Source organism: Chroicocephalus ridibundus, chromosome Z (assembly GCF_963924245.1).
Source record: "Chroicocephalus ridibundus chromosome Z, bChrRid1.1, whole genome shotgun sequence".
Taxonomy (NCBI): Eukaryota; Metazoa; Chordata; class Aves; order Charadriiformes; family Laridae; genus Chroicocephalus; species Chroicocephalus ridibundus.
Window position 1 is genome coordinate 37421283 of NC_086316.1, and position 111847 is coordinate 37533129.

General features: G+C 40.2%; 1 protein-coding gene across 5 annotated transcripts; it reads right to left on the bottom strand.

The window, feature by feature from the left end:
* Positions 1-3399: 3399 nt before the first annotated feature.
* Positions 3400-69774, bottom strand: SPIN1 (spindlin 1). Of its 5 annotated transcripts, XM_063319556.1 has the most exons (7): positions 69124-69430; positions 44697-44800; positions 36985-37210; positions 17940-17988; positions 12353-12606; positions 11105-11338; positions 3400-8405 (listed from the first exon to the last, which is right to left on the bottom strand). In XM_063319556.1, exons 3-7 carry the CDS (start codon positions 37034-37036, stop codon positions 8206-8208), a joined length of 789 nt encoding a protein of 262 aa, XP_063175626.1. In that variant the 5' UTR covers positions 37037-37210; positions 44697-44800; positions 69124-69430; the 3' UTR covers positions 3400-8205. The 5 variants fall into 5 exon arrangements, with proteins under 5 accessions (XP_063175626.1, XP_063175627.1, XP_063175628.1 ...); XM_063319557.1 differs by lacking the exons at positions 44697-44800; positions 69124-69430 and adding an exon at positions 69638-69774; XM_063319558.1 differs by lacking the exon at positions 44697-44800 and having other exon boundaries at positions 69368-69474.
* Between the last annotated feature and the right edge of the window lie 42073 nt (positions 69775-111847).

Sequence of the window (111847 nt, forward strand, 5' to 3'; positions counted from 1 at the left end):
AAAGACAGCACTGCAGCATGAGACAAGACCAACCTTCATCTGGCCCAGTGGTTAAAGGACTATTACTTCAGAAATAAGTATTTATATCCTTATAGCTATGGTAAAAAGCCTAGTAAAAATTGGGTTTAGTTGACGCCATGGGAGCCTGCTGTCTCACTACCATCCCGAAGGGCAGTTCAGGATTTCGTTCAGTTGGCCAGGTGACTTCACTCCACTGCAGCATTTTTCCTGGTAGTTATTCTGCACCTTTACTCTGCCAAGTAGCCATTCAAGATTAATGACTAATCCTAGTAAGAAAAACAAAACAACACAAACCAAAACAAATTTTGAAATCACATTAATTTCTAAGGTGCTTGCCAGTGACATAATCAGATAGTTTACAGAAACGCAGATATCTACAGAATTCAAATTTCTATTTTCAGTAGCACAGTGCATGCTTTGTTATTTATTGAATCAAGCGGACAGTCATCAGCATCACTTATATTTGCAATCTAGAACCTATGTTGAGTACAAAAAAAAGGTTTTTACTCCACAGAGGAGTAAAAGCACAAAGCACTAAGTAAAAAATGGTTTCCAGGGATATGACTGATATGACTGCATGCGTCACAGGTTTTCTGCAATGAGATTTCTAGCACTCTTCAAGCATTTCCTTTCTTCTGCACATGACTATAAAAGCCTCAAGCCATTCAAATCTTCCTTTTCACACTTTCAGATTATCTGCAAAAGTATGATTAGTTAGTAACAATTAGTAGTAATTTTAGGTAGTTGTAATTTTGTAATCTGCAAGAGTGTTCTTTGTTGAACTAAACATTCAGAATTTGGAACACCTATGATATTAATTGGGGCCATTTGCTTGCATAATTTAATCATATTTTAAATATGAGAACTTCCATGTGTTAAACTAATTCTGTGGAAGCCAAAATGCTATGAATTTTCTCCCATGTACACTGCTAGCCTTGTTGTATCAAATTAAAGACCAGGATAATGTTGCTTGCATTTACAGCATTAGAAAGTATTGCCCATCCTAGGCAACAATTAATTTTCTTTTACCCTCAGTAAAATACATTGTGTTTATTATATATTATGAACCTCCTCTTGGTTTGTCCTAATTTCACTCTTTTAGAATGAACTCTTATTCTCAGTTCATGATCAGTAGATATTGGGTGAATTCCCGCCCCCCGCCCTCCGAAATTCTAGGAGTGGTTAGCTTTTCTACCTCACTTTTTCTTAAAACCGCACCATAAAACCGACAGCTTCCGAGTGGATGACACACTGAGCCTCACTAACAATGGAAGATAATTTCGTCCTTTTAAGGTAGAAAACTGACAATGAGTGAACAAAGCCGGAAATTAATGAGGATTTAAGCAAGACACAGTTTCAACCATCCATAATGAAATGTGTGCTAATGTAGCAAAAAGTTACTTGTAAAACTTGCTGTTGCTATCTGTCGTGGTTTGGCACGGCACGGCAGACGGCAACAAAGAACCACGTGCCTCTCTCTCAAGCTTCCCCACACACAGAGAAGAACGGGAAGAAAAAGGCAAAACTCGTGGGTTGAGACAAAGGCAGTTTAACAGAACAGCAAAGGGAACAGGCAAACAACAACAATAACACGGACAGAGGCATATACAAACACGATTACGGAACCGCCGCTCCCCGCCGCTCACCCACCGGATCCCGGACGCCCCAGCCCCAGCCCGCTCCAAGCGGCGACTTCCTGCCCCCTCCCCGCAGCTCAGGGTGGGCATGGCTCACACGGCATGGAATACCTTTCCTGGGGAGACTTAACCGTGTCCCCGCCGAAACCAGGACACTATCCTTTTTACAGTTTTGAGCATAACCTGTGAATAATTACAGTCTTCTCTAACGCTTCTGCTATTAGCGTTATTTTGTCCTTACAGCTTAAAGGTTTTTTAATTCATTAAATTCATGATAGTTCATAAATTATGCTTCTGCGAGTTAAAAACAGAATTAGTAAACAGTGTTGTAAAAGCAAATTAATTACAAATTTTAAATGGAAAGCATGACAACCAGCGTTCCCAGTGTATGACTCTAGTAGTAAGTCTTTGTGAAGACAATTTAAGAAGTCAGCCTACAGCCCAGATCAATGGTGAGTATATACCATGTGTAGGTACTTTGTGCAGCAGGACCAAAAATCACCAGCCCAAAATCCAGTTGAGTGAAACGTGTAAGGATCTTACCTTTCCTTTCTCATAAAGGACTAGCTGCCCTGTCACTAAGCAATCTTCCATACAAATATAAAAAAACCCCAAACAACCCAAAAAAACCCCATCAGCCTGAAATAGTAGCTGTTCACATTAAGTCACTTTAACAAAAATATGCATTTCAAGTAGTGTAAAGTTGTGTTATTATTTTATCAAGAAAAATATCCCTCTCAAATGTCAGGTCTGAGTGGAACATTCTTAAAAACTAACAAAAGAAGTTTGTTCAAATCAAAGTAAATGTGCAGATGTCCTTTTCCATTACCAAAGTCAGCTTTGAACAGATCAGTCTTTAGCGTAGAGACCTGATGAACAAATTGACATCAAAATGCATCCAAATGTTCAAAAAGGGCTTATAAAAGTCAGACTCCGTTGAATACAAGTAAATTTAAGAATTAATTGCATGACAGGGTGTGTGTGTGTGTAACCAGTGCCAAAGCATACAGCTTTTTTAACTGTCAGGCTACAAAACCATTTACACAAATTGCGTACATGTGAAGTTATGCAAATCATAACCAATTTCAGGAAAATAATGTGCCGGAGTCTGTAATTAACATCTAGAATATGTTAAGTAGACACCACCTTTCTCACACTGTTCAGAACCAGTTGCTTTCTGTTGGGCATACATAGCTGTATATTGTGCATATGCAGCTCTGCACACTGAATTTGGAAGAGAAACCAAGATATGCACAAGGCAGTAAGTTATTAAAATGGGAAAAGCAGAGACTGAAAAAAATGCTTAGTAGCCTGATAACTTTCCCAGGCTGACAATCCAGAAATGAATTAAAATTGTAAGGTATTGATATTACCAAAGAAGAGAATTAAGCAATGTAACATGCCAAGGCAGGAACTTACTGAAAGAGAAACTAGAGTTAGATTGAAAAAAATGCTTCCAAGTGTCCAAAAAAGTGAAAATCTTCTATTATCTAATGCTTGAGGATGAAAGAACGTATCTGTCATTTCCTTTATCTGTTCTTACTTCTCCTTTTAGACTTAATGATCCTAAATTGCAGCAGCCCAACCTCCTCCAAAATATCCTTCCTAAATCTTATCCTTTCTGAAAAACAATGGAGTCTACTGAAGCCATCAGCAGCTCAACTGCTTACAGCATGAATTTTTTTTAAAAAAATAGTATTTATTTCAAAATAAATAACTCACTGAGCAGAGGGAGTAGATATTTTTTTCTGAAAATATAACCAGTTCATATGCACAAGGAGGAACCTGACAGATGTGAAAATAAGAGTACAGTAGTATTAAAGCTGTAGATCCGGGTAGGACTCTTACCCCCCACCCTTCTAAATCTCCAGGACATGACTGTCTTCAAAGCATTGACATTTGAGCTGCTGGTACATGAGCTCATAATTAACCAGCTTTCAGGGTCAGTTTCATTACTGCAGTAACAGATAACAAAATATCTTTGCTTTCATAAGGCTCCATCCTCTATGAAGAGAAAAGATCCTACAAAACTGAGATTGGTTTATCAGCTGTAATGCAAAACAGGTTCAGACATTAGTCATAAAATGGTACTGTATCTATTTTTAACTATAATTTAACATAGCCAGCTCATGTGGATTAACATCTGCTTCTTAGATGATACTCATGCTAAAGCAGTCTTAAACTGTCCCTAATCAGCAGATGTACACAAATACAAATCTTCACTGTGACCAGTCTCTGAGGCAACAGGATACAATGAACAGGACACTGAACTAAGGGAACTGCAGAGGGTTGGATATTCATCTCAACCGCATGCTGGCATGCTCCAAGATCTTCAGTATACATCTAATGAGCTTTTGGTGCCAAAAAAAATATTTTGGGGTATCCATATAACACTCCCCTTTATTATCAGAAAAGAGGTAGGAATAAGGAAAATCTGTTCAATATTGAAAGCATGCCTTAGTAATTTAACAACATAAAATAATTAAGTCTTCATGCATTAATTGTAACTACTTACATGACTTCAAAAAAACCTGCAGCACGGTGATGTTATCTTCCCTGCTCATCGTTTGGAACAACTTTGCTTTTTTATTATCAGTAAAATATGCTTAATTGATTTTTGAATTTTATTAATTCAAAGCAGACAAATGTACCACGTAAACACTGCCAAATGCTTCTGCTGTTCCCCACTGATGAAGTATTTTGTATTTCTGGAAATAGAGACTCCTTCACAAGACTTACATAATCCCCCAGAGAGGAGTTTTTCTGTGTTTGGTAAAATACAATTTAAGCAGTACGCTTTACCTTAGCCAAGTTCCATCTCATCAGCACTTACACTTACTTGGAAAAAAAGAATAAAGATTTGGCTTTGCAAGCAAACATTTCATAGAGCAAGTATTATACCAGCATCTATGGCTCAGCATCAAAATAATAAATCCTTTTTAATTAGAAAACTAAAGAAACCGCCTCTTCACAATCCAACATTGCATCACTACATTTTGCTCATGAGAACACAGTTTGCAGTCGCTAAGTTGCACATAAAGGGTTTATTTTAAATGTTTTAAAGATAGAGTTACATCATAATTATAAAAATTACTTACAGAATTAAGTAACAGATTTAAAGTGTTTATACTTCTAAATGAAGAGAACAGGGAACTGTCTACATTGTTCAAAATAAAATAAAAATAATGAAACCAAGCTCTAAAGATGAAGTCATTACCTAATTTTAAAATGTGAACACGAAGACCTTTGAACTATACACATACCAAGAACCATCCAAATTGCACTAATGATGTAAAATACAAAAAGCACAGCATTTTCAAGGAACCAGAAACTGTTTTTACCATAATTCTTTTCCCTGAATCAACTAGTCAGTTCCATCTGAAGATAAAGCCTCCATTTTTAAATAATTCACTTAAGGCTTCTACCTGCTGCAATAAAAAGGGTTTTCCCCATCATCTACTCCAATGTAGTTTATGGTTTGGCACTCAAAAGAAAGAAGAAAAATGTAGTGTTTTGCTAAGCAACTGTGATTTTATTTTTTAACAGAATACATGGTCCCTTCAAATGCTGTATGACACATACAACTGGAAAATTACCTTCCGTTGGCACTATGCTCGTCTCATCGGTGCATTTAATCCTACTAACAACCATTGAAACAGTACAATAAGCAAATTCACAAAAAACTGAACACAAAATAAAAACAGAACAAAACCAAAACCTAAACACTTTAACATGCAACTTTAGTTTGTTACATTGAATGCTCTAACCCTCTAAGCATGCAAAAAAGGATGGTTTGCATTTAATTTGGTGGGGTTTTTTTCCTTTTAAAAAGTTTTACATGGCAGCCTGACATCACACACACGCACACACACAATATACAACAATACTACAGCAGGTAAATGTGAAAGGTGAGTAACTTTTATACAAAGATCCATGGCTTGTGCCATCACAAGCCCTATGTGATTTTGGAAAGTAATGTTGAACCCCTATAACAAGGAACCAACATTTAGTTACCAGGGTAATGCAAGCACTGCATGCAGATCTGAAACGTGAGCCTAAAACAAAGCCCAAAGCAGATGGGCAGGGAGCAGAATTAGTCTCAAGCCTCAAAAAGGTGGTTTAAGCTATCAAAAAAAAAAAAAGATGAAAAGAAATACCCACACAACAGACAACGGGAACATCTAAAAACAACCGTAAAATTTACAGTTTATAGATTATACTCTAATTGGCAGAATACGTGGTGTATTAAAGAGGCTTGCAGAAAACCCACAAATGCAAGCCTAATGCTAAAAATGTTCCAGTAGACCTAAACCTCTGATATTTCAAAACAAACCGTGTATTCCTCAGATATATAGCCCAAAGTTCAGTATACTAGGTTATTCATGTATCTTGTGTATAATCAATACACTCACTTATTCTTGTGCCACAAATATCAACTTGGGCTCATGGAGCCAGGCTCAGCTTTGAGATTTACATGCAGGACTCTTAAGAGTCAATAGAAAACACATAACAGATCTGCAGGATGAAAACACTGTGTTGCAAATCTGCTCACTTTGTTCAAAACACAAGGAACATTTAGGACTCAGGTACTTAGTGCTTAAGGACTGCATTGAGAAGCTATTCACTGAAAGACAATAGCCTGCCTTCGGTTGCCCATGATGAAATACTGGACGTAATGCAATATAGTAGCAATGGACAAAGAATTAAGGTATCATATTTATACGGAGAGTATTTATTACCATTCAACAGCATAATGAGGCACTAGCCTTAAGGCTAAAATATGAAATCAGGCAAAAAAAATGGACAGAAAGGGGCTTAAACCACTGAGTCTTCAATATCAAGAATACCTACAATGGAGGTCATCTAGACCTCTGATCTCTGATTAACAGCACCTCTCTTGCATCCTTCCACTAATGGCATAGAGTTGCATACCAGAGTATTTTTCCTTCCAACAACAGTGTTGACTGCCGTGACATACCGTATTTCTGTAAAAAGAGTTCTCTGAAATGTGCAGAGCTCTGCTGTAATATAACACGACAATTTTCTTTGTGCTGATCGTTGTTGCAATTCTGATACTTTTAGAAGCTGCCACACTTGAAAAACCTTAATTTTCATTTACAACTATCTTGCAAGATTAAAGCCGTGAAAGGACTTTGCTGTTGTGGGCTGCTATTTATATCCACAATCTAATGCAGATGACCGAACCGCTGAGACTGCATATAGCTTCCATTAGATAGTACACCACTGGCATGCAGAACTCTAGTGTTCATAGAATGAAATTCACATTAACAGCATACCTCAAAGCAAGTACAATGTACACCACAAAAGGCAACAACAGGTTTAAGCTGTAGATTTGTCCAGACACTCCGTATGTGGAAAAGCCAGAAAAAATAAATTGGGAAGATGCCTTCTTGAACTGAAATGGTTAAAAAGAAAACAAACAAAACAAAGAAACAAAGGAACACAACAGACTGAGCAGAAGGCAACAGACACTTCTCCTTGTCTAAAGTAAGTCTTCAATGAAAAAGGACACCCCTTCCCACCCCCCTGGCATGAGATTATATTTACCATGTAAAATGTTAACTACTGTTAGCCTTCTAAGTCCACACATAAACATTCAGGTTGCTAGATTTTGATATTAAATGAGACTACTGACTGCCAATGCGTAGTCTAAAGTCTTCTGAAGTAGCATATATACTGTTAAAGTTGTGGCACCAAGCACTTGGGTTTTGCTAAGAAGTGTGTGTAACAAAGAAAGAAATACAACATTGAGGATTGAAGGCAGCCTTGTTGCATGTATTTTCTGGTTCCTACAACTTGTAAATATGGGCCGTTAACCTGCATTTTCTAATTAACTGGTTATACAGATTAAATATATTTTTATAGTTTAAAGCCTTTTCAACTGAAAGGTGTGCACGTCAAAACACTTGATATCCTACTGCCCTGTGACTAGTAAAAATGCACAAGTATTTCCATGTGCTGCAAGTTCTTGAAAAGCTAAATTTGAAATAAAGTGTAGAAACACAGCAAACTGATGTTACTTGGGTTAGGCACTCCTCAATGCTGCACAAACTGTTCAAACCTTTCAGAAAGTCACCTCTGTCCCAACCCTGAAAACAAGGACTGCCAATAGCCAAGAAATTAAATTTAATGTTACAAAAGAAGGCATATCAAAATATCAAACTACACTTGCCTGTGGCAGTTGAACAAGTGAGTGCAAGGTTGAAGAAAAAGTTAAAATCTATGAAGAAATTTAGATTAATGATTACAACACTAGATCAACTTCACACAGCTTGAATTTGCAGCTGTTCTTTGCTTTTAACTCCCTCCTGCCCAATATATTGACTTCCTTCAAGAAAAGGAGTTCTCTTACACAAAATGTGTCATGTTTGTTTATATTATTCAGAACAAAACAGTTTTGCTGGCAGAGATTGTGGGTTCGCAGGGACATTTAAGCTTTCATTAAACTGGAAAGCAGTCAAGTCTTTGAGTCTACAAATTTTACATTTAATAGTTCCACAAATTTGGCAAAAGTTCACAATGACGTCTAGGATGTCTTCACCAAATCGTAGACATAAATATGGAAATCATCATCAAACTTGATGAAATAGACAGATGGTTTGGCTTCAACTTGATGAATGACCATGCCAGTCCTTTTTGAGCCATCTTCTTTGGCATATTCCACTTGTTTACCTACCAGGCTGTCCACAACTTCACCTGGTTCCCGTTCTGCAGGAGGGGAATCATCTGTAACACAAAAAAACAGTATACTTTGGTAGACATTAGTGGAATTTATAATACAGAACACAAGTCCAAAGTCTTTTTTAAAATTCATACAAAACAATCAGGAGTTTTAAAGTATGTAGAAAATTAGTTATGTTCAGACAAGCACCTAACGATTGCCACGCTTCTAGAAAGTACAGTTGCAGAAAATTTTTCAAGAAATACAGTCTTCAGTTTTAGTAAGACAAAAATAGCACTTTGATTGGTAAGAGAAGCGAATCCTTTGAGATGAAGCTTTATGCACAAATTATAGAAAATGGCTGCGGATAACTGAATTTAAGCCACCAGCAGAAAAAGGCACTGGGTTTCCTTTGCAGAAAGGCAGCCAAACTAAATTCCCTCTTTCTACACACATTATTCCAAGTTTCAGTGCACGAATGCCACTTCAACAAAAACATCCCAGATGACAGTAAGTGTAAACTCCTTATTAAAAGGGGCTTTTGACTCCATATTGGAATAATGCGGTTGGTAAAGTCTAACAATATTATTTGCTTATCTAGCAAAACCTAGCCAGAAATATCTTTGTATTTTAGATGATGCCTATGCTAAACTTGGATACAAAAAGGCATGATTTCTAACACACCAGTTGCCAAGGTGTTGGTTACAAGACAAACACAGAGCTAATGTGATAAAAGGTTCTCCACTGTACTGGAGAACCGGAACCTAACCACGCCTTCTTTCTTAGCTTGTCTTCTTTTTGAAGAAAATTTGTGTTTTGTATTCCAGTGAGGAATACAAATTTTAGTAACGGTCACACCTGATGTGGCTTTTAGTCTGGAAATCCTAAGATTTCAAATTAATGTCTTTGTTCCAAGTTTGCATTAAGAATCCCTTACAGATTTCACCCATTTTCTTTTCAGTTCTGTGAGTTGTAAAAGAACTCCCACAGGAGAAAAAAAAAACAAAAAAACAAAAACAGGGAATGAATGGAGTGGCTTGTACTTACACTTAAGATTCTTCCACAAACTTAAGAAGTTTCTCTTTCACTTTTTGTTTCAGATCCTCTGCAAATGCACTGTCGTACATAGTAATTATCCTCTTAATATCAGTTTTATGTAAAGAGTCTTCCTTGGCAAAAATGCAAGTTAAACTCTTACATTTTCATTTAGAAGGAATTTTGTAGTGTTGACAAAGTTTTAGTATCAAATCCCTCAACACATTTTCCCCTTACCAAAAAAAGCATAAACGAAATTATCTAAATTTCGTCTCCTCCTCACATATGCAAGGCCTGTCTTTGAGAAGAGAGAGTTCCCTAGAACTTTTAGTTGTAATACTATGTCAAGTTCCACCAAATTTGCAGGCATACTTTCAGGTATTTTAAAATTTGATTCGAAAAATACTACTCAACATCCAACCATTGACTTAAGGACACAATACAGAAAGCACTCAGATTCAGGGAAGGTAGCAAATGCTTAGAAGTGTTTTGGGAACAGGTAAGAAGTAGATAATCTCATGACTGAGCATGGGAAGTGGATTTAAACCAACCAGCATTGATAGGTTCTTTCCATACTCCACCCCCAAAGGTGGAAGAAAACAAAGCAGACTTAAAATACATTCCAACTTCTTTTTACTAGTTCAGACAAAGAACAAATTATTTGAAGGTTCAAATCTGAAAGAACTCGATTTATTTCTTTAGGAAGAGGACAGTCACTTTTTCCTGTTAACATTTGTGGCTCACTCTTTACAAGCAGCAGATACATTGCTTTTTGTTAGGGGTGGAGCAAAAGCAGTATCTAAGCACAGATAGACAATTACTACAGACATTATGCAAATAAGTGCCACTTGTTTGTTTAATCATCAGACTGTTATCAGAGCTAGATCTGAAGGAAGACAGTCTCAAACTCAAGAAATTAATTGTAACTAATACTCATGTAAACACTACATAGCCAACCACAACAGTTATCCAATTATTTTTCTTTAAAGCCCAGATTTCCTCTGTCAGAAAGTGTGTTTTAGGTATACAGGAGAAATAGAAACAAAGTATTCTTTACAAGTTTTTTTTTTCCTTTCTTTTTATACTGGCTATCCATATTTCTTGAACAATATTGATTCTGTGAAACTCTTTCTACATTAATAGGAAAAGCCCCAGTGACTTTCACGTCAAGTAGGGAGGGAGAAAAATATCCCTCCTGATGCAATTTTTCTTACTAATTTTTCTTGCTTGTGTGTTGCAACATGTGTGAGAAAACAAATTTTCAGAAGTTCTGTACTTCTTTCCCCCAAGAAACTACTCCGAAGTTTTTCACACTGAAGACACCTACCCCAATGAAATTAATCTGACTATATTAGTAGGCCCCAAAATAATATTCCCACAGGAACTGCTTCAGAAACACAACTCAAGAGCTACCTCAACAAGCTGTGATACTTCTATAGGAAAACAACAGTGGAAAACTTGTAGTTTGTCAGTTTCTATTAAAAAATTCCAAGCATGAACTCTTCCACAGTAGTATATACATACTTCCATCAGAATTAGGAATAATTATAGAAAAGGCTTTTCCTGCATATGTCCTTGCTCATAAAAGTAAAGTATTTCAGCAGTTAACACAGATATTCTTTGTTGTTGTGATACTTTAAAAAAAAAATTCTTAAAAAAAAAATTGAAGGGACTAAGCAAACATTAATATAAAAAGCTGCCTCTTTCAAATGGTAACTGGCCTACTTACTCGAATCAGGCATAATGCGAAGGTCACCTTCTTTATAATCATCTAAGAGTTGGTACATGTACAAGACAGGATCTTTCTCATAGGTAATATAAAACCACGTGTTCATAATAGGAGCTCGAGCCAAAACCATCCCCCTCCATTCATCTTTTGAGCCATCTTCTGTTTCAAACATGTGTTCCACAGCTTTACCAATCATTGTGTCTGCCAGGTGGGCATCACTAATTCGAGATGAAGCTGAAATGACAGCATTTCCTAAGTTCATTCAAAAGCACAAATACATGTCTTGGTGATAAATAATCTTTACCCTGATTCATAAACAAATACGACTCTAAGTTAGTCAATTCATATACAAAACAAACACTACCCATTCCACAGAGTTTACTACCCACTGCAGAACTTTAGCAAAGTTGTTAAAATAACAATATATCATTGTACTCCCCATGACTAAACAATCATAATGCAACGTAAAGTGAGATCAATCAAGGCCAGGGCAGTGACGATTCCTTGTATTTTATTTACCTGGACACTGGAGGGAGCAAGGCAGGCAGAGAGAGGAGGAAGACAGGCCAGTCACAGAACAGCTCTATGAAGTTATTAATGAAACTTTAGGGTTTGGTTCCCCCTAATGCCACTCTCGAGATTGCTACCAATTGCTTAGCAGTCAGAAGAAGGAACAAGCTTATTCTGTTTGTAAACTAGTAAATACTTGGGTAAATATTGAACTTTGCAGTTTGAAAAACCTGCAGTTTAGCAATCCAGTGGTAATTCTGAAAATCGAAAAGCCTTGTTACTAATCAAGGTATTTTACTTCAAAAAATGCCTTTTCCCTCCATTATTAAAAGTACTTGGGCGAAGTATATGAGGAAAAATGTGACATTATTACTGTCAGACACACACAACAGACAACACAGCCAAGAGGGCTCAGAGTTTAAATTTTAACAGAGATATCAATGTTAAGTTTACATATTGTTCTTAGGGATAAGACTCTAAACAAAAACTATAGAATGTACTGCATACTACTTAAAGACAGCAGACAGTACTGCACTCGCTGGTATCATCAAACCTTAGCGGAATCACGAAAACTTAAATAGAGCGTTTAGACTGCCTTCCATATGACAAAAATGAATTTGACTAATAACATTTAAGATGTTATCTTCAGGGAAGTCTGAAGAGATTAGTGGAGCATATTTAATAGTAAATGTCAGCCTCTACGTATGTGAATTTAGGAGAAAAACCCAAAACACTTACCAACTCTGTCTGGAAGAACTTCAAGTGCTGAAACTCTTTCATCTTTGTGCAGTTCTAGTCCATACACACAGTCAAATCCATCATACTTTATAAGATAGAGAGAGGGATTTACAGGAACTTGATCAAGAACTGTGCCCTTCCATTGTGTTACAGGTCCACTCCCTTCTTTCCATCCATGCTGTATTCTGCAGCCTACAATATTTCTCCGTGGCTGAGAAATAGGTTTGCTTGGTCCCACATTGTTTCTGTGCTTTCTGTATACGGATACAAACATAATGTTAAACAAATACATACATATTCAAAATTCTACTCCAGACAAGAGCTGTGTGCTTTAAGATGATATTTTAGTAGCTTAGTGCACTTTATTCAAATTAGGGTATAAAGCACATTACACTACATTGAAAAAAAGAAAAACACACTGAAAAGTAGTGAAACATTTTTGATGTCCTTTATAGGTGAGTTTCCTAATAGTTGTTTCTAAAACTAGCTTGCTTAAGCCAAAAGAACTATTTTAGCCTTTGCTACACTGAATGTCAAAAGTAAAACTCACCTGATCAGGTCTCAAATCACAAGGTCACCTGGCAGTATTATAACTTTACTATCTTTTTGCTCTCTGCAGAATAGTAAACACAACTCCTGCCCCAGGAGGAAGAAGTCAGTGGAAACATTACCGGTGGCTGACTAAAATTCTTCCAAGGCATTTGTTTTCCCTAACCTGCATTTTCACCTGAAAGAAATTTAGCTTCCTTCTGCACTTCAGATATTTTTGACTCCAAGTGTTTTTAAAGACACATGGTAGAAACAACGCTTCTCTAGCATTCCTTTGTAGTATAGCAAAAGAAAAATGGTATGTAACGGTAATGGCAATAGAAGGGATACTCCTTAATGTGGAAAACGGATTACACATACTTTTTTGTCCTTCCTCTATTTTCATGGAAGTTGCATGGAAATTCGCTCTGGTGAGTAACAGTTGTCTGATCAACAGTCATGCAAGCTATTCGACAGTTTCAAATCACTGAAAGTGTTACATAAGTTTTGTTCTACCCAGTTATTAGAAACACTAATTGACCATTTTGAGTACAAATGGAAGAAACTAAGAAACATTATCACAGTATACTGGTGACAAGAAATGACTATTATATCTATTTTAGCATGTTAAGTTTAGCACTTAACTCATTCCTTAAAGGATTAGTTAGAGGGTTGCCTGATAAGAATTCTCATGAATGCCAACTAGTTGCAAAATAAATTTTTGGGTTACTACTTGTAGCATACTTCATTTAAATGGCAAGAAAATATGCACATCACTAGCATGCTCAAAAGCAACACCTGAAAGAGAAAATCAGTTGCAGAAAACAATACTCTTCCTTGTATTACAGAGAATGACCAAAGAAAAATATCTCCGGGAACAATGAATGCTCTCAGAGGAGTCCCTATATGATCCAAAAAAGGCAAGTAACAATCATCTCACTGAAATCCTGGAAGCAGACCTGCAGAATAATGCACTCACTACACACTGGAACGCATAATGCTGAAGATGTAATCGTAACTATTAAAACCAAGATCTACGATTCCTTCAGCAGCTTGTCCCACGTCCAGACTTTCATTCACTGTGAACACCTTAGCAGAGAGTTTTGTCAAATTTCACTTTTGTTATCACTTGACCTTTTCAGCAAGATCAAACTGCAGTTTTTGTATTCCTAGCTTTGACAGTACAAATTATTATAAGAACTCCAACCTCTTCAGTTAAGAGGTCTCCCACAAAGTTGGTTCTAATTTTATACAGAAAGGAGAATGCACTTTCAAATTCTAGTTCTTGCTCACCTTGCTCACACTTTTTTTTTTAATTGTAATAGCCTCAGTAATGGTTTACTATTACAAAATGAGATAAGAAACCTGGTTCTCAACACAATGAAAATGAGGTTTTTTTGCATGCAATTCATTTATTTAGTTCTAAGGAATCATAATTCCTTTCTAAAGCAGAATAAAATCAATGATGATAAAAAAGATTAAAATAGATAAAATAATACAATTTTTAAAGCTTGTCTATGCTGCTCACCATGTCATCATTGATAAAGGTAAAAATAACACTGTTCATGTTCAGCTTCGCAGCCAATTTTATTTTCTGCCTATAAAGCATAATCCAGCTTAATGTTCAAATTGGAACAATTAAGTGAAAAGCTTCCCGTTCATTTTAAAAAACATGATGGCAAAAGGCGATACAGTTAACTGAGTTCAAACTGGTAACTACTTTAAAAATGCCTCAGAGAGCAAAAAGTATTACAAATTTAATTACAAGTCAAGTACCCACTAGGTCTACTTGCAGTTCAAATTTTTGTCTGAAGGTTGTACTACTGAACAGCCATTCACTCTCGTTTGCAGTGAGTGGTTCATATTACAAGAAATGAGATTTTCAAACTAGTACATTACCAAGCAATACCTTCTTCTTGCATCTGAACATGTTCTAGGAAAGCAAGCATAGGTTTCTAGCTATCAATAAATAATAGGTGTGCATACACTTCCATGTAAGACAACCAAGTAACCAACTCAAACCTCTTGTCTCCTCAACAGTGTGTTATTTCTGTGATACACCAAATAATACTAATGTACATAAACTTCTATGTTGCTACCTCCAGAAGGTCCAACAAATTTTTTTTCTTCTGTTTCATTAGAATTATCTTTAAAATTCCACAAAGATTTGCTCTTGAAGATTGGATAACAATTTTCCTAGATGTGTAAAACATGGAGCCAGGAAAAACAGAAAATAGAAAGTCCCTCAATGTGAATGGCCCTTCAGTCCCCAAAAGTTTCAGATCCTCTTCCTTATCTTGAAGGCAGCAGCTCTTAAGTGAAACCTATTTATGTGAAAAGGTTTCACTATCAGATCCAGATAATTTAGAAACTTTCTAGAGACAAGACAGGCAGAAGAAAGAAGTCTTCACAGATTTTAAAGCTGTATTTATATGGTTTTCACACAAACTTTTATTTGGCAGCTGCTACCATGGAAACCAATACAGTATGGAACTGCATAGGACTGGTAGCAGAAAAATAACAGTTACTTCAGGGTTATGCTTAAAAGACAAACTAGCATTTATAAAAAGGAGAATGGCGATTCCCAATAGCCCTACGAAGTAGTTACCCATTTAGGTTTGGTTGTTGATTTTTTTTCTTTTTTTTCTGACCACCTCATCTTAGAAAAACACAACAGGGTAGAACTAAGGAAAAAACCAGAAGGGTGAAAGAAAACTATACCCCTCAGACATGTAAAAAAAGGCACAACTGTGAAAAAGAGGAATGAAAACAACAAAATGGTGTAAATGCAGTACAGTAGCAATGTTTAATACAATTTCAAGTCTCTCTGGTGCCAAACAAAGATGTTATTAAAAAATAAGACACAAAACTTATTACAATTGTGATCTTCTTACAGACTACCATTAATAGCAGAATGGTCATGAGAGAATTGTTGTCAACTACTTTTCACAATATTCAGACTATGAGGCACACTAGTTGAGGCAAAAGTTTTGAAGTACTTTCTGCACTCCCTCAAAACCCATCATACAGTTGTGAACTTCATCTTCAGATGCTGCAGGAATCAAGATTAAAAGTTAGCTTAAAGTGGGATCAGAAACTCAAAATGGTTAAGTTCACCTGCAGTTTAATTGCAGCTATAATCTGCACCTCAAAGTCCTTGAATTGCCAACTACAAGAGATCTGGAGAGCCTATGAAGAAAGGATTGTTGTATACTCACACTATTTCTTGTACTCTTTCCTTATGCACTAAAGGTGCAAAGAATGAGATCTGGGAGATTACTGACTGATCTGATGCCAGTGAGATCAGCTTCATATTGCCAGAGATCACCAGTACTCATTGACTGCATACTTGGAAGAACTACCCGATAACCATGGAAACCTCTTCCAAAAGGCTCAACACTTACTACCATTAAGAGTTCAGAAGACTCATGCACACTGCTCATTCTATCACATCCTCAATTACTGAAGTCATGCCCTGTTCCATCCTCTTGGCTACTTCCTCTGCCACATACCTCCTGAAGCTAGTTTAAAATCTCCTTGATGGCCTTTGAGTGCCAGTAGGCTTGTTCCTCTTTTACTCTATGTGAGGAGTAACTAACTAACTAACTGAATCAGTGACAAAGTATGCATTACTAACTCATAGTCTACCGTAACACCTCAGAGTAGTATTAGCATGTATTATTACATGGTCATTCATATCCTACTCGTTTATGGTAAACTACTATGGTCTACTACTCTGCCTCATTCTCAGAAAAGTCAGTGAGCAGCACACAAGAAATCATCTGGGTTTTGTACAAAAAAACTTTGCTAAATAATTAATAAACAATTGAACTAGGCTAAATTAACATAAAACTAAGGAGGATGCTTAAGTTAAATGCTTCAAAAGCATGTCACTTAGGATCAAAACTTCTTATGCCCCATAAAAGCCTTTGTGCTAACGAATTTACAGCCTATTTAGGTATTTTAAAAAGTGTGTAACACCACAACAATAAAGACAAATCTAGCCACCCTCAAGTACAAAAGGCAACCCACCTCTGATAGTCTTCCCATCATACACTCCTTTCTCTGAGCGGTTGAAAGAGAACAAGAGAAATTAAGTTTTAACCAACTCCACCTGCCCCTACACAAATATATGTTTCTCTTTGCCTTCTATGAAGATAGACTGGATAATGATGAGCTGGTGGAAGGGATAAGAGTAGTTTTACATCAGGTGTTGTCTCTAGGGAACAGTTAACAGTGTTAGCAGTGATTAACTATGTTAACCATAGAAAATACACCTGCCAAACAAATTGGTTTTGACTGATGCATCACTATATGAGTTTATACTTAAAATACAACTAGGAACATTTTAATAAGTTTTACACTTGCTCAGCTTAGATTTCTCCCAACAGAGATGCAGCAAGATACGGCATCTCGCTGTTTGACACCAAGACTAATTATGCCCAGAACTTTACCTCCGTTTTCACACAGTTACTCACCAATGTTCAGCTGCCACTATTTAAAAATGTCGTAAAATACAAGTCATATATGCATAGGATAAGCAGGTATCCTTCATACACAAGTAGCAGGCTCTTTACAGAAGTAATTCAGTATATCTTTTATTTTAGAAAGGTGAAAAATCCTTTTCAAAACTACAGTTGTAGTGAATGTAAGATAAGGTATTTCTAAGATTTCCAGACTGAGTTATCAGTAAGCATGCTTTGCAGTTTTTATTGGCCTGGTGAGGATGCATTAGCTCTGTGCCAGAGAACAGAGATCCCACAGTACAAGTAGCTAATTTCTGGCTACCAGCTCCTTCTCTCCAAATTCCAGAAAGAATTACAAAATTGTATTTAAGGATAATTTCATATTAACAGTCAAAATGATGTTTAAAACTCCACTTGTGGGGCATTCTTTCCTACCACCCTCCTGAAAGAATTTAAAGTCTGACTCTACACAGATATACGCACTGAATATTATTTCACAAGAACAAAGTGAGTGGAACAATACTAGATATATTTCTAGAACAGTACTTCCAGTTAATGAGAGCTATACTTTAGTAAAAATACTAACAACTTACTTGTGGGAAGTTCTTTTCTTCATCATGCTGGCAGACACTCCTGCATGACCTACAATATAAATGAAGATGGAATTATAGAAAGATAAAGCGTGTATTTGATGCCAAAAAACCCCATCTTATACAAGTCTTCCTTTTGAATGTTAAAACACAAAGAAACCAAACACTTCATGTTATGATTGATCAATGAATTGCTACAAGGGCAGAGTGCTCTGCAGGGACAGACACAGGCTACATGCTCATGAAACTCAGGGCTGAACAGAAGGATTGACTGACCACAAGTATTAAAAAGAAAATGGAACTTAACACAACAGGGGCCTGTGTGACCTTTGTTCTGTGAAAATGGCTGTAACAGTTGAGATAATCAACCATCTACAACAGTTTGGTGTATCAGCTGGCTGTGTAACTTTTCACCCTTGAATTAATCAAAAAGGTGCAAATACACGTCTTCCTGAGTTAGCAAGACCAACACTGGAGAATTATATACACATCTCAACCTAAAACAGCATATAAAAACTGAACAATGAACAAAAAGGGCTCTGAGAAGAGTAACAGGCTTAAGCTAGTATGTATTCCATGTATTCCTTCCCAGCAACTGGGGACACCCAGTGTGGTGATGGTGAGCATGTTACAGAGACCAGCAAACAGAATCACATTTGTACTGAGATGCAACTGCATATTGCAATAATTATATTCTGTTAAGTACTGGTGGTCTTATGGTTGTATGGTTTATCTGCTAAATCAAAAAATACTGCAATGTCAAAAAAAAACTTTAAAAAAAGGTATTAAAACATTAAACTTTTGTTGTACGCAACATGTAAGAGAACCTGGTCAGGACAGTAGTGGACTCTTGACAATAACTAGCTTCAAGGCCATAATAATCCGTGACATAACATGGTGAATGTTATTTACTAACAATTCAATAATACTAGGAATTCTGATTTAGCATTTCAGTAATGAATAAGAGCCTAAGAGAGGTGACTTACACTGTGAGTAAGGAAGACTAGTGAAAAGACTGTCTGCAGACAGCACCCTTACTGTTTAGAAGATGCAAAACGTGACTGTTAACAAAGGCTGGAAAAAGCTAGTTGATAAATTTGAAAAAGAGCAATGAAGAAATGGTAAGTAGGATTTTTCATGGATAGAAGAACATTGCACTGATCCCTGGGATATTTTGGGAGGCATATGAAAAATGGAAGGCTTCTACTAAGTTGAAGAGAGGAAAGGTTGTTAGAAAGCTACTTGTGAGCAGTAGTGAAGAAGTCAGCAGAGGAGATACGAAAGAACAAGATGATAGTGATAGAAAAAACAGTTATAAAAGAGAACTTGATGTATAAAAAGGTGATGTGCACAGCTAGAAAAATCAAACTAAGTTCTTAGAATGAAAACTGCAGCCTTAGATCACATCCAATATGCACATGTTTAGGGATCATTTACTAAGGTCAACTCAAATAGAACCTGTTAAAAGTGAAAGTGAAGGATGCTATGCATGCTGAGGATGACAAATGGCCAGAAGATGTCTGGCTTGATACTGATTTTCCCGGTCTTCTCATTGATACTGGTCTGGTCTAGGATAAAGTTACATTTCTTCACAGTAGCTTGTATGGGGTTGTATTTTGGATTTGTGCTGGGAACAGTGTTGGTAACACAGGGATGTTTTAGCAACAACTGTATGGCAACTAAGTACCACCCAGCCAGTCGCTCACTTCCCTCCTCTTCACCCCCTAGTGATATGGTGGGACAATCAAAAGGGTAAAAGGGAGCAGAAAAAAAACCCTCATGGCTTGACATAAAAACAGTTTAATAATTAAAAAGAGATTATTACAATAATTATTAAAAAAACTGTAGGAAAAAGAGAAAAATACCCACCACACAGATGAGAAAGAAAAACCCACGAAAGACAAGTGATACAAAAACCAATGGCTCACCACCAACCAACGGATGCCAAGCCTGTCTCTGAGCAGTGACCTCCCCACCAACCTCCCCCCAGGTTTTATTGCTGAGCATGACACCATATGGTTTCAGGTATCCCTTTGGTCTGTTGGGGTCAGCTGTCCCAGCCGTGTCCGCTCTCAACTTCTTGTGCACCCCCTCCAGCCTGCTCACTGGTGTGGCAGTCTGAGGAGTAGAAGAGGCCTTGATGCTCTGTAAGCACTGCTCAGCAATAGCTAAAACATCCCCCTGTTATCAACACTGTTTCTGAACAAAACCCCACCACAAATCCGAAAAATAGCCCCACACTAGCTACTATGAAGAAAATTAACTCTACCCCAGCCAAACCCAGCGCATTCTCCACCCCTTATTCCATACCATTTACACCATGCTTAGGTCCCACATTATCCAGTACATCCTCATTAACCGCCACACCACTTCCCATCCTTTGATACAATACACAGATATCATTCCCTCATTCTACAGACCACCCCTATGAAATGTCTTCAAAGTGTCCATAAATGTCCATGAAATGTCCATTGAGTTAATTTAGTCCACGACTTTGGGCTCCATCTGTTAAAGTGGTCACTCAGGACAGGAGAGGTGGTCTGCTGGGTGGAGATACTGGGTAACAAAACCAGCTTAGTTCGGGTCACGGCTGTACTTGCACTGCTTCTTATAAGGCTTGTTATCTGTTCGTTCACGTGGTTCCTGCTACAACGGTTCCTGTAACATGCAACTCAAACGATGGATTATTTTCACCCAGGGTAAAATAACCTTAAGATACTGTCATGATTTAGCCCCAGCTGGCAAAGAATGACACTTGCTCTGGCTGGGATGGGGTGAAGAACCGGAAGAAAAAGGCAGAACTCATGGGTTGCCATAAAGACGGTGTAACAGAATAGCAAAGGAAGAGCAAAACAACAACAATGCTGATAAAAGAATATAAAAAAACCCAATTAATGCACAATATAACCACTCACTGACTGGAACCTGAAATGCCAAGCCTGCTCCTGAGCAGTGACTCCTGCCCTACCAGCGGCCAGCTCCCCCAGCTACATACTGGGCAAGACATCACATAGTATCGAATACCATTTTGGCTAGCTTGGGTCAGCCATCAGGCCTGTGTCCTGTCCCAGCTGCTTATGAAATTTAACCCTATCCCTGCTGGACCAGGACAGTCCTGGCTAGTCCAGTCCCAGCTGTGTCCAGTCGCAGCTTCTTGTGAAAATTAACCCCACCCCTGATGGAACCAGTACACTATCCACCCCTTATTCTATACTATCTATGTCATGCCCAGATCTTACATTTTTCAATTAATGACCGCCAGTTTTCCTTGTCTGTGTGGTCTCTCTCTTTCTTTCCATACAGACATCATTCCCTTAGTCTACGGGCCACCCCTCTAAAACTTCTGTTGAGTTCACTTAATCCATGACTTTGGGCTCCATCTGTCATAACAGTCTCTCAGGGCATGAAAGATGGTGCATGGTGTTGGATTGTTGCACGCTGTATCTGGAGCTTGCAGCTGGTGTATCTGGCATGGCCCACGCCCATGGCCCACAGGCTGAAGGTGTTGATCTCAAGAAGTTGCTGTGTGCCAGTCTGCTCCCATCACCGCTGTGTTTTACTCTGTTTTCAAAGTTCATTCTTCATTAGTTTGGGTGAATCTTACTGTAGTACCATGGATACTGCATATAGAAATCGTAGTAGTGATGACAAAAAGTGCCAGGGTTACTCAGCAATTAACATCACACAATTTAATTTATTGGCTATTCTCACACAAAAACAAATACCCATGAGGAACTTCCTATCAGACTTGCCCATCCTTCCACATCACCCACCAAGTGCGCTCAGGTCCTCGAGCAAAAGCAATCCCACAGATGGGTCTAGCTTTGCCTGAGGCATATTACCTAACATATTCTTCATGTGCACTATGGGGACTTTATCCCCTTCTACAGTATGTGGAAGCTTTGACCAGGAAGGGCCAGCTCAAGCGGTAGATCCCCTGATGTTAACTAACCAAGTAGCTTTAACTAAATGTGTATCCCACTGTCTTAAGGTCCCACCACCCATTGCTCTCGTGTAGTTTTTAGAAGTCCATTGTATTGTTCAATCTTCCCAGTGACTGGTGCATTATAGAGGATGTGATATACCCACTCAATATCGTGCTCTGTGGCGAAGGTTCTTGTGAAAATGAATCCTGTTGTTTTACTCAATTCTTTCTGGGGTGCCATATCACCATGCTTTTCAAGGCCCAGGATAGTGTTCCAGGCCCAGGATAGTGTTCTGGGTGGTGGCATAGGATATGTTTCCAGCCATCCAGTGGTTGCTTCCACCACTTTAAGCACACAGCGCTTGCCTTGGCAGTTTGTGGGAGTGTGATATAATCAATCTACCAGGCCTCTCCATATTTATATTTCAGCCATTATCCTCCATACCACAGAGGTTTAAACCATTTGGTTTGCTTGACTGCAGTGCATGCTTCACATTCATGGATAACCTGTGCAATAACATCCATGGCAAAGTCCACCCCTTGGTCATGAGCCCAGCTATATGTTGCCATATCCTATAGCCCAGCTATATGCTGTATCTCTTCCTTGATGGCCTGAGGTGTCACGGGCCCACCAAGTTACAAATAATTCACGCTTATGTTACCAGTCCAGACCTGCCTAAGCCACTTAAATCTTGGCAGCCTGATCAACCTGCTGGTTGTTTTGACATTCCTCAATGGCCTGACTCTTAGGTACATGGGTATCTATGTGATGTATTTTTACATACAACTTCTCTACGTAGGCAGCAATATCTTGCCACAATGCTTTTTTGCCACAATCCAGATGCATTTGCCTCTGCACTGCCAGTTGCTCTGCTTGCGTTTCTGGAACCACCCCACAGGGCATCTGCCACCATCCATGAGTCAGTAAACGGTTAGAGTATTGGCCGCTTTTCTTGACTCACAACATCTAAAACCATGTGGATGGCTTTCACATCTGCAAACTGGCTCCTTCACCTTCTCCTTCAGCAGGCTGTGTATAAGACCCCATATAGCAGCCTTCTACCTCTGATGCTTTCCCATGATGCAACAGAAGCTGTCATATTTCTTCTCATTTTCTGGCAGTTTATTATACATACAGTGGGGCCTTTTCAGCATGTGTCACCTCCCCCTCTGGTGACATTCCAAAACCTTTGCCTTCTGGACAGCCCATGATCACTTCCAAAATTCCTAGGGCACTGGGGTTTCCCATTTGGGCTCACTGTATGATTAGTGCAACCCACTTACTCCACCGTAGTATGGTGCATGATGTGTAGAGGGGACCCTTTCTTTGAACATCCATCGCAGCACCAGCAGTCGGGGTACTAAGAGAAGCTGTGCTTCCCTACCAACCACTTCCGAAGCAGCTCAAACCTCTTCATATGCTGCCAGTATCTCTTTCTGTTGGAGTATAGTAGGCTTCAAATCCTCTGCATCCCCGACTCCAAAACCTTTTGGGTCAGCCACGAGTATCCCCTGGTGCTTTCTGCCAGAGGCTCCAGATAGGGCCACTCTCCCTGGCTGCAGTGTAGAGCACGTTTTTAACTTCTTGCCCTACCCAGATTAGCCCCAGGGCTGGTGCATGAACTATTTCCTGCTTAATTTGCTAAAAAGCTTGTCATTGCATGGGACCCCACTTTAAATTGTTCTTCTTCCAGGTTACTTGATAGGGAGGGCTTACAATCAGACTGTAATCTGGGATATGCATCCTCTAAAAACCCACAATGCCTAAGAAAGCTTGTGTTTCCTTTCTACTAGTCGATAGAGACATAACTACTATTTTCTTGATCACATTCATTGGGATCTGAGGGTGTCCATCTTGCCATTTTATTCCTGAAAACTGGATCTCCTGCGCAGGTCCCTTGACCTTACTTCGTTTTATGGCAAAACTGCCTTTCAGAAGGATTTGAACTATTTTATTCCCTTTCTCGAAAACTTCTTCTGCTCTGTTGCCTCATATGATGATGTTGTCAATGTATTGCAGGTGTTCCAGAGCTTTACCCTGTTCCAGTGTAGTCTGGGTCAGCCCACTGCAAATGGTGGGGCTGTGTTTCAACCACTGGGGCAGTTGATTCCAGATGTACTGAACACCCCTCTAAGTGAAAGCAAACTGTGGCCTGCACTCTGCCACCAAAGGAGTTGAGGAAAACACATTAGGAATATCAATTGTGGCATACTATTTCACTGCTTTTGAATCCAGTTCATATTGAAGATCTAGCACGTCCAGTAGTGCAGCACTCAGCAGCAGCATGACTTCATTCAGACCACGATAGTCCATTGTTAGCCTCCACCCTCTATGAGATTTTCACACTGGTCATATAAGACTGTCAAAGGGTGAGCAAGTCTTTCTGATCACTCCTTGGCTCTCTAGTTGATTAATCAGCTTATGGATGGGAATCAGAGAGGCTTGGTTGGTGCAATATTGCTGTTGATGCACCGCTGTGGTAGCAGTTGGTACCTGTTGTTCTTCGATTCTTTAAAAACCCCACAACAGACGGGTCCTCTGAGAGACCAGGCAAGGTAGACAGCTGTTTAATTTCCTCCATCTCCAAGACAGCTATTCCAAAAGCCCACTGGTACCCTTTTAGGTCCTTGAAATACCCTCTCCTGATGGAGATGCCAAGGATGCATAGGGCCTCTGTGCCAGTCACAATGGGATGCTTTTGCAACGCATTTCCAGTAAGGGTCACTTCAGCTTCCAATAACCGTGTCTTGGGATCCCCCTGTCACCCTAGAAATACAGGGTTCTGCCCCTTTATAGCTTGATGGTATTACGGTACACTGTGCACCGGTGTCCACTAGAGCCTTATGCTCCTGTGAATCTGACATGCCAGAGCATCGAATTCACACAGTCCAATAAACCCAGTTGTCCCTTTTGTGGGGGCAGGACCCCTCTAATCCTGGTTATAGTATTTGTTACTCACTTCTTACAAAAAAAAAGAAGTCCCTTCAGGAGGATCAGAAGTAAGATCAGGCCTTCTACTCTGTCTGGGGAACTGCCTGCTGGAAACTGGAGCAGCACTTTTCCTGGATGGATCCCCTTTTGTGATTCTTCTTCCTTGCAACTCACGTATCCATGCCTCTAGGGTTGAGGCAGGCTGTCCATCCCACTTCCTCATGTCCTCTCTGTGGTCATGCAGGTAAAACACAGGGTGCCTTGTGATGTGTACCCTCTATATCCTCTCTGAGCAGACAAACACTTACTTCTAATAGCTGAGATACTGGCATGTACAGGTGGATCCTCTCTCTTGAGCAGACAAACACTTCCTTCTAATAGCTGAGATACTGGCGTACACAGGTGGGGAGTAGGACATGTTCTCTTTGAGTTGCTGGACCTTCTGGGACAATTTCTCCACAGCTCAGACAAGTGAGGAAGAGAAACTTTCTTCACATCACCAGAGTCAGACAGCCACCTCATCCACCATTGATCCCTCTTTGCCTTTCCATTTCGTCACTGCCAATGAGCTGGCATACGATGATGGTGCACTCTGTACATACTTCCGCCACATGGGCTGCGTGCATTGGACTTCATCAGGATCTGTGGGTAAATGCACATTGTCCGGATCATAATAAACAATCTCCCATGTGGCGAATTCCCTCAGGCACTGGATACCTCTCTCTGTGGTGGTCCACGTGCCCGGATGACATAAAACATCTTCACTGAAGGGGTAACTTTCCCTCACGACAGGGAGGAAAAAACAGGAGTCGGCTCCGGAGACTGAGGGCTTGTGTCTTCTTCCCAATCACCTTGTCAATGCCACTTTCCTTAGACAGGGATCCCAACTGCTTGGCTTCCCCACCCTCTAATTCCAACCTATTGGTCCCATCATCGCAGCATCATAGCAGGCCAGGTGACAATGTGCTTGCCCAGGCAGCGTCTGAAATCTTTTTGCATATCTCACAGCTCACACAGCTCACTCAGGGATAGGGATCAAGTGATTATCTCTAGTTCTGTCTCTTCCTCCTGTTCTCATGATGGCCGTGGTTCATCATCATCCCTTACAAAGAGAACTGATTTCTTTGTACGTTTCTTCTTCAGTATAGGGGCGACTGATACCAGCATGGGGTGGTTTTCTGGTTCACCTGCAGTGCCTGTCGCGGGGTCTGGAGTAGCCGCAGTGCCCGTACGTCTGTTCTCCCTCTCTTTTCTCTGAGGGTGCTGCATAAAATTGAGCAGTCTTTGGTAAATACTGGCCAGGGTCCAGCATATTGCAGTAAGTCGTGCCTCTCTGGAACAGCCAAAACATTTTCCTTTCAAATATTCTATCACTTCATTAGGGTCCTGTAGCTGTTTAAGAATGAAGTTCCAAACCACTGGAGGTGAGAAGACCTCTAGATACCTGTCCACACTGTCCTACAGCAATGCCACCCATGACTATCCCACCTTGGGGCAGATCGCTGGGTGGTATTCTTAAATATTTGTTTAACCCTAAACAAGACCTGAAACACATTTCGGAGACCTAGCAATAGGAACATGCTGGTTTGAACATTCCAAGGATACTAAAAATTCCCAAAAGCTGTTGCACCTGGTCCAGAAGAGAAAAGGGAGATGAAGCAGTGAGGCAAAGTATCCCCCTGTTTTACCCAGAGATTGGGTGCAGTTCTTAATACATTCTGAGACATGGTGCCTGAGGTTCAGGCAGAACAGCCTGAACCACATAAACATACTAAGTTAAACTCACGAACAGTGATGTTATACCATAAATCAGTGTTACACAGACAGCAAAATGATAATCCCGATCCCTCTCCCAGAGGTGATAAACAGCACTGCAGGGAGTACAGAGAGCATATAAGAATTTACATAACACCACAATGTGAACAAACAAAGCAACATTGTGACCAGCAACTATTTAACTAATATAATAAATGTGTATAACAAATTCATTTGAACATGCTCTGGTCAGATCTGTCATTATCTCAACACTTTGAGCCCCACATTGGGTGTCAAAAAAGGACTGTCATGGTTTAACCCCGGATGGCAACTAAACACCAAATAGCCGCTCTCTCATTTGCCCCCCAGAAGGATGGAGGTGGGGAGAGAACTGGAAGGGTAAAAGTGCGAAAATTAATGGGCTTAGATAAGGACAGTTTAATAACAGAAATAAAATACTAATACTACTAATATTAATAATATAATGAAAAGGAAAAATAATACTAGCTAGTATGAAGAAAATTAACTCTACCCCAGCCAAAACCAGCACATATGTCAAGGAATCAGCTCTGCAGAAGACCCTGCTTTTGAAATTCAGAATTGCCAATAGCTTGTAGAGTTTCTTTACAAAGATATTTATTTGTAAATGCATGTTTTAACGAGTGATGCCTATGATGTCATATTGCTATATCTTAATGACTTAAAACATTTTTGAGAGAAAATAAATTTTTTTTTAATGAAATCTTTTCCTTCACCTAATGACTGCGGAACATAACAAAGCAGCAACCTGGCTTATATAAATTCTCCCAAAGCCTCCAGTACTATCTAAACAGCTTGTGACAGAAGTCTAATTTGTATTAGTCACTCTCTGTCAAGAGCCCAGTCCAAAGCAGAAAGGCATTTAAAAAATCCCAAACATTTCAAGGGCAGTACCTTCCAGGAAATCTTTCAAGAGAAAACAGCATCTGCATCCCAAATATTTTGGGGTCAGGCACAGTTTCATCACAAGCAGCAATGTGACTTCAAAGATGTTAATACTAATTAAAGAACAATAAAGGAGAGTTATTACATTCTACACAGCATGAATGCCATTAACTGAATAGGTTTAAATTCACATTCTTTACCTCCTCTTAACTATGGAAAGACAAGTTCCAACTAGAACACTCTATGAAATTTTAGATAACACTCAAAATACTCTGTACAACTAAATTGCCCTGAACATAAAAATATAAAAAAATAACACTGAACAAAAATCACAAGTAAACATATTAGTTTTGATCTTCTTTGTAATAAGCAACCAAGACTCAAACTTTGATGGATCAGAGAAAATATTTATGTCTCAGTCACTTATATAAGAGCACAGAAACACATTTTTGTAATAGAAAGGGAATACAAACTCCAACTCCCAGTCAAAAAGCAACATAATTAAGCATTCAGTTGTCATGTGGTCTTTGTGGTTTTTGAGGCTTGGTTAATTTGCTCACAACAGATCCCTAAAATTCAACAGCAAAACTAGAAACCATGTTTCTGAGTACTTCTACTTTACTCTAGACAAATAAAAAAAAAAAAAAGGGGTAAGAGAAGACACACTAAAACAAACACGCTTTCAGGATGTTAACTCCAAGGGAACTATACCTGTCTTTTTAGCTGAGGTGTACAGGAGGAGAGAATAGGGAGAAGGACAGGAAAAAGCTACTGGCAATGGTTTTATTGTCACATCAGATGGCACCCTCTATTCAATCCAGGAAAATCATACAGGTTCTTCAAAACACACCACAATATCTTACTTCTCTGAATATCCCCTGTGTTTACAATGAGCAGCAAAAGCTAGATGTTTTTAAGTTTTATTTCAGAATCTTTTGTGGGAACAGCAGTAATCCCACAGGAATTATTCTGTATCCGGAGGCTATTTCAGAATTACTTTCAGGGACCTAAGAAATACATCAACGTGCTTATTCACACCTAGTGTTGCCCAACCCCAACTTAAAAGAATTTAGGGAAGGAAGAGAGTCCTTTTATTCAAAGAACACCAGAAGTATAGAGATAAAATGAAGTCTGGCTCTGCCACAAGACTTCACTGCAATCCTAAACAAGTCGTATCTAGGAGTGGGATCTCTTTTCTTAGTTCACAAAGACAGTACTGAAACAATTTACACTTGCTTTTAAGTGAGGCGGGGTGGGGGGGCGCAGGGTGGAACTGCAGAAACCTGTATATGACCTAATGTGTCCTAGTTTTTTCTTTACTAAGAAATTACTTTGTTTTCAAATCATCCAGTAAAGGCATTACAATTGTTCCTGACCATCAGGCAGTCTGGTGGGATTCTGTACCTCTGGGAGATAATTGCTAGGAAGATCCAAAGGACCATGCCTTTCACTTACACAGTATTACAGGTGATCACTAGGTCAAACAGAAGTGTAAACACATGGGTAATCACAACTTATTTTACAATCGATTATATTATATAATGTTAATTTTTAAAAAATAAAATCTGTATTCCCCTATACTGGAGAGACAGGCACCCTGTCATGCATAGGAGCAGCTGGTTGATCTACTGAAACTATATCCTGGAAAGCTACTCTATATTTCAACAAACTCATAGAGGCTGTAGCCACGTACTCTACTGTTACAAAAAAATAATAATAAAAAAAAAAAATCTATCTTCCCTTCTTTTCTCCATCTTCAATTCTACCCTTTGTTTCCTCAAGATGGAACTATGAAGTATGTTTTCCCGTAGAGACATATTTCAAAAGCCTAGGTGTTTTAATCAAATGTCCTCCTCTTTTACCCCTACTTTACAGCAAATAAAGGCATTTCCTTTGTAGGCAAACAGCCAGGACAGATGAAAATTGGCTTTTTCAAAGAAGCCACCACACCTGTAATGTCACTGATTGGTAAGACTCTACAGCAGGACAAAATCAAAGTCAATTGCAAAAAGCTTTGATAGTGCATTACACTTCTTAACAGTACTCATATTGGCCTATACGAATACTTAACACAACCACTAATTTATCTATACTTCCAAATATTTTTTTGTAGCCTGTACACGATCCAAGAGTCTCCTAGAATCCCATGGTTTTATGATTTTACATGATTAACAGGTCAAATATAACATTTGTAACATTTCACCACATCTTTTAATCAAGAAGAGAAATAATAGAAAGAATATAGTAATGCTGTATTACCCACCAGCACCCTCAAGTCACGCCCCAGTCTGTACTGATATTGGGGATTGCCCCAACCCAGATGAAGAACCTTGCACTTGGTCCTCTGGGAACTTCATGAGGTTTCCACAAGACCACTGCTCAAGCCTTCCAAGGTCCTTCTGGGTGACCCTTGACAGACACCATACATTACTGGTTTCCAGTTAGAGATTGAGCTGTTGACTGTAACTCTTTAGATGCAGCTGTACAGCCAATTACTTATCCATACAACAGTACATCCATCAAACCCATATCTCTCCAATTATGTAGGTAAAAAATGTCATACTTACCCCCACCTGTTATTCTCATTACTAATTATTTCAAATAAAGTAACTATCAAGCTCATTAGTCACTTAACTATGGTAAATCCTTAACATTCCCCCCAAAAAAACAAGGAAACAAACCCAACCCAAAACATCACTATGACCACTTAGCAGGCTATAAAAGGTCACAAGGATCATTGACACCATTGACACTAAAAGCATAGAACAACATCACAACAACTGCAGGACTAGAAGTCATTCTTCCCTATCAAATAAACTTTTTTAAAGAACTAAGGATGAATATCCTTTCATCTGTTTGTAACCAAGTTCTCCTTCCAAAAAGAAGACAGACCACTCATTTTACCTGGCTGCATTTATAATAGCTTTTTCTCCTAGAGACACTCTCTAAAAAATAGAAAAACACAAACTAATTTGCTATAATGTTAATTTATGTAATATTGCAAGGCCTCTCTTCCAGCCATGAAAAATCATCATTTTACAAACTCCAGTGAACTCATTTACTACCTTTGCTGTTCTTTTCAAACGAAGAATCTGACCACTATCAGTGAAACTACTGCTGTGATAAACAAACATTCTGTCTCTCCTGCACAGTAAGCTGCCTTTTCAAGTCCCATGCCCAGCTTTCACTGTAGAATAGGCTATGCAGTCTCCTAATGACAACTGCCTGCTGGACTCTTTGCTAATGCATATCCATAATCAAGAAACATCAGCAGATAATTTCATACCCCTCCCTTAACCCCGTCCCCTGCATCTAAAGTGTGTCAATTTTAATGACAATCTGGCATGGTGTCAGTTATAGGACAAACTATAATGAATAAATAATGGAAAACATGATTCTTAATATATTAAGTCTATGAATTCTCTCTCTCAAAAAAAAAAAAAAAAAAAGAAAAAGAGTCAACAGAACAAATGGGAAGCAAACTTTTCTTCTCAACATATTTAAGTGAGGTGTCCTAGCTTAACTTTTTTGGTTTTTTTCAGAATAAAAATCCAGCCACTTAATCACCCTCTACATAACACTTCAAATCTGTGCTGTATTTTGTTGTTTATCACACATCACAATGAAGTCATTAGATAAAATACTTCCAACAGTTACCTTAAATACCTAGTGTCTAAATTCTCTGAACCTGGGCACAGTGCCTAGTTAATGCTTAGAAGTCAACAAGACTTAAGTTAAGCACCAGGTCAAAGCCCGCTCTCCTTTCTTTTCTCTTATAAATACAATTCTACTCCCACAGGTATTCTGCTACTGTCAAGAGGAAGAATGACTCATCAAGTCGACAGCATGAAAGCTCACTGAATCAGGTGTTCAAAACTTTGTAATGGGTCTTTCCTTTGAAACCTTTTATTAGAAATATTTGTCTAAGTTACCTTTGAAATCAGTAGATGTTTCAAATGAGTGACAGTAAACTGACATTAATGTAAGTTCACCACAGGTAAATACAGTTTTGAAAATTTCCAAAGGCTTTCAGAGAAATTTTCCAGTGTCAGTTGTTTCAGTTCTCAATGAATTGGATGAGCATTTGATAGCACCAGCATGGACTGCACCAGTCTGCTCTGGGGAAGTGATCTGAAGCCAAAAGGGCTGGCAAAAAGCTCTGTTTGGCGCTTCTTAGAAGCTGGGAAAAGTGGTGTGCCTGTGCACACAAGGCTGACAGCTTGTGGGCGGGCCTGCTGAGCTAGCATGGGCGGACCCAGCAACACCCACCGTTTATAAGACTATAAGAAGCCTCCAGAGGCTGTGAGCAATGCCACAGCCTTTCACTGGCAGCAGGCGACAACGTTGACCATGGCTGCGTGCGGTGTGAGCAGGCTGATGACCTGCTCAGCCGGGTGGCACAGCTCCAAGATGAAGTGATGGAGCTCAGAGAAGAGACGAGTAGATTGAGGAACTTTAGAGAGAGAGAGAGGGAAATCGACCATTTCCACAAACAGAATGGGAGGTAACTTTTAGTGGACCAGAGGATTCCGTATCCTTTCACCAGCAAGCCTCCCAGCCGTCCCATAGTAATCTGCATGAGCAGGGTCAATGGGAACAGGTCTCTGTCCGACAGAACATATGAAATAAACAGAGCAAGCAGGTTCCTTTAAGAAGTGCAACACCTATAGTGCCCTTGCAGAACAGGTATGAGGCTCTGCAGGAGGAACTGGTTGCAAGCAAGGAAGGGGCTCTTGAAAGCCATAAGAGCCACCAAGGCCAACTCGCCTCAGGCTGGCCATCAAAACTGACCCTGAAAAGAAAAATCAAAGGGTCGTTGTAGGTGACTCCCTGCTGAGTGGAGCAGAGGGCCCAATATGCAGACCGAACCTGCTTCATAGAGAGGTCTGCTGTCTCCCAGGTGCCCAAGTACAGGACATCGTAGGTAAACTCTCCACCCTTGTGAGACCTTCAGATTATTACCCACTTCTGGTCTTTCAGGTGGGAAGTGATGAGGTAGCAATGAGAGGTTCACAATCATTTAAAAAAGATTTCAGGGCCTTAGGGCAACTGGTAAAGGGATCTGGAGCTCAGGTTGTGTCCTCCTCCATCCCTATGACATCAGCGATGGATGAGGGAATATATAGGAGGAGTCAACAGGTTAATTCATGGCTCCGGGACTGGTGTCGTAGACAGGGCTTTGGGTTTTACGATCACGGCTTGGTATATGAGGCACCAGAGCTGCGAGCAGCTAATGGGATGCACTTATCCCAGAGGGGGAAAAGGATTCTGGGGCAGGAGTTGGCAGGCGTCATTGACTAGATTTGAAGAAGTCAATAATTTCATGCTTGCCTGTGACAAACAGTGGGGCAGCACATCGGGGCAGAGGGATGGAGTCCTAGTAAGGGCTCTCAAATTTTTGCCCTAAGGCAAACCGGAGACGATGCACCAGGACACACCAAGGGAATCAAGGGGGATTCGCGCAAGAGGGTGACACGGCTAGCCCAGCTGAAGTGCCTCTACGCGAATGCACGCAGCTTGGGCAATAAAGAGGATGAATTAAGGGCCACTATGCTGCTGGAAAGCCATGACATAGTGGCCATTACTGAAACTTGGTGGGATGATTCCCATGACTTGAATGTAGGGATAGACAGATACAAGCTGTTTAGGAAGGACAGGCATGGTATGAGGGGAGGAGGAGTTGCCCTCTACATCAGTGACTAGCTAGAATTGATGGACCTCCACATAAGGAAGGACAAGGAGCTCGTTGAGAGTGTATGGGTTAAGATTAAAAGGAAGACAGGGGAAGGTCACCTGCTACAGGCCACCTGACCAGCAGAGCCAAGCAGATGAGGCCCTCCATAGGCAGATGGAAGTGGCTTCCCATTCACAGGCCCTGGTCCTCGTGGGGGATTTCAGCCACCCTGACATCTGCTGGAGGGACAACACAGCAAGGCACCAGCAATCCAGAATGTTCCTGGAATGCACAGACGACAACTTCCTCCTCCAAATGGTAGGGGAACCAACAAGAAAAGGTGCTATGCTGGACCTCGTTCTCACCAACAGGGAAGGACTGGTGACCAACATGAGACTCAGCGATAACCTTGTCCACAGTGACCACGAAGCAATAGAATTTAAGATCCTCAGGGCAACTAGAAGGATATATTCCAAGCTTACGACCCTGTACTTTAGGCACGCAGACTTTGATCTCTTCAGGGATCTGCTGGCCAAAGTGCTGTGGGACAAAGCTCTAGAGGGAAGGGGGGCCCAGGACAGCTGGTCAGTATTCAGGGATCACCTTCTCTGTGTCCAGGAGCAAACTATACCGACAAAGAGGAAGGCAGGAAAGAATGCTAGGAGACCTGCCTGGATGAACAGGGAGCTCCTGGACACACTGTCACACAAAAAGAAACTTTATAAGGAGTGGAAGAAAGGACAGCTAGAATGGGGGGCACATAAGGAAGCTGTCTGAACAGCAAGAGACCTGGTGCGAAAAGCTAAAGCTCATTAGAATTAAATCTAGCCAAGGAGATCAAGCGAAACAGCAAAAATTTGTATAGGTACATTAATGGTAAGAAGACGACTAGGGAGGGTGTGGGCCCCCTCAGAAAGGAAACAGGGGAGCTGGTGCCAAGTGATATGGAGAAGGCCGAGGTTCTCAATGACTTCTTTTCCTCAGTCTTCACTGGCAAGGGCTCCAGCCACACTCCCAGCATCACAGAAGACAATGGCAGGGGTTGGACAGAACTGCCCATCGTAAGTGAAGATCAGGTTCGTGACCATCTGATGAACCTGAAAGTGAACAAGTCCATGGGACCTGATGGGATACACCCACGGGTACTGAAGGAACTAGCGGATGAGGTTGCTAAACCGCTCTCTATTATATTCCAAAAGTCATGGCAGTCTGGTGAAGCCCCACTGACTGGAAAAGGGGAAACATAATCCCCATTTTCAAAAAGGGAAAGAAGGATGAACCAGGCCTCTCAGGCCAAGTTCAGGCCACTCAGTCTAACCTCCATGCCTGGTAAGATTATGGAGCAGGTCCTCCTGAAGGCACTGCTGAGGCAGAAGAATAATGAAGAGGCGACTGGGTACAATCAGCATGGCTTCACCAAGGGCAAATCGTGCCTGACAAACCTGGTGGCCTTCTATGAGAAGGTCACAACATCAATAGACAAGGGGAGAGCAACTGACGTCATTTACCTGGACCTGAGCAAAGCCCGTCCTGCATGACATCCTGGTCTCCAAGCTGATACAATATGGGTTTGATGGAGTGACAATTCAGTGGATAAAGAACTGGCTTGACGGCTGCACCCAAAGAGTGGCTATCAAGGGGTCCATGTCCAAGTGGAGGCCAGTGACAAGTGGAGTCCCTCAAGGATCAGTACTGGGGCCGGTCTTGTTTAACATCTTCGTCAGCAACACGGACAGTGGCATAGAGTGCACCCTGCGCAAGTTTGGTGATAACATCAAGCTGTGTGGGGCAGCTGACATGCTGGAGGGAAGGGATGCCATCCAGGGGGACCTTGACAGGCTGCAGAGGTGGGCCCATGCCGACCTCCTGAAGTTCAACAAGACCAAGTGCAAGGTCCTCCATCTGGGTCGGGGCAATCCCAAGCACCGATATAGGCTGGGCAGTGACTGGCTTTGAGAGCAGCCCTGAAGAAAAGGACTGGGGGATGCTGGTGGACGAGAGGCTCAACATGAGCCGTCAGCATGCACTAGCAGTCCAGAAAGCCAATCGTATCCTGGGCCGCATCAGGAGAAGCGTGGCCAGCAGGTCGAGGGAGGTGATTCTCCCCCTCTACTCCACTCTCGTGAGACCCCACCTGGAGTACTGCATCCAATTCTGGAGCCCCTACTAAACGAAAGATATGGACGTGCTGGAACGTGTCCAGAGAAGGGCCACAAGGATGGCCAGAGGGCTGGAGCACTTCTCCTATGAGGACACACAGAGAGTTGGGGTTGTTCAGTCTGGAGAAAAGAAGGCTCCGAGGAGACCTTCTAGTGGCCTAGCAGTATATCTTAAGGGTGACTACAAGAAAGCTGGTGAGGGACTTTTTAGGATATCAGGTAATGGTAGGACTAGAGGGAATGGATTAAAACTAGAAATGGGACAATTCAGACTGGACATTAGGAGTTCTTCACCCTGAGGGTGGTGAGACACTGGAACAGGTTGCCCAGAGAGGTGGTGGAAGCCCCATCCCTGGAAGTTTTTAAGGCCAGGCTGGATGGGGCTCTGAGCAACCTGATCTAGTGGGAGATGTCACTGCCCACGGCAGGGGGGTTGGAACTAGATGATCTTTAAGGTCCCTTCCAACCCTAACAATTCTATGATTCTATGACTGTTGCTTGGGTATTTTAAAAGTTAACTGAGCTTTCACAAGTGCACATGACAGTTTCCTGAGATTTTTACGAAAGCACCAATTCACAATGGTTGGTGACGGAAAATATGCTGCATCATGTATCTACAAAGTCTTTCCTGGCACAGGTCACTGACTAGTGAGTTTTGCTGCAACACGGGATAGGAAGGGCACTTCCTCCCAACTGAAAAATACAAAGTAACTTCGTAACAGGAAAAAAATTACTAAATATACAAAACAATTTACCTGTAAATAAGTAATTTCAACTAAAAAGCAAATAATTGAACAGAAGGATGAACAACATTCATCTGTAACCTTTTCATCCTCAAAATGCTGGTCTGTAGAATTCCTGACTTGCAAATGATAACTTTTAGTCCCTGTCCCACACTAGTCCAGCCACAATGCATAGCTGAAGCAGAGTCTAGCTAAATTTATACAGGACCAAGTATCAACTTACAGAACAGTTCTTCTTTGGTTGCTTGATGCTTTTTTTTGCATCACTGCTGATAGTTCTTACTACAGAGCACAAAAGACTGACTAAGATCCATTAGCCTTTCACGCTGCAAAATTTTGAATAAGCCTAACTCGTCATAAGAGGATGAAAGCTTATTCAAAGTTGCATTTTTCTGAATAAAAAAATTGCTTTATAATACCTTCACTAACCTATTTCACTTTAGAGAACACACACAGTAGCAACAGTATTTGCATTTTTGTAGTGTTTTCAAGAGATTCTCTTTTACAACTACTAGCTGATCAGCTTCTATACAACCATGAAGAGTTTTACTCTGTTACAAATACATGGTGAATAAGTTTCTTTTTATGTTCCAGCACATCTGATAAACAAGAGAAATTCTCCCCTTAATACGTCAATGTAATCCCAAAACAAAATTGATTTTGTTCCTTTTTAAAATTTTACATAACTTACAGTTCTAATAAAACTTCAAAAATATAGACTATATTAAACACTTCTTATACGTATATCTGTAATGCTAAATTAAATTTACATATGCCTTTTCGATTCATCAGTTTATATAACAAAAGTAGATGTTCTTTTATGAGAGGAATGATAACACCTCAATAAAACCATTAACATATTAGCATACAAAAAAAAAAAATCTACAAAGTAAGAACACCTTTTACCCACTAAAACCACCCAGAAAGCCACCTCACCTGCATCAGCTCTGGACCGCTGACCTGGTGACTTTCCAAATGGGGTCTTCATTCATCTGTGTTTAAGTGAGCAGCAAAGCTGCTGGACTAGGGTGAAAATCCAGTTCTTCCCAACTCCCAGGTTATCGTCTTATTCTTGGAATAAACCAGCTCCTGATTAATCCACCATTCAATCATGAATTTGTCCTTCCTCAAACGTAGAAGCTGCACGTTCAATTACAGTACTCTGAAAAACAAAACAGGTAAAATATAGTTTGATTTGAGACTTGGTTATGACAAGCATTAACTGACTTCGTCAAGATAAAAATATTTTTATTCACTTTAGTGCTTGTTTTCATACTCAATATTTTTGAGTTCCTTCATATTTTGTTACTCTGAAAACATTCAGCAAACAGAGGGCATATAGGCAACAATACAGCTAAACAAATACAAGGGCTGCTACTTTTCCCCCACATTCATAGGTTCGTAGGAAAGTTCCATATCACATCAAAGTCAACTACATACCAAAAGGAAAGCTTCTTAAAAACCACTGCGCTTAGTACAGGGAAGAATGACTACTAGATTAGAAGAAGTGGAATTACCTTCTCCAGAGGTAAAGCAGAAATCAACTATTTCCATTTATTAGAAACAAACCACCTTCACAACCACATAGAAAATAACTTTGCTTTGTATAAGTAAAAAAAAAAAAAAAAAATCTGTTGAAAAAATCCAACACATAAGAGGTACCAAAACACTGATTCCACTGCAATGACTACTGAAGCCAGCAATTTGTCAAGCCATTGGTTCACAGATCTGCGGAAGTTTTTGGTGATTCTCTACACCTAAACTCACCAGATTCCTAAAACATTTAGTCATCCCATTCCTCTAGATGAGGGAGATAAATAACTTTTTAAAAGTCCTTTTCAGGATTTAATTACAGAAACTTGTGATCACCTGAAAATTTCGAGAATTACAGGTTAGCTTACTTCAAACAGGAAACATTTATCCAGATTAATCCCTAACTTCAGTGCTGCATATGGCTAATACAAGTGAAGTGAGATCACCCTTTTAGCTTCATTTCCTTAAGAAATGTCATTGCTGCAATCATGTTCTCTGTAATCTGTTAATCAGTGCTGTCTTCTCTCTTTTACTTCAGTTTTAGAACCTGCGGTCAATTTTCACACAGGGGTTAAAAACAGAGGAATGCCCCTAACTAGTGACCCAGATGAGGGAAAAAGTGTACCGTATGTTCATGCCTTACTGAATAAGGGAACATACAAGGACATGCCTTGAGGTATTTGCATCTGACAACACTTGTCAATTCTTCCATGAATCGCACTCATTAATTTCTAGGAACACTAGAGAAACACAGAGCAATACTCCTAGGAAAAAAATAGCAATAGTGAGACAAAAATTCAGTCATTTCCAATTTTCATAAAGATGCATATTATGTTTGGAAGAGCTAACTTAGACATTCACAGTCAGGAATTTGTAAGAATTTGTGGAATTACAGTTAAAAATTGATTCACAGAAGCTTAGTAGTTTGTCCACATTTCATCTCTCCCTGAAATCTACCAGTGTATAAACAACAATGCTGAATGATACCAGGGCAATAACAATCAACTTTCTAAAAGTACTTCAAGACACAACAGGAAGCAATTAACTTGCCTAATTACTTTACTAGAACACAGCATAAGGATTGTCTTTCTACTAAACCCCAAAATATTTTACTATGAATTAAAATATATTAGCACAGAAGCATCAATGACTATGAAAACAAGCCAAACTCAGAGCACTGCTGTGATACACTATCATATTCAGTCTCACAGGCATAGAACTGAGGCTTTTTTTTTCCTCCAGGGAAGGTATTTGTTGAGAATCAACTGTAATCTAGCATTATATTTTTCTACTTCAAAAAAACCCAACAAACGTGCCCCCAAAAAAACATAAACCAAAAAACTCCCCTGCCACAAAGCCATAAACTGTGAAAATCCTTCAGATCTAGAAACTAACATACCCTTTTGCAGTAAGACTTTGACTTGCTATTCAAGCAGCTGTAAATATTTCATAATACCTGTACGTATTACATACTTCCTCTCTGCCCCAAGATTTCCAATTCATGGCAAAAATATAAACTACTACATGTTTTAATTTCACTGGTTGTTAAGTAGCTATGTTTGTAAAGACAACTAAAACACCTCAAAAGTTGTAGTTTTCTACCAGGTAACTTTTTTTTTTATTGGTATGTCCCCAAGTATTACTACCCAACAGATCTGAAGTCGTACCTTTAAAAAGGAAAGTTACTTCCTAATCCTTCTAAAGTCACAATTTTTGCTAGCACTTAATGAAGTGTATCATTAAGTATGTCCTCTGAACCTAAGGACACACGGCTACTGAAGACAAAACTTAATTCATCAGTTCAAACTGATTTTCTAGGAACTAAGCCACTAACTATCACTAATTCAAAACCTCACTGAAGATTTTCACTGAAAGCAAATGACACTTGAGTTTTCCTAAAACTACCATTCTGAATTCAATTTACATTTCAGTTTCACACTGATAGTTCTGAAGATATTAATAAGGAGGGATAAAACCTGATTTTCTGAAAATAAACTGATGTACTTTGAGAACATCTTGACTTTTAAAGCATATGTAACTAAGCCTCACTTGCTGGATTAATAAATAAACTAAAACCCATAAAACTTAGAATTCTTAAACATGATGAATGACAAAACAATATATTTAATGCCATCATGCAAATATCTTAAACTCTTAATGAGATGTCATCAACAAAAAAATTAACTCACAAAATGTAAAAACTTCTACTATACAGTTTTATTAGAAGTCTCAAAGAATGTCATGTTCCACACTAAAGTTGAAAAAAGTTTTTAACATGCTTCTGATGTGCTCAGTAGCAATAAGCTATCCTGCTAACTCCTTGTTTGGATGCATATAAGATGACTTATGAAACAATCAACTTTTTAGGGTAATTCTGTTAACAGCAGCAGATATAGCAAAAAGAACACAAGTAGCTTTTTTTGATCCAAACTGACACATCCAAACCAAGTTTTACTAGTCTTTACGAACTGCCAGTAGCTTTCAGAAGATAAATGCCACTGCCTATCAGTTAGGCACCGACTTCCCCAACACCTGACAGCACAGGCCACCAGTAGCGCAGCTGCAGCTTTCACTTGAAGACAAGCAGTCATTCTTTCAACTTGTCATCAGCTGCAACTACTCATCAGACCAGGTGTTTTGCTTGTTTACTTTTACAAAGCTTCCTGGATCACAGCACATCCATCAGAAAATACCAAAACCAAAAAACAACACAGAAATTAGATCACTACTTCGCCTGATAGTGTTATAACTACTGCAAACTGTTTCACTGAAGGTTAAGTGTTTGACTAAAAACACAAGCCCTACAAATTGTCAATCATATCAATTTTAATAATAGTACAATCATACTATCAGAGGAGGGAGGAAGAAACAATGTTAAGACAGAAAAAATAAAGCTGTGTTAAAAGACTTATTTTTTAGTATAAAGGCAAAAGGAGGAAAAACTAGCATGCACACAGACTGCAACTTTCACTGTGAACCAGCTTAAGCTCATCTATAAACTTAGTTGTCTAGAAACATTAAAATGCTTTTACATGAGCTTTTAACTCCATGAAAATAAGTGTAACCACCTCAAATAATTCTCTAGCTTCACTTTCAGTTAACTTACATGTTTGTTTTTCCACCAAATTACATGCACTTCACTGCAACACACAGCACAATGTTGTTTGCTGCATTCTAGCAAAAGCTTCATGACCCTGCTATCCAGGGAAGAGGGATGTTTGTAGCACAAAAACACAGCGGTGATAATTAATGCTTATGGCACCAAAACCACAAAGTTAAATGCTTCATTCCTAAACAGCATACCTACATTTTACCATCACGAAAACAGAAGAAAATGGTATCAGAACATTTGCTGAGGCATTGCTTTCAGGGTAAACATTTGAAGGAGAGGGAGGGTAATTGCACCTGTTGCATGTATCTCTTAGATACAGAGCTGCAAATTCAGATTATATACCCTCTGGTGTTAACTACAGGCTCACACCTCCTCAGGAGATCTGCTCCTGCTTTCAGAGCTGGCCGTGATCCCCTGTGCGCCCATTGCTGCAATAAAAAATGCCTGCTTTCTAGCACTCCAAAATTGAGTCTTAGAGAGTCCTTAATTGCCAACTTACGGTAACAGGAGGAGTCATTCTGAAATTAAATGCATCAGCTACTTGGTAAGCAGCATTTTAAGTTCCATAACTCAGTTCAGAACTGCTGGTACATATTTCAGCTGAAGTAGTACCATGGTTTCAGCATTAACAAGTTAGATGAAGCATGTACTTTATCTAGACTCCCTAATTCTTACCATATGAACAGAAAGAATCATCCTGTGCAAGTCTTCATTAGGCTATAACTAGCCTATCTAACTAGCCCCATCTCCAAAGGCAATCTTAATGTTAAAATATATCTTAAGTAACAGGGGGAATAAAAGTATATGCCCAGTTTTAGTTTGCATTACTTTTTTTTTCTTCACTAGTAAAAAACCCCAAACACTTCCCTGTAGTTTAAGAATTCAGCCACTCAAACTTAGATCTGTTTTGAAGTATCCTACAGGCTCATCCAGCATATTGGTTATTAAGAACTTTTTTATCCTATCACTAGGATTTTGTGTGGGTAGTAACATATGATGTCTGAGAACAAAGATTATAGTACGTAAACTCTGGCCATGGAAGTGATTTACAGCTGAGAACTGTGAACCATACATTTCAACTATGGATTTATGAGCTGAAAGCCCCAAATAAAGTACTACTATCCCTCCCCTATGATAGCCTCTGCAGCTTTTTCTCTACCCATAGATGTGTTATTTGCCTACAATTGTGCAGAAACAAGCAGCACTGGCATGTATACAAACACAGAAATACACATGTATTTGGTTGGATGGGGCTTCAAGCAACCCCATCAATAAAAGGTGTCCCTACCCATGGCAGGGGGGTTAGACTAGATAACCTTTACAGTCCTTTCCAACACAATCCACTCTGTCATTCTATGACAGATACATAAATAAAATGTTGTTACTTTCACACTACAATGCTTTGGTGATGCAACTGAAGATACTGTACAGTTTCTGCTAAAGTGGAAGCAGAACAGGCATACATGCAATGAATTCTAGGGATCAGACTATGATACTTTATGATGATTCTGGAACCGAATAAAAATGGTTTTAACCTTTCAGCAAACTCCTGTATTTTAACTTTGTGTCAAGAGACAGCACACTGCCATTTCTATTTATAAGTAATTATTTATTAAAATATTTTGGCATTATTTAGCATTTAGCACAAATGGACAGACTGTTTGTCATCATACAGAGCAAAAAAGGGTTTGCTGGTAAGTTCTGAAGACAAGAACTCGATATTATAGCATAAAACCAGGGAACATGATAGACAATATAAGGAATCCTAAAAAAAAAAATGAAAACACTATAGTAGGAAACTATCAACAGTAATATTATTTTGAAGAATTATTCCATTCATTCAGAATTAAACAGGTAGTTTTACAAAGGATCCTAATCCTCCAGAAGTCTTCTATCTTAGACAACAGTTTCAACAAGTTTTGTCTAAACCATCTTCCAGTACATGTCCTTACCATAGCTCTACTAAAGTTAGAAACAGTATTTCAGGTGAAATGTGGACTTTTTAAAATATTTTAGGTAACTTCATTAACTTGAAACATTGGTATAGTTTTACAAGAACACACACAAATGGTAACTCTCGAAGACTGCATTAAAAATTCTTACACACACACAAAAAAAAAAAAGAACAGACAGAGAGAAATCTTGAAAGTATAGTTTCCAGTGTTTCCTATCCATGCTTGTTTTCTCCCTCTGGAATTAGCAAAATGTAGCTATTACTGAGACAACAGTACAGTTTGTTCTTTATTTCCACCGCATTTTCCTCACAACATACATCATTAAAGCAGTCTGTCTCACTTAAACCAATTTAGCATTTAAGAACTCTTCTTTTTTCAGGAGATGTAATTTGAGGTAAACCCTGACAGCATATAATTCATCCACTTTGTAAAGCCAGCAGCAAGAACCTTGCTATAGCCAGTATTATAAAACAGTATTTTAAACAAACTTGCTTATCTTAAAAAAGATAAAACTTGCTTATCTTAAAAAAGATTTCAGGGACTTAATAACCACTTTCCCAGCATAAGAGTATCATCTTGCAAGACTAATTTTCATAACTCCCACGCTACAGGTCTAAATTGTAGTAAAAGCACCAGTAAAGAGAGCAGGAGAGCACAGTATTGACAGCCACCATGTCAGAATTCACCTATTTCCAATTTTAAAAACATTTGTAATAGGTTAAATGCTAAAAAGATATTATTTCCTCTAACAGCTTATAAAATAATTTTTAGCCTTGCCTGCATTACCCTTATGCTTACATAAATAGTTACTGTGGTAGATGCAGGTTAAGGGAGATGCAAGGGAGATGCAAGTTAAGTGTGTTCTTGTCTGTATTAGAGTACACATCCATCAATAGCCTGGAACACACAAAAAAAACAAAGAAGGAATTTTCACTTTCTGTGGAAAAATGCCAAACAAAAAACTAAAACCCAGAGTAACCAGATTCGACACTACCATTCTGGACAACTGATCAAAAATTACAAGAATATACTACATCCCATTTGGCAACATTTGCTGGCTTCTGCTCCTTGAAAAGCCCTGGATTACTGGGAGAGAGATCAACTTCAGTCTAAGAAAACAGTTGATGGATCTGACTAGTGCCACCTCAGTGAAATTGATGATTAAAGTTTGACTGTCTAGAAATTAAGCACTGAAGAAGGCAAAGTCTCTCCAGATAAGAACTATGTTTTTGAAAGTTTAGGTATCCAGAATCAGACTCCTACTTTTTAGAAATATATCAAGGTGGCACTTTCTAAAGTGCATCTGAATTCTACTGCAATCAAAGGATTATTTGAGACTTTCTGATCATCTACAAAATACAGTGATGTCATCTCATTCTCACCTGGCTGGCTTGATATTTTATGCTAGCCCTCAGTATATAGTAAAATTCCATATCCAACATGAATGTGGGATTCTGGCCCTAAAAAGCGGCAGTCTCCACGAGTGGCATACCATAAACATAGTTCCAAGGGATTCTGCGTGAAATGCATGGCATTTACACATATTGAAGATTTTACTCAGTGGGCCACAAGCGGAACCAGAGAGTAAATAGTAAACTGTCCAAGATGAACTGCCTGAAGACGATTCAACTAGCAGATCAGGTTCAGCTACCTGAACATCCATACAGTGAAAGCACAGAATTACCCCAGATATATTTAAGTTTACCTTCTTTTTTTCCAGTCTAGATTAAAGCTATTACAGATAATTAGCAGTAACTTTTGACCGTAACAGCAGCCAAAAATCAGGCACGTGTATAGTAGTGCAGCATGTACTATAGTGCAGCCTGCAATACCTTCACATTATTTCTTTCCCTCTTTCAGTTCCACCCCACCTATCTGTATGCACAATACCATTGTTTTCATCTGCCATTCAGACACCCCTTAGAGAGGGTATCTGGCTTTCTTCCTTTGCAGAAACTTTCACGTGGATGATAGTATTTTCAGCACATTTGAACACATGACAATATTTTAAGTATGTATGAACACATCATAAGAGAACAGGTATTTACCTTCAGGGTTACGAAGCCCCACGCTGTCCCAGTCTAGTTTTTCCTATTTATTTCTTCAGTGGTGCAGGAAAATTTTCTTGCTGACTTGACAAATGGCCAGAGGACTACTTATAGAGAGCACCATGATTAGATATTAAAAAGTTAAGTGCTACACAAAATTAGCAGTTACCCTACACAGTCACTCAGAAGGTATGAAATTGAACTGGATGTCTCTGCTACTTAACGCAGACAGATCTATAAATGTTCTGAGAGGCTCAACATTATGCCTCAGGATCATCAACACTTCATGCAGCAGAAAAATGTAGTAAGTAAAAAATGTAAAAGCCAAATAATTAAAAGTGACAATTTTAACACTGACATTAAGTAAAAACTTTAAACTTCATCACTTCGGTTATATCAGAATCACTTCATACATTCAAAATTGCCTAAAATGATGTCTTCAGACTTTTTTAAGAGAGTAAGAGCAAAGTGGGAACAAGAACCCCAATACATACATTTTTGATCAATGAAATCTGGTAGAGAACACATATGTTAAACATACATGTTCACAACATATATGTTAGAACTATGAGACAGTTTTCCCTTGATCTTATTTCAGCAAATTCTGTGCTATGAACACTGTAACGCACAGCCCACAATCAAACTACAGAATTGCAATACGAGCTTTTGTAGCCCAAGCCGTAGAAACTCCAAGACAACAATGCAACTAGTGTTTAGATTTTACTTAATTTCATATTTCAGAGCAATACAAAAAAAATCTGCTGAAAGAGTAAGCAAACTAAGCACAAAGCAAAGCAGCAGCATACAATACAGTGCATCCTGAAAGCAATATGAAATATTTGAACCTTATCTAAAAATTACATTTAAAAAAAGTACAATTCAGAAATCAAACCCTGGAAATACCAAAGTTAAGTTCAACTTTTTTTGCATACAGACACTGCTTGATAAGTTAAAAAAGGCTTCTAAGTTACTTTAAATTTTTTTTAAGACTTTTATTCTACAGAACTCTGGGAAATTTTTCTCTCACTTTAAAGCATGTAAATCATTACAAACTTTTTTCCCCTACTAGGATCCTTAGGACTTGCCACCATGCACTGTTATTTAATAAGAATTAAACAAATATTAAGAGCAAAGTCATGCACCCATTACACTTGCTTCACTCTAATCACATAATGGCTTCCTTAATAAAAACACAATTAATTATTTCCCTGTTCTTTAGAGCTCTGCTCTTCTCACATTTCACAACATTTTAAGTACATGGATAATAACTGGTTCAGAGGCAAGATAAGCCTTAAAGAGCACACAAGAGAAGTGACTATTAATACTGCATATCTACATTCAAGCACTTCTACTGAGTATATCAAGTTAAGAAGTCTGTGCCACTGTCAGCACCTAACTTGCCTGGCTCTGCCCACATTTATTACACACCAGTCACCCTTCCAGATTGGCTAGGTCTTTTTACCTGTCAAAACCACTTGTCACTCTACCACAGTTTTTAGAGCTATCTGGCACTCCAGAACACTGAATTAAAGCAAATCAAGACGACATTCACTTCTTTCTAAACTTTGTTTCAAGACCTTATTTCCCAAGCACTTCCTTATGCTCTTTCTGCATTATCCTTCTCCCTGAGTTCAGCCTCCAGTCTTCCTTACATTTATGCAAGTCATTTTACCATTACTTCACAGAAAAATTCCTCCAGTCATCGGACAATGACCAGTTCAACAGCTGCCCAACTTTTTTTACATAGTTCCTCATACCAATACTATCTTGGGATCACTACAGCATTTTTTTCTGTCCTAGCCTGTTTGCAAAACTAGCTGCAGTACATGCTTCTCTGTGGTTTCTGGTTTCTCACTGAGGGCTACTTGTCATAGATAGCTTTTAGCCATCACCTCTGAAAAACTCCACATTTCAGTCAATAATGAAACCAATTTAAAAAAGCATAAAGCAAAACACAGAATAGAAAGAGTCTCACTGGTCATCTTCAGCAGCATAACAAACGACATTCTACTGAATTATGGTTGCACCCCTATCTAGCCTACACAATGCTGGAGAGAAAGGAAATACACATGGGGATTTAAGACGTTCTGCTGCCAAATGCCAATGGATCTCTGCTAACTGCATGAGCGGGAATTGCTCAGTGCTTATTTGTTCAGAGTTGAAGTTTATCATTAACAGTTCACTAGCTTTTTTAGTAACGAAAACAAACAGTATGTCCTTATCGAAGATATATATACTCTTTATACTCTTTAGTTACAACTCTCTGATCTGAAGTTTCAGTATTGGATCAAGAAGGCTACAGTTTCTTTCTGCAGAAAAAAAAGAAACAACTATTTTTTCTATTCATAGCCTCATGAAGACAATCAAGCAATTTTGATGGAAGTTTTAGTAGAAGTTCACTCCAAAGAGCTTAAAGCATACATCCAGAATAAGAGATGCAAGTCTTAATGGCCAATCTCAAACAGTCAAAAGCAACTGCAAACAAGTCCTCCCAAATTTGAACATGAAATAACTTTCAGCATAAACAGAACCATGGGCAGACTTACAGCACCACTGTCCCCCAGTACCAACAAATTCTTACATGCCTTATTTAGAAGCATTTCCCAACCACAACAATACCCCATCAGTCCAAAATGCAATAAAAAGAAGTGATTTTCAATCCCTATCTCACACCAATCTGTTTGACCAGCTTCTACACATTGTTCTTTCTATCAATTTGTTAGAGGATGGATGTTTCTCCACAAAGGTTTAGAACCAGTGGTCCCCCTCCACCTTCCACCCAATGATCTCTCATTTACAAATAAATGCATAAGGCCATCCAAATTAATAAAAAGGCTATAACAGAAATTCAGTTCATTAGGTACTACCTTAATGAAAATCTAAGGGTGAATATGCTTTCTAACATATTGGCAGCTCTTAGTTCACAAATACTTATGGCAGTGAAGTACTGAATTAATGAAACACATTTGTCAGAAAACTTTAACTAGTATTTGACAAGTCAAATCATAAATAATTTTCAATTAAGTATTCAACAGTCTTACCCAGCCAACAGCAAAACACAGGGCACACATAAGCAAGTAAACGGCAACCTCTTATTTTTTAAGTTTAAGAGAAAATGTTTTTAAAATATTATTCAAAATACTAGTTAAGCCATTCAAACTATTGCCTTTGTGCTTTAAATGAGAGCAGTATTTTCCATTGCAATACATAAAACTCAACAGCGCATACACTTGATCTTATATTACTAGCCACAACTTTAAAAAACAAAATGAGTTAATATTGTTAAGCAGCAAAGACCACCCAAACAGTCAGCCAGCCTGTTTTCTGCAGCTACAGAAGTTTTCAGAACAGGAACAGTTCTCATTTATAGTTTTCTTATTTCAATAGTATCTTTTATCACAATTGAGACATGACTTTTTCTGATCTACATGACGTTCAATCAGTAACAAAAAATACTGGTATTAGAAATGTTTTAGGCATTGTCAATACCCTTTTAGAGGCCAAATATTCCAGCTGTGAACAATGCACTGAACATTTGGCCCAATTTTTCAGCAACTTAGCATCTCCCTCTCATGCTGTTTTCAATACGATCCAAGTACTGCAAAATTCATCTTGAGCTTCTCTACAAATACAAGTGCTTCTAGAAGGCCTTCAGAAACAAAAGTATTCCTCACGGTAGCTAGTTCCACTAGCAACGCATTGCACTGTTGATTTTATTTTTTTTTAAATGAGAAATTATTGTAATTCAGCCTTAGACGTGTGGGTTGCACCTCCTTACAACATAGTCATACGTAAGGCTGGGTCTTGCTAGTGCTCTAACACAAAAGCTACCTTTTCTAGGTTTAAATGTCAATGCTGAAAGGTTCTCTGCATCACCTGTTTTAACACCCAGATTATGCAATGATGTATTTTAAAATCTCCATTCACATTACATTTCACTTCTGTTCACCTGTAAAGCTGGCTGGAATCAAGTTCCTCTGCTGAGGTCTCCTACTAACACAGTATAACACTTAAATAGGAAAAGGCAAGAGTGTGATCTAATGTGATCCTGTTTCTGTGAAAAGTATTACGAAAGGATGTTTTTCTGTATTGGTGGAGTTGGAGACTGAGCTAATGCCTCTGCTGTAAGAGTAAGATTTAGTTGAAAAGAAGTCTCCCTGCTTTCTCTTCCCTTAAATTCCCCAGGACACTGGCAATTAAATTACAACTTCACTAACAAGTTCGTGAATTTTATTTCTTCTATTACAAGCCTTAACACTTAATTCTACTAATATATAGATAGTCCAGTCACGAAATAAGAATATGATAATCCTGGCCTTCAAAGCAAGATGAATTTATCACACCGTATAATTCTCTTCATATGTCTTAAGAAATGTATTATTCTAGCTTTTTTTGTAGAGGTATTGGGTCTGCCTGAGATGGAGTTAATTTTTGCTATAGTAGCCCTCATGGTCCTATGCTTTGTATTGGTAGCAAAAAGGTGTTGCTAGCTGCTGACGGGTGTCTTCCAGACCAACCCCTACACCAAAGCAGGAAGAGGTGGGACATCGACTGTCCATGGGAAGCAGAGGATAAACCTTTTGTTTTCCTTTGCTTCTGCACGCAGCCTTTGCTTTTGTTTTATTAAACTGCCTTTATCTTGACCCACAAGGGTTTTTTCCATTTTATTTACTCCACCCCCTACCCTGCTTTGGAGGAGAGTGGTAGAGCAGCTTGATGGGCACCATGTCAACCCACCACAGGAGAACAGTGGAAGAAAAACATTTTTTCCCTCAACAGCAAACAACATGATCCATACAGTGCCACCCCATTAAAAAAAGAAAAAAAAGTTATGCAAGAAAACTTTAACCAAACAAAACCCTCCCAAACTAACCAACCTGAACTCAAGTTGTACTTGAGTTTTATCAGCATTTTCTTTTACTAGCTTTAAAAAAAAAAGTTACCAACTTAGAGAAAACCAAAGCAACAGTTTTCCCAGAAATGTCTACATTATTCACGTAAAGCCTTTCCAACTACTCCTGAATTATTCTGTATGCTGAAGGCTTCAAAGACAGAAGTGCTTTCCCCGCCTTCCTGTAATATGTATAATAAAACAGAATGTTAGAGAAGTAGACTTTAAAAAACTTCTCAGATCACCTATTTTTAAGCTGTTTAATCACCTATTTTAAGCTGTTTACTTGATAGTAGGTTAAATTGATTATAGCTAAAGCATATTTTCCAAGTCTTGTGTTTTCTATTTACTATTCCTCTACACTTCCCGTTTTATTTTTTAAGTATGCTGCCTAAAATTCTTCTCTCAGATTTTGTAAGCATGCTTCTTTCAAGTCACTAACAGAACTTGAATGAAAACTAATCCAAGTACATGCTAAGCATGGTTTATCAGAACCCAACAGGACACCACATAGCAAGTTATACCTGCAAGAATCTTCTACAGCATAAGAAACTAACCTTCATAACAAAAACTACCTCTCCGTGCACACTTACAATTTGTTTCTTATACCTACAGCTTGCATAAGTAGGTTAAACTAAGTCATGTTTTCATTTGAAGAAGGCTAGCTGATTGATGAAATCAATCTGTTCTGATACAATTCCCTCACAATATTTCACTGTATATAAAAAAACCCAACACTTCCATTCTAAGAGATTATGCATTTTCTTTCTCAAAATTCACAAAAACTCTTGTAACCATTGTTACAAAACATTACAGAGAAAAAATTCAGTTATTTAATAAAAAAAAATATTAGTAAATAATGATAAGGTAGTAACAGATTTCCAGATAAGCAATCTGATACACACAAACACCTGAAAACTCACCACATAAGCATATGTAAGCATACCTCAATACCTGCACCATGAACACAGACAAAGAATATTAACCCAATGAACTTCAACAGCAAGAACCCCTCTGTTTTGCCCTCACAAGCTTTTAATATCACTGATTGACTGGACACCTCTCAACTCTCAGACAGGCAGCAATGAAATTTGGCTTATCAGCTTTAATGACCAAAATAATCCAAGATGTGGGACAAACACTTTTATACGTAGCTTTGTGTTGGGTATAACCAGCAAATTAATACAATCCTCTGAACTTTAGGAACTTGCATAGCATGCAGCCTCTGTCTCACCTGCATGTACATGATACACTGAGTGATCTCTGCAACAGCACTGTAAGTGCAGATACGTAAAACTGACTCCTCCTGTCCCTCTGCTAAGTAAGCTAACCAGATGCCAGATATTTTTTCCATTTGTGGAATTAAAAAGAGATGGACGAAGAAGGACAAAGGCGATGACTAACTCCACTTTCATGAGAAGAAAAGCGTACTTTTATTGTGCTTTAGGTACTTTTCATCCCTTTGTTTTTCATGTGAAAGGCAGCAAGAAGTTCCATTAATGGATATCTGACTCAGACCAGTACTGTTGTGTAGGAACTAGCTCACCTCTGTCCAGAGTTTTTTTTTTTAAAGTTCTTGATCTTCACTTGATGAACAGACAGGTGTGCCTGCACGAGATGATCATCTTGGCTGGTCGAGCTCAATAGTTCACAGATCAAGGCTCTTCCCACTGTTTGGGTTTTTGAATCAACTGGAAACAGTCTGGGAACCTTGGATCAAATACATCCTTCCTTATTATGTTTAATTATGTGCTGCTCTATATATTCCTGGAGTTCCTCAGAGAAAGAAAAAAGGCCAGGAAAGGCCTATAACCCACTAATAAAGGAATCATACATCAATAGTTATGAAATTAACATCTAAAGAGCACTAATCTTTAAATGCTAAACATCAAGTCATACAGGCTGATTAGAAGTAACAGTGATAATACTACATGTTCACTAAATCAGACAAGCTATCAGTACATCAGATGATGGTTACAATGAACTATAGGCCTAGGATTTTGCCTGGAAGGGAAAAGAGCTAGTCATCAACAGGCACCGGCAAAAAAACAAAGCAATGACAAAACCAAATTGACAAAATTATTAAAGAAAAAAGAAATTCCTGAGGTAAAAGGGGTTGGGAGTGGAATATGACATATGCATGCCATATCCACAATACAGTAAGAAAAAAAAAAAAAAAAAAGAGCTCTTTCCAATTACAGGTTTGAGCTTTAGTCTCACACTAAAAACAATTAGCTTTCTGAAATTCCGGGAAAGGGTAACTATGTACCTACCACTTTAAGAATACATAAATAAGTGACCCAGAAAACAAAAGAAAGTTAAGTTCTCCAGAAGATGTATTCCAGAAAGCCTTACATGTTTAGGCCATTTTTTAGGGCTTATCCACATGTATTAAGCATTTGTATAAAATTAAACTTATTTAAATTTAATAGTTTTTTTATTTGATCTGCCTCCCACCTTAGCAATATCACAACTAGATTCAAAAATATTTGGCTAAGGGACTCAATGTCATTTTGCCATATGCTTGCCCTTTGAAAAATTCCTTGTTTCGCATAATAGTCAAAAAAATTACATACCAAAAATTGAACCCAAGAATCCAAAGAACTGGATGTGAAATTTGGAATTAAAAGCACACACACTGGCTCTTCTACTGAATAGGAATCAAGATAAAGAAGGAGTAAGAGAACGACTAGTACCCAATGAGCTTATAACAGCTTAATTAAAAAACAGAACGTGCTTGTCAACATAAACTTTTAAGTACTGCATTAATTCATCAACAGTTTTTAAATAAAAAAAACAGTTTCTAGTCTATTTGCCTTCCAAGAGCTGAGAAGAACAAGTGAAATATTTGTCTACACACAAACCTTTCAGTCATTCTTTGGCACAGCAAAACTTTGTTTGAAAAAAAAAAAAAAATTGCCCATTACTGCAATATTATGCACACCTTCGGTAGTAGAACAAAAGAGATACAGGCATAGAGCATTTTTAAAGAGTTTCTTTAGAGCTATAGTCTACTCTTCCCTCAAGCAGCATGGACAAGCAAAACCTCTTTTTTTTTTATTCTGGAAAGATCTGTCTATATGAACAGAAGGCACAGTTCAATTTCAGTATTCTTATGTCCTTCTAACTATGGAACCATCATAAGCAGCTATGAGCGTTTAGCCAAACAGCTTTAAAAACAGTAGTAAAGTTTATCACTTACTTAGTAATATTGAGATATTATTTCTTTTCACACCATTGCTACAATTCTTCCTGCGACTTTACAGAAGATACCAGGACTCTGAAGCACAATGACTTTTTTAAGCATATAAATAATCCCTCTTACAGGCAATGCAAAATTACTCACTGACTAAACCTTGAGTATGTTCCAACACCCCAAGTGATCATTTAAGAAATGCACAGCCCTCTACCCTTAAAAAAAAAACCTTACAAGATAATGCTTTTATAAGAAAATTGAAGAAGAAATTTATTATCTATTCAAAAGCCAGGAGAAGCTTCCCTGGATCCCTTTATCCAAAGGCATATTTTAACTGACTCCTAATTGTTCAGCCTACCGCAAATTACCTTGCATTTAACCACAGCGCAAGAACATGCACAGACACCAAGGTAGCAAGTTGTCACAGGTCAGTATAATTGCCTTAAGTTGTACACTTCTGCATCATAGCAAATATGAAGCAGCTCAGCTTCTCCTTATTGATAGGTAGCTATCTTCCTCATCCCCTGAATCCAAAAAACATATGCACAAAAATAAGCACTGCCCAGGTTACAACAGCAGCACCTTATTACTGTACAAGCCATATACTTGCTACCATTCTATGGTAACTGCAAGTGATTAGAACACTTTTAAGTATTATAATGTAAGTATTTTGTCCTTACTCATGGTCTTATAGAGGGAGTTAACCCAAATAATTTATTATAATTGGAAGCAATTTTACACAGTTTGGTTTGGTAACAGTTACAAAGATAGGTCTCTGGACACCAGAGGGAAATGTCTATTTGAAAGAGTAAGACATTTCTCTGTTCTCTGCTTATGTGTCTCCTCCTAGGGGATATTTAGGTCATCAGCCTCTGTTTGAAGACTAGGTTTAATTGCTATTGTGTTAGTCTGAGAATCATAATTCCAGAGTCAAAAGGATCACACAAACATTCTGCAAAAGCAAGGCCGGGCAAGCATACCTAACCCTGCTGTTAGAAGGTAATGGGGTGGTAAGTTACTGCACTTAGCTCAGTCTGTTAGGTTAATTAATCATGGCAAATCAAACTCTTCAGTCCACATCTCTTTAGGAGGCTGGCTGATCCTTCCAAGTGACATTTCAAGTGTACATTAGCCAGTTCTAAATAATCCAGGCTACTACACTGCTACACACATCTTTCAACACTGAGGGAATGCAAGTTTCCTATCATATTTTATAGAGGAGGGGGAAAAAAAAAATCTGCCACTTGACAGACCACTTTCAAGATTTTTAGCTCACTAGTAGACTGTGGATTGTAAGCAACAGATCATTCCTGGACACATGTTCTGAGGCCTTAGAGCCTAACAGACACCTCTGCAACACTAATTGAAAAAAAGCATAACTAAAATACTTTCTTAAGCCAAACTCCAGAATTTGTGACATCAGTTAGTTCTGCGAGAGCAAACAGTTTGCTGACATACCTGAAATATTTTTTTTTCTCTCTAATGCAGCAGGCTTCTACAACTTCATTCATGAAGTTCCACAGTAATGAAGATATTTTGTTTCCTGAATTCAGAGATGATAGTTCACGCTTTAATAATAATTGATTTTTATTGCTCACGTCCAATTTCTGCAGCTATTTTACTTACTCATGACATAATCACTATTTGTCTTCAAAATGAGCAGCAGCAGGCCACCAATCCAGGGTAGAGAGCCAGAAGAAACCAAAAACAGTGTCAGGGGAAAGTAAGCCAAGTAATTATACATTAATACTTAAGACTTGTGCTACAGTAACCACCTACCAGTTTTAAAAGCAGCAACACCACACATGAGCATTCAAAATTCTTATTAGGACAAGCTATTATTTACAGCATTAATTAGAAAAGTCAAAATTTAATTGTTATTAACCTCAACCTCAGTAACCAATAAGGATATTGATAAATAAGTAGTAATTCAGCACTTAAACAAACAAACAAAAAAACCCCACCAATAAAAAAAGCAGGGCCACAATACTTAGAGGGACCAGGTTAGAAACTACAGTTAGTCACGTTGGCTGTATACAACCAACACTATGACAAGCTGTACTATAAGCCCGTTTATTCATAGATTAGAGACACACATGCCTAACCTCCCATCATCAACACCACAATAACTACAACCATACTACACAGCATTTAATGAATCAGAGGTATTAACTTGTGTCTCTCGGACACAAATACTGACTGCCTCTACTCTGATAAAAATTTAGTTCTCTTTCTTAAATCAGCTGGGAGTAGGGGGAGGAATTAGAGTTAAGCTATTGAGTAAATTAAGGCCTCCTCTAGTCACAAGAAAATAGACAAGTAATTTTGTTAGGTATTACTGCAATGAAAGAGTAAACAGTAACATTTTGCAGACTGAAGCATGATCACACCAATAACTAAACCCATACTGAAAGCATAGAAAAATTTCTCCCTACAACTCAATTTTAAGAAAAGTTTATAGACAAGATCAGACAATTTAAATTGGTAGTAATTTCCATCCTATCTTTGCAATGATTGGCGGGGTGGGGGGGAAGAAAAAAGGTCGGGGAAAATGATCTCTTGCCTCTAATTTGCATCTTGAAAAAGTTTAGCAACCAGTCATGAACTGAATTACCTGTTTTCTTCACTTTCGGCCATGCTAGCTTAGATTAAAGCAGTTCTCATACAAAGGCATTCAAGCAGGTGTTAACACTGGAAATGTAAAAAGCAGATGCTTTAAGAATGGCAAGTCTCTTGCCATGACTACTAACCAATGTGATCTTTGTTTTTCCAGACCAGATGCAGAATATTCACTCACTGTCTACAATGTTAACATCTCAACTTAAACAGATTATCAGCTTTAAATGGTGAATAGTTGCAATAGATCTTAAAGTTGTAATATGCAGTAACAGCATAGATAGCACTGTATCATGAGCTCTAGTTACAGCTAATTATGCTGGTTTTGATAAATTTAAAGGGTTGGTGATAGAACAGTACTTTAGAACAAAAATAGCTTCTTACAGAAGAGTCATATAATCATAGAGGAAAAGTTAACAGAGATTTGTAATATTACTAATTTAAATATTGCAGTCAACACTGGATTCATCAGCAACGAAAGTAACTTATTAAACTGCTGATCATACTTTTTTTTCTATAAAAGATGAGAACCATCAGTGTTGTAACATTACATGGTATTTTCTTTGCTTACACACAGGTCTTCCAGATTTTTGGTGGAAAACACAACATGTCCTGCATAAGTAGAAGTCAGGAGTGGGCGGGACAAAGAGAGAAAAATCAAGCTGTGAAACCAGTGACTCTCCCTAAAAGTACTGGAGACATCAGAACAGACCAATCCTCATACTTTTGGTACTTTTTAAAATATGTAAAAAAAATGCACAAAGTACTATTTCTGAAACTGGTATGGTATTTGCATACTCATTAAACTAATCAGAAGGTCTTGAAGTATTTAAGAGGATGAAGAACTGTTTCAAGTTACTCTGAAAAATTTTTTATTGGACTGTGAAAAAGTTTACTTTCAGAGAACACCTGCATGACTTTGAGTGTATGACAATTTTTGCTCAGAAACAACAGCCTTAAAACATTGAATTCCTCTTGTTCTGTAGCAGCAGAAAGGTGACAAAATGACAGCAAAACAGAAGTCAAGACTTTAAGAATTGAGGATCACCTTGGAATCACTTTTTTCCTACCATACCTTGCTGATCCCACAGCAAACATGTCTTCCTTTCTTATACTTTGATAATAAGCTCTGATCAAAAACCCTGCTTTGAAATTACTTCGCTGTGCATGCAGCACAAGTGAAAATGAAATGAGATATCCTTCCCCATAAAAGCAGATGAGGTTTTCTAGAAGTCTGTTCTACAAACAAGCAAAGCACACACAAGGACAGAAAACCAAAGCCGCTGCCTTTTGTGCTGATCCCTGCTTCATAGTTAACCTTGCACCACCCCCAACTCAACCATAAAGTCTCCTAGAAATGTGTTTAAAGGCCTAAGTATGACTGAAAACTAGGTTGTTTATTCACAACAAAATCTCACCCCCCTATAGTCCTCCTTCAATTTATTTTATAGGTATGGGGAAAAACAAAACAAAAAACCTATCTCAAATTAATCCATATAAACTTCATTCTTCAAGCATCTAGCCTAAAACTATCCGTAATGCAATGCTTCCTTCACCGCTGGCTCCCCACTAAGGTCACAGCAAGATACTACCACTTAAAAAAGTATTTTTCATCCGTTATTAATAAACCCACCTGTACCTACTGATACAAAATAACATAAATTTGTCTCATCTCTCTCCATACAAGCCATAGGTACACACACAGCTAACAAGTGAGGGTAGGAGTGAATCTCCCCTCCAACTTGAACAGTTAGGAGAGAACACGCACCAAAAGACAGTTTGCTTGCCCCCTCTGTCTTATGGCTAGCACCTAACAATGAAGTATGCTTTCATTGACAAAATTGAGATGCAGAAGACAGAGATGCAATTCACCCAAGATGCACTCCTGCAGTCTAGGAAATACATGAGCTTTCTACCCATATTCATGCCTTCGCCTCCTCCCTTCAGCAGTAGGGACAAGGACAGGGATAGAACAGAACAGAACCTGTTGGGTTGGAAGCGACCCTTTAAAGGTCATCTAGTCCAACCCCCCTGCAGTAAGCAGGGACATCTTCAACTAGATCAGGTTGCTCAAAGCCTCATCAAGCCTGACCTTGAATGTCTCCAGGGATGGGGCCGCCACCACCTCTCTGGGCAACCTGTTACAGTCTCTCACCACCCTCATTGTAAAGAACTTCTTCCTAATGTCTAATCTAAACCTACCCTGCTCTAGTTTAAAATCATTGCCCCTCGTCCTATTGCTACATGCCCTTGCAAACAGCCCCTCCCCCGCTTTCTTATAGGCCCCCTTCAGGTACTGGAAGGCTGCCATAAGGTCTCCCTGGAGCCTTCTCTTCTCCAGGCTGAACAACACCAACTCTCTCAGCCTGTCTTCATAGGAAAGGTGCTCCAGCCCTCTGATCATCTTCGTGGCCCTCCTCTGGACCCACTCCAACAGGTCCATGTCCTTCTTGTGCTGAGGACTCCAGAGCTGGACACAGTACTACATGTGGGGTCTCGTGAGAGCAGAGTAGAGGGGCAGAATCACCTCTCTGGTCTGCTGGCCACAGTTCTTTTGATGCCACCCAGGCTGCAATTGGCCTTCTGGGCTGCAAGCACAAATTGTTTCCTCATGTCCAGTTTTTTGTCTACTAGTATCCCGAAGTCTTTTTCCGCAGGGCTACTCTTTATCACATCATCCCCCAGCCCGTACTGATAACGAGGATTGTCCCGACCCAGCTGTAGGACCTTGCACTTGGCCTTGTTGCAATTCATAGGGTTTGATCAGGCCTACCTCTCCAGCTCCTCCAGCTCCCACTGGATGACATCCTGTCCCTCTGGCCTGTCAACCACACTACTCAGCTTGGTGTCATCGGCAAACTTGCTGAGGGTGCACTTGAACCCACTGTCTAAATCATTGATACAGATATTGAACAGCACCGGTCCCAGTACAGATCCCTGAGGGACGCCACTTGTTGCCCCTCTCCATCTGGACATCGAGCCATTAACGACTAAGAGAGAGAGAGAGATGACCGTGAGAACAGTCATTGTTAATGCTCCCTCCCCCTACCAACACAATGTCAACATACGAGTATCCAACAATCTGTGGTTTCCAAGTATATCAAACACCTGCATATTCCTTAACCCTAAAAGCACTTTAATAGTTAGATTTCTATGAAGTCACATGAAAAGCAGAATTTACTGTGAAGCTATTTTTTAAATATATTCTTGTCAGAGCATAGATTTTTACCGTATCTCACAAAACTGCAGATCCACTGATGGCAAAACAATCATTTATTAATTTCTGTGTCATCTTTCACCATTAAGACAAAGATCTTCTGAAGGGGATTAATGAACAAAAAAGTAATTATGTCCATTTAATAAAGCTCTCTGTAACTGGAAGGTTTTGAGAAGGAAGTAGTGAATTAATTTTGAACATATTTGCTCCCATTCTGATTTCACTTTGGTGTTCAGACCATTGCCTAAAACATGCATGGTTATAAAGCAGGACAGGCAAGCAATTGCCCAGAATTATGCAGACATAGTCAGCTGTCTTGCAAGTAAAAAACTTAAATGACCTACATGCTTCCAAGCATTATTTTTATTTCTTTTTATATCTCCTAGACTGTCTTTATTCAATTTTCTAAGCTGCAAACATTTTTACAGTTCAAGTTGAAGACCAGAAATAAGTTACAGACATGCAGAAGAACAGACACAATACACAGGTACTTACCTTCACACAGTAGAAGCCTAAGCACTGTACTGAATTCTGCAGGCATTATGTTTGCATTTGGAAAAGGTTACCAAGAAAACTTAACAGAAAAATGTCAGTCTAGAACATGACTTCTCCTACACTACTGAGCTCACAACTGACATTAAATCTAGAAAGCTGAAAATTTCTGTATGTAAAAAAAGTCAACAGCAAACACAAGATTATACACTGGACTTCAGCTACCTTTGTTCAGCGTACTAGGGAAGAATTCTATGTAGGGAACATAAATACTAAATTAGGAAAATGAGTTTTGCAACAGAAATAATTATTTTATTTTAATAAATACCAGAACAGAAGTCTGACTTCTAATAAATCTTTCAGATCTTACCCACTTAGGATAAGAGACGATGATCTAGCAAAGTTCATTTTTCCATTAAAATTGGATTAATAAAAGCTCAGAGGGAAAAAAATATTTGTTTTGAAAGAAGGTCAAATTTAAGTCTATAAAAGTGAAATTCTACAGACCTCAGCATGATGGCATAGACCAGCTGCAACAGCTTACTGTAATTTAGAGTAAATCAAAGAATATTACTGGGGAAAAAAGTCAAGCTTATTACTTTTCCATTTTATATATGACTGGCCACATCTAGGTAGAGTAGTACCACTCTGAGAAGCAGCATCAGTGGTGGACATTAAACTGGCAGGCAATGTTACATTTTACAACCTAGTTAGCATAGTAATCTTAAAACAGATTAAATTTACAAACATTCCCTGTGTTTGTTAATTGTTCTGCTCTAAGAGGAATCTAGGAAAGAAAACAAAGTAACACACGAATAGAAAAAAAAAAAAAAGCCTCTGACGTATACACACTCCGATGGAACTGTTGTCTTAATAGGCTACTCGGAGAAAGTTACTTTGCCAATACTGGGATCTCAACAAAAAGGATGAAAGATCCACCAGTGACCTGAAAGAAAGCAACACATTTTATTGGAGTACTTCAATTCTACAGCACTTCCAAACTTGAGGATAAGTCTTAGACTTCACCAGACAGGCTACCCAACACTGACACTAGAAACAAACAACTCCAGGATCCAGCATTAAGAACAGTTAGGTTAACATGCACCACCAACCACTCAAGAAAGGCAGCTGCAGTGACGGAAGCCAGGGCCCTTCAGCTGAGATAACTGGCACTGTTAGAAGGGGGCTACCAGCTACCACTCAGTCAGGAAGTAGGACGTGTATGCAGCTAGGCCAGAAGTGGTGAAGTGAAAATGAAGAGATGACTTCAAAGACGGCAAGTGGACTCGACACCTGGTCACCACAGTAAAAATGTTCTCCCTACGCAAGGCTACCGTAAGTCGGCGATGTGAGAACAACTGAAAAAAACTAATGGAAAACACAACAACAAAGGAGTAACTAAACTGATACAATTCCATTTCGTTCAAACTACCATATGGAATGGAAGGTCTAAAGTTCAGCTGCCATTCTGTATAAGTTCAGTATTTACTAAATCATTGAAATCCACAGAACAGCTCCTGAAATAACATCTACTGTCACCAGTACTTCTAGGTGGAGATCTCGAATTTCAGACCTCAAATAACATATTTAACATTGAACAATAACATTAAAAGAAAACAAATAACAAACCAACCAAGCGAACAAAAAAACCTAAACCAAGCGCTAATCAGCTCTTAAGTGTTTGTAAGCTTTGCAGTCTTATGAAAAAAGTATATAAAAACCTACTTGCAAGTGCTTACAACTGCCTCTACAAGGAAGAGGAGGCGGGTTATAGTAGCAGAAGACTCCCTTCTGAGTGGAGCAGAGGGCCAATATGCTGGGCAGACCCTCTTGACAGGGAGGTATGCAGCCTCCCTGGGGTCCGGGTCAGGGACATTGCTAGAAAACTTCCCAGCCTGGTTCAGCCCTTGGACGACTACCTGTTGTTGCTCTTTCACGTCGGTGGTGATGAGGTGGCAACACATAGCCCAAGAACAATCAAGAGAGAGTTCAAGGCCTTGGGAAGGTTAATAAGGCAGTCTGGGGTGGAGGTTATCTTTTCTTCTGTTCTCCCAGTTACTGGCAGGGACACTGTAAGAAACAGATGTGTGCAATCCATCAACACGTGGCTGGTGTCACTGCCACAGTTTTGGGTTTTTCCACAATGCGATGGCCTACACAGCACCACGATGGCCTACACAGCACCAGGCTTGTTGGCACTGGATGGGGCTCATCTTTCTGAAAGGAAGAAGACAGTGTCTGCTCATGAGCTAGCAGGATTCATTGACCAGGCTTTAAACTAGGCCTGTTGGGGGAGGGGGATGCTACCCTGCTTGCTCATAACAAGCCAAGGGACAATGCTCCAAGGTGTGAGGGGCAGCTCACTAGTGAGGGCCCTCAACCTGTTGCTCCGAGACGTACTGGGTACGCTGCAGTACACTCGAAGTTTTATGGGGACAAGCCAGGGGCTCCTGCAGAGATAGGACCTGGGGAGTCACAGATAAAACACCCTAGAGGAAGACCACCTGAAGAGCAGCATGACCAGGATGACAGAGCAGATGAGGCCCTCCATTGACAGATAGGAGCGGCATTGCATTCACAGACCCTGGTCATCATGGGGGACTTCAACCACCCCGATATCTGTTGGAAGGATAACACGGCGGGCCACAAGAAATCCAGGAAGTTCTTGGAATGTTTCAATGACAACTTTCTTCTCCAAATGGCAGAGGAGCCAACAAGGAGAGGAACTATGCTGGACCTTGTCCTTACCAACAAGGAGAGGCTGGTGGTGAGTGCCAAGCTCAAGGGTAGCCTTGGCTGCAGTGATCATGAAATGGTAGAATTCAAGATCCTTCAGGCAGTGAGGAGAGCACGCAGCAAGCTCACTACCCTGGACTTCAGTAGAGCAGACTTTGGCCTCTTGAGGGACCTGCTTGGCAGGGTAACATGGCAAAAAGTACTGGAGGGAAGAGGGGCCCAAGAGAGCTGGTTCACCAAGAGAGCAAGGATCACCTCCTCCAAGCTCAGGTGCGGTGCATCCCAAGAAAAAAAGAAGTCAGGCAAAAATGCCAGGAGGCCTGCATGGATTAAGAAGGAGCTCCTGGACAAGCTCAAAAGCAAAAAGGAGGCCTACAGAGGGTACAGGCACGACAGGTTGACTGGATGGCATAAAGAGAAACTGTCCGAGCGACCAGGAACCAGATTAGGCAAGCTAAAGCCCAAACAGAATTATATCTGGCTAAGGAAATCAAGGATAACAAAAACTTCTATTAAGTACATCAGGGGTAAAGGCAAGACTAGGGAAGTCGTGGGCCGTCCCTGGAAGGAAACATGAGACCTGGTCACCCAGGATATGGAGAAGGCTGAGGTGCTGAATGACTTTTTCACCTCCGTCCTCACAAGCAAGGGCTGCAACCACACCGCCCAAGTTGCAGAAGGCAAAGGCAGGGTCTGTGAGAATGAAGAACCACCCACTGTAGGAGAAGATTAGGTTCAAGACCATCTGAGGAACCTGAAGGTGCATAAGTCCATGGGACCTGATGAAATCCATCCACGGGTCCTGAGGGAGCTGGCAGATGTAGTTGCTAAGCCGCTTTCCATTATATTTGAAAAGTCGTAGCAGTCTGGTAAAGTTCCCGCTGACTGGAAAAAGGGAAACATAACACCCATTTTTGAAAAGGGAAAAAAGGATGACCCCCAGGGAACTACAGACCGGTCGGTCTCACCTCTGTGCCCAGCAAGATCATGGGGCAGATCCTCCTGGAAAATCTTCTAAGGCACATGGAAAATAAGGAGCTGATTGGCCATAGCTAACATGGCTTCACCAAAGGCAAACCGTGCCTGACAAATTTAGTGTCCTTCTATGATGTTGCCACAGCATTGGTAGATAAGGGGAGAGCAACCCATCTCATCTACCTGGACTTATGCAAACTGTTTGACACTGTCACGCACGATACCCTGGTCTCTAAATTGGAAAAGCATGGATTTGATGGATGGACCACTTGGTGGATAAGGAACTGGCTAGATGGCTGCACTCAAAGGGTTGCAGTCAATGGCTCAATGTCCAAGTGGGAACCAGTGACGAGTGGCATTCCTCATGGGTCAGTACTGGGACCAGTGCTGTTTAACATCTTTGTTGGAGACATGGATAGTGGGACTCTCAGCAAATTTGCACTCTCAGCAAATTTTCCGATTAACACCAAGCTGTGTGGCATGGTCGACACGCTGGAGGGAAGGGATGCCATCCAGAGGGACCTGGACAGGCTTGAGAGGTGGGCCTGTGCAAACCTCATGAAGTTCAACCAGGCCAAGTGCAAGGTCCTGCACCTGGGTCATGGCAATCCCAGGCACAAATACAGGCTGGGCAGAGAATGGCTTGAGAACAGCCCCAAGGAGAAGGACTTGGGGACGCTGGTGCACAAGAAGCTCAACATGAGCAGACAATCCGCACTTGCAGCCCAGAAAGCCAACCACATCCTGGCCTGCATCAAAAGAAGTATGGCCAGCAGATCCAAAGAGGTGATTCTGTCCCTCTACTCTGCTCCTGTGAGACCCCCACCTGGAGTGCTGCATGCAGCTCTGGAGTCCTCAGCACAAGAAGGACATGGACCTGTTGGAGTGGGTCCAGCGGAGGGCCACGAAGATGATCAGAGGGCTGGAGCACCTATGCTATGAGGACGGGCTGAGAGATCTGGTGTTGTTCAGCCTGGAGAAGAGAAGGCTCCAGGGAGACCTTATAGCAGCCTTTCATTACCTAAAGGCGGCCTACAGGAAGGGTGGGGAGGGAGTCTTCATCAGGGAGTGTAATGATCGGATGAGGGGTAACGGTCTCAAACTGAGAGAGGATAGATTTAGATTGGATATCAGGAAGAAATTCTTTACAATGAGGGTGGTGAGACACTGGAACAGGTTGCGCAGGGAAGCTGTCAATGCCCCATCCCTGGAAGCGATCAAGGCCAGGCTGGATGAGGATTTGAGCAGCCTGATCTAGTGGGAGGTATCCCTGCCCAGGGCAGGGGGGCTGGAACTAGATGATCCTTAAGGTCACTTCCAACCCAAACCATTCTGTGATTCTGAGTGTCAGTAACTCTTATTCTGCAAGCAGATCTAAAAAGAAAGTAAATATATAATTGAAAGATACTTCAACAACATCTCAAACACCCCACAATCACTGCAGAGATTAAAATACCATTAGGTTATACTTAAGGCTAACAGTCACCACAGGTAATGGGAACAATTTCTATATATTTATATATCTATACATTGTGTAACCATTTCAATAAAGTTTCCATATAAGCAAGTCAAAGAAGACCTCATACAGCAAAGATTTACAGCAGTTTCACAACATACATTACAGGAAAGAAACGTAAAAAGGTAACGCAGATTTGCAGAACTATTCTCCACAACCTTATAGCCAAATCAATTTTATCTCCTGAATTTCGCATGCCATCATCAAATTCACATTTTCCAGTAGAACAAAAGTTAACTGCAACGACCACATGGCAAACGCAACAAGTTTTAATAAAATTATTTCACCACTGTTTGAAATGGATCATTAATGTTTTCTTTGGTCACTAGAATCAATTGTTCATAGATAAAACACAAATTAGTTAACTACTACTTTTCAGGGAACTCATCCATGTAATAGAGATGTAGTCTGCACATTTGTACAAGGAAGGAGACATTCCCCATTCCTCTAAGACACCTGACATCTGGGTAGAATCTAGATAGCAAGTGGGACACATCCTGATATACAAAAAGTACTCATTAGGAATACCACTGTCAAGAGAGATCAGCATTCCCCTTCCGATCACAAAACCAGCGAACTCTGAAGACTTGTAAGAGAAGGAAAATGAGAAAAAAACACATGAAAAATTCTCTAACACCTGGTATGAGAAACAATCTAACCATACAAGAGGAAATTACTCCATAGTAGTGATTCTCTCTCCTGGCTCAGCTTCAGTGAGCAGCTTTCAAAAGATGGTGTTTAAACCACTTTGTTGTATCGGTTTCAGTCATCTACTAAAATATATTCCCATGCCATGCCACCAAGTAGTCAAATTTGACCTTTCTAATACCTGGGGCAAGAAAAGAAAGGAGGCAAGCAAAACCAAAATGAAAGCGTGAGAAGTTTACAGCAACAGGCTTCATTCTAAAAAAAAAAAAAAAAAAAAACAAACAAACAAAAAAAAAACCAAACCAAACACAAAAAAAACCCCAAAAAACCCCACAAACAACCACACATATGGCTATTTCTTTTCTTCAGAAAATACAATCTTACTGAAAATCTTTCATTTGTCAAGTATTAAGGAAATTATGCATTACATTAAAAAAGCACTTTAAAAAACAGCTATTGCATCAGGTAGATGTTTACAGGTCTGAACATGTCAAAGAGTGCAGCTTGGCAACAGATAGCAAGGAAAGATACAAGGCAAGAAGCTAATGGAAGAATACTACTTGGATCGAGAAAACATAAAAATATCGAAGTACGAGATCAACTAAAAGTGTATTTTTACCTTTAGGATTTTATATTTTAATTGGTAATTTCATAAATATTTAGAACTCAACCGACTCATCAGTTGATGATGATCACTTACGTGATCAAAGACTCATTGAAAAGTGTTTCTTGTTAAAAGAAATTGGTTGATTTCTAACATCTTCCAGCAAGCTGACCACTGAGACAGCGTTTCTTGCAGTTTTGTTTTTCCTCAGTTTCACTTCCCAATATGAAAAAGTGAACAGTTTTGGAAAAGATGATGTTACTAGCACCTGGGTTTTAATTTGGTTAAACGCGACCTAGTATTACCCACAATGACCAAACACTGCAGTGTCTTCACTTATTGGTACCAAAGACACAAGGATTTGGCAAGTTCTTCAACTAGATCAGCTCCTCATGGGATACTAAGACACACAATATTGATTTTTGACCAACTCATCAACACAACCAAGACAGAAAGAAAAACCTTGTAGGTGTCATAGAAAAGAACAGAATTGCAAGCTATAGCAAAGACACTATAAAGAAGAAACTTCACAAAGCTAATAAAGTAGAGCTGAATTTTACAGAATAAAATTCAATTGTAGCAACAAAACTACAGTGTACCAGACTTAAGAAACATAACAATTTTTAAGCGATCTATTATTTAAAGAGATGTGTTGTGGATAGCCTATTTCTATTTTGTTTGATTTGCTCTTCAGGCTAACAATCAGCTTAAGTATCCAATATCTGCAGGAAGAGTTTGCACCGCAATACATTTCACACTCAATGCATCTCACACTTTTAGTAAGAGAGCAGTAATTTCAAAATTTGGTGGCTATCATAATGAATTACTTATTAGCTACAACTGGTAGCTAATTCTAGTATTCTATAACTATTCTAGTAGTTTTACTAATACTGCCTTCAGGTTCTTCAATGTAAAAAAAAAAAAAAGTAACCAACTGCTGCAGGAATCTACTCATGTGTCAAGTTACAGACTTTTACTCAGACTTTTCCATCTGAAAGTAGCAGAGTTGGCTCCGGAGCCATGACGTATATACATGTTCCAAAATGATCTTGTAACTTAGATGACTCCATTCAAGAGTTGTGTTGTTGTAAACTCATTATAATAAATTATTTTCTCCTCATCAGTTCATCAACACTTGTTAATGATGAAAAAAGCAGCAGAAAAAGAAGTTATAACATATGATACCTAATTCTAGCATTGAAGTGTAGCATTTACTTCTATCTCAGTAAAAGCTGTATGACTATGCCATGACAGTGTTCCTCCACTAGAAGATTCCAAAGCAAAGTAGACAAAGACGACAGAGCTAGGACATTTGTTACTTTAGGACAGTGCTCAGATATTAACAGAAGCCATGGCTATCCATGTGTATACGACTGAATAAAGACCATGTCTTTAAATATAATCTTTGAAAAATGAAATGTTTACTATCAATTACAGTAACATGTCTACAAAGCAATATAAAGCCTCATGTCTTAGTACCTGCAGCATTCATCCTTATGTTACAACCAAGACACAAATCTGTTCCACGGCAGATAACTTTAGAAATATTCAGCAAACTACCTTCAAACATTATTTTGGTTTTACGTCATAAGCAAGAAAAAAAAAAAAAGCTATATTCATCTAAACCAGAAGGGGGTGCTCTGAATAACTGACGCGGGAGGTATTGAACTGAGCATTTGCCTTGTGCTAGAAGAGGTCAGACATGCTGTCTTGTTTCAGTTTGGGAGCTCACTTAAGTTCACGATGCCATGCCTTTTTTACAAAAAAGGAATCTGAAAGGAAGGAGCGCTCCTTGTAGCAAAAAGAGAATGCTTCGGTTTGTGCTATTGTCATCACAAGGTCTAATCAATCTGTGACAGGAAAACTAGCAACACAAAGACCTGCCAAGTGTTAATTCCAGTTTTGTAGCCCATGATTTGTGAGCTCTTTAAGATACTGACAGGCAGACACAGGGAATGCAAAGAAATCCAAAAACCTATGCTACGGTTTTTACGTACACAATGCCTATTCTGACATAACTAGTTCGTGTCTTTTTAATGTGATTGTACTCAGTTGATACCTTACACCGAACTACATCCTAAAATGAAAGAACCGGCCCTAGATCATTCTGCAACTGTAACACAGTATTTCATCTCTGCCAGCACTTTGGCGCATCAGCCTCCCCCCACCGCAAAAGAGAAAAAGATATGCACATTCCAATCAAGCCTCTCTCAGCGGGGCTCACCCGGTTCCCCCCTCCTTCCCTCCCTTCCTCCCTCGCCCCAGGCCTTGCCAGGTTCCCGAATTCCCTTTTATTTTTAGGTTTCATTTTGTTGTAAACAGCAAAACGAAATGAGAAAGCTTCCAAAGCGAGGATCCTTACCCTTGAAATCCCGCCATGCGAACAATAAGGAGGGTGAATTGTTTTTCCTCTTTTTTTTTTGGATGGGAGATGAGAGGGGAGAGGGGATGAAACAAAAGCCTAAACCGAGGAGAGGGCTAAGCGGTGGAGACAGAGGGAGAAGGCGGAGACCCTGGTAGAGGAGCAGGGCGAGCGTCAGCCATGTTGTGTGTGTTGGTCCGGTATTTACAAACCTGCAGCTGCAGCAGCACTTGAGTCTGAGAGAGATGGGAACGGAGGGAGGGAGGGAGGGAGGGAGGGAGGGAGGGAGGGAGGGAGAGAGAAAGGCGAAGAGGCAGGAGACGCAGGCACTGGGAGAGAGGGGAGGGGGGAAGGGAGGGAGGAAGGGAGAGCGGCGGCGGCAGCACCAGCAGACAAAGGATCCCCGCGCAGCCTGAGCACAGCGCGCACGCAGAGCGCCGCGCAAAGCGGGAGCGCTGCCCGCAGCTCCGCCGCTGACAGACCCGGGCGGCAGCGCGGCGGATCCCCTCTCCGCCTGCCGCGCCGCAGCCCGGTCCGGCCGATACCGCACTCACGCCCCCTCGCCCCGCTTTGCCGGGGGGAATCGGGGCACGCTTCCCCCCTCCTCCGCCTCCTCCGGCGTGCGCTATCGAGGCGGGGGAGGCTCATCAGCCGGCGGCCCCTCGGCGGGCCCCAGCCCGCATACAATAGCTCCGCAGAGGGAACGGAGGGCGGCCCCGACCCCTCCCCTCCGGCACGGAACGGAGGGTGGATGCCGAGCGGGGCCCGTGCCAGGGGAGGGCGGCAGCCCCCCCGCAGCCCGGAAGGGTGGGGGGTGTTGCCAGGCAGCCGGGGCGCTGGCGGGGAGAAGGGAGGGTAGAGACGGCAACATGAGCCCGGGGGCCCCGCGGCCGCCCACCTCCCGCGGCTTCCGAGCGGGCGGCGGGGGCGGGGCGGGAGGGGCACCGCGGCCGGACGGCGGCGGCAGAAGAGGGGCCTATGTGGCCCGGACACCGCGGGTGGATACATAATGTCAGCCCCGAGGGAGAGGAGGCCGGGCTGGGCTGGCCTGGCCTGGCAGCGGCTCCAGCTCCCCCCACAGCGACTCCCTCCGGCTCTGCCCGGTACTGGACCGGGCCAGGCCAAGGGCGGCGCGAAGGGCTTCCCCCCCCGCCCGCCTTCTCCGCTCGCTCACCTGCCGGCGGGACGAGCGCCCGGGGTGCCAGGCGGGCGGCCCGGGGGTGCCAGCGCTGCAGCTGCTGCCCTGCCGCAGCCCCCACCTTGCCAGGCCGCTCAGCTCCTCCGCGGCGGGAGCGGGGACGACCGCTCCCCTTGTCTCGTTTGCCCCCCTCCGCCGCCACCGCCTCCTGCTCGCCTCTGCCACATTTGGATCCCCTCTCGCTACGCCAGCTCCGCTGCCAGGATAGAGGCCTCCTCACCTTCCTGCCAAATAGTGAGCCACCCGCATCGAGCCGTTCAAAACACAGGGCCGGGACCCGCCCTCCTCCCCCGCCCGGCCCGCCGCCCGGCGCCGCGTGCGCGCAGGCGCACTGCAGCTTGCAAACTGCGACAGGAGTAAGGAGAGGAGGACGCGCTCCCTCGCCCCGTCCGCCCTCGCCGAACTCAGCGCGCCTGCGCGGCCGCAGCCGTCGCCTGCCGCTGGCTGCCCCTAGCTGCCCTTGCCTGCCCCTACGTGCTGCGCTACCCACCGTGTCGGCGGTGCCGCGGGCCGCTGCGGCGGTTTCCAGGGCCGGCCGATTGACTGACGGTCCGCTTGGAAACATGGCCTACCCAGGCCCGGGGCGGCGGGCGGCCTTCGCCTCGCCCCGCCCCGCCTGCTCCCCGCAGCGCGCACGGCGCCGCCTCCGGGCGGGTCGCCGAGGTCTGTGGTGCCGGTGGTGCTTACCGTCAGCGGCTGCTTCACGGGCAGGCCTTGAGGCCGTGACCGAGCTGGGGCCCTGCACCATGACTGGCAGCTTCACGGCTGACGGGGTGCCCAGCATTTTCCACTGGGGTTCTGCGGTGTCAGTGGTCGCCTTCCAACCCTGGGGGAATGTTCAGGTCGTGTGGGGAAGTGGTGGTGATTGTGCAGAGAAGCCCAAGGGTGTGCAGATACTCAGGTACTACTCAGGCTTGACTAGCATTTCACCTGACTAGGCAAAGTGTTTGTAAGTAATTGAGGCTCTCCGGTGTGCTGAGGATAGGGTGATGTCTGAAAGAAAAGCAAAAGGCTGCATTTTGAACTAGGTTGTCCTCTTGCAACATTATTGGGATGGAAAAGGAATAGTTTCTTCAGAACGTACAAGGTTCCTTTGAAAACTTGTCATCTGTGGAACAGGAACACGAAAAAGGGGGTGGAGGAACACTTAAAAAATTGCTGCTGGACAAAAGCTTTGGTTACAAGTTCCCAAGTTCCTTACACAGCCTTGATGCTGTGAGTCCTGGGTGCTCCCAGCTTTTGGCTGCCAGTAAACTGACAGGCAATACCCAATAGGACAGCTGATGGAAAACGTTCATGTAGTCAAGATTGTTCAGCAATTTCTACACCACAGATAAGTGGCACCTGCTGAACTTTCAGTGTTAAGTCACAGGACATCTAGAAGAGAAGCAACAAGCTTCTTAGCTGTCACGGCAAGCATTTTTTAATTAATGAAGTGTGCACTATCTAGATGGAGTTGAACATAAGGAGGAAATTCAGTAAGCTACACCAGAAATTTTCAAATGAAACTGTGCGTGAGCCCTTAAAATCATGGGAAAGAATAAAGTCAAGTCATCTGTTGCTGTTCTGATGAAAGTATGATACAGTGTCATGGAGCCCTTGTCCAGTTTGGTACATCATTCAAGCATAGACTTCAAAAGACATTCATAGCTTTAGATTGACAAATGGTGTAAGAAAGGCAGGTATTGCTTTTGCAGAGGAGAAAAACCGTTTCCATCAGAGGTGACATGATAAGGGAATGACTAAGACAAAGAGGCTCCAGCAAAGGCTTGTAGAACATCTCTTATCACACAGACAAAGGACAAGCTGATTCCTACTGGATTAGTGTCTAGAAGGGTAGTCAGACATTTAACCAGGGCTAATGACATTAAGCAATTTTTTTACCAAAAAGGAAAGAAATAAACTAGTCAGATAATCCCTGTAGGTGTAGCATAAAGAGAAGTAAAGGGAGGCAGGACATGCGGGAAGAATTTTACGTGCCTTGGACAGACTGTGAACCCTGGAGTACCTAACCAGTGGGAAACGGGAGGGAAAAATTCGGCCAGGATTAGGAAATAGAAAGGTGTGTTTCAAGAACTGCAAGTGTGCCTACTTGCTAGATCACCCGCTGTTGCAAGAATGTGAATAAAAACGTGCTTCACAGAGGATTCTGCCTGAGCCTATTTCATTCGGACCAGAACTTATTTCTCACAATGGGAAATATAAATAGGTAAGATTATAATCTCTGTCAAATTAAGTAATTTTATACTGAAAACAGGTGAACAGCTGTTCACTTTAGCAAATCAAATGGGTACTTTGAAATTTTCAAACTAGAGCTTGGCAAGTTGTCGTGGTTTAGCCTCAGACGGCAATTTTTCCCAATTGCCTTGTCAATGCCGCCTTCCCTAGACAGGGATCCCAGCTGCCTGGCCTCCCTACCCTCTAATTCCAGGCTACTGGCCCCGTTATCCCAGCACCGGAGCAGCCAGGTGACAATGTGCTCGCCTGAAAGTCGGCTAAAATCTTTTCGCATATCCCGCAACTCACTCAAGGATAGGGATCAAGTAATTATCTCTGGTTCTGCCTCTTCCTCCTGCTCTTGTGATGACCCTGGTTCATCATCATCTCTTACTAAGCGAACTGATTTCTTTGTGTACTTCTTCTTCTGTATGGGGGCAACTGATACCGGCACGGGTTGGTTCCCTGGTTCAGTGGCAGTGGCTGCTATGGGGATTGGAGTAACTGCAGTGGCTACCACAGGGGTTGCAGTAGCCGCAGTGTCTGTCGCAGGGGTTGCAGTAGCCGCAGTGTCCGCCGCAGGGGTTGCAGTAGCCGCAGTGTCCGTCGCAGGGGTTGCAGTAGCCGCAGTGGCTGCCGCAGGGGTTGCAGTAGCCGCAGTGGCTGCTGGTCTGGTTTCCATCTCTTCCCCCTGAGGGTGCTGCATAATTCTGAGCAGTGCCTGGTAGATACTGGCCAGGGCCCAGCACAGCGCGGTGAGTTGTGCCTCTCTAGAATAGCCACAGCATTTTCCCTTCAAATATTCTACCACTTTATCAGGGTCCTGTAATTGTTCAGGGGTGAAGTCCCAGACCATTGGAGGTGAGAAGTTCTCTAGGTACCTGCCCATGCTCTCCCACATGCCGTGCCACCCCTGACTATCCAGCCTTGGAGCAGATCTCCGGGTGGTAGTCTTAAATAGTTGCTTAACCCTAAACAAGACCTGGAACGTATTCAGGAGACATAATACTAGGAACATGCTGGTTTGAGTATCCCAAGGATATTCAAAATTCTCAAAAGTTGTCATACCTGACCCGAAGGAGAAAAGGGAGGCAAAAGAGCTGGGGAAAGTGCCCCCCCCCCCCCGTTTCCCGCACAGACTGGGTGTAATTATTAATAAATTCTGAGAGACGGTGCCCAATGTACGGACAGGACAGCAAAACCACATAAACACCCCAAAATAGCTGTCTGAACAGTGATGTTATCATATCATAAACAGATATCGCACAGGACAGCAGCATGATAATCCTCATCCCTCTTCCAGACACGGTAAACAGTATTGCAGGGAGTACATAAGCCATATAGGAATTTATATAACACAGCCGTGAGAACAAACCAAGCAACATGGTGACCAGCGACTATTTACCTAATAAAATAAATGCATACAAAAAATCCGGTTTTCCACGTTCTAGTTGAATTCTGTCGTTATCTCAACCCTTCGAGCCCCACGTTGGGCGCCAAAAAGGACTGTCGTGGTTTAGCCTCAGACGGCAACAAAGAACCACGGGCCGCTCGCTCGCGCCTTCCTGATACAGGAAGAATCAGAAGAAAAAGGCAAGACTCTTGGGTTGAGACAAAGGCAGTTTAACAGAACAGCAAAGGGAACAGGCAAACAACAACAATAACACGGACAGAGGCATATACAAATACGATTACCGCCGCTCACCGCCCGGACCAGGGACGCCCCAGCCCGCCCCAAGCGGCGACTTCCTGCCCCCTCCCCCGGCAGCTCGGGGTGGGCATGGCTCACATGGCATGGAATACCAGGGAAAATTAACCCTATCCCCGCCGGAACCAGGACACAAGTATATTGTGACATGATGCTACTTTTTTCTGTTACAAAATCATAAGACAAACTTCCATTAATTAAGGGATCCATAAAGTATTGTGATATGTAGGGCTTTTGCATGTGGCTGTGCCACGTGTACTCTCGGGATCCAAGAAATGAAATTGATTTGGGGAAAGGAAAATTTGGTTCAAACGATGGATACGCATTTGGGGTTTTTTAGTTTGACAGTAGCAAATATACAGGGTAAAATTCAAGTTCCCAGTTCACACCCACAAAGGGCCCTTAAAAGCTCTATTTGGCAAAGAATAAAAGATTGCTGTTAATCCTGGTTTGAGTCAGGGGAGTTGTAGATGTCTTCTTTAGGGAAAAAAAAGGGCAGTTCCAGAGAGCTATAACCGTGGAAAACCCTCCCAGAGCAGGATCATCAAGTGCTAATAACTCTTGTGTCAGCTAACCACTCTTCCTAGTCCTCTGTGGGTACTGGGAATTGTCCACAGAAGGAGACTGCATTTTCATGCCTGGAAGGAGAAATGCGTGATCATGCAGTCCCATCCCATGGCCATCACAGCTGTGGTGATCCCTGAGCTGGCATGGGATAATAATGCCAAGATGTATTTGTTGTTTTGGGATGGATGTCCAGCACTGTCAATTTGCAGTCATACTCATGACATTTAATACATTGGTGCTGGACTGGGGCCTTTACTTCAGCACAATCTGCGTTGGTTGTGCACAAAGGCAATTCTCACACCAGCGGTCTGCATCGTTCTTCCTATTAGGCCACCAGCCAGTGTCCTTTGCCTTAGGTCTATGGCCTTGCTAATGTATGAATTGGATTAGATAACTCTATATTCTGAAACATAATCCAATGCTTAGTGTCTTCTATATCTGCAACTCAGTAGCTATTACTTTCCCGTACTGTGGTGAATTGACCTGATTGGTCCTTTCCTGCTTCAGCCAATTCTTTAATCTCTGCATCTCCTTCCTGGAAGGTACTTAAATCTAAGATAACTCTTCCAGTTCTGCCCTGAGCATGGGTTATTACAGCTGCAGCAGGGACGGACTCAGGATTGTGCTCTGAACTGGGCTCAGACTTGTATACAGCCTGCTCAGCCACATTGTTTATTACAGTATGCTGCTGCCACCATTTGCTGTTCGCTATGGGAGGACTGTGTATGATCCAGGTTACTTCGTGGTCTAGGTTAGGTTAGGTATTTGTTGCCATTTAGCATTGTGTGCTACTGGTTTGCCATCTGAAGACTCTTGACTCTAGCTGAACAGGAGGCCAGACTGTTGCCGGACATGGTCCAGTCTGACTCCATATAAACTGACAGAAGAATATTTGGTGATTCGAATCTCAAAACCTCCAACACTGCCTGCAGCTCTGAAGTTTATACAGATTGAGAACATGCTGGACCAGACAGTACTGTACCATCTGGGACATAACAGCTTTGTATCCTGTTTTGGTAATGCCTTTGTCATAAAGGGCGGACCCATCTGTGTATCATGCGGTAAAACCCTTTTTCACAGCTTCCTTTTGTGATTCACTGCATTTTGCAGGCCAAGAGACTTTCTCTACCTTGGGGAAGGGAAAAGCGTGTACTTCTCCCTCCACCAGCAACCATTTGGGGCTGCAGATTCTTGGAGCCTGTTTTTGAAGCTGACGCTGTGATTTACTAAAGCTGTGCAGTTCTGGGGTTGCTAAACTGACTGTCCTAGATTTTAGCTGAAATTATTTTAGAGAAGAGTGTGCAGTTTGATTAATTCATTTGGACCTTCCAATTGAACCATGCCAATGTTTCAGCCTCTGTGTTAGGGCAAGGCAAAACTCTTAACATGGGATGAATTCTGTTCACTTACATCCAAAGGTCTGTATGCATATGCAATAACCCTTAGTTTCCCTGTTTGAATTTGAGAAAGGGTGGCTCCCATGCTTTGAGGGTAACCAGCTAACTGAAAGTAAAAATGAGAAGAAAGGTCCGTGTGGGCTAATGCAGTGGCTTTATGTAAATCTTTTAAGTTTAGAGTGCTTCACTCAGTTCCTTTCCCCACATCCGTTTACTTTTATTCTTGAATAACTGATATAGAGGCTTGCGGTTTTTTGCAAAGGATTTTATAAAGTCTTGGGGAAAATTAGTTAAGCCTAAAAAATACCATAATGGGTGAGCATTGATTTGGGGTGGAATTTTACAGTGTTTCCAATCTGAACATGCGGGGATTGACTCATTTTAATCCAACGACATCCCTGAGTATTTGACTTAGTTTTGAACTAACTGAGCCTGTTATCTACTGGGAGAAAAGCAGCACTTTTTCCATGAGTTCTTCTTTTTCTCTCCTTGGTGGGTGAGGGGGTTAAAATGTTATCCCCTTATAATCATATGCTTTCTGAACTCCAGTTACAGTTTTTCTGGCACACATAATACATGCAGGTGATAAATACAAGGGGAAGAGTGGTAACCTTTGGGGTGCAAGTGAAGGCAAACTGAGTTCCTGAAAATGAAACGGCAAATTTGTACCAGCAAGCTTGATTTGACAGTACAGAAAACAAGAATTGACCACATCTGTCATGCTATATCAACATGATCCTGGTGCAACTGCTGTCACAACTTCCTTGTATTTGGCAATCACGAGTGCTTCCAGGGTTGTACAGGCATGCAAAGCTCTGTAATCCACTGTAAGCTTCCAAGTCCAGTCTGCTTTGCTTACAGGCTACAGGAGAGCATTATGGATAGATGGCATTTCTATGAGAACAATTTAATTTGCAAGGTTGTCATATCTGCTTTGATCGTACCACACTTGGTCTCATTCTGTGCGCAAGCTTTCATGGATTTCCTGCCCAAGCAGTCATGGTAGCAATGGGTCTGGTACCTTGAGTGCAGCATACCTATGCACAGCAGAAATGACTGAGGGGCCTCCCTCAAAATACAAAAAAATTCTTTTTGCAAAATCCACTGTAGGACAGTTTTATTTTAGAAATGGTACACCTAAAATTCCTCCTTCTGGGCACTTACTAACTGTGCTATGCATTACTGTCTTTAATTTTCCTAGTGGTAAGGAGATGTTTTCCCAAACTGGGGCATGCTGGTGGGCTCCATCCTAACTACTTCAAGTGACCTGCACTTCAGTTTTTCTGCTTGAGTTTACCATAGGCATCTCAAGAATGTTAATGGGTGGTTCTGTATCTGTTAATAATTGGAGCAATTTTTTCTGAGTTCCCAATGAATATTTTGACTGATAGTCATCCCCAAGAATCCACTGGCAAAGGTGCCAGGATCTATGGTGCCAGCCCACAAATCCTGGGCCTCCCTAGCAGAACCTGCAGACGTTGTCTGGGACTTGCTGTCAAGTTGGCCAAACTCCTTTTACAGGCCTTGATACTGATTCACTGGGGGGAAAGGGAAGTTGCTGTAGTCCTTGCCTCTGTCTTTTCAGCTCTATTCATAGAGCCTCCATGTAGTACTATCAGTAGATTTGACTATGGTAGATGGTCATGTCTTCTCCACCTCTCATTTAATTCTTTCCAGAGTCGATTTCTGAATGGGTCTTCTGTGAGTTCAGGAGATTTTTGAGCAGGGATTATGAGTAGGCAATGAGTTGAATTACACCTTTGGATGGTCTTAGTTTTCTGGTGAAACCAAGTGGCTTTGATAAAAGGTGGTCACCTGTGCCTAAAAGTTAGACCATGAAGAAACACTGAAATTTGGGGGTTTTGAGGTTTTCTACCCTTCTGCCTGAAGCAGAGTGAGGGCCATGATTAGAATGAATCACAGTTTGAGTGGGCTCACAAGAGTTCTTTCATTGCAACTGACTGGCGCTCCTAATGGTCCCAGCATCCTAATCCTTCTGATTAATGTAGGAAAGGCAGGTATTGCTTTTGCAGAGGAGAAAAACTGTTTCCATCAGAGGTGACATGATAAGGGAATGACTAAGACAAAGAGGCTCCAGCAAAGGCTTGTAGAACATCTCTTATCACACAGACAAAAGGACAAGCTGATTCCTACTGGATTAGTGTCTAGAAGGGTAGTCAGACATTTAACCAGGGCTAATGACATTGAGCAATCTTTTACCAAAAAGGAAAGAAATAAACTAGTCAGATAATCCCTGTAGGTGTAGCATAAAGAGAAGTAAAGGGAGGCAGGACATGCGGGAAGAATTTTAGGTGCCTTGGACAGACTGTGAACCCTGGAGTACCTAACCAGTGGGAAACAGGGGAGGGAAAAATTCGGCCAGGATTAGGAAATAGAAAGGTGTGTTTCAAGAACTGCAAGTGTGCCTACTTGCTAGGTCACCCGCTGTTGCAAGAACGTGAATAAAAACATGCTTCACAGAGGATTCTGCCTGAGCCTGTTTCATTTGGACCGGGACTTGTTTCTCACAATCTGGGAGCTCGTCCGGGGTAAGAAGTCATCTTCTTGGGAGTCCCTGTCGCCGAAGGACGGGAAGACGCGTCCCGTTGATTTCAACGGTCTCGTGGATCGTTGGCAGGGATTCCAGGAGGAATCGACTAAGATCTCGAGACCCAGTTGGACGGCAGACTCTGTGAACCACAGGGGAAAAAGGGATAGGTGCAGTAGGCACAGACAGTACAACCAGGCAACTCCGTGCATGGACCAAGGTAAGAAAAATCGGACTGTTAAAGTATTGCCTTGGTGATCGGGACATTCTAAGAGACTTGTGTGTGAGTGACTGAGACGTACTGCAGTACGAAGCGAGTGTGGAGTCCGGATCCGCAGTTCTGCAGTCCCGCGAGGGGCGCAGCCGGAGAAGGACGAAGCGAAAGGAAGGGGTGTAAGAAAAGTCTGTGTTCAGAATGGGAAATAAGGATTCTAGGCCTAGGGATGAAAAAGGGGATACTAGGAAAGACCCTGGGAACATTCCCCCAGACAGTCCTTGAGGGGAGAATGTTGAGATTTCAGAATGATTCTTCTTGTACAAGGGATAAAGATAAAAAGAAAATTATTTGTTTTGTTCGGGCCGCATCCTGGAGGGGCCAGGGGTGGATGGGGGGGCCGTGGACATCCTGGGAAGGGTCCCAGGGGTGTCCTAGGGGGTCCTGTGTCTGCCTTAGAGGATCCCAGAGGTGTCCCAGGGGGGACATGTTTGCATTTGCATTTGAATTTGTTTGGACCAAAGAACCCATAAGAACTCCTAGTGGATTTTGTCCCAAATTTGGATCTGATGAAGACTGGGTCTGTCAGACTTCAAACATGTATGTGAATAATAAGGAATAATAAGGAATTAGAAGAAGGTGAATATGCTTTTTGCTGGGTCAAGATGAATAGATTCAGGATTCGGGGATGCCCAAATCCATTTTATATGTTCCCAGCCCAGGCTGTTGGTGATGTTTCAATCAAGAAAGAAACTGAATCCCCAAAGTGGGACCCCTTAGACTGTTACTTGGGGGCGAGGAAGAGGGGTGAATAACAGGGGACGAGGACTGTCCTGACCACTCCTACCAGCAGCTCAAGGTTCACCGGGAGGGTGTTATCACTGTGGGTTTTACAGAATCCCCTAATTTGTTTGGCAAGTGTTAGAACAAGTGCTTGAACAATTCAGCCCTCCATCGGGAGTAGCCCTGCTTCAGTATGTGGATGATTATTGGTATCTAGGGAGGAAGAAGGCAGCGTAAAAGAAGCCACAAATGAGTTATTGAACTTTTTGGGACAGCAAGGTTTGAGGGTCTCAAAAAAAAAAATAAAAATTGCAATATGTGGAAACAGAAGTGAAGTACTTGGGACATCTAGTCAGTGAAGGGAGTCGAAAAATAAATCCTATAAATCCTGAAAGGATCAAAGGAATAGTAGACGTACCTCTGCCAAAGACCAAGAGGGAACTGAGAAAATTTTGGGGGCTGACTGGGTACTGTAGACTGTGGATAGAGGGGTATGCTCAAAAGACTAAAGGACTATATTCCAAACTGTTAGCTGAAGAACCTAATGTATTGGTTTGGACAGAAGAAGAGGAGGATTTAGTGTAAGATTTAAAACAGAGCCTAATTAGAGCTCCAGTTTTAGCCTTATCTTCTTTGGAGAAATCTTTTCAACTATCTGTAACTGTAGACAAAGCGGCTGCGTTAGGAACTCAAGAGTGGGGGGGGGATAAGCGGCAGCCAGTGGCCTATTTATCTAAACTCTTAGATCTGGTCTCCCGAGGGTGGACAGGGGAATGACAGAAGTTAGCACCCAAGTAAAAATCATTTTAGCCCAAACCAAGGGAAAACGGCTAACCAGTTCAAGAATACTGAAGTATGAAGGAATTTTAATTGAAAAGGATGATTTGATTTTAACTACCAGCTCTTGCCTTAACCCAGTGAGCTTTTTGTGAAAAAATAGAGGCAAAGGATGAAGAACTTACACATGAATGCATAGATGTAATTGAGTACCAGACTAGGATACGATCTGACTTAAGGGAAGAACCCGTGTCTGGGGGTCTTCATTTGTTCGTAGATGGTTCTTCAAGAGTGATAGAAGGAAAGAGGTGTAATGGATATGCGGTGGTGCATGGAGTGAGTCAACTGTGGAATTTGGATAATGAGGTGAAGTCTCTGTGCTCAAAGACCAATTAAGACTGGCTTTGCTATCTCTTGTGCAACCCAGGGGAGTGAAGGCCTGTCCGGCTATCACAGGATACATAAATGACGGAGTAGTCTTGGGGAGCCAGGACAGCCCTGCTTTTTGTCGGCAGAGTCAGTAAAATCAAGAAAACAGAGACCTTGTGTAGCACTTTGTTTCCTTGAGAGGCTACCATGTCTGGTAATTGACCTTTGCCTCGTTACCTGTGAAATGCATATTAAAGTTGACACCCCTGTATATGCTAATGAAGATTTTAGAGATCATGCTAAACATATATGACTGTAGCACTTGTCTCTCCACCCAAATCATACTACACGTCACCTAGGGGAGGGAAACGTTGTAATTTTGGGGATAAAAGGATGGAGAAAATGACTGTTAAATTGTGAGAGAAGAAACTTGATACATGATGGACCAGTCGACAGGCTTGTTCTCTCCCTTCACCCCAGGCAGGGACACCTTTCTGGGTAAGCGCTGTGCCTTTCACCCTCTGGTGAATGTTACCACGGGTTGTTGTACTATCATTATTTTTGCTAGCAATGTTAACCTTAAGTAATTAGCGCTATTGTAGTTAGCGAATTTATCAACGGCAATCTCGAATCTGTTCTGTTGCTCTCAATAAAATAACTAATTTTGATTATTTGTGAATCTGATTCAGTGAAAGTCCTTTGGTGGGACTCTGATAGTAAATCAGTGAAAGTCCTGGAACTCTGACAGACAAATATGGAAACTACAGCCCTTTTAACATGACACCAACAAGTAAAAGCATCTGAAAAATTACCTAGTGCATGGTCCGCTCAAATATGTGAGATGTATACCTTAAACCAGGCACTTAAATTAATTGGAGAAAGGGGAAGGAACAATATATACAGACTCTTGTTATGCCCTTGGGGTAGTGAATACCTTTGGTAAAATTTGGGAAGAATGAGGACTACTAAATAGCAAAGGGAAAGAACTTTTACACTAAGAACTCACAAAGCAGGTTAGCTAATATATTAATACCAAGTGAAATAGCAGCTTTACATGTTAAAGGTCACCAGAGAGACAATTCAATTACGGCAAGGGGAAACAGATTAGTGGACAAAGTGGCAAAAGAGGCAGCCTTGGGGCAGGAGAAGCAATGACAGAAGCAGGGGCAGTGGAGAAATGTGGTAAATGGATTCTGCCTGATGGTCAACAAACAATGAGAGAAATAGTGACAGTGTTACAACAGGGAAGCCATTGGGGACGCATGCAATGTGCGAATAGTTTTGTGGAAGTACAGATGCTTTGGCATATACACAATAGCCAAACAAATTTGTGAGGGATGTATTATATCTAAGAAAGTAAACAAGAAAGCCTTGAGAAAGCAATCTTCAGGAGGAGGAGAGCCCAGCTTGAGACCATTCCAAAGTATACAGGTATACTTTACTGAACTACCACCAACAGGCAGGCTAAAAGATCTTTTAGTCCTAGTGGACTGCCTTGCTGGATGGGTGGAAGCCTACCCCTTGGTGTCAGCTACTGCAGCAGGGGTAGTTAAGATAATACTAGAACAAATTATTCCTGGATACAGGTTAGTGGAGAATATAAACTCAGATCAGGGCAGTCATTTTACTTCTAAAATCCTTCAAGGAATTGCGGAAAGTTTAGGGATAGTGTGGGAATTTCATATCCCTTAGCATCCCCCATCATCAGGAAAAGTTGAAGATGAACCAGACCATTAAGAGACAATTCATTAAGAGACCATTGTTGAAACTGATTTTAGAAACCAAATTACCATGGACTAAATGTTTACCAATAGCATTGTTGAGGATCCAGACTTCTAGAAAAGATACAGGTCTCTTGCCCTATGAGATGCTTTTTGAACTACCTTATATGGGTATCAGAGAAGACGCCCACTTTTGAAACTAAAGATGTGTTTCTTAAGAACTGTATACTGGGGTTATCGTCTTCTTTCTCTCTCCTCAGAAATAAAGGACTTCTTGCTCAAACTCCACCCATTGGAATTTGCAGTCCATGCCTTCCGACCAGGAGACTGGGTCTTGATCAAATCCTGGAAGGAAATCAAGCTCCAACCAGAATGGGAAGGCCCGTTCCAAGTGTTACTGACCACTGAGACTGCAGTGAGGATGGCCGACAGGGGTTGGACTCACTACACTCAGCTAAAAGGACCAGTTGAACCCCCGCCAACAGATCCAGTGGAACAGTGGACTGTGCATTCTACTGACAGCCCGCTGCGAGTAACCCTAAAGAGACAATAAGCCGTAGGTTGGGGCAGGATGATCCAGTCGGGAGATATAAATCTGTGTACGGCATGAATTTTAAGAAGCATTTTGCGATGATACTGGTCATAGGGGTGGTGTTGTATGCCTAGATCACAACAAAGTGCACACCCAGATTACCCGGTTAGGCTTATCATAAATATCACTAAAGGAAATACCCCACAGACTGTATGCTTTGATGCCTGTCAAGTAGTGAAGTGTGGGAATCTAGGGGCCCAAAGATGGTTGAGTGGTGAAAACAAGTACCTGTGCCCAGAAGTTTGGAGGGTCGCAGAGGGATATCATGAGGCTGCACCTTGTGACCAATGGAGTGAAGTGTGGTGGACCACGCAAATTGGAGGGTGGACCGTTGATAAGTGGATCAAGTCTTCTTATTATTACTCTCTCAAAAAGAAAATACATTTTTACAAAGGGTCACCTTCCCCAGAGTGTGGCCTTTTTGAATGTAATCCACTGTTGATAACTATAACCCAGAAGGATGATACGGCTAACCTAATATATGGAATAGGAGCAGATGTGTCTGGAAGAGATCCAAGGGGAAGATTTAGAATAGACATACTGGAAAATAGCAGTTAATCAGAAGGGGCAACTATGACTACTAAAACTCCCAGTAATACAACAGTGGGAACCACTGAATGATCCAGCTTTGGTAACAGTTACTGAGATTAAAGATCTTAGACAAACATTTGAGATTGAGACAGGGTACGGTGAGACAAGTGCTTGGGTAGAACGGGTAAAATATACTGTTAGTAGTTTGAACCAAAGCAATTGCTATGCTTGTGCCTCAGGAAGGCCCACAGCACAGATCGTCCCTTTTCCCTTAGGGTGGACGAAAGATTCTGTAGGGATGTGGTCTATGACAGCATTATACCAAGAAAGGACCGCCTGGGGAAATGAGACCTGTCATTCACTTTCCTTACTGTTTCCTGCCTTAGAATCTAGAGATGTTAAAGTGCCACCAGCATTTTCCACAGCAATTGGTAACCATCCAGTCTGCCTCTCACGGCAGGGTGTGAATGCTACCAAACCTGTGGGGGGATTTACCCTGTGCACTGAAACTCTGAATGTGACCAAGGATATAAAAGGAAACAACTCAGTGATATGAGTGCCTCGGGCGGATCTCTGGTGGTATTGTGGAGGGAAGACCTTGCGATCTGTGTTGCCAGCTAACTGGAAAGGTACATGTGCAATAGTACAATTGGCAATACCATTCACCCTAGCATTTGAAAAAGGAACAGGAACCCTGAGCTCGGGCAACAGAGTAAAAAGAAGTGTGGGTGTATCCTTTGATGAACGGATATATATAGATTCCATTGGAGTCCCTAGAGGAGTCCCAGATGAGCACAAAGCAAGGAATCAGATAGGAGCAGGATTCCAATCTGTCTTTTTCTGGTGGGTAACTATAAACAAAAATGTAGATTGGATAAATTATATTTACTATAACCAACAGAGGTTTATTAATTATACCAGAGATGCATTGAAAGGAATAGCTGAACAATTGGATGCAACCAGCCGAATGGCATGGGAAAATAGGATCGCTCTGGACATGATCTTAGCAGAGAGGGGAGGTGTGTGTGTAATGTTAGGGAATCGGTGCTGTACCTTCATCCCCAACAATGCAGCTCCAGATGGTACTATAACTAAAGCCCTTCAAGGGCTCACCACTCTAGCTGATGAGTTAGCTGAGAACTCTAGAATAGACACGTCACTGACAAGTTGGCTGGATTCCTGGTTTGGGAAATGGAAATGTATGGTGGTATCAATATTGACTTCTCTTATAATGGTAGCGGGAATGTTAGCGGCTGTAGGATGCTGTATCATTCCCTGTGTGCAAGGATTAGTTCAACGATTAATTGAAACTGCCCTAACGAAACGAATGGAAGTAGACCCTCCCCCATACCCTGGGAGAATGCCTCATCTAGAAGACAATAAAAACTGTCGAGAAGAAGAAGAATGTAACATCATGCTGTCAGCTCTAGAGGCCTCATATGGAACCATGCCCTAGAAATGCAAAAGACAATAAGATTATGAAAAAGGGAAAAGGGGAAGTTGTAAGAAAGGCAGGTATTGCTTTTGCAGAGGAGAAAAACCGTTTCCATCAGAGGTGACATGATAAGGGAATGACTAAGACAAAGAGGCTCCAGCAAAGGCTTGTAGAACATCTTTTATCACACACACAAAAGGACAAACTGATTCCTACTGGATTAGTGTCTAGAAGGGTAGTCAAACATTTAACCAGGGCTAATGACATTGAGCAATCTTTTACCAAAAAGGAAAGAAATAAACTAGTCAGATAATCCCTGTAGGTGTAGCATAAAGAGAAGTAAAGGGAGGCAGGACATGCGGGAAGAATTTTAGGTGCCTTGGACAGACTGTGAACCCTGGAGTACCTAACCAATGGGAAACAGGGGAGGGAAAAATTCGGCCAGGATTAGGAAATAGAAAGGTGTGTTTCAAGAACTGAAGGTGTGCCTACTTGCTAGGTCACCCACTCTTGCAAGAACGTGAATAAAAACGTGCTTCACAGAGGATTCTGCCTGAGCCTATTTCATTCGGACCGGAACTTGTTTGTCACATTAAGGTAGTGTTTTGTTCTATTAATTTGTGAATTTCATCCTCCTCCTTCAGTTTCTGCATTTCTTTTTCTAAATTCTTTACTTCCTCAAATTTTTCTCTAGGGTGATCCCGTGCATGACATAAGTCATACAAAAGGGTCCAAATGCTTTGTTTTTACTGCCTTTCAGTTTTGCCGATTTGCAATGACTAACGTGTGCTTCACAGGCAGCAGACATGGGATCTGCTGCTTTAAAACAGCCAATGCTCCAACGTATTTCCTTTGTTTAGTCACAAACTTATAGAGGTTAACAACTTCCTTTTCCTCCTTAACATATTTTTTAGCGTGACCTACGTGGTCTGTTTTACCTTGTGCAGTTCCTGTGCTGCTTTTACACAAACACTATCTATCACTCCAACACACTAAATTACAAACCCATTACAATTACATTGTTTTCTGTAAGAACCAATTGCAGATATACTGTTTTTCAGAGTCCAGTTGCTTCTGGGCATTCAGAGAGGCAGACCAAAATGTGCAGTGCTGTTGCTGTAATGCAGCTGCAGTTACCCACCTTCACTAATTAGCCTTCTAGTTTTACTGCAGGGCTTGTCTCCCAGTATATGGGCCACAAAACAAAAATAGTACTGCTTGAATGAAATATTGTGTGAGTCCAACAGGCTTTGTCTTGGAAATGCTGCCTGAAGACATCAGACCAAATGTGAAATCAAGAAAGAGTGATTTCTGGAGGGATATCTGCGCGCAGGAGCAAGGTCTGCATTCCCTTTTATACTCACTTCTTACAGTGTAGTTCCTCTATGCTAATAGGGGGAGGGCAGTTTAAAAGGGGAACTTTAACTACTGTTAATCCTGGGCTGTGTCAGGGCAGTCTATTTTTCTTCTTATCCTGGGAACAAAGGGAAGTTCCAGAGAGCCATTACCTTGGAAAACCTTCCCAGAGCAGGATCATCAGGCGCTAACAACTCTTGCAAGAGCTAACCACTCTTCCTAGTCCTCTGTGGGTACTGGGAATTGTCCACAGAAGGAGACTGAATTTTCATGCCTGGAAGGAGAAATGCATGGTCATACATTCCCATCCCATGGCCATCACAGCTGTGGTGATTCCTGAGCTGGCATGGGAGCATGATTGGAAAAGCATTTGAGATTGGCTGCCCATCAAGGCCATTTGGTCTTTCTTCTGAATTGCTAACAGCTCCTGCCTGGTTAACTCTTAGGCATGGCAGGGCAAACCTAACCATTTAAGGCTTGCAGCTTTGGATCCAACCTTTTGCTTCTGACAGACTGTGTGAGTCAGTGGATTGCCTGAGCACAAGCTTGGAGCTCTCCATTGCACTGCCCCCAAATGGTGGTCATGCAAGTCATCTGAGGAAGTGTAGGTGGTCGTGTTTGTACTGAGAAGCCTAAGAATGTGCAGCTACCCGACAGCTATCTTGCATTTCACATGACTAGGAAAAGTGTTTGTAGATGCCCTCAGACATTGACAAAAGAAAAACAAAAGACTGCATTTTGTGTGAATTTGTCTTTATGGAAGAGAGCTAGCATTACTTCTTAGGATGGACTTGGAGTAGTTACTTCAAAAGCATTCCTTTAAAATAATGTCCTTCTTGTCATCTATGGAACAGGGAAACAAAAAAGAGGACGGGGGAACACTTCAAAAATCCCAGCTAAACAAGAGCATTGGTTACAAGTTCCTTACACAGTCTTGACGGACTTCATGGACTATGTTCAGTGTTCCTAGCTGTTAGCTTCCATTAATTTGACAAGCCTTCTACTAGATGAAATGCTCTTCAAGAGAGTCAAGAGGAGTTTGTTCTGAAATCAAAACGCAACTTAACCTAATAAATCATAGAATCATAGAATGGTTTGGGTTGGAAGGGACCTTAAAGATGTGAGAAAGGCAGGTAGTGTTTTTGCAACAGAGAAAGGAGAAAAGCTGTTTCCATCAGAGGAGACATGATAAGGGAATGACTAAGACAAAGAGGCTCCAGCAAAGGCTTGTAGAACATCCCTTATCACACAGACAGAAGGACAAACTGATTTATACAGGATTAGTGTTGTGAGAAGTAAGTTCCGGTCCAAATGAAATAGGCTCAGGCAGAATCCTCCGTGAAGCACATTTTTATTCACGTTCTTGCAAGAGCGGGTGACCTAGCAAGTAGGCACACTTTCAGTTCTTGAAACACACCTTTTTATTCCCTAATCCCGGCGGAATTTTTCCCTCCCCTGTTTCCCATTGGTTAGGTACTTATTCTACCTAATTACCCTGCTTTAAATGCTACCTACCCTGCTTTACCTTAATTACCCTGCTTTAAATGCTACCTAGCTTTTCTGGGAATAGAATGTCTGAATGCTTCCACAAGCTTTGAACACTATTGGGATGGCTTGGGTGGGAACCTGATTCCCTCCTATTCAAAAAAACTTTTCTTTTCCGTCATCCTCCCAGCCTAAAAAGAATCAGGCTTAACCGATGCAGGATCAGAGCTCTCTTGACTTGATGGGAGAATCAGGAACCCTCAGAATCCAATCTTTGCTTGATCTGAATTTGAAGGAGGAATGACATCTTGCCTCTAAGCCTGATTTTCAACCAACATCTTTAACTTTGCTTTAAGGGAATAATTAAGGGGACTTTATTACTTTATGAAAGGGTAACTTTAATTGGCTCCCTAGCCGATTTGTCTTTTCCAAGCATGTTGCTATGAAGCTAATAGAGAAATTATCGAAAATTAAGAGAAATAGAGTCCCCCTTCCAATGCATTTGCTGAATGACATGGTTGCAACATTTATGAAATATCGTGTCTACAGGAACCAAACATCTATCTTTTAACAATTTCAGTAAAACAGCAATAAAGTTCAAATTTAGGTGATCTACATTAAAATTTGCTTTCTTTTTAAGTGAATCCTTGCATACAACAGGAAGTGGTGAAAAAAGCTCAGCTTTTAAGGGAAACGCTCCAACTACTACTGAAATTAAACTCAAGATCTATCGGACATTTCTACTTTCTGCTTTCAGAGAGAGTGACTTCTGATCAATGTATTTAACTTCCAGGAGCAGGCTTACAATGAATCTTCTTAGAATCGAAACATATGTAAAAACTAAATGAAAAAAAAATTTGTTTAAAATAACTTTAATCAGTACTTCAATTTAAGCAAAATCAAAAAACTAACAGGTTTTAGAGGTTTGATGGGGAAGTTTTTGTGGCAAAATTAATTATTTTTTTCATAGCTCAGTCTCACTTCATTATTAGATTTTTCTTCCTTTGAACAGAAGTCTTCATTTTTACCAGTGATGCTGCATCCCTTTTGTAAGTAAGTGATCTATGTGTCAAGGAATGATAAACTACTGAAGGGGAAAAAGTTTAATAAATGTGCTTGGAGAGAAGAGTCACAGCTGTTAACCCGACATTCCTTTAAAACAGATATGACTTTCTGCCACGGAAGACGAGACTCTTCTTCACCGATTTGTTTTGGTCACAGCTGGAGAGAATACCAAATGAATCATACTACTATTGTGGAAATTTAAACCCTTCTCCTCCCACTCTTGTGTCTTACCTCCTCCCTTTCACACACACACACAAAAGCAGTAGTCCTCAGCTTTTTGGTAGACAAAGTACAGAATGTTTTTCCCTTGATAGTTTCCGTGTAAGTAGAGGAAATCCCTATGACAGACAAAGAAGATAAGTACTCCAGAATATATGTTTTCTGAGAAGTTTGATAAGCAGCCTAATTTGCAAAGACATGACATTAATTTCCATCCTGAGAATCTTTGCTTTAAAGGAGGTACAGAAGCACATGTGCTGTCTGCATAATGTGCTTTAAAGCTTTCCAGGGCAGCCAAAGAATAATTAATATAAAAAAGTACACAGCAGGAAAAAAAACCCAATGCAACCAATTTGCAAAAAAAGGCATGGCATTCCAACTTATTAATAGCTCTCAAAGAAGATTGGAAAGCTCTCTTCTTTCAAAGATTTAATACTGAGAGGAGAGAAAAAAATGAAATACTGATCGGTCTTTTAAGAAAGCCAAATTTATTTCCCTATGAGATGGAAAATACAATGTAGATAATGGTGTGTGATTTTGCTTCGAGTAATTTTGGATTAATTAGCAAATATTACAGACTATTCTAAAGTTCTGTAAAGGGCATAATGACTGATTCTGTTTTGGTTTACCATAGAACTTACATAATTTTTACTTTATATTTTGTTGACCATTCACTTTTAATGTATAATATCTTCATTACTTTTTTTGCTTTAATTACAGTTATGTCACTTCCAGTTTAAATGCATTTGCTTGTTCTTATGTATGCATTGTGTAAAAATTAAGCTTTACTCTGTTCCGTGTTGATACTGAAGATGGAGTATGTACCTAACTTGGGAGAATGATTTACTGTATTTTAGTGATCTCAGAAGTGATGGTCTAAGGATACAAATTAGGCTGCTTTGTTAGTGATATTTATCCAGTAAGCCTCTAAGATGATGACCATAAAACGAAATAGCAACGTGTAGAGTTCTAGTGCACTTAATCTCACACATTAACACATCCACCTTCATAAAACCAGCAACCATCTAAAATATATGCTTCCATAAAAGCCTTAATTACTTTATACACAGCTGCACTTTCATCTCAATCTTAAAAGGAATTCACAAAATAAGGGCAACACAAGGAAAATATTGTTTGAGAGGCTCAGCACTGCAATAAAAAGAAAAAAAAACAACATATAGAATTAATACAATATGAAGTGATAACTCATACAGTTATTTTATACAACTCTCTTGAAAATTCTATGAGAATTCATTAAATATATTTAAAGAAGGTTTGTATAGCGGATAAACCCCCTTTCCCTGCAGCCCAATGAGACTCATCTGGGCTAGGCTTCTGGGAGACCATACAACAAATGGAACCACATTGCACCAGAACAATGGATAAAAGACTTACCTGGAGATCTTCAGAACAATTTCAATAGGTGCCTTCCACAGCTGAACCACCAAAATATAGGAATTCTATATATGCATTTAGTAGAATGTGATATATTCCATTTCATCCATTGTATGTCTTTCTGTAAACAGTGTGGGTTAAATTGAACAAACACTGCTCATCAGCATTGAATGTGTCAATGAAGGATGGAGACACCTATTTAATAGTAGTGTATTTTTCGCAAAATAACTGCCCTTTGTGCCTTAGTCTTTTTCTTCTGTGGAGATCAAAAAGAAAACCTTCAGAAACAAACTTGGGAGCAAACATTCATACAGGGGACTAACAATCCCTAACTAAATTTAATAAAAATACTGTATTTTGACATGTTTCTCTCTATATGTGTGATTTAAAATTTCACTGCATATTTTCACTACTAGCACTCACTTTTACTCTATCCATTGCTAAAGTTTGCCGGACCCTTAGAACAGAGCATTGTTTTTTCTCTAGTTTTTTATGTTGATTAGTACAATTCAGTTAAATTTAGAGGAAACATTCTTAGCTTGATGTGTGCTATTTCTGTTTGATTTCTCAAAAGAACTTAAAGTTAATCTGTTTTGGTTTCTCCTCCAACTCACTGTTTTGTTGGTAGATACAATGACAGAAATTACTTCATATATAAATACCTGTTGGCATTACTGTGACTGAACATTCTTGTGGCTCTAAGTGCCTAGATGAAGACTGATAAGACTTTCCCATGTTTCTTGTGCCAAACCTAAATAAACTACCACACATATTGACTATTCATGTAATGAAATTCTGTAATCGACAGTCTTTTCAGTCTGTTTATATTTAATAACACTGTTGGAATACTCAGCCCGAGCACTATTCCACAGTCTGGAGCCAACAGGTAGCAGCCAGACAAATATTTCTAATACACAGTTAGTATGCAGTATAAAGATCACATTGTAAGTCTTCATAGGAATTAAGAGAGCTCATTAACTTACAGGGATTCTTAGCACCTGTATTTTAAATCTTTTCCATCTTTTGTAACTTGAAGGAGAAATATATTTAGCATTTAGGTTTCAATTCAAGAAAGCAGATTGTTAATTTCATCCCAGCCTCCAAGTGGTAGTATTTAGTGGTCATTATCATTGCAGATCAACAGTTTCTTCCGTTCCTTTCTGCGGGTTACCTTTGCTTTTAAAAATCTTGAATATTTCCATGTACCATATATTTTTAAAATAAAAATTCACATGAACACAGGTAAGTGAATGGTTCTAAAATGCATTTTCTCCCAGTCTTCCATGAACATATATTTTTGGCCTGTACTAAGCAATGATTGACACGACTTCAGTGTACCCTTTCAGATATCTCATGGCACAGAGTTGATTAGTTTACTCTTCTATACTATTTTCCGCATCCTGTAGACCCTATAATACAGATGGTTACAAAACAATCATCTGTTGTGTTTTAAACAAACACAAAGGATTTTCATTCAGGTGTTTCATTGAAGAAAACATATTCCTGTCTAAGCAGAACTAGAATTTTACTTTCATTTTTTGTGAAGTTTTTATTTTAACTCTCCTCCACAATGATAAAAAATTATATAATCTGAAATGAGTTGATAGTTGGGAAGAATAAATAATATCCCATAGAAATTAAATCAATATTTAAAAATATAGGGAAGCTGCCTCAAACAGTTCTGGCTTGACTTTTTACTGAATCTAATGAACCCGAGATAAGTTAAACAGCCTCCCAGCAAAGATACTGCAGAAAGAATATCATTTGAAAAATACTGAGGCAAATTCTTCCTATTAATTTTTCATCTGGAGTGGATTTGTTTTCATTAGGAAAGCAAAAAAAATTATAAGTTGAGGCTGTTAGGATATGTTTAGAATTAGCCCCATGCAGTGAAGTCTTTACTGCTTGCAGAAATCATCAGTCTTTGCAACAGGACAGTATCTGAATATCTTAGGTTTTAAGACATATTTTTTTGTATACTGTAGCAAAAGTGAAGAAGGCGATCCTTGAAGTTTTCTGCCTGTGGTTCCAGAGAATCCAAAGGTATCTTTTCCATCAGGTAGGTAGAAACCAAATCTTTCTTGTGTAGACAACTCAGAGACAAATCAGAGGATTTGTCCTAATTTGTCCTCCTAATCAGAGGAGACAAGTAACATGGGCTGGCCATCAGCATGCGCTCTGAGTGGCAGCAGGGAATGTCAAATGGGGATTTAGGTTGCAGATGCACCTTCATCAGTAGTGGAGTTTAAGCTATTGCTACCTCCCTCTTTGCAGGTTGTTCTCACCATCTCACCACCTCATACACAGTATTTGCACAGCAGTTTGTGAATAGCGTCAGGACCACTGCAAGTTACACACAGACATGCATACATACAGGACAAGTCTGGAGTCAGCAACTGTGTGAACTAGCACCACTGCTGAAAAGTCTTGACCAATGACTTTTTGTTTAGCTAGAGAAATGTAATAGAAAGGTTTAGGTTGGTAATAATGGGAGTTTCTGGGTGTGGAAGCACCAGGGCAACAAATGCAGCAGAGGAGATGTAAGCGTGGAACGTGTTGATGACACCTAGGTTAGGAGATCATCAAGATCTCATGAAGTCTATGTGCATCTTCCCGGGGCGCCCAGATTGGGAGTCAAAGGACAATCAGTAAATCCTGGTGATTCATGGAGGTGGGACAGGATGAAGTTTACATTTTATGGTGCTACTATGTTGCTTTCACATTCAGCGAAAGAAATGTGATTTTGACACACATCTCTAAAATGGAAGGAGCAGAGAACACTGGGTAATTGACACTTAGTTCTGTATTTGTATAATTTTTAATTGTTTGATTAATGTGGCTCAGTAGTGAGCATGGGATGTAAGAAAGGGGTGAAACATTATTTAAATGATAGAATGACCACTTGTCTCATTTGAAAACTTATTTGTTATGCTCAGTGTAACATGATATACATCATATCTTAGAGAAGAGAAGGACATATGCTGGTAGTAAAACTGGATTGTAATGTCTTTTGAGTATCAGCCTGAAAATAAATACTACGTACAGGCACACACATACACAGGGTTATTGGATAAAAAACTTACAAGCCTCAAATAAGCAGGTGTGACTGATGCTGCAGAAGGATACCACTTAAATTATTTGCGTGAACAGATTTGAAGCACACTGAGTACATCCAGATGGGGAAACCTTAAAAGCATTTCACTGGATCCAGACTGCATCTCAACTGAATGAGACTTGAGAGCATTCTTTTGCATACTCTGGATTCCTTTGCAATGCAAGATCTGTGTAGTCAGGCAGGAGGAAGCTAGTTATGTTTCTGTCCCACTTGTGGTCTGGATGACTAGTGAACCAGAACTGTAGAATGGCTTACAGAGTGCATCTGCTGTGTATTTAAACACTGGAAACAGATTTGCAATGGCCATACACAATGCCTTTCTAGTCTTCTCAAGTGGCTTGCCTAGGAAGAGCTCCTACTCTTACAAATCTGGGAGTGGATAGAGTTTATGCTTCAGGGATCTTTAACGAAGAAATAACCTCTTCAGAGATGTGGTTGTCACTACATTCTTTCATACATTGATGTTCAGTATTGCTAATTTTTTCTGTGAAATGCCTGGCAGCCTGAGGGCAGGGCTGAAAGAGCCTACAGTTGCCTCTTGTCTGCCTTCTCATGTTCCACGTACAGAGCCAGTTTCACAAATCAGTATTAGTTATTAGGAGTGATAACTTACTGTGTCTCTAACAGATCTTAGGTGGAGACCTGTGGGTCTCTGTCTTTTCCTCTCTCTTTTCAACAGCAAAACCAGCAAAGGACATAATCTTTACAGTTAGGTATTATTGGATGTTTAATATTTTGGTTTTCAAATGACCAAATTGACAGTTTAGATACAGTACAGTTTAGAGGTTTTTACTATAGATCAAATCAGATAAAACTTCTTTGTTTTTCTTTTTAAAGTCTTTCCTGACTAAATTTTCTGTCTACTTTACCTTGACTTTGATATTTGCAGTATAAGATATGCTCTTGTTTCACATGGTGGTGTGACTTTTTTTGAGCTTTCTATCAACAATAATCAAGGACCTGATTGAATCCGTAATTGTTTGTATTGCTGAATAAATATGACAAGTTTAAAAAAAAAAGAGAGGGGTAGAAACAATGCAGCTAATGATCTGTATGCGTAAGGAAAATATAGTTGATAGATACAAAATGACTATGGCTCTGCTGTTTTATTCTACACCCACTCTCCACCCTCTGTTTGCTGTTTCTTATAAATTAGATGGTGTTATGAGGAAATAAGGCCAAGTGCTAATAAACAGAAGCTATCTCGAAAAATCGTATACTTTTCTGTATAAAAAAAGCAAGTTGAAAAGCACAATCAAAGAAACATCTTTGGGAGCATAGTAATTATCAGATCCATTTCCATTAATAAAAGGATATTTACATGGATTTTTCTATCTTGATAATCAGGACTACTACTTAAAGTGATTCAGAAGGTGAAGTAAAAGGAGAGCTATTCTGTGTGAAGTGTTATTACAGTAGGAAGATTAATATAAAAACAAGAGCCATCCAATCTAAAGTGTGTTAGGACGTGCATGACAAGTTTAAACAGAGAATTTACAGACAGTGATCAAGAGCAAAAAATGGGTGCCACAGTCTTCCAGTGGACCCATCACCAAATTTGAAAACTCTTATAAAGAAAAGACCCTGAAAGTTTGCACCCTTCACCTTTTTGCTTATACAACCAGAATATGCAGGAATTAAAATATGTAATGTAGCTAACATTGTTAAACTAAGATCACACTACTAAATAGTTATGTGTTACAGAAAGCAGGATTGTGATGTTGAAAGAAAAATAGTTTGGAATCACTTAATATTACAAAATAGATATGATTATGTTAGAAGAAGGAGAAAGGCAGGAAACTGATGGTGGAGGCTTGGGATGAACTCTAAAGAAAATGGTGGAAGTTTTTACATTCCATTTCAAGAGTACCTACAGATATCTTCAGTCTTCCTTTGAGTCACAAATGGATTGACACATATGATAAATATATTTATGTGATACCACCCACAGTTTAGAGTGGCAGTAAGAATATAAACTACTATGTATTTCAAACTAAGATACTTATTAATGTGTTTTCCACATGGCTATTAAAATAGAACCTAGAAATGTGAAAGGTAAGAGAGAGCCATAGGAAGAAAAGAACCACCTACTGTGGCAGGAGCATAGATCATGATTTTCCTGGTTTGGCAGATAGCTAACATTTCACCAGAGATATTCTTTTACTTCAGTTTAATTTCACTAGCTGAGTATTTACATTTCTTCGGACAGTATGACTTGTACAGCATGCTTCACAAATAACAGTGGAGGGATGTGTTCCTGCCTTGTAAACCTGTTGTTGTCTGAGAAATGGAGAGCTTGCCTCAGCATGGTATGTATGAGTTGTGAAACACGAATATGCATCTTTCTGTTGCACTTCTACTATGTCAGCCATTTCAACTCAGCTCAATTCTGAAAACACACTCTGGAGTCATTTTATGTGTATATTCTGGTATCACCAGGACTATTCATGGTATTGCACCTGCAGGATTGGGGGCTGTAAATTTATGTGAACCAATACTGTATGGTTGCTCCATGGAATTTTTGTTGACTTTGGACACTTTTTTCCTGAAAACAAGATCAGGCCCTGATTCCCCCTGATCACATTAACTAGTGCCTCTTTCTGCTTTTCTCTAGTATTAGCTAGGTCTCCAATAGGGAGTTCAAGCAATCATTCTGTAAGGGGTAAGTCTTGTCTTCAGTGAAAAGGGTTTTTTCTTGTTTGCATCAAGAGATGTTCTTCCATGACTCATGATGCAGGCATTATTTTTTTAAGGATTTTAAATTAACACCTCAAATATTTGTTACTTTCAGAGGAAAACAGTGGTTTTGTGGGTCTGGGAAATCTGGGTCAAGAATTAAGGAAGTCCTGTCTGATTAGGAACAGCTGAAATTTTATTGCTGTTTCACATAGACATTTGTTACAAAGAAAACCTGAGAGAAGCATACACCCCTTGTGTGAAACAAGATAGTACTGAGTTGTCACAGCTGTAATATCGAAAGCCACAGTGTTTTTTTGTTCACCTCAGACAACTTTAACACTATGGAGATCATAAATCTCGTAGACGTATTTGGGTGATTTCCAAGAAATAGCAGAACACCAAATATCCCTGATACCACTGTCTTAAAAAGGTTCTATGGATAAAAGTCCACCCCAGGCAGAGAGTGTGCAGAGGATCTCCACGGCCGTTAAGCAGTCAAGGAATGAACAGCGACAAAAAGAAAACAACGAAAAGAAGTAATGGATTTCTCAAAACACAGTCTACTACAAGGGCTTTATGACAAAACCACTGTCATACAAGAAAGTTTTTGTTGTTTCCCTTTGCTTTTATATTCTTTTACAGTGCTGTTTTACAGCAATGAGGTGTTCCTGGAGCTTGAGGAAGCAAAGCAGGCAAGTCTGATTTCAGTTTTCCAAGATGCATAAAGTAGCATATATTAATAAAACCACCAAAAAAAAAAAAGACCTGAATTTCTTAATGAACTACTTTAATTGCTTCTTAGGATTACAACATTTAAAGGGAGTTAAGTATGACTACAAAAGCAAGTTGCTTTTATAGTGACTGCAGGTCTTTAAGATATTTAGCAATCATGTTCTCCTTCAGGATATATGACTGTAGCAAAGGAGAGTGAAAATGACCCTTGTTCCTGCTCTGTATCTTGCCAGTCCATTGCATGAACTTTTTTGGCATACAGAGGAGAGCAACAAAAACTGCTCTAGCTTGCTTCTGAGGTCTGTCTCCACCTGTAATCCAGATGATAAGACTCCAAACTGTGGAGAAGGTGGTCAAGTTATGGGAGTCATGATTAAAAACCATCTCTAAGAGACCACTTTTAGTGTACTTGCAGCTCTTTATTCTTAGAACTGAATCCTAAACTTCATGAATGGCATATGGTTTGCTCCACATGGAATTTTTTGTACAAGTCTGAGGGTCTCATCTGATGCCATCCCTCAGGACTCACAGGAAATATATGAATGGACTCAGTGTGGCTGTTCACTGCATTTCAGTTAAGGAAATTCTACTGAAGCACGTGTCAGTCTAATTTACATCTGTAATGAATAAGCTCCAGGAATATCTGAACGAGTCATTGAATTAATATCACATGTTGCCATTTACAACCAGCAATCCATTTTGAAAATCCCAGGCAAAAATAGTTTTCCTTTGAATGTTCTGCAACCAAGTGCGTCAGGTGATTTGTGAATGGATTGCCTTCTATGGAGATAATTATTTGTGCTTGTTTGACACCTGAGGTATACAGCATAGTGTCTCATCCCTGATTTAAATCTTGGCCTTGGACAAGGTAATCGTGCTTATATGTACAAATTGGGGAACAAGAGGCTGGAGAGGAGCCCTGGCAAAAGACAGCTGGGGGTTTGGATTGATGGCAAGTTGCATATGAGTCAACAGTGTGCCTTGGCAGCCAAAATGACCAGTCGTGTCTTGGGGTGCATCAAGCACAGGATAGCTAGCCAGTTGAAACAGGTGGTTTTGCCACTTTACACTGCATTGATACAGCCCCAGCTTGGGTACTGTGTACAGTTTTGGGCACCTCAATACAAGAAGGACATGAAACTATTAGAGTGTATCCAGAGGAGGGCAACCAAGATGGTGAAACGTCTCGAGGGCGAGACTTATGAGGAGCAGCTGCAGTTACTTGGTTTGTTCAGCTTGGAGCAGAGAAGGCTGAGAAGTGACCTCATCACAGTCTACAGCTTCCTCAATGGGAGCAGTGGAGGGGAAGGTGCTGATCTTCCCTCTCTGTTGTCCAGCAATAGGACACAAGGAAATGGAATGAAGCTGTATCAGGGGAAGTTCAGACTGGACGTTAAGAAAAGGTTCTTCACTGAGAATGTGCTTGGTCACTGGAACAGGATCCACAGGGAAGTGGTCACAGCACCAAGCCTGTCAGACTTCAAGGAGCTTCTGGACAATGCCCTTAGTTGTATGATTTAGTGTTAGGTAGTCCTGTGATGAGCAGGGAGTTGGACTCGAAGACTCTTAGCGGTCCCTTCCAACTCGAGGTATTCTATGATTCTATGATTCTGTGATCTCATGGCTGTCAGACTGAGATGCAGATCTGTAGACTTTGGTTCAATTTTTTTTTCTTTCCTGCACAATCCTTTGAACACTTGTGAAGTTGAATAAACTAAAAAACCCGAAATACTTCATTGCTCTCTTAAAAAAAAAAAAGAGAAAAGGGAAAGTGTTTATGTAGCACTAACTTCATATTTGATTGTTAAATCTCATCTTCCATCAAAGGAGGTCTTGTTACAGTCCAGAAAACAGCCTTGGTAGACATTATATGATCATGCTATCCCATTTTTTCCCCTCCTTTTCTGATCCCAAGGCTCATTTTACTGATGCTCAGCATTCTTTCATCATGAATAAGCATTTGCAAGTTGAATTCTACTACCTTGTGCTGATTCTTAGTAACTAAGAGCTTTTTATAAAAGTTGGGATGACAGAAAATCAGAGGTTTCCTGACAATGTTCTTGTCTAGATAACAGGACCTCTAAATGCCACAGGGTTGCTGATTTTCCTGTATGCTAGCATGTCTGTCCCATGGCTAAGTTAGTTGTGGTGTGACTTTGTTCTTTTGGAAAAAGTTCATCTGATCTAGGACAGCAATAATTTTTTGATATTCTCTATTCAGGTTCATGTAATCAGTAACACAATTTGGTAAGTAAGTCCTCTCTGAAGGGAGAAGATGGTTACACAGGACATCTGTAGCTAGGAAAGAAGTAACAAAAGCTTTGCCCTACTATGACAATAGAAGCCTTCGTAGACTGGCAAAAAATCTGTGTGAGAAGGGAAAATTTGAAAAAAAAACCCTGCCCAAACAATAAATAATTATTATGAATTATAATGGTCTATTATTAGTGATCTCAATGGGGAGCTAAAAACTAGATCTACCTGTGAAATAAAATGTATGTTTAGCAAACAATTCTAAAAATGAATATGTTAGAGACCATTGAAATAGTCTTAAAAGTAGTGAAAACAACAAAGTACTAAATTAACAAACTTCTTTCTATTGGTTATCTCATCTCCAAATATTTGTATTTCAAATTTATTCAAATTTATGGATTGTAGTGTCAACTTCATGTGTTCTATATTCTTCCCCCCCCCCCCCCAGTCCCCTTTTTAAATGAATTAACTAAAAAAGTATCCCCTTTTAACAGTAATCTGTTGGGGGTCGTTTTTGCTAAGACGTCTTCCCAGTACCATAGATCAGGGGAATTCACCAGCTGGGAGAAAATTCATGGAAATTAAGGGATGTAAGGTCTGGAAAACAGGATATTTAGGAAGGTGGGTTTATTTAGTTTAAAGGTGTGAAGATGAGACAGGACACTTAACAATCTTCCAATATGCAGAAGGCTGCTGCAGTGAGTAATAGAATAGTCTAATCTCTATGACCCCTGTGGAAAAAAGATGTATTTAACTCAGATTGCAGCAGATGAGGTATCATTTGGGGACTAGCAAAAACTTAAATGTAGGTAAGCACAGGAATGATTAAGAATGTGGTACAATCACATAAACACTGAAGAAGTTTACAAAAGAAAAATGCATCTGCAAGAACAAGCTAGGTACAGTGACAAGATTTCTCATAGACAAATTTTCTACAGTTCAATGAAAAAGATTTGGAAAAACAGGGAAAAACTTTACTGTTGTAACACTAAAGAAAAGTGATACACGTAATTTAAACTGTCTCACAAAATGTTACCGCAAGATATTTTGGACCATTCTGAAACAGCATGAAGGAAGTGGTAAAGGGCAGGCTGGTTTCCACCCTAGGTGATTTTCAAGCAGATTTCCACTGTCAGATTTGTCACTGAAGAGAAATTTCGTGAGCCTCCCCTGCCCCTATTCCTAGTAATTTTCAGAGGAGGTTTTGTCTAAATATTTGACAGCCTTCAGGATTCGTTCAGGAATAGATACCAGTATTATAGCTTGACAACAAGAGTATTGATCATCATGTAGGTTTTCCAGCAAGTTTTATTCAACATACTTGAAATATTCCCATCCTGAATAAATTGTTCAAAACAGACACCAAAATTGAAGTAAAAAGTTGCCTTGCCTCACTGTGCCATGTGGCACTACCATTGACTCAATCAGAAATGGATACATCACAGGTCCTGAATGCCAGAAAAAAATGGATTTTATTCTCGTCTTTTATATGATGTCTAAATGGTAGTTCAATTAACATGCTGGGGAGACAGACAGCTGTTTTAAAAAAGGGAGGATCTAGTGTAAAAATGAAAGTCCTTGTAATTTTTTGCACAAACACTAGTTTAGAGGGGAAAGGAACAGAAGAAAAGAACCTGAATATATCCCTTCCTCTCAGAACATCAGCCAGCAGGGATGGTTGAAGACAATACTGTCGTTAAGTTTGAAGAGAAACAACATTTACCACTTGAAGCTAGATTTGTTCTGCAAAAACATGCAGTGTAAAGACCAAACTATCAATCCTCCATTCAAACACTATTCTAGTCTCAATATACACTCATTAAAGCTTGAAATATATCAGAGACACAAGGAGATGCACATACATATATTCATATATATATATACACACACATGCATGTGTGTGTATATATATATGTATATATGCCCTTAAAATTGAATTACTTAGAAAAAGAATGGCTGCTGAATGGAATGAGTTTATAACAAATAGTAAAGTTTGGCAGAAAGTTAAAATATCTTTTTCTCTAGAGTTATTCATAAAAGAAAATAAAAATTCAGTCCTCTTACGAATGAAATCAGATCATTTTATGTGGAAAACATGCCACAGAGCAGCTACAGCAGCTTAAGAAATGGGGTCAGGTGAAAAATTACTGTATCAAATACAACTTGGAATATTTTTTTCTCTCTTCTAAGTGCAAAAAAGGGAAAAAAACATTTCAGATGATAGTCAGGAATGGCTAAGTTTTGCTTATATGTTAAACAGTGCCTGGCAGCATGGGAAAGAATCAGATTCCTCCACTAAACATCAGTGTCAGCATATTATGGTTCGTTCTGACTATAAAACTTTTCCTTAAAATAGCATTTTTGAGTAAGATCAAATGACCAGCCACAGTTGTACCAATATTTTTTTAGACTGTATCCATAGCAGACATTTCATAACATATAGTTCTTCCAGTTATTCACTTTCTTAGAAACCTACTGAATAAAATATATGACCACTGGGAAAGAAAGAGCAATGAGTCAAGCAGCACTTTGTTCTAATGAAGGTGGATCTCAAATGTGAGGTACCAGAAAACTAAAGCACAAAACTCTGTGTCTTTAAGTATATGCTGGGGTCCATTGCAATTTACTAAAACAGTTCAAGCCCTTCCTGGAGGGAAGATCCCATTGAATAAGCATGGGAAACTCCATCTCCTATTCTCCATCCACCTTCTATTAACTGGTTAGTTGGGCAACTTGGGCGACTCTCTTCTTGGTACACGATGGCATGGTCTCATCATATTGAAAACTTCACTATCTTTCAGCTGAACCACAGCATGTCAGTATACCTAGCCATGATTAATAGGAAACTCCAGCTAGTATGGAGAAGTGTGCCTGCAACAGCATAAGAAGAGCAATTGTTTAATGTCTGCACTGTTTTCCTGAAGGATTGATTCCCAACCCAATTCAAAGACCCAGTCTTTTTCTTCTAGTTGCTTCCATTGCCTGGGCACAGGATACTCAAAAGACTTCATGAAACACCACGGTGAAAATCATGGCTGAGACTTTAACTCTTCCGGCTTTGTGGAATATGCTGGCAGTTGGCTTATCACTGTGAAATGAATGTGCAAGTGAACTAGGGATCATGACAATCCTATAACTTTCCAGGCCGTATTACAAAATCTGTTTGTTTGTTTGTCTAGGTTATTTGTAACTGTTGTTTTGTGTGTGTGTGTGAAAGAGTCCTTGAAAAAATTGATAAAATATAAACTCTCTTCTCTCCTCACTTCTCAAATACAAAGAGAAGCCCAACAAAAAGACATGAATTGACTCTGTCTCTCTCCTTGGGAGGATGGTGGCAGCTGGTTATGTAGCACTAATGGAAGATGCTTTTAAGTAGAGTGCTCAGCTCGACATAAACCCCATAAAACTAAACTAGTTCTGAGAGTCCATTTGTAGGTGGACTAAAACTGTGAAAATACGTTTGTTTCTCCCTGTTTTTCTAGTGAGAAAAATGGAAAAATCAGGCTAGAAGGAGGCCCATCTCCAAGTTTATTAAGTAAGAGACAGGGTAAACTGAATTACCTTCTCTTTGATCCAATGACATCTTTCTCTTTTAAAACCTGTTTAGAATTTTAAATTGTTCCTATTTGTTTCACCAGTCTTACTGCTGCTCTGCCTTTTATGTGGTATATACATGCTCTTAAACAGAATAACTCTACCAGTGCTTTTGTGCTGGCTTTTCTTTAGCTTTAGTTACTGCCATGCCTGTTCTTTTACGAGAAGAGTTTGCGTGTACTCTGTCACTAAATCCAAAGTGATCAAAGCACATCTTGGGATTGTGGAGAAATTGAAAAGACCTAACAAAAGAGTCATCCTCATTAATGAAAGTAAGGCACAAATTTAGCTGGGAAATGCTGAGGACATTTTGTATGAAATATGCTGGACGTAATAGACATTTCAAATTGTTGTGAGAAATCAAAAGAGGTTTCAGATGCTTTTGAATATCCATCAGAGAAGCACAGAGGACTGCAGCTCACGTAGTCTATTTTAAACCTGTCAAAATAATATTCAGATTTTTCTTCTATATACACATACTCACAGTTGCATGATAGCTAAGTCAAATACAAGCTTTTATAAAGGCAGACACCATGAAAACAACACAGGGAAAAAAAAAGATTATATGATATAACACTATTAAAATGCAGAAAGCAGTCAACCAGATTTACTGAGTAAAATCCTGGCCCCATTTCAGACTTGGGAGTTTTGCCAAAAATTTTAATAGGGCCAGGATTTCACTCTTTGCATTCTATGATAGAAGAAAAGGGGAAAGAAGATTAAATGTAAAGAAAAAAGGGAAAGAAAATTCGTACTCATATGGATTTAATGTATAATGACAACTGTCAATGTTTGTCAACATGATTTAATATTTTTAATGGAGCTTTAAATTTATGCCTACTTTATAGGTGGGAAAATCAAGGTACACTGAGATTGTTGACTTTCTATGGCAACAGTTTGTTTCAAGTGTAGTGTGAGAGTTTGGAGATTGAAGAAAAATTAATATTGAAATGAAACAGATCAGAAATTCTGATAACTCTTCTTTATTCAAGAGCACCATTGCTAAGGAATGCCGGTGCATACATGAATAGAAGTATCCTACTCAGTAATTTTTGTCTTCATGGGTGGATGTTCGTGCTTGAGGACAGTGCTATCAAGTCCTGGAAAGTTATTTATTTAAATAATCTGCCATTATAAAACTTCTTTTCAATGAAAGTAAACTGCCTTTGTCCCTCTGCATGACTCACAAATAGCTCCTAGCTGCAGGATGATGAAAGCATGAGCAGAACACAAGAATTTTCTTCTTTGATCCACTGTCCCTTTAGATTCTTATTTCTACAAGAGTTTGTTTTTTCAATCTGCTATTGTTCTGGCAGTAAGCTTCAACATAAAGATTTCAGAGAAAGATTGATTTACTTGTATTCATGATGACTTGGTAATCCTTAAAAAAAATTGTTTAGTCTTTGGCAAAGAAGATAATTTAAGTTCCTGGAACAGTTCCGGTTTCCTTCAGTCCTGAGAGTTCCTAATGAGCTGGGAAGTATTAGGAAGAAAAGGAGACCACATCCACTGTCTTGTCAAGACAGGAGATTAAAGAGAGGGAAGCCCTGGTATCCATATAAGGCCCATAAAAGAGGAAAAGGAATTGTCAATTCCAGCTTGGCCAACTCCCTGAGCAGTACAATGGGAATACAGGCCCGCCAAGTAGAAACACTAGAATGGGAATCTGTTGGTGCAAGTAACCTGTCTGATTTTTCCATGTTAGAAACTCTTGAGTCAAATACAGCATGCTTTCACCTCGGTAGAGCTATACAGCATTCTTATATCACAGCTTGCCTTTGTTCAGACCTCTTAGCAAGCATTCAGGTGCAGAATTAGTACAGGATGTCACTCAGTCCTTTTGTTTGAAGGTAGTGCTGTAGGTAGAATTTTTCTCCCAGCTTAGTATTCCACCATCAATGTAAGTCTCCTGAGTTCCACTCCTGTCTTTGCAGGAGCATGCTGCAGGTGTAGATCCCATCACTGAAATAGGCTTTACGGAGCTTTACAAAGACAATTGCCTTTTACTTACAAGATTGGGAGTAGTTAAATGTAGACTATTTGTAAAATAGCCAGTAAACTGGAGACTTCCATTCTCTGACTCACGTTCACTCTTGAGCGTGTAGTGGAGAGACATCTGAGACCTGCAAACCGCCCCATTTTACCTGGTGTCTATAGCAGCACACCACAGTGTGTAGGGGTGACTTGATCCACATCCCTGCTTGCCTGGTGTCTTGGTTGCTAGGTGATCTAGTGCTGTTAAGCCAATTGTCCCAGCTGGAGGACAATCTAGCTTACAGCAGCCTTCTTGTGTAAGGATGAAGGATGACAGGATCATCAGGCTTAGTGATTCATCATTATTAGACTGTGGTTTTACTCCCTTAAGTACCAGTACAACCTGGAAACAAAAAAAAAGAAAGGAAGACTAGAAGAATCAGCTGTTTCCCAAGTGGTGTACAGCAATGAAGAGCACATATATACAGCAAATTCATGATCTCATACAGAATTCTAGAAGTCATTAGACTAAATTTGACTAATTAGTCAATAGCATGCAAGGAACTGTCCAAGCTCGGAAGATGTTGAAAAGTTTAAATGTTAATGTTTAAGTGTTTCTTTTATCCTTGCTGACATTTATGAGAAGGTCTTGTTAGTAGTAGCCATTTGTTAGGTGGAAAATTATTTGACATGTTCCAACCTTTAGTTATAAGGAAAAGCCTGAAGCGAAGTAAATACTGCTATTAAACAAGCCTGCTCCCTAAATCAGAGAGATTAGTAGTGTCTCGAATAAATAGATAGATTTGTTAATTTTTCGTTTAATTCATATATTTTTCTCAGCTCTTTGATTTATAAAGTGCTTCTGACTTTTATAAGATAAGGAACACTGGTGCTTGGAAAGTAGCCCAGAGACCACTGTGCATCATCAGAAAAGTATATGCTTTTTGTGAGGTATGAGATTATCGCACAGATAAAGCTCACATTTTGGAAAAGGGTGTTGGAGAACTAAAGGAAAAAAGCTGAAAAGAAATGAGGGAGGCAGACAAAATTGTACCACTATCATATTGTTCTGAGTTGCTGAGCATAGAAACAATCAACATTTATGAAAGAAGAGCAGGAGAATGCTGTAAGGAAAAGCAAGCATGTCATGTCAGCAATCAATGTGCCTCTGTGGAACAGCCTCTTTACACACAGCAGCAGTAAAGGCTGTGTGTCATTACAGCAAAAAGTAGGAAAATTCACAATTGTGAAAGGTAAAACTACAAATGAGTATAATGGCAACAGGCACCCAACAGACTTGAGGAGCATATCTGATTGAAAAAAGAGCTCGTTAGGCAGAGACAAAGTTAATTCCACAGAACAGTTATTTCTCCTCTTCGTACACATCTTCAATGTGCAAATTAAATTCTTCAAAAGTAGTCATGCAAATATGAGGAAATACAGTGTCACTTTTGCAGAAAGCATGGCAGCAACATTCATCAACATCCAGCGACAAAGGCCTTTGCAGGAATGCTGCAGTCCTGTGAACAAAGAAACCTCAGAGGAGAAGAGTGCAAAGCTATGACAAAAACCTCTTTCATCTTGCAGGTGAAGGTGTCAAGAGATCCAGTGGCTGTCAGGTGACACCGGGAAAGTTCATGCAGGAACTGTGGTTTTAACAGGACAAATAATTAAACAATGGAACAAATATGAGAAATCACACGTCACTTAGAGAGATGAAAAACACAGCTCATTACAAGATTAGATGCAGGACTCACAAGGTGAAGCCTGTGGCTTGCTTTATTCAGTGAGTCAGTCTAACTGGTGATTAATTAATTATGATCTTTTAGTGTGTGAGTGAGTGCAGTGTTGCTGTTTGTTACAAAAAAAAAAAAAACAGGAAGAAAGACATAAGCACAGTGGGGTCTGCATAAAAATGTTTGCTAAATATATTCAAATCAAAGAGCTGAGCTCTTTATGCACTCTGTTGCTCTGGCATGTATCTGGGAGCCTCAGGAAGAGAGCTACAAAGTAAGTGGAGGCCAACAGGGGAGCTGAGAGTCCAAAGAGAGTGCATAATTCCTGTAAAATCCCGTGTATTTGGTGGTGGTGGGGAGTTTGTGGCTCCATTCTTTTTGGAGGTTGGTTGATTCATGGGTAACAATACTGAGCAACATGATGCCTCACAACTTGACCACAGTGGAGAAGGCTTTCAGTCACTGTGAGCCAAGGAAGAGGGTTTCATTGACAAAACACTGGACACTCTCATTTGGGAATGGTTCCAGAAGAAATGCATTTGGGTTAGAGGAAGGCTGGAAATCTTGGCTTGAAACTGAAAATTTGAATCAGACAGAACATGGAGAAGTGGGCTTTAAATGGAAACAGGACCATGGTGAAGTTATTACCATGAACCCATAAATCTCAGTTTGGGTTTTCAAAGTGGGGTTCCACTTTGTACTAAATCCCTGTCCCAAACTGACACATCTGTTGAGAAAGATTAACCAGGTAGGGAGATCTGGAAGATTTTTATTTTGAGATGGGAATGACTGAGAAGAGGGACGTGAGAGACTTCTGGAGAGGATGTTTTGTTTCATAATTATTTTCCACAGGGAATGGGAAGAGATGAGAGCCCAACTTAACCCCACTTACTTCCTGAGAATTCTTCCCTGATTAGTCATGCTTCCAGGCAGGGAAGGGTCTGCTGCTCTTCCGATGAAACAACTGGAGATCATGACTGTTATCTGAAAAGCAATAGCAGTGTATGCACCTGTGCATATGCACATGCATTCCTTCTCATATTTTCTAATTCATGGTTGCAATGTGACTGTAAGGATCAGAAGCAAAAAGAGCTAACTACAGCTGACAACTACTGATACATAAGTAATGTATCAGGATTATAGCAGTTTGTCATACAGTGCAAGGATTAAAGAGAATTTAAAAATTACAGGTGGCAGGTAAAATTTCACACTAAGTTTGCAAATATTAAACCAATCTAACATCTTTAGCTAGTACTGAATCCTGCACCAGCATAGTTAATAAGATTTTTATCAGAACTGTCACTGTCAGCAGTCTGGGACTGTAGACCTACAACAAGGACAAATTTGTCGTAACTATCTTTATCAGCAGTTGCTTCAAATACATTGCAGTACAATAGATGGCAAAATTAGATGGCAAAAAGTAGATGGCAAAAAACTGATACGCATCTACATTTTCAAGATGAGTAAACATTTACCTTGAAGTTTTCAGAGACAATGCACAGAACGTGATCCATGTCAAAATATGTCAGTGTAAATGGAAAACATAGAAAATGGTACCTGCGCAGGAACTGAAAATGTATGGTGATCCTAAGCGCTGTATTATCCCTTTTGACCAAAGTGGCTGGTCAGATATTCGTCCTCACAAGTTTGTGGGAAAATGATCTCAGAGACTGAAGACATGGTAAGGTATCTTTGATACAAAACAAAGATTACAAAGATTGTCTAAAGTCTCTTTCCCTGAATATGAGAGGAATGAAATACAGGGAGGAGGTTGTTCTTCCAAAGCTTTTTCAATTTCCTGGCTGATCTGTTAAGGTTTCTCAAGGTTCTGCTTCCTCTGGATCTGTGACCATTGACCAGTAAAACTCAGTGTCTACATACTTCTAACTCTGAACAGATGTGTACTGGATTTTGGGGGGACAGGAGACTTACTTTGTTTGAGACCTCCTGTAGTTTCAACTTAAACCATAGCTTTACACAAATGCAGAAATGCAAATCACCTGCTGTCTTCTTACTCTGTAGAAAATTGTCATTGTACTTACCTTCATGTTCCAAGTATTCTCGAATTAAAGAAATGGTTTCAGTCTCCACAGGAACTTTTTTCCTCCACTTATTTCTCTTATTTTTCTCACTTTCTGACATTCTGTGTGAGTGGTTTGTAGGTCTAAACAGTCCATAAGGAGTCTGACTAACTCACGTAACTAAGGTAAAGTGGAGCATTTAGCAAAGAACGGTGGCATACCAAGGAGCAGTGGCAAGGTTTGGAGGATCAACATGAGATCAAAAGAGTAGACCCTAGACATAGGCAGGAGGATTACTCTAACAATAAACAACCTCTTAAAAAATCACTTCCTGGAATTGTGCTTTGAGGGGTTGTCCAACATTTTGGAAGCTTTACAGCTCATCAAAAGTGTGGTTGTGTCAAGCAGTATTTGTAGCCAAAGGCATATATTGGAGGACTCGATCAATACCAGGTACAAAAGTTTGGCAGAATTCATTTGGCTGACCTAATAGCCAAAGTGTTAAGTACCTTCTAGGGAACAGGGACCTCATCTACGTTTGAGATCTGGTCTCACCTGTAGAAACTTTTGTTCTAGCTCTCTTTCCCTTGAGGTACTTTGCCTTTGGGGATTTTTTAATTTTTTTTCTTCATTCATTATTTTCTGTGTGTGCTTTTATTTTCACCAAAATGTTTGACCCATACACACAAAACTGGCTAAATCAGCAGGCTGAACCAGGAGGACTGGAACCTAGAGTGATGCGACAGAAAAAAAATTACTGCATAAATTCATGATGCAATACTGGCATTACTTCACTATTTGTATATATTTATAACGAAAACTCTTCACTATGTGACAAAGAGGCTGTAGTTATCTGAACTTAATTTTTTTCCTCTTCTGTAATTTTTGATTTTTCCACTCGTATGTAAATGAATTAATGAAAGAGTGAGAAGAATCCTCATTTAGATTATTAGCCTCATTTTATCAATCTAAGTTAAACAAAACACAATTTGCTGCTCTTTTGAATCAGCTTAATTAATACCATGAGAACTAAATGAGTCTTTATGTTGGCTGCATTAAGGCCCCTTAAATGTCAGAAACATATGTCTCAGTATTCATAAGAAACACAGAAATAAGATCTACAAATAATTCTGAAAGCGGAAATAAAAACTATCTACCTATCCCATAAAAATGAAATTACTTTTGATAAAAACATCAGAAACAAACCTGTAGTCTTTTACGCTTCTATCCTTCAACATTTTTACTCTTTATTGATAAAAAAAGGGCAAACTTGGATTTTTTTTCTGCCAAAAATGAAAATAAGCTTTTAAGTACTTCAAAATAATCTAATACAAAAAAACAGGCATTTTGTTACTTCTTAAAAGAATGGCACCTGTTGAATGGATGTGTTTCTTTTTTTTACCACTGCAGATAAGTATTTCTGACTAAAATTTCTCTCATTGTCGGGACAGGAGGAGGCGCTTATCCTTATGGATTCTTTGTTCTGTAGTGGTGTAGTCATCTCATCTGGGCCTAGGAGTACTAGTAAATTTTTTATGCCGTTTCCAACCACATCTTTCAGAATTTTTTTAGGAATTGTAGTTTTTTAATTTAAATAATAGTTTACCTTCAATAAGCCAGCAGGTCCAAAACTTATTTGAGGTAACAAGATACACAGATGGGCATGTAAATAAGCATAAAGACTAGTTATTTCTCTATTTTCTTTTTTCTATTTCTCTGGCTGTTATTTACCTGTATTTTTTACCTGTGATCACTAGAGACTGCCATATTACTTGCTGGACAGCAAACAAGAGCAGCAAGCAGCTCCTGCCTAGAACTCTTTCCCAATGAAAGCAGAAACATGGGTACAAGCATCGAATCCACCACTCCAGGTGTTTTAATAAAATGCTGGAAAAATATTTCCCATCTCTAAATCTCTCCTTCAGCATCTCCATCTTCCTTTTGGAAGTAAAACAATTAAGGATGCATGAGATTAGGCATTTTGCACACTGTGCGTGCTCCACAGAATGACAACATCTTGACTGAATAGAGAGAACAAGTCACCTGGATCTGACCATTAACATTCCTGTATTCCTTAGAGTATTTTTGCTGTGTGGAACAGGACTTTGGTGGAAATGTCCTGAAACTTGTGTTATGATCCTTGCACTCTTGGATCTGGTACTGATACTTGCTTGAATTTCTGAGAGGGCTTCAGATTTAGATGATCAGAAGTTGAGAGATCTCTCAAGCTACAACTGGAAACTGTTGGTGGCTATTTTTCAAATAGTACAATAAGGAAACTGCCGAGAACTTTCAGTTTCAAGACAAGACTTGGCTATGGGAAAATAAAAATAAATAAATAAACTCATAAATAATACTTTAATGTTTAGAAGTCAGGTCCATCATAATGATGGAAACTCTGAAGCCAATTAGTCCTAATAATTATATATAGTATTTGTAATATATATACTTATGTCATGGTTTAGCCTCAGATGGCAACAAAGAACAATGCGGCCGCTACCTCAACCCCTCCATAGCTGTGTCAGAGAATCAAAAGAAAAAGGCAAAATTCATGGGTTGAGACAAAGACAGTTTAACAGAACAGCAAACAGAACAAGAAAACAACAACACTGATGGAGGAATGTACAAACACGGTTAGGGAACCACCGCTCACCGACTGGACCCAGAACACCCCAACCTGCTCCAAGCGGCGACTTCCTGTCCCCTCCAGCAGCCAGCTCCCAGGTACAGACTGGGCAGGGCTTGAATGGGTTGGAATGTCTGTGTCCCCTGCCGTGTCCTGGGAAAAATTAATGCTATCCCTGCCAGAACCAGGACAACTTATTACACGTTTGCAGTGGAAATCAAGGTGTAGTGTTGGGTAACATCATTCCTATCTGAATAAATAGCGAGAAATGGTAATGTCAATGAGGTATCAATCTCCTATACACCCTAATAATAAAAAGGAAATATAAAGGAAATCTAAAAGCTGAAGGAATATCATATAGCTGGTAGACTGTACAAAAACACTTTCAGTGAAAGACCTTGTTTTTAAATGTCCTGGTAATTACAGAGAGTAGTCAAGGTGCCGTTAAAATAAACATGCATAGCGGGAGCTGCTTGTATGCTGTGAATACAAATCATATCTAAAAATAATGGGAATTGATGGAGAAGGAGCTGTAGAAAGAATCACTACGCTGTGTTATACCACGTGGTTTGCTGTTTATAGTCCTTTACACTGCATGATAACAACCACCAACAAATCAAACACTACAGTTTTGGATGGCCTTGTGGCATGAGCAAGGGCTTCAACACAGCAAACCGATGCTCTTGCAGTTGAAGGTAACTGCAGTCCCAGTTAACCAGGGATCCCCAGGTAACAATTCCAGTGCAAGTGCCTGACAGTATTTTTCTGGTAAAAACTTTTATGTTCAAGGATTTATTATCTTTGAGAGTTAAATTCATGTGGAAATCAGGAAACAGAGGTCTTTTGCTTTAGCTGATTTTTAAGTGCAAGGAAGCCAAACATTTAATATGAAATAAATTGTGGCCAAAGCAGAAGGCTATTGTTTCCCATGAAGCAGAATAAATAGAGTGTAATTAATATTTGTATGCCCTGAACCTAGGCACAAACACATCATAATAGTGTAAATGACAACAATATGCAAGCATTTTGTAACACTGTAATAGCATAATTGGTAACAACCTGTAAGCATCTTGTAATGCCATGAAGCATCAATACATAAATAATACTAAACCACAAAGAGACAAAAGCAGACTTGCGGTACAGTTGCACAACCAGGGTGCAGCAATACACCTTAACAACAGCTCAGGTAGAAAATCTGGGAGAATAACACTGCGGATGCAGAACAAGCAGGGAAAAGAGAAAAATCTCAAGAAATAAGCAAGGAAGCTGCCCGGTGGGATCCAGGCCCTGAAATCAGGTGAACAATCCTTGGTAAAGATGAGTTCCCCACCTATTTATTTTTGCACCAGAGGGACCAAGGAGTGTAAGAACACCAACGGTGACAAAATAGGGATGAAAAGCATTGCCCCCTTTTGGTTTCAGCTTCTTGCATCTTCATAGCGCTCTCAAGCTTGATCAGCTGGACCTTAATGGCTAATACAATGGAGAGCTATAGCCATCAGTGCTATCAACATGGCTTCAGCTCCTCACCTATAGCTAATTTCAGACAAGATTAGAATTAACTTTGAATATGCAGTGGTAATGATGGAGA

Bases quoted from the DNA above. Each gene is read 5' to 3' on its own strand.
- SPIN1 (XM_063319557.1), bottom strand. From the start codon at position 37,036: ATGAAGACCCCATTTGGAAAGTCACCAGGTCAGCGGTCCAGAGCTGAT. The intron at 17,989-36,984 runs GTGAGGTGGCTT...TTTATATTGTAG, and splicing joins GCGGTCCAGAGCTGATGCAG to GTCATGCAGGAGTGTCTGCC. The intron at 8,406-11,104 runs GTAAGTAGGCCA...TTTGTGTTACAG, and splicing joins TCGCATTATGCCTGATTCGA to ATGATTCCCCTCCTGCAGAA.